The sequence below is a fragment of the Coptis chinensis genome, chromosome 4, assembly GCF_015680905.1.
Source record: "Coptis chinensis isolate HL-2020 chromosome 4, ASM1568090v1, whole genome shotgun sequence".
Lineage (NCBI taxonomy): Eukaryota > Viridiplantae > Streptophyta > Magnoliopsida > Ranunculales > Ranunculaceae > Coptis > Coptis chinensis.
The window spans coordinates 82,561,360-82,705,538 of NC_141459.1; the positions used below are offsets into that span (position 1 = coordinate 82,561,360).

Genomic DNA, 144,179 nt, shown 5'->3' on the forward strand with positions numbered 1-144,179 from the left:
GAATTAGATTAGGACTACACATTTTTGCCCACTTATCTATTTTAGTGTCGTTTGAGGACAAGCAAAGTGCTGTTTGGGGGTGGTTGATAAGTACCCAAAACTGTGTTTTAAACCCCGTAAAGACATTATATTTGGGTCAATTATGTGTTTAATAAATGTAAATTAATTGTATTTTCATGTTTTCACAGGTTTCAACAGACAACGATAAAATACACATAGAACCTGCATTTTAGCATTAAATACAGCCGAATAAAGCTTGGACTTGAAATCTTCAGTATCAGCTCATTTAAAGCTCCAAACTGCCAGCAAAACTCATGGACTCAAAGAACCATGAAACAAGTTGAAGAATCCAAACTTGAGTCCCTAAGCTAGCTAAAAAAAGAGATTTTGGTCAAACTGACCTAAATCAGCCCAAAAGTCAGGAGAAAACTTCAAATGGCGATCTTCCGTCTCCTAACTCTGATTCAAGCATTCGACCAGCTAAAATGATCAGTGCAGGAAACTTTACGTAACGGTATCTAGCTTCCAAAAAATGGTCGTATAATTTGGAATATGAAGATAAAGCCAAAGCCTGTTACTATTTAGTCCAAGCCCATTACTATTCTAGATAATATTCCTAGAATATTCCCTAGAATATTTCTTAGAATATTCCTAGAATATTCCCTGGGATACTATATTTTATTTGTAACCGTTAGATATAGATTAGATGGATTGAATCTAGACCGTTAGAAAAACTATAAATAGAAGGTTCTAGTTTTAGTTTTTCTGATAGAATGGTTAGCATTCCATCAGTAGGAGTAGAGTAGTTCACTGCTTTTCTAGTGTAATGAAGAATTTAATTTCCAGTTTTTAATTAAAATGTTTTTAATTCAGTTTTATTTTCTGTTAATTAGAATAACACTTTAGTTATGTGATCTCGGAGCAGAAACTCTGCCCGAGTGAGGATTATATCCGTTAGGGAGGGTGTTTCAATAATTATAATGATTAGAAACCGAGTAAGTTCACCCAGAGATGGGGTTCTGAATCAATTCCATGCGCTAATAACGCTCGTTCAGAGATTAAGAGTCGTTATTAGGGATCAAAAATCGAGACTAACTCTTTTATTGGAGATATGATTCACTCAAACGGATTCTCTATCTCCGAAATCAAAGTCTATTTTATTTTATTTTCATCAATTTCTCACCTAAATCCATTTTCACAAACATCACGTGATCGAATTAGTTTTTGTTTATAAATAAACATTTACAATTTTATTGAAATGTGAACGAAATGACAAACCCGACCACTGTTTTACAGACTAATCATGAATCATGCAAAATTAGAGTTTATGACTATTTAGTACCACGTACTTTCATTTTTTTTCCTAAATGGTACATGTACTTTGTTTCTCGCCTATTAGTACCACGAACTCTTAATTTGGTTCAATTTAGTACCTCCGTCTATTTTCCATCCCAATCCGTCCAATTTGTCTAACGGGGACCTCACGTGTTTAACCATGTGACCTGGGTTTCTCTAATTAACAGCAATAACCCAATTAGTTAGTTACGAACAGACAAAAAAAAATTACCCAAAAAAATCGAAAAAAAACTGAGAGTAAAGAGAGTAAAGTGTTGAACAAAAAACAGAGGGTAAAGCTTCATCCTTCTTTTGTCTCAGTAAGTGTTTTTAGAATCAAAGTTATTCCTTTCTCTTTTGTTTAGTTTATTTAGGTCGAAAATTTTGGGGATTTGTATTGTATATTGAAATTGAAATTATAATTGTATATTTAGGTCAAAAGTTATTGAAATTTGGATTGAAATTGTATATTGATTCTCATATACTTTTATTATAATGTAATAATTTATTGACCATATATATATAGTGGACTTTTATTATATATATATATATAGTGGACAAGTTCAACTTAGTATTACACCATGAAGGTTTGTTCTATTGGGAGCCAATATTGCATTATAAAGCTGGGCATAAGCAAGTGTACTATGGTATTGATCCTACTGCTATGAACTTGGATGATCTTCATGCTAAGGTTGCTCAATTGGGTTATATACTCAACTGCAACTATTGGAAGCTATGTTATCATTATCCTGGGTTGTCTCTAGCAGAAGGTCTTAAATTAATCGGCAATGAAATATCTATTTCTGAAATGTTAAACCAAGCTGCTGTGTATGGAAGCATTGATGTGTATGTTATCCATAAAGAAGATGATTCTAAGTTTGAGGCTGAATATGAGTTTGAAGAGGAAAGGGGTGTTGATGACATCAGCGAAGCTGGAAGTTTAGACTTTTCCACTGATGATGAAGAATTGATAGAGGTTAGGGTATCAAATGCACAGAGGAAGGCTGAGAAGTTGGCTTTGAAAAAAGGTAAACAAACAGCTACTGAACCACCCACTAAACCAACAAGAAATGATAAACCACCTTCTGAACCACCTTCTTAACCACCTACTGATCCACCTACCGAACCAATGACTAAACTAATGACTAGCCCACATAATGAAGCTGTGGATGTACCTATTTATCATGTTAATGATGGTTATGATACTGAGTATGCTGATGGCCGGTTATGATATTGAGTAACTACAACACAATGTCTAAGAGCCAAGAGGAAAGTTTTAGGTGGTGTTGACAAGGGTTTAGAGCTTCATTATGCCAAGGTGTCTGACTATGCACATGAAATCTTAAGGTCTAATCCAGGTAGTACATTGAAAATAGAAGTTAATAGACCTAACCTAGTACAGATGGAAGTGGATTATGTAGAGTTTTTGGATTTAGTTTATGGATTCAGTTTGGATTCAATTTAATAGTTTTTGGATTGGAGTTTAATAGTTTTTAGATTCACTTTTTGGTTTTGGTTATGTTAGAGTCAAGTTCTGTCTGATCAAGTTTGTAGTGAAACAAGTTCTGTCAGAGTCGAGTTTTGGTTTTGGATTCAATTTTTGGTTTTGGCTCTGTGAATGTACACACCAAAAAACTCTCTACAAGTTAAACTCTGACAGCCATTCACACACCAAAAAACTCTGACAACCAAATGTAAAAGCTATGAACTCTACAAGTGAAACTCTCTGTGAATGTAAAAGTTATGAACTCGCAATATTTATGTTCTCTGACAGCCATTCACAGCTATGAACTCTGACAGCCAAATACTCACCATAACCAAATATTCTGACAGCCAAATACTAAAACTGGAAGCTAAAACTCTGACAGTGAAATACTCATCAAATAATGGAAGCTAATACCCTGACATCTATGAACTCTGATAGAACCAAATACTAAAACTGGAAGCTAAAACTTAACAGCCAAATACTCACCAAATACTGGAAGCTAATACTCTGACAGCTAAAACTGGAAGCCAAATACTCAAAACGGGAAGCCAAATACTCGCAGTACTAAAAACTATGAACTCTGACAGTTGCAAATACTAAAACTGGAAGCTAAAACTCTGACAGCCAAATACTTGAATTCAATTCATTGTCTCACAGCACTTAAAGACTTGCAGCTAAAACTAAGACTTGCAGTACTAAAAGACTTGAATCCATTGTCTCGTAGTACTACAACTGAACGTCTAATACCTAATATTTAGTAACCAACAAACTTAACTTTCAAATCACAGTAACAATAGTCACCATATCAACAGTAAGAGTTCACACCTTAGAAACAACAAACTTAACTCTCAAATCACACTGTAAGAATTCACACCTTAGAAACAACAAACTTCCCCTACATATTACATGCCTTAACAAACCACAACCTATAACCATAGATTCCTTTAACTAAGAAACTAGTCTTACATGCCTTACAAACCACAAAGTTTTGTTAGATTACATGCCTAACAAACAACAAAACTCTAACAGATTACATATCCATTACAAAGCTAAAACTCTGACAGAAGTTACAGATTAAGTTGACAGAGTTTTACATTCTAAATTACATGTTCATCCATTGATATTTAGTTTTGAAAATTCTGACAGGATCATTTTTAGGGTAACAATGGGTTCTGCAGCCAAAGTGGTTGTCTTCTTTCTTGCCTCCATCAATATTGCATCATGAAGCCATTCAAATCCCCCATAACTTTTGCATTCCAAGTACTTTTTTCCAACATTTAATCCATACTTTGTAATCTTAACAATCCTCCTTCCCCTACAGTCATTTCTATTGCATTCGGAGTCTACCTAAGAGCAATCGGCCATCCAATGGCCTGCCTGACCACACTTAAAGCATTCGTTTGTTGACGTGCTTGATCCAATCCCATAAAGTTTTCATAAACAACTTCATCCAACCATTGCAAATAACTTCGACATGTAGCATGCTGACACTTCAAGTATTTCCTTCCTAGATTGTGAGCTGTTTGCGATATGCCCAACAATCGGATACCATCACATGTAGCTTCTTTACATGGAGAGTATAGAAATTGGCACTCAGTAGCTGAGTGTCCAACTTCATCACAAATCTGACATTCAACCTATGAATTGAACAAAACATGTACTAACATCAAAATTTGAAACTCATGAAGATATGGCCTATTACATATGCATAAACAATTTAGCCATAGTCCAATAGCATATGTATGCCTACAAATTAAGAATTGTCAAAAAAAGAGGAAAAGAAATCCCAAAAGAAAACTAAACAAGTTGTAATTCTATGTATTCATCAAGTTCCCAGAAATCAGTATCTCATGCCTCCAAAGATGAACTTTCTTAGTTTTATCAACAATCCTCCACCCAAAAAAAAATAACATAAGAGAATTAACACATAAAAATTCATCAAGAAGCACAGGTAGTATAAACAATCATACTCAACAATAACTTCTACACAATCTTCACATCTTTTAACCTCAAACAACTATTTTTGAATGTTTTAAAAGCTGAAAAGCATTAAAAACGAGAAATCAGAACGCCCCAAGAGAGAAAAACAAAACTCGTGAGTGATTCAGCGGAGAAACTCAACCAATTCATCAAAAAAGATATTCAACAATTACCTTCATATATTCAACAAAAACTTAAAAGTTTATGACTATTTAGTACCACGTACTTTCACTTTTTTTCCTAAATGGTACATGTACTTTGTTTCTCGCCTATTAGTACCACGAACTTTCAATTTGTTTCAATTTAGTATCTCAGTCTATTTTCCGTCCAATTTCACTAACGGTTTCGCTAACGGCGTTAGTGAGCTAACATGAATAGTGTTTTTATTTTTATTTTTTTGTAATAATCTTTAATCAATATTTTTTTTTTTTTTTTGTAATAATCTTTAATATATTACAAAAAACAAACAAACAAACAAACAAACTATTCACGTTAGCGAAACCGTTAGTGGAATTGGACGAAAAATAGACTGAGGTACTAAATTGAAACAAATTGAAAGTTCCGTGGTACTAATAGGTGAGAAACAAAGTACATGTGCCATTTAGGAAAAAAAGTGAAAGTACGTGGTACTAAATAGTCATAAACTCAAAACTTAATTATAAAACTCAAACTTAATCTAAATTACCTTCATTTTTGGTAAAAAGAACTCGTGATTAGCTTCGTCCTTCCTTCTTTTGAAATGGAGATCTTTTGCAGTCCACTCTCTGTGTTTTTCGATTTTTTTGGGTACATTGTGTTTTTTTTTTTGTATGTCATAACTAATTGGGCTAATTGAGTTATTTGAGCTAATTAGAGAAACCCAGGTCACGTGGTTAAACACGTGATGTCCCCGTTAGACAAATTGGATGGATTGGGATGGAAAATAGACGGAGGTACTAAATTGAACCAAATTAAGAGTTCGTGGTACTAATAGGCGAGAAACAAAGTACAGGTACAATTTAGGAAAAAAAAATGAAAGTACATGGTACTAAATAGTCATAAACTCTGCAAAATTATTTTAAAAATTAGAACCTGTAAGCTTCCCGCAAGTCCGCCAAAGAAATGAAACCGTCATTTCAACCCCGTGAACGTTCTTAATTCCTGAAGTTACTGGACTAATTCAAAACAGATAGCCAGGACTCAGACCACTACTAGAGTGCCACAGAACAGGTTGTTCGTGCACTGAAATCTAGACTGCAACAGATCTAAATGGCTAGCGCACGCGACTAATATGATATATAGCGCACGTGAATGGTATGACTCACGGACGCGACTAATTGACCCGCGCACGTGATCCAAGTAGCAAATAGTGTCCTAATTTTTTAGCAGTGAGCTTAGGTAGCTTTGTAGATGTTGTTTCAGGCCCAAGTTAAAGGTACTATATGCGAGACAAAATAACAGTACGGGATCAGTAGCGAAACACGAAGAAAATAAAAACAAAAACCAACTCAAAAACAAAAATTTATAGGCATGGAAGGGTAGGAGTTTGGGGGTTCTATGGTCCTTATGTCTTTAGGATGGCAGCGGCGTCATTTGATGTTAGCACTTTTATAGTTTTATGAATATGAATTTTCACAACCTTTTACGTACTAATTTTCAAGATTTCCTTACTCACATGTTTTTCGTTTGTATGTTTAGATTAAGGGTTTCATTCCAACCTAAATATTAGGCTAACGTCACAACTAGAATATGTTCAAGGGAACTAGTGAGAAGGATTTTGTTATGAACATTTTAGGTCGTTATTTCCTACAATAATCTAACGTGCAAGACAAGGTAAACAAAATGAAACTTTAGTTGTTTAATTAAGAAAACTAGAGAGAGAAAAAGGTATAGGATTAATCCTACTCATACAAAGTCTAACTACGTATATTTTTAGAATTAGATCACTACAATCTCTAATCCATTTTTGGTTCATAGACAAACCCAAAAATGGACTCGAGTATCGATCCCTTGCAAGATGTACCCATCTCTGAGTCCATCTTACTAGCATGAGGAGTTGAACTGATCCTCACATGAGCATTATTAACCCTCCACCTTGGAGGGTTTTAGCTCATGATCATGGGAGTAAATGATTTTGCAATTGAGTTATGCTAAATTAAGATAAAAGTAGAAGGAGAGAAATGAAAGACATGATTTTTACTTGAAGGAAATAAGCTTTTTATTTGATGAACTAAGTTTACTCCATTAACACTATTACAAGAAACTTAAAGCTTAGCTAGAAAACAAAACATGCATGCATATGGAAATGAATCTCTCAAATCCCAAATTCAATACATATGAGAGCATTCTCACATTTTCCATGTCAAAGCATCTCCCACCATTACTCACATTTAATTTCATCTTATCTCTAAATCAAACAAAGCCAAAATTAAACACTATTTGGCACAAAAAGTCTAGTCAAGGTAATAAATACATACAAGGTGTCAATTTGTGCCAATAATTTACACATTTTGTCTTGACTTGCTCCATGATTCATGACTCATCCAATTTTGTGGGCCCGCAGAGTGGGTCCACATACTGCATTCAGTGGCAAGCCGAGATTTCAACATTTTAACAACTTCCCGCCTTTGCGTAGAGCTCGTCGCACTGATCGTCTGAGCAGCTCACTCGCCAAAATCGAAGTCCTGGTTCAAGAAATATAAGTTTTAGAAGTTGGATGTTTTTCTGGACGTAATCTCGTTCTGACTTGGAATCGTCCTGTTGGAGTTCCTGGGCTTTAGGTGAATTTTTGAGCTTTGCATGAGCTAAATCAAAAAGCTTCACGTAGACACACTATTCCATACTTAAATACTGTCTTTGTCCTCATTTTTACGTTGATTGTTCAAACCTGCAAAAGTACAAAAATATGATTATTTTATGATTATTAAGTATATAATTAACCAAAATGTTATATCTCTACAGGGTTTTATATTACAGTTTTGGGTGCTTATCATTCATCTTCTCAATCAAGCTCACATAAGTAATTTGAAATACCAAAAGAAGGATTCCAACATATAACATAGATATGATAGTATTAGTAATTGCAAGTGCTTGATGATCACCTCGCTCGTTTAAGTTATTATTATATTAGTCTAAGACTATATCATTTGAAAACCGGCCTGTAAGCCGGGTTGAACATCCACTCCCTCTACGTTACACCAATAAACACTGCTATTTGACTTCATTAGCACAAGTGATTTCTACACTACCATCATATTGTGGAGTGTGAGGGTGAAACAAACAAACTACACACAAAAAGCCAAAGTTTAACAAATTGTAAACTGACGTGTGGATCTAGTCAACTACTTTTCAACCATGCATGCCAGCATGCCTTATGGTATGTTGTGAAGAAGTGATTATAAAAGACCACCACACAAGCAAAATCAATAGTATTCATTCATTTTGTAAGGTCAAGAGGTTTGAGCAATGACTTGTTGATTTTTGTATTTGTTTTCTTAATTATCATCTTGAAGTTTCTAGAAGCAAATCAAATATTTACACAGACAATAAAATCTAATGCTCGATGAAAAAGAAAAATGTTATGGAGCTAACCTTTTAAGGGGTACTAACACCGGTTACATGCCTCTAAATCACTACAAGGTGGGATATTTTGTTTTGAAATCCGAAAAAATTAATATATAGTATAAATTTATATTATAAAATAAAGAGTTTTATAGATCTGCACCCCTATTTTGAAACAAAATTAGACTTGCCCCCAAATTCAGTGAAATTAGACTTGTCCCCCCCCCCCAAACTCACACACCGTGAAATGTCTCTGTTATCTCATGGTGAAATGTCCTAAATACCCCTGCGTGTGTAAAATTACCTAAATGCCCCCTTGACTTTAGAAGACCAAGTTTTTTTTAAAAAAGAAGAGAGCACACGTGTTAGCATCTTATGCACTCTAATCAACGGTCACGATTGCATGACTAAAAATCATACCCTAAATTTTAACTAACAATAATTTTTAGTAGGGTTTACTATTCTCTCTCATCTTCCCCTACATCTTACATCATCTTCTCCACTACTAACTCCTAAAATGTCGTCTGCTTCTTGTTCATCTAAAAGAACCTGTTATCATGGAGATCCAGTATCCGTTAAAAGGTCCAGTACATACACGAACCCAGGTCGATTGTTCTATGGATGTAGACATTACAACAAGAACAACCTATAAGCGTCTTGCCACTTTTTCGACTGGGTTAATAAAAATCCAAATCGTTAACAGAACAAGGAAGAAGCATTGGAGGCGAGAGTTGAAGCTTTAAAAGCAAAAAATCGTAGGCTGAAGATGGTGAATCATCAATTGGAGTTGGAGGTGAAGAAGATCAACAAAGTCAAATGGTTGTTGGTTGTTTGCATTATTCTACTTTTGAAATTATGGTTATCTTAGAATGGGGGTGTTTCTCTTGTTCCAGGTTTGTATTAGGGGGGCAAGTCTAAATAAAATGGTAATATTGGGGGTGTTTCTATAATTATAGGTTTATATTGGGGGTGCAAGTCTAAATAAAAAGTTAGTAAGTAGTGTAATTCAGGTGTAGTTATTCTAGTTGTACTTATAGTTATTCTAGTGAAAATGAACTAAAACTCTGAGTTAGAACTGTGAGTTAGAACTTTGAGTTGTAGTTTTGTCATTAATGGTCTGTAGTTATGAGGTTAGGTTTTAGGTAAAAATTAATGCTTTTGACTAGATAGTGGGATAAAAATTGGAAACTGGTTTTTCTATTCTTGTAAACTGTTTCTAGCAAGTTCCAAGAACTCTATAAAAGCTTCTTCTCTCAGACCAATGCAATCTCACACTTCATTTTTAGTTGTGTTGTAGTTCTTAAATTCCTTGTAGAAATGGTTAAGCTGAAGTTTTACTCGATGGAGGTGGATCATGACAAAATGGAGGAATCTTGTGCTGCTATCAATGTTATGTTGAAAGCACAAGTGATTAGTAGAGTTTTCATGGAGGTTGTTTTGAAGGATGATAAGTTGAGGTTGACTACATGCCATAAGTGTAGGGAACTTTGTTTCATAGAGATGGAACATGGAGAAGGAAGTGGAAGTCATGCAGAACCTGAAGAATCAGATGGTCCACCACCAGGTTTTGAGCATGTGGTGAGATCAGCTCAAGGGGAAAATGTACCTCCAGTTCCAGCTCCTGCTCCTGATCTTGGATTTGTTAGGAGATCTCAAAGGCAGCCAGTTCCAATTCCAGTTTCAGCACCAGCAGCACCTCAACAAAGGCAGCAACTTAAGGAAGTGGTTCAAGCACTTCCTACTGCTGGTGTGCCCATGTAGAAGCTTAAGAAATGATGTTGTATGTTGAACTGATGTTGTCTTTGTCGAGTTTGTTTTGGTGTAGGTTGTTTTATGGGTTCTGTTGAGTGCTCTTGTCTGTGTTGAGCACTGTTAGGAATGGTTGAAGTGTTTTGAGTCTTTTGTTGAGTGTTGTCTTTAGTGCTCTTGTTATGTGTTGATCACTCATTAAAGTGTTTATTCTGTGTCAGGTCCTGTTAATGTTGCTCTAGCTAGTTTTAATATTAACTTGGGTTTTCAGTTTTAAGTTGCTTACCTTTCTTGTATTAATCTTGTAACTAGAAACAACTTCATAAGAAAATTACCTCATGATCATAACAAATTAAAGATCATAACAAATTAAAACTCAAACAAAAGAAAACCACTAAATTTCATAAGTAAAAATTGCATAAGTAACATTTTATAAGTAAAAAGTGGAGTTAATGACTATTTAGTACCACGAACTTTCACTTTTTTTTCTAAATGGTACCAGAACTTTGTTTCTCGCCTATTCGTATCACGAACTTTCAATTTGTTTCAATTTAGTACCTCAAGATATTTTCCATCTAATTCCATCCAATTCGTCCAATTTCACTAATGGCGTTAGCACTATTCATGTTAGCACTATTCTTTATTAAAAAACACTAAATAGTCATAAACTCTAAAAAGTGCATAAGCACTAACATTTGTGTCTGACAACTAACAAAAAACCAAGTGTCTACTAACAAGGCAACCAACTGACAACTTCACTAACCTTCACTCCAAATGACTACTAACAAAAAACCAAGTGTCTTAGTATTGACAAAGCATTAGTTACTAACAAAAAACTTAAGTCCACTCCTATGCCAGCCCCCATCCCCATCACTTGGGTCTGACAACTTGGAACTTCTTCCTTGATGTTGGCAAGGGGCCGGGAGCAAGAGGTGGCAATCTGATAAAACATAAAATGAATAGTTTACCTACGAAATGAACGATAAAACTCAAAACGTAAGTAAACTAAAACTAATTTACGATGCCTAAATTTATCAAAGATTCTACTCTCAATCCTATGAGATATAGTGGAGTAGAGTGATTCGTTCCACTCCTAGTCCTTCCGTATGCTATGTTCTCAAGTGTAAGTACTCTAAACTTAAAGTCTAATGAGAGATTTACGAATGAGGCAACTAGACTACGATGCAACTACCCACAAAATGCAACTAGTCGACTATGGGAATAACTAAGGGAATGCTACGTTGATTCGATGATAAGGAGTTAGAGGGGATTGATTCCACCTTAACCTCGACTTAAGTTCCTTTTAATCCAATAATAAGTAATCCGAATTGAAGCGCTTCAGCAGAACAATTTGGTTCTTCCTAATCCCTAATTACACATGGCATTCCTACCAATTCATAACTAGCATATGAACGATTAAACTCATTCTCATGGTGAACTAATCGTTTCTAGAGTGGAAAGAAAATTACGACGATTCTACGATATTCGGAATCAAGCTTTCATCAAGGCTTCTCAACCCCCTCTAATGGAGGTTTAGCCGAGAGTCATTACATAATCATTTCGATTACATTTAAACTAAACATGATATAAAGAATTGAAATTTACTTAATTAAACAATAATGAAATCTAATTTAATGACTCAAATGAAATAAAGACAGGAATTGAAATTAGATCTAGGAATGAAAATGACAAAATCGAAATTGATAAAAAAAAATACTACTCTGTTGATCTAATCAAAATGAAGAACAAGATTCAAAGGTTTAATCTAATACAATAATTGAAATGGAACTAAACTTAATTAATCTACATGAAAAACTAGATCTAGAATTCATTAATGGAGGCTAACTAATCTAACTCTAATCTAGGTCTAACTATCTACCATTAACTAACTACCAAGCTTTTGTTTTTATACATCCAGATCCAAAAATCGTGCATGGGCTTGGAGCCATGTTTTGGGCCAGAGAATCAGGCCCAAAACCCAATTCTTTCAGTCCAAAAAGGCCTCTTCAGCTGCAGTTGGCTTCAACAGACTTTCCGTCCACTTCTACTCCTCTGATTGGGTCAAGGCTTAGACCATTGGAAAGATCTTTCCGAGGCGGTCGTTTTGACATAAGGTAGGCCCCATTCCGAGGTCTGAGTCCAAATATATGTCGCCCGGAAGTTCTCACGACTTTTGTGTCTTTGTTTCGGCCTGCGTCGACTTTTCAGCTTTTGACCGGGCTTTTAGAAAGGCTTTGTCTTCTTGAATCTTGGCCTTTAATCATAGAACTCCTTAGCAACCAACCATTGCTCCTTTATCTCGCTAAAGTGGCACATTTCCGCACATAATGGACTTTGAAGCTGAAATGCATAAAAACACGAATCGGTGTTAACTCTTAATTATTACTCACATAATTGGTCTAAAAGTATGATGTTAAAGGGTTAAAACTACAGTTTTGGGCTCTTATCAAACCACCCCAAACAGCATTTTGCTTGTCCTCAAGCAAAGATGAGAAATTAACATAAGTGACCAAAATGGAGTTCTATCTACTTCTCGTTTTTAGCCGAGTGCGATTGCATTGACCATATGCAACAAGGCCTTAAACCACTAGGAATTCTCTAGTGGACGAGTTATATCCTCGTGAGAGTTTTCCAGTGAAGGTACTCACAAACTTTATTTATACTACAACGACTAAGAAATAAAACTATTGTTTCCTTATTCATGCTCCAAACTATCTATACATCTCACTAGCTATGAACAAGAATAACCAAGTCAAAAACCTAAGCTAATATATGCATAATAATCAATCATCTATAATAAACATATATACAATGAGTAATACTATGAAATGTCTAGCAGGTCCATTTCTGAAACTCGGAATAGCGTCCTTAAGTAGGTTCTCACAATAATAGTCAAGATACAACACTCTGATTTTTCCACTCAAGTTTAGCTACTCTAGTCGCTAGTGGGCACACTTTACCTTACAATCTCAATGACAACAAAGGAAGCCGGAGTCGATCAAACACATTTGTCACTTACTATCACACTAGCCTATTCCTAATTGAGCTAGAGGTCTTTATTAGGTGTTGCGGGGATTAGGAGATGGTTTAAGAAGGAAGGAAATGGATATTCAAAAAGGACAAGTCTGAGATAATAGAGTCTTCATATTATGTAACTAGAGAAAACCTTGTTATTTACTTTTGCTTCTACACTTTGTTTCCATCCTTAGCCATATTTTTCTTTTTCTTTTTCTTTTTTTTTTTCTTTGGCTTTTGACTCCCTTTTATTCTATTTTTGGAGTTTTTATTTTATTTCTATTTTTATTTTTCTTTTCCTTGGATGGAAACTTCTTTCCTTTATTTTCTGAAGCAATTAACTAACTTTTGTTTACACAGGTTTTTCTCTTCTTCTTTCTTCCTCATTCTATTCTCAGACTTATTCTAAATTGGGTAGGTTGATTTTTTTTTTTTATTTTGTTTTTTTTTTGTAACAGGGTAAAGGGATTGTGGTTTATGAAAGGCTAAAGAAAGGCTCAGAGGGGCGACTAGCGGGAAATAATTTCTAGGTTTGAATTTTTGGCTATATCGAATCAAAAAAGGGCCTAAATTCTCGCTTAGGATATGGCATAGTGATCAAGCAAGTGGTCGTGTGATTTCTCTATCCGGATTTTACTTCTCCCTTGTGTCATTTCTCAAATGTTTCGCTCATATAAGGCTTTAGGCTATATTCTCACAGGATTTGTAGAATAAGTACTCTAGCCTAGATTTCAGAAACTTACTGCTAACAATCATAGATACTCATGTAATATATTTATAGATAGATGCAAAGATTATTACCTACATATTAACCTAAGTTTCTAACAATTATTCGATGCAAATGACTCATTGAGACTTCTAGATTGTTAAGAGCATGGAGAAAGAAACAATACCAATATTCCTAAGTGTATAGCATAACTTATTTATTTATATTTTTGAATTTTTGAAATTTTAACTAGAAACAAATTCATATTATACATATCTATATCCTAACAGATGCCTTAATTACACGTGTTTCTATGCCCCCAAACAAAAAGCATGCTTTGTCCTCAAAGCATTTAAATAAAGAGGGTAGGAAAAATACCATTGAAACGCGTGAAATTCAGGAACATCTGTAAAACAAGGTTAGAACGTACTAATATAGGAAATAAAAACTGACACAACTCTATACGAGTTCTACCCATTATGGGGTTAACAAAAATGAAATTGCTTGGGACATAAGCGGACACTAACTAGAATGAACACTTACATTATTCCCCGCATTACTCGTCATCTTCCTCATTCTCTTCTTTCATAAAGAAGTGAGGTTCCTTCGCGTCCTGCCATTCAATGATAATTTGCCAGGCTTCCCGCCATTTATCATCTATGATTACTAACCTATTAAGAGCCACTTGGTCTGACGGGGTGTAGGGTGCAACCAGATGAGGTTGTATCCTCCACCCTTGCCAAATCATTACACGGAAAGATCGAATAATACTATTGGTGGTCGCATGCGATTAATCGGCCGTAATCCAATCCGTGAAGCGTGTACAAAAAGCAGGAAAGAAACATAGCATAATACGAGAAACTAGAACGGGCATAAGAAGGTACTTATGCCTCAAGCTATGGGATCGAGCTAAACTAGACATCAAGGTTCGGGAAGGTCATGACACATACGCCCCGTGGCTAAAGCAAGGAAGACGCCGCAAGTGGCATCATTCACGTAAAGAAAACGCCATTCCCCTAAAATGTTTAGCATGATCCAAAACATATCAGTTCCTATGTTCATGGACGGGCTACCAAAGGCGACGTTATATTCCCCCTTGGTCCTCAATACGGAAAATGCCGCGCCATACAACTCATGTAAAAACTCATAAGTGTAGACATACATATTATCGACCAATAGCACCATGGGTCTTGTATTTCAAATGGGCATAGCCGATCCAAGAACAAATGCTAGCAAGAACACGGTAATTTCCATTGGTTCATTATCAATGTTGATGGAGAACACTTGTTCTCCATCTGGTCTTTCAAAGAAAATGCAATTATCGTAAAAATAAGATGCTAGAGTCGGAGAATAAAGTGCATCCGGTCTTACCATAAGCGGCTCCCAGCCAACGAATGTGATCGATTCGCAAAACCAAGCACCATAAGTAGTGCTTTGGAACAAATCTTTGAAAGACTATTCCGGTATCAATGTTGGAGATGTCATCTCAAAATTACGCTTTGGAATAGCTGCGAATGATCCGGATACTACGCGCGAAAAGCTGGAAATTTTCTGGTCCACGGAAGTCGGTAGCGAAAGCGCGCTCGATAGAAGCGTGGTCGCTCTGAAGAAATTGAAATTTCGGTGTTTGAGTCGCGGGTCGCTCAGCTTGAAGCGCCGCCTCGACAAAACTCAGAAAAATATACAAAGCGCGAGTGAGCTCTGTAGAGGGCGAAAAGCGCTTCGGAGTTGCAAAAACTCGGAAAATGAGCCGAAACGAGGGAATCGCGGGAGTGAAAGGGGAGTGATGGAGTTTAGGTGTATTGTGAGTTGTGAGGATAGATTGTATCAAGTTTATATAGGTTTAAAGTTGCTAAAATGGATCGAGAAGTTGCCAAAACTAATTACGGCAGTTTCCGGAAATCCTAAAATTTCCAAACCCGAAAACGGAAACAACTCATATCCTTGATTCTAATTCAAACCCAGTATTTTTTAGGTTGATTTTATGATAGAATGTACCTATTTAATCTAGATTTCATCCTACAATGATACTCAATCATAGATATGCCTAAACGGCCATATTTTCACCTTGACTCATAATAAATTCTAACACGAGGGTTATAAAAATAATGCTTGAATTGATAAAACCACCCCCAAACAAGTTGGGAAGGTGGGATCAATATGAAACAACCACGATACTTGAAAATAACCCCTTATATTAAAATTTTCATTGAGTACATTACACTACAAAATTCAAATTACGGAAATAAAACTTACATAAAAATAAATGTGAAGAATGAAACTACAAATAAAACATCAAACATCAAACTATACTATCCCTAGCTACTCTCGAATCGGGTGGCGGAGGGAACATCTCTCGGAGATCGCTCCCGAGCTCGAAGAGCTAGCACCATTATTCGCCCTTCGGGCGACGACGCTCGTGCTGGATGGTGTGTCCTCGGAAGGAGAGTCCCCGATGAGGTGGGAATCGAAGTCGACATCTCGTCGAATCGGGCGCGAGCTTCTAGCTCGGAGCTCATCTGTTCCCACCTCTACCGTCCTCTCTCTCGGGAACGCGGAGCTCGTAGTTGTGATGCATCGTTACTGTCGAGTCCGGAGGTCTTCACAGATAGTGTTAAGTTAAGCGATGCCTCGATGGATCACAGCCATGCGTTCGCATCCGTCGCCCAAACCTCTCCAAGGCATCCGCGTCAAAGCAGTCAAGTCCTCCTCGTCCCCGAGGCATCCCGATGTCCCCGACCTCCTCGGCATTCTCAGCTCCTCCATCTTCTTCTTCTTCTTCTCTATCCTCAGCCAATCTCCAAACCCGTTGGACACACTCCTTATAGATGCGAGGGGTTACGGTGGAGAGTGATGTATGTCCGATCGATGCGCTGGCCGCTCAACTCAACTTGAGCATGATCTTTGTTATCAACACGAGGAGAGGGAAACATCCTCCCTACTCCCCTAATCATGCTCGGTAAAACTCTAAGATGCAGAAGTCATACTTCCGCTCACGAGTATCCATAAGATATGGAGGCGATTCGGGCCGATATCGCCGACCTTCCCCTTCCCTAGAGATGTTCGACCAATCCATTGAAACGCAGCTTTGTTGGTTGGTCCTAAGGGAAGTCTGTCGAACACAATGCGATCTCGCATTGTAGTCCCCTCCAATGACTGTCTCGTGCATCAATAGCTCTACCCCATTATGCTGGGACTCCTGCAACGTGACATCCAAATGGATTCTAGGCAGAATGCCTAAAATCTCAGCCAACAACCCAGTCGTCACTTCTTTCCGCCTCTTCGCTACAACAACAAGAATCCTAGTCCCTTCCAACTCCCTCGTATCATAGAACTGTCTCGACTAAATCCTCGTGGTAATAGGCTTCAGTCGAAAGTACCACAAGCTATTCCGATCTCGTGATCATTTCGATCACCGTGAGAAACGGCGAAGTGAAGTGGCCGGTAAAAGCTTGCCGGTAAAATTCGGCATTGTTGAGCCATGGAAAGTTTGGAATGTAGTGGGGGGTTTAAATGTGATGTGGTGGTGGGATTTAATTAGACCGGTTGAAACAACAGTGGTGGTGGTGGTGCAGTGGTGGGTTGGCAGCACTAAAATTTTAATTTTGGAGGTTTTGAGTGATGGAAATCGGTGGTGGTTGTGGTCGGTGGTGTTTGTGATTGATTTGGGATGGAAATTTATTTTGGCGTGGGTTAATTGTTGGTTTCATTTTATTTTTTTTTTTTTTTTTGGTTTTGTTTTAAGCTTGGCGTTAATGGCGGAATGGAGGAAGAAGAAACACGATTGTTGGTGGAGGTAAGGGGCGTGTCGCGCATCCGTATCCGCGGTTACGGTTAGGCCCAAGCCCAAAATCAAAATTTTGTGGATTTTTTTCCGATTTTTTCGCGAACTTCAAATCAAAATTGTAAACCGTTACGGTCCGATTTTTTTGCGAATGAGATATGAAAATGATCAGGAGAGAATTTCCAATCCACTAATCCATAAAACACTCTATTCCGACCGTGGATGACATATAAGATAGTGGATAACGCCTCGAAGTGCGTGCATGACGTACGTTATGCAAACAATTGAACTCTAAATTCATGGATTATGTCAACCCGAATCGTAATACAATAAAACGGCCTAAGCAACTCTAATGGGACATAAATATTTAGTACGGAAACACGAACACCCCACCCCCAAACAAATTTTTACAACGAAGCTTAGAAAATTTGTTTTAGCGATAAGGACTTTTAAAGTCGATTTTTAACTTCTAGGTTACTATGCTTATTCTTTAATATATATATATATATATATATATATATATATATATATATATATATATAAATATATATATATATTTTAATTTTAAAAGTAAAAACAATAAACAATAAAGACATAATTCACCCCATAGAGAAACATGCAAGAGTGGAAAACGTGAATTATGTTTAAACGTGGACTTAGGATCCGGTACTTACAGCCACACACTCCATAGGGAGGGCCCGGTTACCTTAATGGTGCACTCACCAATATATGGAAATGAAAGGAAATGCACCAAACACAAAAGTTGAGTCGTTTATAGTCAGATACTCGAGACTTTATCTAGACGTATGTATGAACATGCAGTTTATCATATATCAACAACCGAAATAGTTGTGGATCATTCCATAAATAAATATCCCAGAAAACATATCCAAACACAATCAAGCACCAAGATTTCCTATGACTCAACCTAGTGAAATGAAAGCGAAGTCGGATAACCTTATTACGTAACCTAGCATGCCCCTTCTTTTTCATTTTTGAATGAGTGGGTGTTCTAGTAAATAAGTGTGGAAAAGTGAATGGTTGTGGAGAATATGGTGGATATGGATAAGTTGTAGAAAGGCGACACTGTAAACAATGAGGATGTGGTTTTGCACAAAACTCATTCATTGTGTGTGTAGGGACTGCCTCAATTCTGAAAATGAAGGTGTCAAATGGTTTGTCCTTACGTAGTATTTGTTTATTAGGTGAATTTAAAAATTATAAAGCACTGAAGAAACAAATGTGGTCGAAAGTGCAAAATCGAGATTCCTTTGAAAGGGTGGAAGGAGGGGAATCGAGGTGGATGTTGTGCAAGGTAGTTCTTGATAGGGTGAATCGTCACCGCTCTAAAAAACTCATCGAATTGCTCATCTAGATTGGTCATATCCTCGTTACTATTATAGTTCTCTACATCTTTGAGAAAGTCATCTATCTCATCCTCATCCGTAATATGTGTATCGACTAGTGTAGGGATGGAAATGTTGGAGTCTGAACTTCCAAAGGAAAGAAATTTGGGCATATGATTATCAAGGGCGTGTTGTTGAAATAATCTCGAGCAAAGCTCGATCATGCTAACCTCTCCATCCATAGGCGAATCGGGTAAATGTGTCTTTGTTTTAAAAACATTGAATTCAATGACAAGATGGCCAAAAGACATGGACATTGAACCATCGCGGCAATTAATGAGCGCATTGGCAGTTGCCAGAAAAGGACGCCCTAAGATGATCGGGACAGAGTCGTTAACGACTTCTGTGTCGAGGATGACAAAATCAGCCGGATAGTAAAAATCCTGAATTTTTACCAGAACATTTTCGACGACACCCTTAGGATACTTAATAGACCGATCAGCTAATTGCAATGTCATTCTAGTGGGTTGCATCTCGTCTAGACCTATTTGTCTATACAAATAAAACGGGAGTAAGTTGACACTAGCCCCCAAGTCTAATAACGATGTCGTCAGATAAGAATCTCCTAAGGTGCATTATGCAGATGGGGCTGCCGTGGTCCCTTGTACTTAACAATTCCATTATGTTCGGATAGAGTTAGGAATTGTTCGTAAAAAGGCATCTTTTGGTATATTGGTCTTCGCCTAGTAGTACACAATTCCTTAAGAAACTTAGCATGGTGTGGTAGCTTTTTTTATAGCTTCGAGGAAGGGAAGGTTTATAGTTAGATTCTTGAAAACATCCCTAATCTCCTCGTAATTTGTATCCCTAGTTAACATGGCTAATTTTTGTGGAAACGGTGGTTTCGTCTATATTTAGCAATGGTATTACCCGGATGTTTAACCGTGGCCTCCTGTTTCTTAGGTTGTCAGAATCGGTACCTCTACGGTGGTAGGCTCTTCAGTTTCTATTTCGGGTATCTAGTAATATAGCGGTGTAGGACTCTTGGTGGGGTAACTACAGGCATAGTTACTTTGTTATCAACCACTCTACCGAGCGGAGGGTGGTGATGGCCTTTAGCTCCCCTACATTTTCATACTCATTACTAGTATTATCGGTTACCTCAAAGGTGTATTTGTTGTTTTAGGATTAGGTATTTCGTTACGGAAACACACCTTTGGGTTGGGCTTTATCTTGAGCTAACTGTTTGGTTAAATTATTAACGGATTGTAGAAAGCCGTTGGTTAGATTGAGCCATGGTTTGAAAAGTTTTGGCTCACTTGTATGAAGGTGTCAAGACGATCCGGTTGTGTGGGTGTAGTAGTCGCGGGTGGTGTGGTGGAACTATTTCACGTGAATTATTTATGGGTGGATTTTGATAGTTATTATTTGGGAACGATACCTCTATTAGCATTATAATTATTATAACTACTTTGACCTTGTGCTTGACCTTGTCGAGGTTGCACTTGGTTGTTATAATTATTAAAATTCCCCGACCCATCCTTGTCGTAGTGGGGCTTGGTTAAAGGCGTCGCGTAGGCCTAACATATTGATTATTGTACCCTTGAGGTGTGACGCGTTTTGGTTATTTCTCCAACCGAAGTTGGGATTTTGTCTCCAAGGGGCATTAGGTTCACTATTAATGGAACAGGCCTGTTCATAGGCAATAGGACAGTGTGAGTCGGGATGCTCAGGGCTCCAACAGAAACTACATGGATTTGAGTTTACATTCATGACGGGGATTGGCTTTGTTGTACAGAAATGGCCTCTACCTTTTTTGTAAGGGATTCAATTAGAGTTTTAAGCTCAGGATCTGATTTAACCTCAAACATACTAGTAGCCTTAACTGTTGAAGAAGAACTAGCGGAGCGGGAGTAATCGTCACTACCCCCCCAATTATTATTACGCTTAGTCTGATCTTCCAAAAATTTATATGCCTCTGAGGCTCCTTTACTTAAGAAACAACCCCCATTCATTATGTCTAGGACTTCTTTATGGTGGTGTAGAAGTCCTTTGAAAAAGGCACGAACTAACGTGTCTTTCGCTAAGTTATGATGTGGACACTCTATAAGGAGATCGGTGAAACGATTCCAAGCCTCTGAAAATGATTCATGAGGATTTTGTCGAAAGAAATGAATCTTGGAAAGCATCTCATCCGTCTTTAGGGGTGGGTAAAAATGTTCCATAAACAGCTGAACAAGTTTAGCCCACGAGTCCACAGAATTAGGCGTTTGGGCAGTTAACCAAGACACCGCCTTATCGGCTAAGGTGAAAGGGAATACCCTTAATTTAATTTGTTCCGTACCAACCGTAGGATGGTGGAATGTTGTTAAGACTTGTTCAATCCTACGCGATGCCGATAGGGTTTTTCATGGTCTAATCCATGAAAACGGGTAACAAATTAAAAATATTTGGAGGGATTCGAAATCCCATTTGGGTCCGCTAGAACGATGCAAGATTTGGGGCTATCGCCTCAAGGCTTTGTAGAAGTCAGAGAGAGGCCTCTCTTCTTCGTCGGGCATTGTGTCAGGTAATGTGTGTGAAATAGTAGCTAGAGGTGTAGTGGGTGGTATACTAGATAGACTTGTTTGTTGACGTTGTTGTGTAATTACGTTCGGTGTTTTTGTTCGCCGGACCTTAATCTCATACAAGGCTAAAACCAAACTTAGCTAAACACATCAACACTCCAAACAATTCGATATACTAGTATAAACCTCTAACAGAGGATAGCGAGGTGTGGAAGAAAGGAATACCGATTGAGGCGTCCTTGTTTCGCTTTATGAATAGCGTCTTGTTTACGCTTGTTGTGTATATAGCAGGTTAGAACACCGAAAAATATGAAAGAGCAAAGTTCGAGTCAAAACCGCCGAAATCGAAAAATTTAACACAAGGCCGCTTCAGATAGAAAGGCCAAGGCCCGAAAGTAATTTTCAAATTACAGTGTTTTTTAGTGCAGGTCGCTCCACACATGGGGGGGTCGTGGCGCTCTATGTCGATGAGTTAGGGCTGGTCGCTCAAGGAGATAGATGCGCCGTGTAATTTTACCCGGAATTTTTCAACTCTGAAATGGACAACCACAGTATGAATCAAACAAGGGTGGGTGGGTGAAATGGGACTTTAAGAACAGTACTAATACTACGAAAACAATACAAAAGTGAAACTAAGACGGCAGCGGCGCCATTTGATAAAACATAAAATGAATAGTTTACCTACGAAATGAACGATAAAACTCAAAACGTAAGTAAACTAAAACTAATTTATGATGCCTAAATTTATCAAAGATTCTACTCTCAATCCTATGAGATATAGTGGAGTAGAGTGATTCGTTCCACTCCTAGTCCTTCCGTATGCTATGTTCTCAAGTGTAAGTACTCTAAACTTAAAGTCTAATGAGAGATTTACGAATGAGGCAACTAGACTACGATGCAACTACCCACAAAATGCAACTAGTCGACTATGGGAATAACTAAGGGAATGCTACGTTGATTCGATGATAAGGAGTTAGAGGGGGGATTGATTCCACCTTAACTTCGACTTAAGTTCCTTTTTAACCATCTAATCGTCAGTAATCCGAATTGAATCTTTTCTCGCAGAATAATTGGTTCTTCCTAATCCCTAATTACACATGGCATTCCTACCAATTCATAACTAGCATATGAGCGATTAAACCCATTCTCATGGTGAACTAATAGTTTCTAGAGTGGAAAGGAAATTACGGCGATTCTAACGATATTCGAATCAAGCTTTCATTCAAGGCTTCTCAACCCCTCTAATGGAGGTTTAGCCGAGAGTCATTACTAATCATTTCCGATTACATTTTAAACTAAACATGATATAAAGAATTGAAATTTACTTAATTAAACAATAATGAAATCTAATTTAATGACTCAAATGAAATAAAGACAGGAATTGAAATTAGATCTAGGAATGGAAATGACAAAATCGAAATTGATAAAAAAAATACTACTTTGTTGATCTAATCAAAATGAAGAACAAGATTCAAAGGTTTAATCTAATACAATAATTGAAATGGAACTAAACTTAATTAATCTACATGAAAAACTAGATCTAGAATTCATTAATGGAGGCTAACTAATCTAACTCTAATCTAGGTCTAACTATCTACCATTAACTAACTACCAAGCTTTTGTTTTTATACATCCAGATCCAAAAATCGTGCATGGGCTTGGAGCCATGTTTTGGGCCAGAGAATCAGGCCCAAAACCCAATTCTTTCACTCCAAAAAGGCCTCTTCAGCTATAGTTGGCTTCAACAGACTTTCCGTCCACTTCTGCTCCTCTGATTGGGTCAAGGCTTAGACCATTGGAAAGATCTTTCCGAGCCGGTCGTTTTGACATAAGGTAGGCCCCATTCCGAGGTCTGAGTCCAAAGATATGTCCTTCGGAAGTTCTGCTGACTTTGTGTGCTGTTTCGGCCCGCGTCGACTTTTCAGCTTTTGACCGGGCTTTTAGAAAGGCTTTGTCTTCTTGAATCTTGGCCTTTAATCATAGAACTCCTTAGCAACCAACCATTGCTCCTTTATCTCGCTAAAGTGGCACATTTCTGCACATAATGGACTTTGAAGCCTGAAATGCATAAAAACACGTAATCAGTGTTAACTCTTAATTATTACTCACATAATTGGTCTAAAAGTATGACTGTTAAAGGGTTAAAACTACAGTTTTGGGCTCTTATCACAATCTTTTCTTAGTTGCTTTGAATGGTGCAGCCCCCACTTGTCCTGGTGGCACCCAAGGCTGAGACGATGCTGGTCTTGGTTGCTTAAAAGGCTGAGATCCTGGTCTATGTGGCCTTGGCCTTTTGGTTGCTATTGGTGCCCTGACAGTTCCCCAATCAGTAAATGCCACCTGGGCTGCTGCAAGCACACTAGTGGATAACTTAGCTAATTGCTTAGCCAAGAAATCACCAAATGTGTGTCTTTGTTATGGTGCTTGATAAAAAAAAACATAATATAAATTTAAATTTAAATTTAATGACTATAATCAACCATATAAAACATAGGGAACATATGGCAACCTAACACAATTACAAAATAGGTTTATACCTTAAAAACTTTTGCAGTTTTTGATATTGTTACTCTTGTTGGTTCAAAAGTCAAAGTTGCAGGCTCAGCTGCTGGTTGAGGAGTTGATGATGAAGATGAAGGAGTTGATTTTGGAGCTGCTTTAGCATTTGATTTTGTTGCAGACACTTTGGAGTTAGGTTTTGGTGTTGGTGGTTCAGGAGTTGATGCTGCAGAGCTTTCTTTCAATGCTTCTGTTGGAGCTGATTCTTTACATTCTAAAGGTTGCTTACCTTTACAAGTCTTCACATTATGCCTTGGTTGTTTGCATTTAGAACAAACCCTCTTTGCTTGTGATGTTGGAATGGAGTCTGGAGCAAGAGCTGATGTTTGTGATGCTTGAGTGGAGTCTGGAGCAGGAGTTGATGTTTGTGATGCTTGAGTGGAGTCTGGAGCAGGAGTTGATGCTTGTGAAGCTTGAGTTTCCTCTGGAGATTCGTTGACATTCTTACCTTTCTTTGCAGCAGGTAAACATTTACAAGTCTTGGCATTGTGTCCTGGTTGCTTGCATTTTGAACAAATCTTCATTTTCTTTTTTGGTCTAACTTCTTCATCTTTTCCTCTGGTCCTTGCCTTTTTGGGCCTCCCAATGCCTCTGAAATGTGGAGGTGGCATTATTTGTCTGTCAAGATCCTACATACAAGATATATGTTAGTCATTTAGTAATTAGGAAATTGCAAAAACATTATTTCAATATATACTACAACTTACACAATTCACAGGCCAGCCAGACATATCTGGCATTGGCATGATGTGTCCCATGTAAGCAAGCTTGTAGGTAGACACCCAATAATAGCTACTACAATATTCTTTTCAATACACTCTCCTTGGATACAACACTGTCACTGCATGTACACAAACTATACTAGATAACTGCCACCTCATACAGTTGCACTCATGTTCAACTAAGTTCACACAAAATCTAGTTCCATTTTGAGTTTTCACAGTTACCACCACCTCATTGCTTAACTCCACATGATACCAATGGACTTTTTTAATCAATTCTTTGATTATCTTTTCCACTTGTGGAACTAGACCATCATTATCCCATTCCTTGGCATTTTCCCTCCTCTTGTACAAAAAAGACATTAACAATGTATAATACTTGTCAACAAAAGGAACTATAGGCTTATCCCTCAGTTCCAATATCCAATAGTTAAAAGACTCAGAGAAGTTGTTGCAAATATGACCACACTTTGTAGTTAGATCAAACTGTGACCTAGCCCAACATTCCACATTTTCTTGTAGCAACCATTCCTTGACTTCCTTACATTCTATTTCTAGCTTCTGCATCCACTTATCAAAATCTATTTTCTTATGATACTTAGTTGCACCCCAAACTAAAGACTCTAAGTATTTTGCTTTAAAGTACTTTTTGAAATTCTTGAACATATGCCTAAAGGAAAACCTATAGGGATTTCTAGGAAATTCATGTGCTAGAGCCTCAACCAATCCTTTCTGTCTATCAGAAATGAATGTCACAAGTTCAATATGTTCATCTAGTCCATACTTCTTCATTATATTCAAAAAAACCCCTCCAACTATCTTTATTCTCAGACCTAGTTATATAAATGGCCACAAGAAACAAGCCATTGTTTCCATCCAAGGCCTCCATGCTTAAGCATTGCCCTCTGTACTTCCCCTTCATAAAACATCCATCTAGTCCTATGATAGGTCTACATCCATTCAAGAAACCATGCAAAGAAGCAGGAAAACAAACACACATATCCTCAAATTCCAAAGTACCATCAATTCTAGAATAACATGTTTTCGATCCTGGGTTACTATTCAAAATATGTACCAAGTAAACAATACCCTTATTTAATTTAAGTTTTAAATATTTAAACAGTGCAAACACTAAACACAGGAAAAAAATGCCAAATGATATACAAATAATAACTAACATACCTGATCACATAGCACAGGCACCATGTTATAACTTGCTCCATAGTCACCATGAATATCTTGCAAGCATTTCAACCTTGCATGCCAAGCAGTCCAATAGCTAATACTAACATGGAGTTGTCTCTTGACTTCAGCCATAATAAATCCTAGAGACATATAGTCTTGTATTGTACCCTCATCTGTGGTGCAATCTTTCTTGCAACCCAATTTGCATCAGCCATCCCATTCTTCAGTTCTAGATCTCATTGTGAAGCCATCAGGCCTGAGTCCCCAATAAGCAACCCAAGGGCAGTCTTTACCCTTGTAGTTACCCTTACATTTAGCTCTAATCATGTACCTTTCATTGACAATCTTCATATCAACTTCAAATCTATTCTTTATGCAATAATCTGAAATCTCATTCCTTAGAGTTGATATGTCAGACCACTCCATACCAACTTTCCATTCATCCAAAATTATAGACATAAATATATCTTCTTCATCTACATACAAATTGGAGGTTTCATTAACAAACTTGTAAAACTCATCACTCCTTGGTTGTTGCCACTCTCTTTTTTCATCTGATGATTGTGTACTGTGGTATCCCTCATCAGGGTCAAGCTCATCAAGTTGAGACTCCCTAGTTGTCTACTTTAGTTTCTAAACTCAACCTCAACATCAATCTCTACTGGATTAGTAGTTTTAAGTCCTGGTACATCCACATACTCTGGCAGCTCAGTATCCATTTCTTCATCAGACAACTTATTAAAACTACTAAGTTCATCCGAGAAACTATCTTCCTCATCAACCACCAATACACCTTTACCCTTTCTATTATTCTTCTTTCCCTTTGCTTCACCCTTGTTTTTATCCTTACCACTCTTCTTATTTTCCTTGCTGGAATTTCCCTTGTCATTAGAACTCTTCTTCTTTCCCTTTGCTTTGTCCTTGTCCTTGTCCTTACCATTCTTCTTATTTTCCTTGCTGGCATTTCCCTTGTCATTAGAACTCTTCTTCTTTTGCTTGGATTTCCCCTTGTCATTTGCATTCAAAACTCTATTCTTAATCAATTTTTTGAACTCTATTAGTGTACACATTGCTTCATCATCTTCTTGGGATGCTGGACATTCAGTGTTTTGTTGAGGTGCAGGAACATTAGGCAAGACAATGGACACATCACTTTCACCAATATCATTTTCCACAAATATATGGTAATACCCATCATCAACAACAACTAACAAATCAAACATTTCTAAAATACCACTATCACTATTTACATACACTTGCTTACCACTAACAAGGTAGACCATCTTAATGTTCATATAATCCAACTTTGACATGTGACTAGGTAGACTAACATCTGCACTGAAGTCTATCATATTCAAATGCTCACCATCAACATCAAGCATTTCCTTAACTGGATATTTTTTATCTGTAATGCAAATGTGATAATTCCTCCCCATTTCTTGTTTTTGAAAATAATCCAGCATAATGTGTCTTCAAATTTTTCCTATCACCCATTTCTGTAACACAAACATAAATGTTAACATAAATTTTAGACATGTCATGCCCCCCCCACCACCACCACCACTATTAACATACAATTTAGACTTACACCCCAACCACTATTAACATACAAATTATGTGTACCCCCCTTGTTAATATATAAATAAACATACCCCCTTCCATGCATAAAAAATTAAATCTTTTTATCGAAATCGTCAAACATAACTGCATGCATAAAAATGATATCTTTCTCGATTTTCAAACTACCAAATCAACATATTCCATCATGATACTTTAAAAAAACTCTAAAATGTAACATAATTACCTACAAATCGCAGTAAAAACTCGTCATTGCTTGTCCTTTTCAAGTCGCAACAGAATTTGCACCACTCAACAGTTCAAAATGACAACGAATACCACTTTGTTATGAAGACTAAAACACCATGAATCCACACTCAAACAGCATGAATCCACACAAACACTTTTGCTAGCTAGAGTCACTTCACCTTTTCCCGCCCAAAAAATGACTATTAGTTAAAATATATCGTATGTTGGTTAAAATTTAGGGTAAATGATTTTTGGTCTTGCAATCGTGACCGTTTATTAGAGTGCATAAGATGCTAACACGTGTGCTCTCTTTTTTTTTAAAAAAAACTTGGTCTTCTGAAGTCAAGGGAACATTTAGGTAATTTTACACATGCAGGGGTATTTAGGACATTTCACATCAAGATAACAGAGACATTTCACGGTGTGTGAGTTTGGGGTAAGTCTAATTTCACTGAATTTGGGGGGGCAAGTCTAATTTCGTTTCAAAATAAGGGTGCAGATCTATAAAACCCTAAAATAAATTTATGAGTGTTTGTTAATTCATCTCCAAAACAACATGAGTTGAAGTAGGAATGTAGGATCTATTCTTAATATGGTTTGAAGGAGTAGAGTTTTTCTGTATTGACAACCGTTCAATGTACTGCATTAGCAACAAAGTGGCAAAAGTTATTGGGTGAGATGGAGAACTTCTTATTATTAATCAAAGCCTACAAGGCAACTAGATAGATCATAGATAGTAGGGAAAGTAGAAGTTGTTGATAGTAGTTCCATTGAGCATTGCTGATGAGTGCTGACAGACCTCGTTCATGAATCCAAGATACCATTCGGGGGGGGGGGGAGATTCATGGATAAATGTATGTGATTAAATAGAAAGAAACATTATTCCCAACAATCTCAAGTTTCAATCTAAACAAAAGTTACCTAGATAGAACTGGAGAAAATATCTCACAATATGTTCGCCGAGCTAGAACAAAAAAACTATATCTATCAAGTAGGTGTTGGAATCTCTTGTATTTCAAAGTACTAAGTGTGTGTGTGTGCAAAGTGGAGGAGAAGAACATAAAGTATTCTCTCCACTTTTGTGCATAGAAGATAGTCCCACATTGGTTATCCACCACTAGCTATGTAAGTATATGAGGACTTCCTCTACCATAAGGGCGTGCCCTTAGGGTACAAAGGCTTTTGTGTTAGGAGGGAGGACTCACACAAAGCCACACACGCGTGTGCCCGCACCGTGCCGAGTCGCGTTGGGCTTGGGCTTAGTGGGTAGTGGCTTGGCCAATTGCCTAAACTTCAGCAGCAAGTTTCGGACTTCTATTCCTAGTAGGTTTCTCTTCTGTATCTGTTTTGGAAACCGACTAGCTGTGAGCGACCTTACCTCTATATAATCAGGACTGTGTGTCCATATAGAGCACTTCCACATCCAGAGAAACAAAACTCGAAAAACAACCCTAGCCTCTTCTTCTTCTCTTCTTACTGTTAGCCGCCAGAGAAAGTTATACCGCCATTCTAGAGAGCAGCTTATTCGAGTGCAAGTCAGCCTGCTAAACCATTGTATCCTGTGAGGAAGACGCCACTGTTGCCTTTCTGCACCACTGGAAGGGGTGAAATCTTTCCTTAAAGACAGCCTAATATGTACCTTGGTTGTTCCATGTTATTGTTGTCCTTGTCTCTTTACTGTATTCTTTGTTCACATCCAACAGTAGGTGCCCAAGATAGTTTAAGCTCAAAATAACATTAGAGGAACATCCTGGCCTCTTCTTTCTTTACTGCTATTGCTCGTACGTTCTTCATCTAGAAATGGCAAGTGTTTCCCATAGTCTCTATTTCTCTATGCCAATTGATGGGCATATATATATAGCATATATGTTGGTACTAATTAGATACATCTAATTAAACTTTGTAGCAAAGTTTGACCTCTGCTCTTTTTTTGTTAAACGACAAAACACCACTTTTTGACAACAGTAACATCAGAGAATTATAGCAACACTAGCAAAAACAAATCTTAACTTTATACTCGATATGAACCTAGTTCTGTTTATGGTTCTCTCATTGAAAAGAATGATTCGGAATAATAGATGTCCATTCATGTTAGAGTTCTTGTAAGCCGTGACAGGTGGGACACGGAGCCAGCCGAAGGCATCACATGTTTCTAACCCACCATCTGGCTCTAAGCCAAAACGTGCTCCCACCTACACCTAAGTCAACACATGTTCCTAAGTCATCACCTGCATCTAAGTCAAAACGTGTTTCTAGTTTCTAAGCCACCACCTACATCTCCAACACATGTTCCTAAGCCATCACGTGCCCCAACACTATCTCATGCCACTGCGCCGCCACATGATTCATTTGAGGTTCTTTCTATTTCTGTTGATGATGATCTACATGTACTCATTGCCCAATGTAAAAGTTATTGTAGTTGTGCTAAATATCCTAATGCCAATTATGTTTCATTTCATCTCATGTCTCGTACATTTTGTTGTTTTGCATCATCTTTGCCCTGTGTTTTTGTTCCTACTAACTACGCACAGGCCTTGGCCTCTCTTTCATGCCTGGAAGTTAGTTATGGATGAGGAAATGTGTGCCTTATTATGCCATAATGGCACTCGGGAGCTTACTTCTTGCTTTTTGGCAAACATATTGTTGCATATCTATGGGTTTTCACAGTTAAGTATCAGACTAATGGTTCTGTTGAACGCTTGAAAGCGCGTTTTGTGTAAGTCTCCAGGTAAGAAAGCATTCTCCATTTATATGAGGAAGTGTATATAGATCAGCCACCTAGATATATGTTGTGCAGGGTAAGTTGGGTATATATGGTGTGTCAATTGAGGAAAACAATTTATGGCTTGAAACAGTCGCCCCAGGCATATGGTTTGATAAGTTTAGCTCTGTTGTGATTGGCTATGGTTTTCAGCATTCTTCATCTGATCACTCAGTGTTATTCATCAATCTTCTGCTGATATTATTGTTCTTGTTGTTTATGTTAATGATATTATTATTAGTGGTGATGATTCTGGTGGCATTACAGATTTGAAGTTTTATTTAGCTCGAAATTCTCATACAAAATATTTAGGACTTCTTCGATATTTTCTTAGGATTGAAGTTGTTCGATGATCCAAGAATGGTATTTATTTGTCACAGCGAAAATATGTGACAGATTTGCTTTCAGAGACTGGCATGCTTGTTTCCCGACCATTTAATACTCATATGGATTCCACTGTGAAATTTGATAATGTACAGGGGGAGATTTTTTATGATGTTGGTCGGTATAGGAGAATGGTTAGAAAGCTGATTTATCTTACTGTTACTCGTCCTAATATTACATTTGTTGTTAGTGTGGTTAGTTGTTTCATGCATTCACCTCGCACGCCTCACTGGGAGGCAGTTATTCGAGTTCTAAGCTAGCTAGGTATTTGAAGGGTTCTCCAAGTCAAGGTCTACTATACATACAATCACAGTCTCTGTCTATTATTGGATACTCTAATGTTGATTGGGCTGGCAGTCATACTGATCGTCATTCTATTTTTGGGTATTGTACCTTTGTTGGTGAGAATCTTGTTACATGGCATAGCAAGAAACAGAATGTTGTTGCCAGGTCTAATGTTGAAGCTGAGTATAGAGTTGTGGCTCATATAGCTTGTGAGATGATCTGAGTTCATTCACTTCTCTTTGAGATGGGTATTGTTATTCCTTCTCCTATACATCAGTTTTGTGATATTCAAGTTGCTATCTTTATTGCGAGTAATCTCATATTTCATGAGCGTACTAAGCATATGGAGGTTGATTGTCACTTCATCAGGGACTTAGTTATGAGCAAAATGATAGTTACTCCTTCCGTGCGCTCTGGAGACCAACTTGCGGATGTACTCACTAAGTCGCTACTACATGCTTTTTTTCATTCTCTTTGTGTAAAGCTGGGCATTTGTGATCTCTATGCTCCAACTTGAGAGGGGGTGTTAGATCCAGTTCTTGTAAGCCGTGACAGGTGGGGCATGCTCCATTTTTTTGGGCTTTGTATATTATAAACATACTATTTCCTAGATAAGAAAAGGTGTGAGGAGGCTGAAACCTAACTAAGCCGTCCTCTTTTATCTTTCAACTTTCTTCTTAAGTAGCTATAATAAAATTTCACTCAGTTTTATTGGAAAAAAAAACAAAAACAAAAAAAAATGTCGCGCGCATTCTCGCAAAGACTCTAAGTATACATATAGCTACACTACAACTGGAGAAACTGAATATAAGAACCAAGCAATAATTCTACATTTCTACTTCAAAGTCGTATGACGCAATATAAACTTTCACTTCGACTATACTACTATAGGATTGTCTAACGAAGATATCAACTAAAAAGTGGGATTCCCTGGTAAAGAGAGTCTTGCAACCAAAAAAAACATGTGAAGTGAGTCAAGTGACGCATAAATTAAAGATTCGCTAAACTTAATTTGGTAGGAAAACAAATGCATTTTGATTCTTATTATGTCATATGAGTACTACGTAGTTAATTTTCACAAATATAGCATGGCCTAAACGTACAGCGATGCTCCAATTCTCCAATCATCAACCTACTAGCAGTACTTGACAAGATGAAAAGCTATCTGATGCCCATCAATCGTCTTGGTGGGTTGGACTAGTGACGCCCTTGCAGCTTCATCTGTCTTATAATGAAACTTAACCCACTCTGTCCACTTCCCTGTCTTGATATCAAACCCCTCAACCTTCTTGTCAATTTCCCCATACAACAATACTTGTGCCAACAACAGATCAGGAGGCATATCAGACGGCACATTACTAACAGAAATACTCCTCACCCAACTATGAGGCCATGGCTCGTCCTCCTCGTCCTTGAATTCTTCCCCGAAGTTATACTCGCTCAAGAGCCGTGTAAGCGTCATTCTCCCGTCAATCTTTTTCCAAGGTTCCTTCAAAGCAAGCAAACTATCTTCCATAAACTTAAAAGTAATAAAACCATACCCTTTACTTTTCCTGGTCTCCTCGTCTATAACAACAGCAGCTTTTTCAAGTTCGCCATAAGACGAAAAGAAAGTCCGTAAACTCTCATCTGTAGTATTGCACCCTAGGCCAAGAACGTATAGTTTATGCATGTAAAGATCCCGGTTTCTAATCAATCTAACGGATTCAAGTGCTACATCTAAATTTTTTGCGGCGACATGTTCAAAGGTTTGAACGAGTTGTTCTTTAGTGAAGCTTCGTATGACTTTTCGACAGTCTTCAAGTGTTAACTTTGGGATCTTGGAATCTCCAACAACTCTTCCGCTGCTGGTTTCCTCGTCTATCTCCATGGATGAAAGATTGAGAAAGAAAGACATGTTTTGGAGATACGTGGTTTTAATTTAGAAGTACTATATACTCCGATCCGCTCCTACTCAAACTTTTCGGTTGTCAACTTTTTCACTAGCCCCACGTTTTATTACTATTTTGATATTTTCTCTCATTCTTTTCTTGAAGAAAAAAATCTCCACCATCCACCTATGATTTCCGTATCTCTATTTTTTGTTTGGAAGGAAAAATAATAACCGGTACCCCACGTCCCATCTATCTAATAAAAAGCAATGGTGTGGGCTGCAGGGCCTCCATCCAATAGTTGTCATTGTGTTTTAACAAATTGTGATATGGAAAAAAGAACGAGTCCCACCTAGTATGTGACTTCCATCCATAACGTCTGGATTTATGAGATCAGATCTTCTTTTCTAATCTCTCTTCCAACATCTACCCTAACCGCCGTCATCACTCCACCCACTCCTACCCCTTTTCTCATCTTGTCGAGAACCCACAACTGAAGAGAGTATTCGATTGGTTGCGGATATCCAGAGGAGCTAACTGTTTCCCCATAAAGTAAAAGTAAGTTCCATAATCTGCTTCCCCCTCTGGAGAAAGAATTAACCTTGCTTACTCTCCCGAGCTTTTGTTTCTTGTAATTTGTACGCAAATCTATTCCTCTTAGCCTTTGAAAACCTTATTTTATGAACACATCCTATAGGTACAATAAAAGGTTTAATGACAAATCAGCTCGAAGATATTGGTTGTCAGATAATACTTGGAAATACATACCATTTGGCACTTCGTCCTACTTCTGAATTGATTGATGAACTCGGAAGTCTTCACAAATTTATGCATTGGCCAAAAGCATTGCTTACAGACTCTGGTGCCTTCCAAATGGTTATATATAAATATCTCACCCATTACTCTTATTTTTACCATATTGGCAATTTGGCATTATGTTAAGCATACTCCCCACTTGTTAAACAGATGCTTCTTTGTACTTTTCTAGGTCTCTTTGTTGCATTTAGCGGACAACACTGAACAGGGTGTAACGTTTCAGGTAAACCTTTTTGTTTGCCATTTATATGTCTGTTCACTCTATTTTATTGTTGCTATTACCTACTTAATGTGTATCTGCTTTTTAATTTGAAAATTCTCCCAAATTAGTACATTGAAGAGGTATCAAACTATATCCTCCATATAGGCTTGCTTATATTTGCTTATATTTTACATAATGTAATTTATGTGTTAGTAAATTTAATATACCACGTCTCACATAAGAGAGTTAGCACGACCCCTTTTCACTTTGTGGTCTACTTCTCCTACAGAGGCTGTCACGTGTTGACTATCTTTCTTGTAATTTGTATGATTTTTATGTGTTACTTGATTTAATTGTCTCATTGATACTTATATTACTAATATTTCTTTTTGAATTTCAGTCACCTGTCGATGGAAAACCAATGCTCCTGACACCTGAGGAATCAATACAAATTCAAGTATGTATATTGCTTCTAGAAACTACACATTGTGACTTTCTGTGAGGGTACACTCTCTTGTGGACCTCCTCATACTTGCATTAATAAACCAATTCCTTTGCATATGACCTATCATGTAGACGATGAATAGGGGGATAGCTAGAGAAGAAGTGAAATGCGACCAATATGATTAAGTTATAACTGAGGTGTAGAGATTATCAACAAATGAGTTTCATTCAATCAAATGTTACTACAGTGATTGCACCTCTCTTGTCTGAACTGAAAATTATAGTCTGCTTGTTTATTTATTTTCCTTTGTGCCGAGTCCTGTTTCGGCATGGCTGACACGGACACACAACTCAGATACAACACCGATACTTCTAGATGAAGACATGGATGCTTTTTATTAGATAAATAACTGAGGTGTAGAGATTATCAACAAATGAGTTTCATTCAATCAAATGTTACTGCAGTGATTGCACCTCTCTTGTCTGAGCTGAAAATTATACTTTGCTTGTTTATTTTTTTTTCCTTTGTGCCGAGTCCTGTTTCGGCATGGCTAGCTGACACGGACACACGACTCAGATACAACACCGATACTTCTAGATGAAGACATGGATGATAATGTACCTTAAATAAGATAGATAAAATACTAGAATTGAAATCATGTAAATACAAAACTTTACTTATCTTCTTGTCATATAATTTCTTTAATAAGAAAATTTAAAGTTAGATTGAATTTTAGCTGTGTCCATGAATCTGATTTTTTAGACCATGCCGTGTCCGAATCTCTGTACCAATGTCTAAATCGGACACTCGTACCCGTACCAATGCAACACAACTTGCATACAACTACTGTTGTGAAAAATATAATCTGAAAAGGTTTTTATGCACATTGCTTCATTCAAATTATGTAGGTTTTGCGAGTTGGAGTGTATTTACATTTTGTCAGTATTGCATTGAAGAACTGTTTGCACACCTTGGTTAGTTATTTTATAGTTATGTACAAATCTATTTCAATTCCTACTAAATGGTGACGTCTGTTTATATGGTCTTTAGCTGAACGAAGAAACTTCGATTCTCATATCTTCAAAACTTAGTTAAATCTGTTGATTCTCAGGTATGCTCATTTTCATTTTTTTTCATTTTTTCTTCCCTGCTCTCTCTCTATTGATTGTGTTGTTTAATTTGTTTTTATTTTTTTCATCCATGAACGTGGTGATGGGACCTTGACCAATCACTATAACTTAGTGATCTCTGCTGATTCTCAGGTAAAGCGAAACAGGTAACATCTCTTCTCTTATAACCCCTCTCTTTGATTTTCCATGTAAAGATTCAGTTCCTTTTAAAATCGTTTAGCCAAAGATGAATTATTTGTTTTCTTCTATGTAAAGGTTTAGTCTGAGCTTCTTCTGGTGTTGTTACAGGTATTTATTTGCTTATTTATTAAGGGTTCTATTTTTTGGTTTTGGGTTTGTTGAAAAATATTACTTTTGATTGATTTGAGTTTTGATTTGGTTATGGTACTTTTACAGGTATCTTAGTGCAGGTAGCATTTCAGTGGCTATTGTTTGTTCTTTGATTTATTAGTGTTGTTACAAAAAGTCGCGTTTATGGAACTACCCCAATGGCCTATTTTGGCAGTAAGGTATTTTCACCATCTATATCAATTGTATATCCTCAGTTTTATCCTCATTTTGTATTGTGTTCGGTGGTTATTTGTCCAACATTACACTCAAAGGAAGTTAGGATATGAGTTTGCTAATAAAGGTTAAGTTGAGAAAAATTAAGTATTTGTAGAAATGACCATAGTCATCATCTTGGACTCAGTCCACAAAACATTTGGTTGCCACTTCGTTAAAACTTTTGTGATACATCTTGCAAGAGTGCAATGAACCTTTTTTACTTCACATCTTCTATGTCTTGTGTTCGTCTATATCAGAAGACATTGATGTACATTTGGACCCACGAGAATAAGATTTCAATGAGGAGAGTCTAGAGGTGAATACAATCGTTTATTGTTTCACTTCTAAATTGTCAATTTCTTCTTCCCTTCAGTATATATAGTTTTTCCTACTCACTCTATTTAATGAATTTAAAATAGACAATTACATACTTCTTCGATGAAGTTTCCTCAAGGCTCGGGATTTACGATAATGGCCTTGACATTGGCGAATGAGGATGGGGTTTATGGAAAAGTTATGATTGTCAACAATGTTATTTGTATTTTCGCTACTTTTTTTTTGTACTTGCATACTTTTGTGGTTGCTCTTTTTGGTACTGTTTTAATGTCCTCATTCAAACCACTGGTGGAAATCTGATTGTGTATCTGTTTCTCATATTGTTCTTATTTTATTTGTTTTAATTTGTGTTCTTCTATGTTTAAGTCCATTTAGATGAATGAGTTTAGAGGTTCTGTGCAAATCACTACCGGATTTATTGAATGAGAACTGTCTTTGTAACCTTTTAACAGGATCCAAAACATTAGAAAGTCGTCAAATAATGGGGAGGTTCTGTCCAAATTACCCCTGAGGTGGTTCAAGTTAGTGTCATGTTGAGTTTCTCAACCTAATAATCATTCTTGACCATGAATGGAATAATAGCCAATATAATACAATCAAACGGGGGGGGTTTCAAGTTCAGGCTGCTTCTACAGAGTTAGTGCGCAAGCGACTCTATATCAGTGTCGTACAGCGGGCATACCCTAGTTAACTATAAAATTGATTTTTATCATCCAAACTAACTACTTACTACTACTTTGAAAGGTGCTTCCAGTTTTATTTTTTTGGCTAAACCTAACGTAGTAATCATTTCTCCTTTGAAACTTAGCAAAAAAAAATTGTCCATTAGGTATGCTAATCCGAATATATTCTTGACCGGCCTTTTCAATCTCTTGCACTTTCTTTCTTTCGAATTCTATCAATAGGGTGTCTAAGATCAAAAACGATAAGTTGTTGTATAGAAACTCAAATACCTTTCACTAATATCAAAAAGTTTTCAGTAAAATCTCATTTATTGGTATTGATTGTTGAAGTGGTTATATTCAGAATGGTCTTTGGTTTGTTTGTCAACTTCACAAGGATGGCTTCATGAAAAACAGGGTCGGCCCTGGGCCTATGCTGTCTAAGCCCTTTCATAGGACCCCCAAATTAAACCGAAACTAAAGGCCTCATTAAGCTATACAAAGCCCACTATAATATTAAAACCCCAAACAATATCCCAGAAAAAGTAAACAAATAGGCCCATGTTGCGGACTTCACATTGGGCCTTTCGAAACATAGGGACGGCCTGATGAAAAAGCATAGTCAATCTTAATGGTGCAACTGGCAACTTGTTCCAACTAGCACTGTAAGACTTTGTTGTATATTGAGATTGTTCAAAGGCCAGTGTTTAATAATTGCGCCAAAATAATATCAACTTTTGCTTTGTTTTGTGACTTCCTTTTTCTGTAAATTGAGAACTAGATAAAAAAAACTTTAGACAAGGAGAAAAATTAGTGTCAGAAACATATAAAGTCATAGGGTATGGGGTGGAAGATCGTGTTATCTTAGAGTCCGATTGGATGAGATTGGCCGAACAAGGGATTGTGGGTGCCTTGGTGAGAGTAGGACAGTGATAATTTTGATGAGAAGTGGTGGAGGGTTTCGCACTCTATGAGATCGAGGTGAGGTAGGAGGATCTAAAGTTGTAGGTGGCGTTGGAGGAGGGTCTGTTGATGAGGAAATGGATTGTGGAAGGAGATCGTCTGGAGTGAAGGGGTGTGTGCCTTCTATTTGTGCTGGAGTAGGGGGGATGTGCACCCTCTAACTTCTAATATAATTTGCTCACCAATTCTTAGATTACATGCGGATCTTGCAAAAATCTTTCAATTCTTTTCTTCTTCTTTTTTTGAAAAAGTTTCTACAAATAAAACATGAATGGAAATCTACTCCTTTATTCGAACAAACAGATCAACTACATTATCATTTTTTATAACACCCGGCTATTTTTATTTATTATTTTTATAATATATGATTAATATTAAGAATAAGAATAAATAAAATAAAATAAAACAAAAAGAGGATAAAGATTATTGGAGGGAGAAAACGTGGGAAATGAGGATAGACTCTCTTCCCTATTTTTGGGGGTTTTAAAATAAAAAGGAACACACACGAAGAGATTTTTTTTACACATAGAAGAAAAAAGAAAGTTTTACACATAAAGGATGAAAGGAGGATTCTTGTTGGAAATCATCTGATAGATAGCTGATAACAGGAGCATATCATGGGTGAGTAGAGAATACTTCTTTCATTGAACATGCATTCTTACTCTTACGCCTGTTTTTAGTTTACTGACAAAGATATAAGTTTTTCTGCTCATTTATTCTTCTACCCATTTTGTGCTTATTCTAATTCTATATGCTCATTCTATATGCGGCCGAATTTGGAATACATACTGTTGTTCCTATTGTCGAATATTTATTTAACTGGTATGGTTTATCTACTGCCTTTTATCATTCAAATGGTTCTAAATTGTTAATGGTTGATATATTGAGTGTAGATGTTTTGTTGGACTGTTGAATCGGTGAATGATCATATGGGTTGTTTATACTGCTGATTTAGATTGGTTGTAAGGGTTGTGGTATACTGTCGAGTGAATATATAGGTTGTTGTGTTTTAAATCAAGTGTTTGGTTGTTTAAATTTATTGGTTGTTGTTGTAAAGTGTTGGGTATGTTGTATTGATGTTTGAATGGGGTACTGTTGAAGGGTTGAAGGGCAGTAATGGAGTTGAGAACGAAAATTGGGAGAGTGAGAAAATTGGGTTTTGGTTATACCAAAAGGTTGTGTTTTTTATGGGGATCAAAACCGAACCGTTTGGTGCTGTTTGGTGATCAAGGTTGGTGATTGATGGTGACTGATCGGTGGAGGGTGCGCTGGTAAGGAAGAAGAAGAGACCAGCGATTCTTTTTTTTTGTTGGGCTTGGGCCGAAAATTAGAATTGTGGGCTTGAATTGTTTTAGAAACATGTGCGCTTAAGTTTAGTTTATGGTTTTGGGCCTTGAGTTGTTGGGCTGGTTTCTATTTTTTTGTGGGTTGGGTCATTTTTATTTTAAGTGGACCGGATTCTATTAACTTAGATGGGCTTTGGTTAGAGTTTGTTTTTGGGCCGAATCTGTTTTAGTTAGGTTTGGTCTAGTTATAAGGGCCGGTTATTAACTTTGTGTGAGTTTGTTTTTATGTGGATCTATTTTAGTTGTCATGGGGCAGGGTTTTTGTTTTAGACTTTTGGGCTTTAGTCTTTAGTTATCTTTTGGGTTGTAGTCTTTGGTTTTGGTTAGTTGGGTCTGGTCCATGAACCATGACCTTAACCATGAACTATGGCTATGAGCATGAGTCATGACCTTAACTATGAACTATGGCTATGACCATGAGTCTGTTGACCGCAACTAGGACTGTTGATTGTTGGGCTTGACCCTTTGACCCGTTGACCGTTGACATTTGACTTGTTGACATTGACTTTTCGGACTTTTGACATATTGAACTTTGTGAACAAATCCAATAATAGGATGTTGTCGAAACTTGTATAAACATGTTTGTAATTATCTAATAAAGATTTGTCGTGGTATTATGCAAATATATATATTGTCACTGATGGATTTTGACTTTGACTATGTGGCTGATAAGAACTACGAAGGCTTGATTCCAATCTTGAAAGATTTGGATACGTAGGCAGCTTTGAGCAAAAGTGCAGCCACTACACTATAATATATTATATATTAGTTATTAGTTATTAGTTATTGTGATAACTATATGTGTACAAAGTTAGTACTTAATTGTGTACGTGATTGTGGTTGTTTAAAATGTATTCACGAGACATTTAACTAATGTGTTATTCCTTATTGAACCTTTTGATATCTATGATTTATATAATTGATAATGAGATGAGTTGATTTATTATTATGTTTGGAATCTTTAGTAATGATTCTATTGTTTGAAACGATGTTTGTTTTGTACTGAAATTATTATAATAAATGAGAACTCTTGAGTGTTACAATCCGGTGTAAAAGTGTCCAGTGAAAAATTAATGTGTCACCCACATCTTTAGATCTCTCCACGCCTCTTTGATGAAAAGAAATGAAAGGAAATATTTATGACTAATGATATCATGTGAAAAGCCGCCTTAGAGAGGAACTAAGGCATTCGTCTTGCTGATGGGCTGTATTCCTTGAGTGTACGGGAATGTAGGTTTGAATTCTTTGAATGTGGCGGGAATAACCTAAGGTATTAATTGAATGTGTCATGAATGGCATGTTAGTGTTATGATGGGTATTCCTTAAATGTGGCGGGAATGACCCAAGGTATTCATTAAATGTGTCATGAATGACCTGTTAGAATTATGATGGGTATTCCTTGAATGTGGCGGGAATGACCCAAGGTATTCATTGAATGTGTCATGAATGACCTGATATTTTGTTATGCCCAAAAGAGGTTGTATGTGTATGGAAAGCCCAGAGATGGTTATGACTCACAAGTTACAGGTTTATAAGATGAAAATATATTTCCTGGAGGCGATATCCCCGCTTGGGACATATGTCTTGTAGTGGTACTCGGTGTGAGTGAGGCACACGGATATGTGTAAAGTGCAAATCATGGAGTAGGAACTAAAGGTTGAGTTGTGTCTTTTAATAAATTAGTCAACGAGATAATTAATAAGCAAAGTAAAATATTGATTTTACGTGTGTTGGAGTTATTGCATATGAATATTTATATATTATGATGTATATGATTTCTTATGAGAAATATTTATGTGGTTTGTGTGAGTTGATACTTACGAGGGATGAATGTACTCCTTGGTAAGGGTGGAATTTGAGCCGAGGGCTCGGAGCTCGGCTTGGGCTTGGCTCTTTTAAGCTCGGCTCGAGCTCGCTCGTTTACTATATGAGCCGAGCTCGAGCTCAAATAAAAGCTCATGTAACAAATGAGCTTGATGAAGCTCGGCTCGTTTAGTTCAAATAACATATTTATAGTGTAAAATAACCGAGGGCTCGGAGCTCGGCTTGGGCTTGGCTCGTTTAAGCTCGGCTCGAGCTCACTCATTTAACTATATGAGCCGAGCTCGAGCTCAATTTAAAACTCGTGTAATTAGCGAGCCGAGCTTGAGCATGGTAAAGCTCGGCTTGTTTAGCTCGAATTCCACCCTTACTCCTTGGTTGTGACTTTTTCTCGTTCTCATAAGTAGACGAGTGATATTAAAGTAAAGGGTTAACCAATATTACCCCACTAGATATTAATCAATAACTCAGTAACTGAGTTATTTCACCCTAAAGTAAAATATTGATTTTACGTGTGACTGAGTTACTACATATGAATATTTATGTATTATGATGTATATGATTTCTTATGCGAAATATATACGTGATTTGTGTGAGTTGATACTCACAAGGGATGAATGTACTCCCTGGTTGTGATATTTTCCTCGTTCTCATAAGTAGACGAGTGATTTTTAAGAAAAATATTGGTTTTAAGTATGAGCGAGTTGTTAGATATGATGGGTGATATATTATGATATAATGCATATAATTTCTTACGAAGGAATGTGAATATAGTTAGCGTAATATGATGGATATGGTGGTGTGATATGAATGTTAGTTCATATTTGTGATATATTATGATATGATAGATATGGTGGTGTGATATGAATGTTAGTTAATATTAGTAATATATTATGATATAATGGATATGGTGGTGTGACATGAATGTTAATATTGGCCATATATTATGTCAGATTATGTATACCTATGATAGTTGCAGTGAGAGTGAAATAAATGTAGATTTGTAAGGATTACGTTTGGAAAAATCTAACTTTGTTTTGCAGGCAGGTAGGACTTTTTAACTTTTTATGCAGAGACATTGTCCTACCCTAACAATTAAGCGGTTATAGGTAAGATTTTAATTAAATTAATTTACGAGATAATGAGATTGAAATATTATTTGGGAAGAAACTACACGCCGTTTTGGAAAACGGAACTATCTTGTCTTCCAAGTTGAAATGGTTGGTAAGGTTATTTTTATTTATTTGAAAGATTGAATGTAGTACTGTATATGTTATTTTAGTCTTACTCATACCAGCAAATTCAATTTGCTGACCCATGTTTGCTTTCTTTTGCAACGTGGGTGTGTTCTTGGAAACATAGATGGTAGAATGCAGTGGATGAAGACGCTTGATTTGGATTCGCTTTTGGAGTCTTACTAGTATAAGTTTTATGAGGTATAAAGTCTTGATTTGAAACAGATGTAATAGAGTTGATTAGAAATTCTTGAATTCATAAATGAAGAGTTGTTCTTTTGATCTAGCTTGATCTAAGATTTTTATTGTCATGTTTGATAATGGGTTATTAGGGTTTCGTTTCATCATAGATTTTCAAATTATTGAATAAGGTGACGATTGAGGTAATTACATCTTAGATAATTCCTTATTTTAAATTTTCTGAAAATTTGGAGTGTGACATTTTTGCTCCTCGGTATCAAATGTCATTCAACAACAGATGTTATTTTTACATAAGCTTGATTAGTTTTGTTAACTTGTGCAGGCTCTGCTAGGGGAAGACTTGTTTTTTTTTTTACCTATGGTAGTAGCTTTTTTAAAAACCTTTAATGGAACTATTTTTAAACTTTTCACCAAGATTGTGTTTATATGTGTTTATGCTTACATATAATTTCATAGCTCCGGTTCTGCAGAAATGAGGTCGACTGCATTGTTTAGTTTTTGAGAGTGGCCTTGATGCGATTATCAATCAGCAATCCCAGAGTGGTCATCACGGCTACCATGCATAAATTCGCCCAAGCTTGGCCTAAGGTTGGGTCTGGTGTTAGCAGACACGGCCTACGCTTGCAACTATTAATCAGCCGTCATTCACAATCTTGGTGAAAAGTTTAAAAATAGTTCCATTAAAGGTTTTTAAAAAAGCTACTAGGTAAAAAAAAAACAAGTCTTCACAATCTTGGTAAGCATAGTAGTAGTAGTAGCGACTATGAATAATATAGCTTTGCTGCAGATCAGAAGTAGTTTTGCATTTTACACAAATCAACTTAAAACCATTGTATCTAATAAGTTCTGATGCTTTTAATTAGGGAAGAGTGCTGCTCTTAAGACAGTGAACCGAAATGTCTACTTCATGAGAATCTTCCTGAGTTGGGATTAATTGTTCGAGATAATGACATAACATATATTACTTAGCATAGTAGTTTGGTTCATGATAGCCCTAGTAGTGTGAGATGACAAGTCAAGAAGTAGGCGTCCTCCTACTAACTGGAGTTGCTTCAGTAAACAGTTGCAGTTGCACCCTATTTGTCTACTCTCTGTGAAGGTTCATGACGCAATCTTCTCGGCAATCATTTAGAACGAATAGCATGCCATAGTGATTGTTGCTGTTGCTGGTCTATGAAAATGCAACCGACTGACAGCCTGATCGACCTCCATTACTGCTCCTGACTGCTTCTTTCCCTACCGTATGATGGACAATGACAAGCATGCCTTTAGTTATGGTCTTGAGGCTTAGGACGGAGCACACATCCCCTGTTTTCTTAAAGACAGCATCTTCTGCTATATATATTCCTGTATAAACATGAAGCACCAGCCTTGTTCTTCAAGACTTTTAAGGAGCTTCATAGTCTTCTACGTCACCATGGGCGGGTAATCTCAAAAATATATAGTGACGATTTTCTTCTCCCTGTTAGGCACCGTATTGTAGTATAACTGAAGTGAGATACATTCGAGGATTTGGGATGAGAAATTGATCCTGATCAGTTTGTGAAAAAGAACGGCTGCCTCTTTGCTTTCCCTGTACATGCGCAAACAACAGATCCTTCACTCCAAGAATTCCCCAGAGCTTAATTTGAGAGTCAACTTCCAACTCAACTGAAACATGGTATGATGTAGGACTCAGCTTTGGGTACTTTGAAATGAACTCTTACGAATATAATAAGCTTACATTGTCACTGATTGAGTCTAGTAGAGGTGTCCTGGTGAGTCACTACTACTATGCCTGAAGTCGCTGAAGGTATTTCGTTATTAACTATTTACCTGTAGGAAAATTAATTAACAATAAAGAAAATCGGTAAAGTATGGTCCTTGGTACTTAAAACCAAAGATTGCGGTCATGTAGTTAACTCCGTTGATACTAAACTTCTACGTGATTGGCAAGGGACAGAACTGTGGGGAACAGAACCAACACCAGGATCTCAAGATTAAGTTCAAGCCAAATGCCGTTGGAGGGCATCTTGCTATGTGGTTGATAATATAATAATACTGTGGTATTTAGCTACAGGATAGTTATCAGATTATTCCAAAAACTGTTCTGTTTCTGTGTTTTGATAACAACTATAGAACTTTGAAGTGGTAGAGTATTCCTTATGTAAGCCTCGCCTATGCCTCTTCTTTGAATTAAGCATTGCATCACTACACTAAGGGAACTGCGATGGTAAGTGAGGTAGAAGATGAAAGGGAACTTCAGGTTAAGTTTATGACAACCGGTACCATTCTGATGACATTCCAGCTGTAATAAAGTAGGTGATTTAAAACATAACCACCAGCTGTAATGGTTGCAGTGTGGTGGCTATAGTAGTCGATGAATGTGATTCAATTATGGGATGTGATAGTAATTAGTAACCATGATTAACAGTCCCCCTGTCTCAACCTACATTTCTCAAAATGTACTAAATAAACTTTGAGGAGAAAGATGTCATTCACCAGTTTATTTGTTAAATTTTAACTCGTGGAAAGGAAAAGGAAATAAAAATGGGTGGTCATTAAATGAAATGAAATGGAATGGACTGGGGAAAGGAAAGTAAAACTGGGGAAAAGGAATAAAAAAATTAGGTGCTTAGGTAAGTCCCTATCTGTTTATTTCCTTTCCTTTCCACAAAAAAATAAAATTTCCATTTTCAATAATTTTGTTTCCATAATTAAACACCTTATTAGAAAATTAACCACTTTTACTTTGTTCCATTAACAAACACACCCTTAGTTTACAATTTATTACCTCTTCAGTGATAACCAATAATACTCGGAGACACGAGGCTCGCATTAAAAATGACAGGAAAGTCAGCATCCCCTACTTGTCCACCATCGACATTGCGAACTACTACATAGTCAAAAACTTTATTTCCAGTGTGATAGTAACCAAGTTTACAGCTTCTAGCTCTACTCATAACGAGCTCATTGTTCCTTAATTCCATCTTTTCATGACAATAGGGGGAAACATTCCTCTGTAAAAAGATATTCTTTAACCCAAGAGCCAAGTTGTCCATAACACAGAGATGTTCACCTAGCACCATCAACTCATAGCAAGAAAGTCTGTCATTGACAAGAGAAGGCAATTGGATTATAGAAAACATTCAATGAAAGGATGACCATATAAATCTTAAGATTAACCCAGTGAAGGCATCCATTAAAAATCACATGAGACTGATTCATGGACCAAATCTCGGGAGTATTTGTACTTATCACTCTCCAACTATCTGACCCCAAATTAAATACTTGATTAGGTGGTCTAAAGTTTTTCTTGAGTTTTTGTAAGTCAAGCTTGTATGTGTTTTGAGATTACGAAAACATTCAGGATCAAGTGGAAGCTTCGAAAACACTTGTTCTTTCTCATTCTTCTTCTTTAAAACCTTTTTCTCGATGAAGCTTTACGGACTTGAAACTTGCGATCAAAGAAAATAGTATATTACTCCAAAATGGTAACTTTCCTAATAAAGTGATTTAGGAATCATACTGCGGCAGTTGTTTTAGTCATAGTTTGACCAGTTTAACTCAAAAAATTAGGTGCTTAGGAGAAAAAATCAAATAAATATTTGTTTATATTTTAATTAATTAGAATTAATCACTAGTTTCTATCTGGAAGACTTTACCAGTTTAACTTCATCAAATCAGGTAAGCAAACAAACCCTAATTTCAACTCTAATTGATTTTGTTATTAAACATTCTTAGATTTTGTATACAACTAGTTTATCAATGTCGTCTGAAATTGGAATACTTGTCACTTATATCCAAAATTTGCATAGAGCTAGAAACTGATTTAGCTGAGTTTGTAACAGAATTAGATAGATATTCAACTAGTGAGAGTGAATTTGATAAGGAATTGAGAGATAATGGGGCAGAAATGCCGGATTATGTTATTAGTAAGTTGTTTACCATAATTCATGTTTTTTATCCTTTGGGAATTAGTAGAATTGAGAAGATAGAGGAAATGGGTGAGAATGAGAAGTTTTTGGAGTTGTTGTTGAGGATAGTAAAGAGAGAGATTGAAATAGAAGTGAGGAGTAGGTGTCAAGATGGGGATTGGAGTTTGAATGATGGAAAGAGAGTAAATAGTGAAGATGATAGAAGGTTTACATGAAACGGCGAAATGGTAGAGCCGGAATTGTTTCAGGTTTATGTAGGTAGGGTTTCGAGTGTGATAAATATAGGATGTTTTGTTCAGTTGAATGATTTTAGAGGAAAAGAAGGTTTAGTGCATGTGTCGCAAATGACAAATAAACGGGTTGGATGTCGTGTTTGTGAAAGTTATATCGATGTCGGCACAGAAGATGAGTTTGTCAATGAGGGATGTGGATCAGAGTACTGGGAAGGATCTTCTTCCGATGAAGAAAAGCTCAGAGGATGCTGCTTTTAGGATGAATCCTCAGAGCTCAAATCAAAGTCGTGCTAGTACTACTAGTCTTTCAGGGATTAGGATTGCGGAAGAAGATGGAGCTGCTGCACTATTGAGGAGGCCATTAAAGAGGATGAGCTCACCAGAGAGATGGGAAGCAAAGCAACGTTTAGGTCGAGAGGGTAAACAAAGAAAAGAAAGAGAGAGTCAAGAGTTTAATTTTACCTGCGTTGGTAAACCCTAGCTTTTCTTCAGAGAGAAGGGAGAGTTTGAGTTGTTATGAGTTCCTAAAAATTAGAGTGAAGAGTTTGACATATATTTTGTGAGAAGAGCGCGATATATTTTCATTTCCCTCTCCCAAAACTTCTAATGTACTCCCGGTCTTCAATTTTTCAACACATTACCAGCGTTTTAGAAGGGTAACAAATTAATTCTGGAAATTGTAATAATTATACTAACACTTACATCACTATCCAACGTTACTAAGCCTGCAACGGTAAGTAAAAATTGATAGCGCTGCTAATATCCTGATATGGTGTAGTGAACTCATGGCTGCAGGGGGGTTCTGGATCCAAGGGAAAATCCATTGTTTGATGATGAGGATGGGGATGGATTACTTTATAAGGAAGAGGGTGCAGAGGAAGAGCTTGAAATTGAGCTCAATGAAGACGAACCAGCTTTCTTGCATGGGCAAACTCGGTATTCTATTGATATGTCACCAGTTAAGATCCTTAAGAATCCAGAGGGTCTTTGAGTCGTGCTGCAGCACTACAGTCTGCTCTCATAAAAGAGCAGAGAGAGGTGAGAGAGCAGCAACAGTGAACGATGCTTGATTCAATTCCAAAAGATCTCAATCGTCCATGGAAGGATCCAATGCCAGAGACAGGTGAGAGGCATCTTGCCCAGGAGCTGAGGGGTATTGGCTTATCTGGCTATGATATGCCTGAATGGAAGAAGGATGCTTATGGGAAGACACTGACTTTTGGACAAAGATCAAAGCTTTCCATCCAGGAACAAAGGCAGAGTCTGCCCATTTATAAATTGAAGAAAGAGCTAGTTCAGGCCGTTCATGACAATCAGGTGCTTGTTGTCATCGGAGAGACAGGTTCAGGAAAGACAACACAAGTGACACAGTATCTGGCTGAAGCTGGTTACACAACTAAAGGTAAAATTGGATGTACTCAACCTCATAGGGTAGCTGCTACTTCTGTGGCAAAGGGAGTTGCAGAGGAGTTTGGTTGTCATTTGAGGGAGGAAGTGGGATATGCAATCAGATTTGAGGATTGCACTGAACCTGATACTGTAGTCAAGTATATGACTGATGGTATGATTCTTAGGGAAATTTTAACTATCATTGCAATGATTCAAACTGGGAACATCTTTTACAGGCCTCGTGAGAAACAAGCACAAGCAGATTAGAAGGCCAAGTTTTTTCAACCTGAGGGGGATCATCTTACATTACTTGCTGTTTATGAGGCTTGGAAGGCGAACAATTTCCCAGGACCATGGTGCTTCGAAAACTTTGTTCAGTCTCGATCTTTAAGGAGAGCACAGGATATCAGGAAAAAACAGCTTCTAAGCATCATCGATAGGTATGATTCTCAGCTCTAGCTTGTCTTGTTACGTCTTTTTCGTTTATTATCCATTTTATTGTTTATCTACTGGGCTAGGGGCTAAGGGTGAATCCTAAGTTTCTTTGTCCAAGACAATTAATATGTCAAAGACTCATACTTACAGGCTTACAGCTTATTGTGGTTAGCTAAATAATTTTGTGATCTTCAATTTTATTCTTTTAATTGAACCTTTTCCAAAGGATATAAAACCAATCAGTCACATGTTTCTGTCTCCTTGCCATGCTTTACAAGTACATCAACAATATTCAACTATTTGGTCAAATTTGCTGTCTTGTTTCTTACTGTGAAACTAATTGTCATGTTTGATTGTAATTCAGGGGAGAGATATGCTATAACCACCAAATGAGAGTAACTATTATTGTTAGTAATAGTATTATTCTATGTAGTGGATTTTAGTCCCATAATGGAGAGCTAGGAGTTCTGTTACATGTTATCTCCTTGTTTAGGAGATTGACCATATGCAATTATTTGACCTTGCTTTTATCAATATATTTCGAAGTCTTGTGTACTATTTGTTTACATGAAAATGGTAATAAACACTGTCCGACATCTTGATGCCATGTGTTATTGCTAATGAATATTAACAACAAACTTTTGTTTTGATTCATCTTTTTTAGCAATTGCAACCGCACACACCTTAAATGAGGTTAGTAAGTTTTAGGCACATTGGAAGCTATTGAGTTCTGGACAGAGTCCATCCATGTCAGAATCTCATCAGAGTAGAATAAAAATGTTAGGATCCTATTAAGTATTTAGATTTCCGCTTCTTGACAGCTTGGGCTTTTAATTAGTATTGCCTGGTTACTTAACAAAAAAGCTCTTGATGGTGATCTGATGACGGTACCTGTATAGTTTATCCCTTATTTCTGCACAGAGAAGAGTGCCTCCATAGGGTGACATCCCAGTGTGAACTTCCTTGCTCATCTTTCTGTTGGAACTTAGGTGTCAGATGCCTGGAGTTTTCAAAGAATATCCTGTTAGAGATAGTCTCATGGAGTTCTTAGGATGCCAAGGAACTGTTACTCTGTTAGGATCTTCAGCTTGTGCCAATGGTTTGAAATATGCATACAAGTCATGACTAGTTACGCTCACACACGCACAGTATTTGCAAATTCTGACATGAAATATCTCCAACAGTTCTCCACCATCTCCACACGAATCACAATTCTTATGCAAAGAACTCTACTTTCTCTTAGACACATTCCCACGGTTTAGTGCAACTTACTATGTGTACCAAGTCTTAAGGTGCAGATGTCTAACCACAAAACGAATGGAGCTACTGAAAATAACTTCTGTAGTATCCAATGTCTGTTTTTTCTTTCGAAATATAAAAAAGTATTTGACAACGAAGGACTTGACCAAATATGGACCACACAGGAAACTAAAGGGAAGTTAACCTTGTTATGGTTTTCAAATCAGTTATCTGTGGAGACTTACCCTGTTTATACTATCCCTACACTTTAGGCTTGATTAGTTTCTTTATCGTATTTATTTAGCTTATCTGAGATTCTTCAAGTTTGCAGACCCTATGAAAATGAGCAAGCGGAAATGACAAGAAAGGATTGAACCTCTGTATGACAGATACCATGAACCAAATTCGTGGCGCTTAAGTAATCGCCGGGCATGATTATGTAGATAATAGTTGTTGTATGTGGAAGCATTTCATATTTGCTTTGTTTAATGAACTTTAATCTTCTCCCGTAAAAGCTAATTAGGTTTGGCTCGTTGGAGACCTTTTTCCTTGTACTTGTTGGATAAATTTGAATGAATCCACTTTGTGATTCAGGCTCAAAAGAGGGTGTTAAGATCCATACAGATAACAAATATAATGGCATGCTGATGTGGTAGAATCTGCCAAAAGACTCGTCCATCTTGCCGACTTAGAGCTGTTGTGGACTTGTGGCATAGCCCCATTTCGTTTTCTAATTTCTCTTTTTTTCTGAAATAAACGTTCAATAGCTAAACATCATTTTTACAATGAGTCAATGATCAATAGCTCAACATCAACACATCATTTATACGATGATCATTTATGCAATTTCAGTAAATAATAACGGGCGTAGATATTTATACATCTTTGTGTACGTCTCACTTAAACGATGAACCTGTACCAAAAAATTGGGGCTGATTTTCGGTGGAGATATCTTGGAGATCATCCACAAGGAAAAACTGAAAAAGGAATGGTACTGCATTTTTATTTTTTTGCGACCCTGTTTTAAACCACTTAGAAGTAAGTTTTCAAATTCGCTGGTCGTTTTGAGCATGACGTCCATGATGGAACGATCTTCACAAAATATCAACCCTCAACTCATTTTGTAAGTCGATCTTGATCTTTTGAAGGTGAGATGCATATAACTGGTAAATAGGATGTCTTTCTATATCTATTCTCAATAATAACATGAACAGCTATTTGAAAGACACTACGACAATAGAACCAATACTGGACACCTTTTACCACGCACAGCTTAAATACAAAAATGTATTCAATGTTACCGAAATCTTTGACACAATAGAATCACAGATTTTCTTTTCTAATTTCGCATCCAATACATTCAAATAAATAACTAATGTCCAGTAAATTAAAACAAATAACTGTCCTCCATTGGGCTTGGTTATTTTTAGGTAAGTGGAGCTGTAGTAATATACTGATATGTGAGCGTCGAGGTCAAATGCCACTCAACTTCAGTGAAGGGCAGGGCAAGACGATATACATGCTGCCAAAACTGGTGCCACGGATACAAAGCGTACTTTCTTTAAGCAAAAAATACATTTTGGGACTCAATGGGATACGTATTGCTAGATGCCTTCACTTCAATCATCTTCAGTGAAGCTCCCACATAATGGTGTTGCTCTGGGTTTCCGTAACATTGATCAGGATGCTTTCTTTTTGTTATCCTTGGATGGCTTGATTTCCTTTGTCAACATTCTTGGGGCAATCGCCATGGCCATTAGTTCCTGGAAAAGCAACTTGCATGCATAGGGTATGTGAACCTGCATATAAGCGGAAAAAAAAGGCCCTTAGTCCAACCTGAACTGCTGAAAGCCAATATCAAACTTTTAGAGCCAAAAGTACAAAAAAGGAGTTATTATCAAGATGTTCTTTACCTGAACAATATCGGTCTTGTTTTTGCATCCACGACACTCGAATGAGTTTTTCTTTAGGTTTGCAATAGCTATTAAGCCACAACGCTCACAAACATGAACTCTATAAGCATCACTCTGGTCAAACAACCGCTCTTTGAGAAAGTGTGCAGCCCCATGTGCAATCATGCAATCTCTTTCCATCTCTCCAAACCGAAGTCCTCCGTCACGAGACCGACCCTCAGCTGGCTGCCTGGTCAATATCTGAACTGGCCCTCGCCCACGTGAATGGATCTTATCATCCACCATGTGCTTCAGCCTCTGATAATATGTAGGCCCTAAGAATATCATAGCAGTCAGCCGCCGACCTGTGTGACCATTGTACATAGTTTCAAAACCACGCATCTGATATCCACATTTGTGAAGGGCTTTGCTGATATTATCCACCTGCAGATATCCGAAAAAATATATGGATATGGATCTGGCAGTAAAAAATAACTATAGCCCTTTTTTATTAAAAAGCAACAGATGTAGATATTAGACATACTTCTAAATTCAAGTTCTGAAATCAAAAGTGCAACGACAGGAAGGGATTCGCCAGAACTAAGGGTGATGCAGAAATTACCAAATTATCCACCCGTGAACTGTTTATATTTGATGAGTTTGAAGGTTTAGGCATCCTGGACATCTTCAGTAATTGTAACCTAGGGCAGTATGTATCCATATACTCGAGAGTGTTCTCGTTTAACATTTTAGCATGTAAAATATGTAAAACAACCTTCAGCTAAAGTTGTAAAAAACTGGGGATTCTTTTCATAATGCATTGTTATCCTGCCAAGATTAAAGTTTTCTTTTAAACAAATTTTGGGCTTAGGCAGAACCTTAAAATAGTACTAAGATGATCATCCACAGGAGGTGACAAATAAGGCTGTCAATGGTTTCGATAACCCGATAACTGATCCGAACCAAACCGATAAAAAATAGTTTGGGTCTTGGTAATTTGGTTTGCCCTCCACCGACCCGAAACCGAACTGAACCGATAATATATTGGTTTGGTTTCGGGTTTGTCCTCCACCGAACCAATATGAACCTGAACCGATAAGATGGCATTTTAGTAATATTTATGATTAATTTTGTATATGTTTATCAATTGTGTGGCTAAAATTAATTTATTTAATTTAGGATTTAATTGATTTTATAGTTTTCGGTTTGGGTTGGTTTCGGGTTCCCAATTTTCTTATGGGTTTGGGTTCGGATTTTCCAAAATCTGACCCAAACCGATCCATTGACAGCCCTATTGACAAAGTAGTAGATGTTAATGTGCAGCTCTGTTTGTTTCTCTAGAAATTTAACAGAGACTGTAACCGTCACACAGTCTCTCCTGGGTGTTTATCATATTGCTGAAAACCATAATTCCAATAAAACAATCAGTTCTGTGAAAGCAAATTGAAGTATTAATGTCTTACCGTGACATCTGTAAAAGGAGTAGCATCTCCCTCCTTCCCGACGTGTGCGGCGACTTTGCCCATAATGCACTCAATAAGCTGACCAATTGTCATTCGGGACGGAATGGCGTGTGGGTTAACAATAATGTCTGGAGTAATGCCTTCCACGGTCCATGGCATATCTTCTTGGGTGTATGTCATGCCAACAGTTCCCTTCTGTCCATGCCTGCTACTGAATTTATCTCCAATCTGAGGTATCCGAACAGATCTCATCCTTACTTTCACAAATCTCAACCCATCTGCATTTGTTGTCAACAAGACCTATATTGGCACAAACAAGGTTTAGCAAACAGTAAGACATATAGCACCTAGCGTGAGGCTTCAACACTGCAGCGAGAACAACACTTCCAAGCACTTAACTAAGAAAGTAAAATCAGCCAAAATAGGAAATGATATAGCAGGATCCAATTGTTAAAATATTAACTACAAGAACCAAATATTCCATGTACCTGATCCACCATTCCACTTTCACTATGACGTAAACTTGTACTGTGATCACGCCGTGTGTACCGCGAAGCTACACCTGAGGATTCATCCGGAGCGATTGGAGTGGTCTTTCCAATAATAACATCCTCTCCGGAGACTCTTGTACCCTAAATTTGCAGAAAGATATTTTAGTTTGATAAGAACAACCTCACTTATTAGGAAGATATAATGGTAATAACTATCTCATATATACTCACAGGAGGCGCAAGACCATCGTCATCCAATTTATCATACGACCCATGCCGCATACCCTACAAAAAATGGTTGTGTTCGTATAAAATAACAAAAACAAGAAAAAACCAAATGAAACAAAAGAACAATTATTAAAATAATTTAACACCACTCACCATAGTATTTTCTCTATTCGGCCGCCCAAAATCTTCTTTGACCAGAGTTCCCATCTTCTTCTCCTCATCTCTGTGGAGAGAAAAAAAAATTATAATGAAGAATGAAGGTTACTTATAAATTTCCGGACAAAACAAAACAAAACAAAACGACTTGGGATAGCTTGATTACCTGTAGGAACGGAAAAATAATGAACGGAAGAATCCACGGTCAATCGAAGACTGATTCATTATGACAGAGTCTTCTTGATTATATCCAGAATAGCAGGCGATAGCAACAATAGCATTCTATAACATGAAAATAATAAATAAATAAATAAATAAGAAGTCCTTAGAACGGAGGTCTTGCAAGAAATTAAAACAAAATAAATTAGTCAAATACTTACAATACCAGCGGGCAGCTGCCTAAAATGCAAGTGCTCCATGGCACGAGTGGTAACAAGAGGCTTCTGAGGATAGTAGAGAACGTATGCCAGTGTATCCTGAACATGGAAAATAGTAAGTAGACCTTAACGAAAATGGTAGACGGGTAAGCAGTTTACAAAATGCTAATAAATACAAAGATAAAGAACCCATATACTTACCATTCTAAGCTGATAATTGGTGACATAAATTCCCATTGCTTGCTTTCCCATAGCTGACTGGTACGTGTTACGTGGGGACTGTGTTGTACCAGGAGAAGGTATAAGATAGAGACAACAGGAAGTAGCAGTTGACCATGTTTTCATACAATAGAAGAACTAACCTGGTTATGGTCAGGAAAGGGGATGATGGAAGCACATACACCCAATATTAGCGACGGATGGATTTCACAATGCGTGTAAGTTTCGGAATATGCTTCCTCTGGCTTTAGCCTAGCTTGTACAAGATCCTGAAAAACATACTTAATAATTAAGACTGCTCAAGTAGATCATGGTGACTTCATTTTCTTGGAACCACAAGCAGATTAGAGACTCCTAGCATGCCAGGTCTTTTTCTTTTAAATAGGAACTTAAAGGAAAAAGGATTGGAAAAAAGAATGTCACAAAAGGCATCCACAATTTTTCTGATAAATAAAGTATGACAAAAATCGTTATCATCGTAAAATAACAAAGGGAGATGCCTTGAAAATTCAATACTAACATTAATGGTCATGGAGATCATGGTTGTCTCCTCTTCTTCTGTATCTACATACTCAATGTATCCCTTTTCTACAAGCTCGTGCCATCCACCCTCCTCAGCAGACTCCTGGAAAAAGATGAAACATGGTTGAAGTTGTCAAAGACGTATTTAATGATTGAAAACATCAAAGAACCTTCGAACAATACAGACCCGTTGCTGCAAGGCCATGATATCCTTTTTCTTTATCAGCAGTCGTTGTTTCTCCACAATAAATAATGGGCGACTGCAGCGACCATAATCCGTATACAGTCGCAATTCCTTCAAACGGATATCTCGGATGACTCCAACTTCTGTATTGACATCAACCTATAAATAATAATAATAAATTAGTCCAATATCCACGACTCACCCAGCATCATGATGCAAAAGCTACAAATAAATTTGCAACTTATCATGTATGCATACTCCTTTAATGCAGTGATAACTTCAAGTGAAGAAATGCAGTTTCTAGGTAACGTACAATTGCCATAACAACCAAAGGTATGGTTAAGAGAATGAAACAAAAAAAATCAGTAGCTGTAAGATGACAGAAATTCACCGAAGGACTTCATTATGAGCAAGTTAACATCTTATGGATACTAGCTAGGGCACTGGAAGAGGTGGAAATGGATCAGGTCTGGGTCAGATCTTGCCATATCCATGTGAACAATATATCTTCAATCTGATCCGGATCCACGTCAGATCTTACCATCACCGACCCATTCGGATGCGGGTCATGGTGAATCTGGTTGGATTTGATTCGTTTTAAACATCAGTACAGGCAACTCGATATTTTGATTGATACCCATTGAAAACAGGAGAAAATTTTGATTTCAGAAGCCTTTAATTAAATTTAAATATGATGAAGAAAAATATACTAAATGAATGTCTTACAATAAACATTTTAATAAAGGTCGTACATTAAAATACAGCTGCAACCTTTAAAAATGAAATAGTTTGTTTGGATATTGCCAGTACAAGATCGATTCAGATCTGACCAGAACCCAATTCAGGCTTCTAAACCCATGTGTGTTCCATTTTCTATTAGGAAATACTTCTATGGTCTGTATATCGAAAAATGAATTAAGTGTCGGGTTGGAATCGGGTCAGTTTAGCTGGGGATGAGCATACGTGTTTTTTACTGCATGGAGATTTCAGAACCTCACCAAAAATATCACTAGGGGGGGGAGGTGGAGGAGAATAGTATGCAGTGCAAAAGAGAGAACGAATAAAAACAACCTTAGACTGATGAAAGTTACATGTGTTTCTTCATGCTGACAAAACAGAAACAAATAAATTAGGCATACAAACCTGTCTCCTCAGCTGTCTTAGGGTCTTGACCAAAAGCTCAGGATTACGATGAATGCCAACCCAGCAACCATTGACAAAAATTTTGGTAGCTTGAGGAATAACTGCAGGAGAAATTTCCTACAAAAAGAGAAAAAATTGAAAAATAAAAATATATATATATATATAGTTGCTCCTTACATCAAGTCAAAAGTGAACACGAATTGAGAAATTAATTCAGCACTCGGAAGAATTTTAGGAATTACCTCAAAATTTTCAGTACTCCACTCTTCTAAAAATTCCAAAATTGGATTTGCTGCTGATCCTACTGTTATGTAAACCATCAAGGCAAGATTTTTCACCAGACCACACGCCTGGAGAATCATACAGAAAATACCCACGAGTATTAACAGTTTGCAATCTTCATGCAAACAATCAAAACAAACACATATATAGAAGAGTTACCTGTCCCTCAGGTGTCTCTGCAGGACACATCATTCCCCAATGTGAATTATGTAACTGCCGGGGCTTTGCCAATTTCCCTGGCAACAAGAGTGACCAAGAAAAAAAAATCAAGGAAGTTCTACCTTTTTTCATATTGAAGGACAGAAAGGGAGGTCACGGAAATTTAGCTCATATACATTTAGTCAATAAGTTCAACATGAAAGGAATTCTTCAAAAGAAGGAAAAAAGAATCATAAAACTGAATCCAACACAACATGCAAGGTCTCCTTCCTATTCACAACATCATGAAACACTATGCACATTAGTTAGATTCACCTTCACGCCCTATGGGAGAATTTAGCTGCCGTAAGTGAGACAATGTGGATGCATATGTCAAGCGATTCAACACCTGTCAGATAAGAAGCATGTTAAGTACAACTTCAAATGTGATAAACTCAAGAGTATGAATCAACAAAACAACACAAAACCTGTGACACTCCAGCTCTTGTACCAGCTGCATTTGCTTGTCCCCAATTTCCAGTGGCAAGGGAATATTTAAGACCACTTGTAATTGTTTTAGCTTTAATTGCAAATTGCAAGTTAACATCTTTCCCATTATCAACACACTGTTCCATCACAAAAACAATTTAGCAAGAAGAGCTACATAGGAGTCAAAATCACAAGCTTTTGGAAGGGACAAACCTTTTGAGCATAAGCTCTCACATCCCTTGTCAGTTTTCTGAACAGCTGCATCCATAGGAACAACAACCATGTTTATACACAAGGCACAAGATGTTCAAAGTTTAAACATTTTTCAAGAAAAATGACAAACCATTCGGAAAAGGCCTCCTAGTAATGGACCAGCAAGGTCTAGTCTCTTGTTTCCATAATGATCCCTATCATCTTCAGGCCTTCGTCCAAGTGCACAGAGAAGAAGCCTGTGTATGATATACCTGACAGAAAAAAGTAGCAGAAACTTTGGATATCCCTTCACACCCAGAATCAAGTTATCAACTACTGTACTAGGAAAAGTATAACATACCCGAAATAGTAAGCTTTCTTTGTTTCGTAATATTCTCCAACACCAACATGAGGAAGCATTTCCTTTTGAAGTATCTCTCTAGCATACCTGAAAATGATACAAAAACAACTCTTGAGCATACCAAACATTCACAAAACAATCCTGGAATAGTAGATACCTAATTTTTTCTCTATACGTACTTAATCCTCTTCTCCTTTGTCACACCCACAGTGGATCCTCTTTTACCAATGTAATCCAATGCAACCTACGAGAATCAGTAGAGAAAACAATTAGCATAGTTGAATGTTTCTTTCCATTCATAATAATGATCACAAAACATGCAATTGATGAATCAACACAAAACAAATGTTTTCTTCTGAATCATACTGATGATGATAAAGAATGTAGAGCGCTTATTTATTATTCAGGAGCATCTTTTTCGACTTTAAAGGAACTATAATGTGTTCCTCCAAAATGACCATTTACTGCCAAATCCTAACTGCATGCCAATACTGCCCACAGGCTTAGATGCAAGCGCACTGAAAAGCACAGACTCAAACTAAAAAGCTAAATAAAATCATCAAAATTACCAGCTGGTTCTGAATCACAAATGCCTCTTCCAGGGACGGCCGAAGTAACTCCATCATTTGATTGTCTGAGAAGTCGTAACAAATATGTTCCAATATATCTTTATCAGCGACAAACCCTAATGCGCGAAAAACAATAATTATTGGTATTTCCGTCCGTATATAGGGTAAGGTAGCTCGAATATATTGCCCTGAAGATCCCTGCAGTAACACTAAGAATGAGCCACTGAAGTAAAAAAACACAAAATCAAAAGTCACATGAGAAGAAACATCAAGAAATAAAACACCAGAAACAAAACCAATTACCCCTTTAGCACTAGTCCTCGAAAGCATCCGCACAAACATACTGCTTGGTGGCCTATTCTGAGATTCTGCCATTGAACGAACTTCAGCTACGTAGGCATACTTGTTGGGTTGCCTCTTCTTAAACACATATACATGGTTTGTGCTCATCTTCTCCTGAGCAATCAGGACCTTCTCGCTTCCATTGATGATAAAGTATCCGCCTTGGTCATAGGGGCACTCCCCAAGCTCTGTCAAATCCTTTTCTGAATTCTGATACAGCGTACAATAACTAGACCGCAGCATGATTGGAACCTAAAGTAAAACACACCGTAAGTATACATATAGCTATCCAAAAGAACTCCAACCATCAATTTTCATACAATTCTACAATACCTTCCCAATAAATACTTTGGGTATGGTCTCAGGAGGCTCAGTGACTTCTTCGCAATCGTGTCCCTTCTTCATAACTTGTTTTGTAACATCCACATACAATGGAGCCGAGTAAGTCAGATTCCTCAACCGTGCTGCCTTTGGAAATAAAGTAGCAGTTTCTCCATCGGACTCCGTCATCATGGGTTTACTCAAGTAAATCTGACCAAAGCTAATTTTGTAGATAGTCTGCATCACATATTCATAGCTTAATTTTTAGAAATGTGAGAAGAAATACTGGGACTCATACACTTAACTTCCTATCAGACATAACTTTCTGTGTGCAAGGAACCTAAATTTTCCTCAAAGCTGTTTACTTACTATCCTAGAAATGCAAAGTAGGATTCAAATCACCCCATCAAGGAACTACCTAAACACAAACTCCTCCATTCAAAACATAAAATTAAGCTTTCGGGCCATGGGGGTGTTCAAAACCTACTCTTTCTGTCTATATAATGTCATGTTACACGTTCTATGAAAAAAATACCTAACTAGACAATTCGTTCCCTTCAATCTTTGCAGCCAAACAGAAAATTAAACGCCGGTGTCTTTAGCTAAATCCCTAACTCCGTCGATGAACTACCTAAATGAGCTAATTATACACTTAACTAAAAAAAAAACAGAAAATAAAGTTTTTTTTTTGGGGGTGGTGGTGGTGTGTGTGTGTGTAACTCCCTAGTCAAACATTACAACGCGTGTGCAGGGAACCCAAAATTTTCCTCCCAAAATCTGTTTACTTTCTACTTGAGCAATGAAGATAGGATCTCAATCACCCCGTCAAGAACCAAGTTTCCTCAAGGGGATGTCATATTTTGAGTAAATTTTTTGTTCACTTAACTTCCTAGTCAAACATAACTACACGTGTGCAAGGAACCCAAAATTTACCTCCCAAAATCTGTTTACTTTCTACTTGAGAAATGCAGATAGGATATCAATCACCCCGTCAAGGAACTACCTAAATGAGCTACTCATGCACAAAACTCCTCCATCAGAAAAACGGAAAATACAACTTTGGGGGATTGAAAATCTACTTTTCCCCGTCATATGTTATGTAAAACTCTCTGTAAAACAAGTTTATAAGGAAAAATGTGCAATATGCCAATACACTGCCTAGATAAACAATTCATTCACTCCAAACTTCACAAGTAGAAAATAAAACCTCCGCGCGTTTCAATAAATGCCTAATTCTCTTAAATACATCAATAAACCACCTAATTGAGTTACTTATTCTCCAAATTATTCCATAAAAAAGCCAGAAAATAAAGCTTTGGGGGTTTTTCCTGCCTATAACATCACATTTTTTGCATATAAAATCGTCTAAAAAACATGTAATAAGGAGAAACCTCCAATGCCTAACTAAATATTCCAGTCACAGCAAACTTAGCAACCAAAATATAAAACACAGCTTTAGGGGTGGTCAAAACACACTTTCTCCTGCCTGTAACATCACATGTTTGTCTCGAAAACATGTATATAAGGAGAAATCTCCAATGCATTACCCAACTAAATAGTGCACACACTTCAAACAGTAAAATAAATCTCTGGGGGAGTCAATATCCTAGTTTATCTTGGTCGGCTAACTTTTTGCTTCATAATAAAGTTTTTGAGGAGAAATCTGCAACTCAGTACCCATTTGAACAATTCATTCAATATAACAAAAACAACTAAAACTAAAACTGGGTGTGTTTTTCCTACCTAAAGTGTCGTATTCCAGGCAGTTTTCACTACCTCACTGAACCATTCATGTTTCGCTAAAACCCCCAATTCTTCCTCAACAAAAACAAGTTAAAACTCAAACAGCATAAAATAAAACACCAATTATCTAAGAATTGTAAGAATTTTGTCACCTCTAGAAAGTCGGATTGTCGACCGGGATTATGTTGAGATTCAGGACGAATAACAATATCATCAGACTCATCAACAATTTCTTGCATAGTGTTTTGAATAAACTCGTCAAAAGAATCTAATTGTTGTCTAACAAGTCCTTTTTCTTCAAAATAAGCACTTATTACTGCCCATGCATCTTCTTGTGTTATATCTTCTTCTTCTTCTTCTGGATCTTCTTCCTCGTCTAAATCTAAATCTCCTTCTTGAATGTTATTATTATTGTTAATGTTAATTGGTTCGTATTCATCTACACCTCCATACATTTTTTTTTATTATTATTATTAACAAACTAAAACCCTAGTTTTTGTTTTTTCGCTTTTCGATTTGAACAAGTTTCCAAAGAGTGGTGTGTTATAAAGTGATATATATCGTCGGTCGGGTTGGAATGTCGGTGCTTTTAGAGCTGATATTTTAGTATATACCGAGATATCTAAGGTCAAGTGCCATTTTAGGTAGTTTGGTTGGAATATCGTGTCAATGGGATTTCCATTATATTATCATTGTTTTTTTTTTTGGATAAAGGGACGTGGCATTATAAACTGGGAAAATGTGCATAAAAAAAAAATTTTTTTTTTTTTGGTAAAGATAGTCGCATAAAAAAAATACTTATACTAAGAAAAAAAAAAAAAAAAAAAAAAAAATCTTGTAGTCAGAAAATTATGGCATGGTTACACTTGCCTTTCTCCTATCGTCTTTAAAATATATATTCAATAAATATTTTTGCAACCTCATTTGATAACTTACACTTTTGTTGAAATTAATTACCAATAAAAACCTAAACAAATTCACTCCAAATTTACAACAAATATAAAGAGATTACATGTGTTGAATCTTCTATGCTTGGAAAGTCCTTCCATCTGTCTTACACCACCATTGATATGAAGTCACGGTGAACTAAGAAGCAAACGTTGTACCTACTCATAATTAAGTTATTAACCATACTTTTATTTAATATTATATATTATCATATTTCAATAAGGAAGACATTTTCAGTAACAATTTCATGGTCCTCGGATATTTATCTTGCTCCACCTTCACTCGGGTATCCTTTATCCTTAACTGTGTAAGATAGCCCATGTATCATGTTCATAGTCTTTTATATGCATACCTTATCTTCCTCAACCATTTGAGTTCGAACTTTATTACCCATTAAACAAAGGGAACTTGTTTTCAGACAGTGAACCGAATGTTAACATCCTTAGTGGAAAAAGTAACATTATTAGTGGGAATGAGAGGCAACTGTTATTGAAACAAACTAAGACTATTGGACTCCGATTAGGTGTGAATTATATATTCAAAAATCGGGAGATAAATGTTGTTGCTGACCACCTTGTTGAACTCGCACTCAAGTCAAACTCATTATCGATAGCGGAGCTAGAATCCTAGTGACCTAGGCCTTATCTTCACATGGACAGATTTAGGAGGTAAGTGAGATTTAATTATTGTCATACTTTGCCCTTTTTTCTCCTAAAACGTGCAATAAATATTTTATTGTGCTTGCTTTGCAGGTGGAAACTATGACGGAATTTTTTTTATTTATCGTATGTGAAGATGATATCCTTTCATTTTTTAGCTTTACAACAAAATAGGAAAATCAATAGTTGCAAGTTGGGGAGATATTGTGAACCCGTGTCTCATTTAATATATGCGGATGACTAGTTTATTGGTGCCTGGAAAATATGAACTAGACGAGTTACATCGTATTAATTTTATATGTTAAACATTATCTCGTCAGGACTACTAATTAACAATGCAAAATCTCAAATTATTAACCGCATACCCTCTAAGATTCACTAAGTATTTGTCAATAGATTTTGTTTATATTTTTATCATATAACATCATATTTGGGCAGTCGTAATCTAAGTAGTTAAAATCGGTTTTTGAAACTAATCGGTCGAGAAGCGATATATATCGGTTATATCGGATGTATATATTTTACACTTTCAAAATATATAATAATATAATCATACAAGATATTTATAAATAGTTATTCGAGATACAACAAAAAATATCAAATTATCATAATCATATATAATCAACTCAATTTTAGAGTACTATAAAGATGCCAAACACAACAATTATGTTAAATATTTAAAGAGAGAGAGAGAGAGAGAGAGATAATACAATAATTTGTATATTTAACATTCGTTAAGAGAAGAAAATAAGAAAACTCTTAAGTTTGTGTGTTCATTAGGTTCATTATTATTAATACGGTTTAAGAATCTAAGTTGTTAATTTTACGTATTTTTTTTGGGTAGGGAACCAATATTTTCAATAATTTATTTTATTGTGAGAAATTAGTCATCTCGGGTGATTAATCAGTGAAAAAATATTAAAAATCGGTAAAAACTCTCGTGTATTAAAAAAGGTTAAACAAACAAATTATAAAAAAATAAATCCACGTGGCCGAATACTCGTTGGCAATTGGCATTACTAGCTGTCTACCCACGTGTCCAAATTAAAACATCTTTCTAGTGAGACCTCTTAAACCCTTCACAAAACCCTTTTTGTTGCAACTGAAAAAAAAAAAAAAAAAAAAAAAATGGCGCCATACTCAACAACAACATTTATCTGCAAATCTCCCACACTCTTCCGTTCCATTCCTCATTCTTCTCCAACACCCTTTTCTACTCTAACTAGAAAAACACCTGCTGCAATTCCCATTACCAACAAAGGCTTCAACACTTGTTCTCCTTCTTCTCGTTTCCATTCTCATGCACCATCTTTGAATTATTCTAGTCATGGACTCAGTTTTAACGACTCGGGTCGTTCTAAATTTGGGTTTAGAGAAATGGGGTTTTTTTTTTGGAGTTGGTGGGGTTGGAGGAAATGGGAAAGGTGGGTTTGGCGATGGGAGTTCAGGTGGAAGTGGTGATGATGACGGTGGGAAAAAGAAATGGTCTTTGCTTTCATGGTAATGTTTTTTTCTTTCTTTCTTTCATCCTAGTGATGAATTGTGAGTAGTGGCTTGTAAAATAGCATGTCGAAACTTTGTTTGATAATTTCATTCCAACATGGACTAGTTCAGGATGCATTTTTATTTTTAATGTGTGTGCACACTTCTGCTTAACCTCATGACACATCTGAGGGGTACAAAAGATAGAAACTTTGTGCTACACATTGTTAATGCAGGCTAATGTTGTTTTAGACTTTGGCGATTGAGCATCAGATACATTTTATTTCCTCTGTAAATGTTTATGCTTTTATGTTTTTATCATTAATCACAAGGGGGCAGAGTGCGTTACTGAAGTTAGTGTTGCTTTGGCGTGCACAAATGTTTAGTTAGTTATGAGTTTTGGTTTTAGATGAAACACCATTTTCTTCTAGTTGGTCGAGTACTAGTTTCAATCTGAATAACTATGTTCTTTACCAATCTGGTGGACCTATATCCCTGTGTGAGTGGCAGATCCTCTAGGATTATGGATATGAGCCTATAGGGTCATCTGATTTCATGATATAACTTATATCTGATATCATTTAGGCATTTAGCTAATTAACGAATGTTACTTCTAATAGGAATGATTGGGGAGAGAAGAAAAGAGGGGCCACCTAAAGATTATATACCAATAATCAGTTAGCTCCTTTGTGTTTTCTCAGGTACTTAGCAGCTCTGGAGAAGTATCCGGTGTTTACAAAAGCTTTGACTTCTGCAATTTTGACTTGTGTTGGCGATTTGATTTGTCAGGTACTGTTTTACTGATTTATGGTCATTTTCTTTAGTATTTTTGTTGTCCTAGTCTACAATTTTGTTCATTTATCTCCTTTTCTCTTTGCTGTGGATTGTTTTGTTGACATTGAAAGGTCAGCTTTATTATGTGTATCTTATTTTCTGTTATTAGAAATTGTTGGGTAGAGTTATGACACAGGCTATACTCATGAATATGAAAGTAAGATGATGCTTATATGGGTTTTCTTTGTTTGGAAAATTATAGTTTTATGGAGTCTGGATTACGGGTTTTCCATAAAATAATCAATTATGTGCTGTTTTACTGTTAAGTGTCAAAGTCATCGAAGATTTGTTGTCATAGAATCTATAATGTGAACGAATGTATTTATCCATGTGTATAAGAAAGCACATTATTAAAATAAAAACTTATGAAAAATTTATTGACTCTCCACATACGTTGAATGCCTTGTTTCTTCTTATATTTAGTGAAATGAGTTATGCTGCTCGTGCCTTCGGTATGTTGCATTACCTTAAAAACATGTGCAAAGATTTATCTTGAAATCAACTAACCAAGTCATCTCAAATTTAATTGGTCTAAGAAAAATAAATGGTTTTAACACCAATGAAATTTGAAAACCTTTATTTCCCTTGTCACTGGCGCATCAAATAAATTAAGGGTCCTCTGGCCCATTCTTCTCCTCCAAATAAATTAAGGTTGCAGGATCATATGCCAAGACCGCTCTTGAATCACACATCTTCTGTGGTTCCCCTTCTCTCCCATGCAAGTCTAACTGCAGTAAAATATTTCCAGTTCACCAAACATCCCCATTGCAACCCCTCACATCTTCCCACTCGATCCAAAGATCCTAAAAGCCAAATTCAACCGGCCCATTGACATTGAAAAGTGGAACCAAGGTTTCTCTCCCATTTACTTACATCAGTGAAAAGTTCCCGAATGGAGATAATCCTGCCTGATCTTTTCATGAATGGTCCATAAACAAACCCCACCTCTACTCTCCCCAGAATCACACTACGCCTCCACTTTCTCCTCATCCCCTGTACCCATCTCCCTTCCCCCCCATTCACATACCAAGAATTATTCTCACTCACCAGTTCCATCATTAATAATTTTCAAGAAGAAGTAAAGAAGTAACAATGTATGGTATTTTGTGGCTTATCTTTTCAGTTGTGAGGGTTGCTCATGGGAATCGATATATAGACATCTTTGTATACTTTTCACTTTTAAGAATTTAGGTCTGTTTTTTTATGTTGAGATGACCTTCCTTCATGGAGATCATGCCAAAAAAAATTAGCTCATTTGAAAATTTTAAGTTAGTCAAAGGAGGATCGCAAAAACTGTAAATTGAGGACCGCTTATTAATTAATACATTTTTTGACCAAGTTGGACATATTCAGATGGGCTGATATCTTATAGGGACGATCCCCATGGTGGGAACATCACCTTGATAAAAATCAGCCATCAGCTCATTCTGTCTGTTCCATATATCCATTCCCTTTACCCATATTCCCTTTGCTCATCATACTTGTGTTTTGATCTATTTATTAGTACTTCCACCCTGTTTGTGTAATTCATTACCTGGAAGTAACTACATTCTGTTTCTTTTAAGTACAAGGAATACTTTGTTCTTCAACTATTTGAAGTAATTTTTGTAAGTCCGTGTTATCTTAATGCTGCAGCTCATGATTGATCAAGTAATTTATTTAGTCATCGTTATTTTATTACCGCAGCTCGTGATTGATCAAGTAAATGTAGTAAGTAGTTGTTATTTTCAATATTTTGTTGATGCAGCTCGTGATTGATCGAGTATCAACCTTGGATGTGAAGCGGACATTTCTGTTTACTCTCCTGGGATTTGTGTTAGTAGGTCCGACATTGCATTTCTGGTAATGAATTGGAATCCTCACTAGTCACATACCTCATAGCTAAATGGTCTTTGCTGTAGAATCTTTGGTAATATAGTAATGGGGAGGGATAGAGCCACTTTGTGTACACATCCAAGAAAAATGTGGATTTAAAAGTTGAATTAAGGGCCGATTTTTTGTAGTATTTGATCCCCCAACATGGAGAATATGCCCACAAAATTTCAGCTCATACAAAAAAGTCTAACTTATCAAAAGTTTTAATGAAATTGGAAAATTCTGGACTGCTAGTTAAAAGTTCAAAATTGAAAAGTTAGATACTTGAGACATATCCAAATAAGATGTTTTTTTATGAGGATGATCTCCAATCTCCATTGTGATATCCACAAAAAATAAGCCTTAATTCATTTTACATGTGGAAAAGCCCAATGTGGCTCTAATGGAAGTGGTTTTGTCCCTTCCTGTAGTAATATAATCAAGTTTAATTTTGCTATTTGAGTATCTGTTATTTTTACTTCTCTCTTGTTCTCCCTCAAATTGTTCCAGGCTAGAAGCTGTATTATTTTTTTATTATTTTTTTTTCACACTTGTTCTCGGTCAAATTGTTTTGGCCAAGAAGCTGTTTTAAACTTTTTAGCTGTAATATTTTTGCTATCTGGGTAAAAAGGTGAAGTCAAAGGCCATCTTCGTAGGATCGTCGATGTTAAGCGACCTTGTTTTTGAGTCCTTGCAACATGTGAGGTTAGATAATAGTAATATATTGTGGACGAATCTGTCTAGGGTCACTTATGGGCCTACCCCCACTTATCATGCGCTCTAATTAATCTGGTTTCAGAAAATGGAATTTACCTAATTTTGATAAAGTGTTTGATCTCTCAATCATTAACTTCGGCACCCAATGCTTCTTGGCCAGTGGTCAATCATTAACTTCGGCACCCAATGCTTCTTGGCTAGTGGTCAATCATAAGCCATTGGTCATACTGGCTGGATAATCTTTGCTCGTCCGTTTGGTTGCACTGGACAAGAAGTAGCAAAGTTAATCCCAAATAATAGCAGATGAGATAATCCAATTTAAATACTCAGAATTGTTTAATTATGGGTTTTCAAATACAGTTTGGGTGCTTAAACTGGATTGCATGGGTTATTGTCTATCTGCAATGTATTTTTGTGCTAATTTGTTTTGGTAAGAAGCCTGAGATAATACATCTGCTATTTTTGTGCTAATTTGTTTTGGTATTTCGGTGGTCTAAAGTCTTCAAAGAGTTTAGAGGATGCTTCTTTGAGGATTTTGTTGCTAGATGGGATCGTCTTATGGTTTTAGACATGGGGTGACGGTGCATGTCAGGGGTTTTTTGTTTTTTTTCTTATGGTTTGTTTCATCGCTTGTAAATATTTATTTTTTGGTTGTTCTCTTGTAATGTAGGCCTTCTCAGCCTACTTTTCTTTTTTTAATGGAATATCACTTTTACCGAGCAAAAAAAAAAAAAAAGTAAGAAGCCTGAGATGACTGTTCTACTGAGTATACTTTCCTTCATCTTCTCTAGGTATCTATCTCTGAGTAAAATCATTGCAACTCTGGGGGCATCTGGTGCTTTCTTGCGCCTTCTGCTTGATCAGGTTAGCTTGTTTTTCTGCATATTCATTTTGTCCAGCATGACCGTATTCAACAGATGGCTGGCTACTTGCCTTGATGGTTGTACTGTGTCAGTAAACTGTGTCGTTTGAAGTAGCTTCACCTTTGTTGCAGTTCCTATTCTCCCCAATCTTCATTGGATTTTTCCTGTGTACACTACTGACATTAGAAGGAAGGCCATCACAAATAGTGCCAAAGCTTCAACAGGTGAAGTATTCCCTTAGTCTTAGAAACGGGTACTACTACTGTTTTGTATATTTAACTTCTTAAATAGGTTTATCACTCTTGTTATTCAGGAGTGGTTGGCAACAGTGTTGGCAAATTGGCAACTGTGGATCCCGTTTCAGTTCCTCAACTTTCTATTTGTTCCACAGCAATTCCAGGTTTGAAAGATCGAGTTACTGACAGTTTCCCCCTTTTCAAAAAATTATGATGTGTACTCCCTGACTTTGCCATATATGTGGGGCAAATTCGTCTATTGGGAGCCATGAGCTTGCTTGAATATCTCTTACATCTATATAACATTGACATTGATACGTATAACGTATGTTACATGGACACGCCATATTTTAAAAATAATTTGTGTCGGATACGTGTCCATGTCGGACACGACACACACACATAGTGTACATGATATACTTAATTTTTGGTATTTTTATGTGTCCGACACTTCGTATCCGTGTCGCGGACACATGTATCCGTGTCAATGTAACTTAGCGTATAACAGTGTCCAACTAGGGAATGAAGTGTCTGACATGGCATCTTAAAAGGACTTTGATACGAGCTCACGGCTCTGTTAGTGCTCTGTGTTCATAGATCATACTAGGCATGTCCAACTACTGTCCATTTTAAAAAGGTGATTTATCTTGTTCTCAAGACCAGCATGTAGCCCAAACATTTCTCGAGTCCATCAGTAACCCACATCTGTAACCCATGATTTAGATGGAGAAAAATATTCCCTCTATATTCTTCCAAGTATAACTAGACGAGGAATAAGATTTTCCCCATCTTTCGCCTTGATTATCTCTTCTTCTTTGTCTTCTTCCTTTAGGGTTTCAAATTGCAAAGTTAAAATTGTTTGCGTCAGCATGTGTCTATGTATCCGACACAAATTTCTTTGTGTCCGTGACAGATATTTCTAAAATAAGGTCCATGTTACATAACATACATCAGTATAGACCCTGTAAGTTAAATGCTCCTTGACTTCCCTTCTTTGGCTTTCCATCGGAAAATTAGAGATTTAAATTGTTTCATATATACTTTGAAGTATTCCTTAGCAGGACCATTTGGATTCACTCAAAATGGATTCCTTGCCTGAAAAGGGTTCTTTCAGCCCCTAAAGTTTGTAGAAAATGTGCTTTGTGTGATTATCAATTGACCATTGTTTACTGTCTTTATTTTTTAGTTTTGGATTATTGCTTATGCCTTGTGTTCTTACAAAATCTTTTGTATTTATCATTTGGGGAATAAATAAAATGTCATTTACAAAAGGAAAATCAGAGATATGAGTTGTTTTAGTTTTACTTTCTGAAGCTAAGTTACATTGACATGGATACGTGTGTCTGAATCCAACACGGATACGAAGTTTCTGACACGGCAAAATACAAAATTGAGGTATATCACATACAATATGTATCCGTGTTGTGTCCGACACGAACACGTGGATACGTATCCAACACAGATTACTTGTAAACTATGGTGTGTCCATGTAACACAGTTCGGAAGTTTTTTCATAGGAGTCCAATTGGATTGCACCCAATTCGATCCGCCTGGATTCCTTGTGCTGTTGTGTCTGAAAAGGTCCCTTCAGCCCCACCTAAAATTAGACTTCTCAGGAAAATGTGCCTTGTGTGATGACCATTCTAGACCGTCTTTCTTTGTGGTTTCACCATTTCAGGCACATATTCAGTAGAAACGGCAAATGTCAGTAAAACAGTGAGTTGCTGCAGAAACAACAAGGATTCCTATTCTTGAACTCAGGCTAACAATGTCCCAATTGTCCTGTATGTAGGACCCTCGAAAGTCCGATTATATTTCTGATACATTGGAATATAGCAGCCAATATATCCATTGTCAAGGCAATATTGGAAAAAAAATATCATATTGGAACTATCGGTAGTGGGTTTCTGAAGTTCCAATATGATTTTTACACGAAATAGGGGGATAAGTTTGGTTCTGCTTTATATATAAAAGTAAATGCCGTGAGATTTTGCTATGTCTGCTGGAATTTTAGGATTGTTTTGTGAAAATTTGATATTCCAACAACTCCTTGTGTCAAATTCTTCTGAAGTTTCAGTTCTTTGATGGTACCAGTGTGTCCCCCCACCCCACTCGAAACGGTGTTTTGTTCTATGCTTAAAACGACCTTATCTACCAATAATAACATTAGCATGAATTTATAAAGGCGTCTCTGTTCCATGTGAGCATTTTACGATTTTACTGCTGCTCTTTTGCTAATTAACCTGTTAATTATCCATCACAGGTTCTTGCCCCAAACTTCATTGCACTGACATGGAATGTGATTCTCTCATTTAAAGCTCACAAGGAAATTCTTTCCAAATAAGTATGCCATTTTCCCCTCATGAGCATATACATTTTCGAAATATTGCTTCAAGGATCTCCAATAATTGCCTAACAATATGTGATACTGTTGAGTATTGATATCATCTTATTTTGACAAGGATACTTAAAGTAACTAGTATTCTAGATGGCTAGATGTTTGTTAAACACATTTTTTGTATCTGGCAGCTAGGTATATCCTTGGATTTTGACTGTTCATATTCTTGTTTAGGTAATTACAGTCAGCTCATTTTGGGGCATTTGTCCTTGCTAATGTCTGCAGCAGTGATAGTCAGCATGGAAATGTTACATATTTTTGTTTCCATTTAAAAGGAGATGGATAAAAGCTAAGAAAAGCAAGGCACACAAGGTCGTTTATGAGTATGTTGAGTGTGATTGTGTAGTTTGGCTGAAACTGAGCTCTTAGTAGAGCTAAATGGAGAACTAATTATGATTCTATGCTGTGTTTAGTTCTGTACTTAGGAGGTCATGTTAAGCTGAGAGCAATCTTGTTACGAAGTAAGAACATTGTCATTTGTGTTGACTGCTCTTCCATTTTAATTAGTGATTTTAAATGGAGAACTAATGTTAGGAGGTCCAATAAATTAAAATTAGATTCAAACAAAACATATTGGTCCAGTGAGTAAAATGTTGAATGTCAAAACATATTGGTTTTAGAAAGTTTGCTGACATGAATACTGGCTAAACATGGCTGGAGGGCCTTAAAAGATGGTGATGGAGCTTTCAATAAAGAGAAACAAACTGGGGCAGGAGCTGCTATGGCTTGGAATGAACATGGGGTTATGCAAGTTGGACTACAGTGATCAAAAAAAGGATAGCCAGTTCTCAACAAAATTTGTAATGGAGGCATGTCTCCATTCTGTTTGGACTTCAATTGTATTCCAGTTACTCTTTAATTTAATATAATGTGGTTTTATCGAAAAAAAAATAATGTTCTTTAATTTAATATAATGTAGTTTTATCGGAAAAAAAAATAATGTTAATGCATCAGCATAGTAACCATTTTCAATAAGCCCACAGTCAAGAATTCTTGTTTTCTAATTCGAATTATATATTGATCTTTTGTTTTCTAATTCTAGTAAGTAGTAACCAACAACTTCTTGTATAGTGTGTGGGGATTAAATCTCAGATATTGGAGGACCTTAGTCCTTTTGCTTTATCTGCAAGAATCTCTCCGTTTAGGCTGTGTTTGGTTTGCTGAAAATCAAATCTAAATTGAAATTAGATTCCTTGATTTGTGTTTGCATGAATTAGTTTTTCAAGAAACTGGATTATGTTTGTCTGGTTATAAATGGGAAAATTTAATTTTAGTCGAGTTTAGCTCAGGAGTCTCGGATCAAAGCTTATATATATAACCTGCGAAAATTAGAAAACAACTTTTTTTTTTCCGAAAGTGGAGGTTGTTTTCCTCATTTTCAACCCAGTTAAAGAATCTGTTTTCCACTCGGGAGTGCAAGTACCAATGATGTCAAAAGTTAATTGGTGACCACCAATTCAAGTGCGCAGTTGGAAGCCTAGAGTCTGACAGAATCGATATCTTAAATTCTTGATGACATAAAATGGTGCCAACGATCCGAAAATTATGACTAAAAAAATTCCGGCCAATTAAAATTTGGCCCCAGACCACGCACAGAGGGATACCATTGTCTACCTAGGTAGCCTGACGTTTATTTAGAGCAAAACAGTCTAGCCTCCTAAAATCCAATTTTAAAAGACTATTCGGGCCCCCTTATTGAATTACTCTTGGACCGCCAAAAACCAGAAGCCGGCCCTGTTTGGCCCGATAAGTTAATATATTTCGATGTGAATTAGCGGCCTGGAGGCTGGCTTGAGTTGTTGCCTAGGAGCTGGTTTTAATAGTGGCCCAAATGCAGGACCAGGTTCATGTAAACAACTCCAAATTGAACTCCCATTCTTAGACAAAACCATTCTCCAGACACTCTAAATCTCCACTCCTCCATCTTCCTCTCCCACGACACTCTAAATCTCCACTCCTCCATCTTCCTCTCCCACGACACTCTAAATCTCCACTCCTCCATCTTCCTCTCCCACTCCGCTCACCCCCACTGCTTAGCAGTATACTAGTTTACATAATTCTCTCATCGTTTTAATACCAAAGTCAAGAACAACGAAAAACTTTTCAAATGGTGAGAAATATAGGGCTGTTATTTAACTCCAATCTCGTGATATACAAAGAGAAGAAGCTGATGACAACACTAGACTATCCGAGTTATTTCAGCCTCTATGCCCCAATTAATCGAAGCACAAGGATAGTTAAAACTCAAAATTATAAGTTTGTAACCACACAAATCAATGATTCTCTATGCACTTTTATTCCAACACCTAAATTCATAAAAATCAATTACAATTTACAAGAAAAGAAAAGCATAGCATCAGATGGGTCCAATATTCTCATTTGAAATGTACATCCACCAAGGGGTTCTCCCTGTAAACAGGGTCTCAGCTTCAGCACACCTCAATAAAATGGACAGCATCATCACACGCAGCATTGAAAGTAATCCATTTAACATGTACACAAACAACCTAGAAAACAATTCTACAAATAAAAACATATATTCTGATTAATAAAATGTTGTAACACAGGGGAAATGAATAAACAATTAGAAACAAGAACAGTAATGCATCAGCTGTGTCCAGTATTCTCATGTGAAATGTAAATCCGCCAAGGGGTTCTCCCTGTAAACAGAGTCTCAACTTCAATACACCTCAATAAATTGAACAATATCATCATAAGCATCAACGTCTTACTAACTAAAAAAATATTATTAAATCATGGCTCAGAACAACAATAAGCTCTATCTATCATGAATTTTCTGAAGCAGAACTGGCATTGGAGCTTTAATATTTAATCATCGCGGCCAAAAATAAACCCATTACTCAAAACAACATCAATTAGACTATATAATTGGCTCATATCAAGAAATTCAACCATATGTAATCCTTTGCTTCATAGATTTCTCTCAGAAGCGCGGATAAAATTTAATCATCGCCAATAACAAGCAAAATAAAAACAAACAAATAAGTGTAGTGAGAGTTTTTAGAGGCAAAATCGATAAAAGAAATAAAGCCCCCACGTGTAACCCCACATTTAATTTGTGCCTCCATGACTAAGCTCTTCTGAGAGGTTTATTTATTGAATCAAAGAAGAACTTTAAGGTGTGGAGAGGCCAAATTAACCCAATTTAAAGATGTAGACGTTACTCTGACACAATTTAAGCTATGGGAAAATATAAGTACAAAGCTCAATTGCAACACTCAAAGTCAGTAAATCTAGCACTAGCATTGGGGCTTTATTCTTCATTGAATAAAAATAATAACTAAGATAAGCCCGGGGTTTTGCAACGTGCATAATAATCTAATCTAATCTAATAATAAAAAACTATTTGATGAAACGACTACTAAATGAAAGAAAACGAATAACCCTTAAAAGAGGCTGATGGGAGATGAAGAGTGATCAGAGAAACTGGGTTTTATATAGAATGCAAACCCTAGCTAGGTTTTACTTTCTTTTTAAGGGCTTTATGGTCATTTTGAATATCGAGTACCGTCGATTACTTTTAGTCATCTACGTTCGTGAACAGGCTCAAGCTCTATTAGGCAGTTTTTATTGGCCCATACCAACTCCAAAACAAACAACCGGAAACGGCCCGTAGGACAAAATTGAGTTTTAATTTCGCTTCTAGTATGGTTCCGCAAATAATTAAGGCTCCAGGACAAATTGGGTTGACCACTACTAAAAGATGATATTACTTTTACAGTTTTCTAGCTTTACCCACCTCCCAGTTATTTTATCTAGAGGTTTACCCCCCAAGATCACACCACATCTAAGTCAACTGTTATCTTTTTTGGTCAATGCATGTAAAAAGACTTTATTGCCCTTTGCCCTTTTAATAGTTTTCTAGCTTTATCTCCCCCCACACACACAACTTAGGCCAATTAGCTTTACCCTCCCAGTTATTTCATCTAAAGGTTTACCCCTCAGAATTTAGGCCAATTAGCTTTACCCCCTAGTTCTTTTATTTAGAGGTTTACCGCCCCCCCTCCCCAAGACCACAACACATCCAAGTCAACTGAGTTTGACCGTAATGTTTTTGGTTAAGACAAATGAAAAAACTCTAATGCCCTTTTCTAGGTATAATTACATAAATATCCTGTGACTTTGGCAAATACAAAATTATAATTCAAATCATCTATGACACATGTCATGATCTTGTGAACTCTATCTGACAGCCATACACCACTCTAAGGGTGTGGATGTCATTTGATAAGAATTTGTATATAACAAAATATATAAAATATATAATTTATTTATTTATTTTTTATTGTATAAAATATTATATAAAATCATAAACTAATAATATAAAATTGTAATACCAAAATAATAATGATAAATGATAAATATATATATATATATTTATACTAGTTTTTATAGTGGTAAAATGAATTATTCAAAGTAAATAAAATTTTAATTAATTTTAATTTTCGGATCGGATATTATCCGATATCCGATTCGGATATCCGAAATCGGATTCGAATAAATTTGTTAATATTCATCGGATTCGGATACGGGTTCAGATATCGGTATAAATTTTTGGATTCAAATCGGATACAGCCATATCCAAATCCGAACATATCCGTTTGCACCCCTAGATTGTAGTGATGGTGTATAGCCGTCGGATATAGTTCACAAGATCGTGACATGTGTCCTAGATGATTTAAATTCCAATTTTGTATTTGCCAAAGTCACAGGGTATTTATATAATTATACCTAGAAAAGGGCATTAGAGTCTTTTCATTTGTCTTGACTAAAAACATTACGGTCAAACTCAATTGACTTTGATGTGTTGTGGTCTTGGGGGGGTAAACCTCTAAATGAAAGAACTAGGGGGGTAAAGCTAATTGGCCTAAGTTCTGGGGAGTAAACCTTTAGATGAAAGAACTGGGGTGGTAAAACTAATTGGCCTAAGTTCTGGGGGGAGGGGGGTAAAGCTAGAAAACTATTAAAAGGGCAAAGGGCAAAGGGCAATAAAATCTTTTTACATGCATTGACCAAAAAGATAACAGTTGACTTGGATGTGGTGGATCTTGGGGGGGGGGTTAAAGCTAGAAAAATGTTACTTTTATTTAAGTTTTTATCATTTAAATCAAAATCAAAATGTTATGGCTATTGGGGAAAACTCCCACGTGACTTTTTAAGCACACTCGCATTTTATGTTAGGACAAACATGAAAATTTAAATTTATTTCATGTTGTACACATGTATAGTGGTGTTTGCATATTTGTTGAACACATGCATATTGGTGTGTGCATGTGTAGTAGTAGTGTTTGCATGTTTGTTACACACATGCATAATGGTGTGTGCATGTGTGGTATACACATGCATAATAGTGTTTGAATGTTTGTTATGCACATGCATAATGATGTTTGCATGTGTGCTATACACATACATAATGGTGTGTGCATGTTGGTATGCACATGCACATGTTGGTATGCACATGCATAGTGGTGTACATGCATAATGATATGTGCATGTGTGTTGTACACATGCATAGTGGTATTTACATGTGTATCGAACTACTACTCCAAATTTAAAAATATCATTGATGATAACAATATCAAAATCGAGATAAATCATACAATTGATTAACACAAGATTCGAGGATTTGAAAAAAAAAAATTAATTGTTGTTCAATTGTTTGTCGAACCGGTGTCGAAATTGACCAAATTATTTTTCAATTATCAATAATATAGAATTGAAAAATGAGAAGAGTGTTTGTCATAAGAAAATAATATGTTTTCTTATAGCTTAAATCACTAATCACAACACACAAATCAAACTAACTCAAAGATATATGGAAACAACTAGATCTCAAAAAAATTCTCAAGTTTCTAGTTGGAGTTTTTTTTTTGCTAGATGGAGAAGAATATAAATGTTTTCTCATATCTTAAACCACTAATCACAAGTTCACAACACACAAATCAACTAGCTCAAAGATGGAAACAATTAGATCTCAAAAGTATTTTACAAGTTTCTAATTTGAGTTTTTTTTTTGCTAGATGGAGAAAAAGGTCATAATTGTTATTAATAAAAAATAATATGCTGACGTCATCCCGAAAATGTCCTTATAGCGAAATTATTAGTGATGGATATATGCTGATGTCAGCCCATTTTTGTCCTAAAACTATAATTATTGGTCAACCATGCCTAAAACCGAAATTATTTGCTTTCTAAAATGACTTGAATATGGCATATGACACCCATATCTCCATGTTGCATGCTAAATTATCAGTGCACTGGCCTTGCTCTCCAATTAGAGTTTAAAAGCCAATAGATGGGGATTATAGGCCGGTTCGATTTGGGCCTGCACTAACCCATTTTTCACTTCAGAAAACTGGCCCGAATAAAATTGGGGATTAATTTCGCTTCTAGTTTGGTTCCGCAAATAAGTAAGGCTCCAAGACAACCCAATTGCAAAGACGGTATTGCCTTTTTTTGCTTTTGAACCCAAATCTTTTGAACGGTATTGCCTTTCTCTTTTGAACCCCTTCTCTTTTAAACCCAACTCTTTTGTTTCTTCTTCAGCGAATGAAAGCTCATAAACCACCATTGTTAGTATTGTAGATTCTTATTACAACCTCATCTCACCATCCACCTTTGTTAATTTAAGAAATCTGAAAGCCCTAATTTCTAACAATTTAAGAATGAGAAGTTCGGATCAATATAGTAATGAGGATTTGGAAAGAAATGAAAATGCATACAATGAAGAAGATAAATTACCATTAAAGGTAAAATCCTAGCTTTTGGTGATTTATCTTATTTACATTTTTATTGTATGATGTATGTAATTGGCATGTTGTTATTCAATTTTTACTTTTATTTACAACTAATTTGAGCAACAAATTTACATGCATAAAGTTGTTTGCATGTTCTAACACACATGCATAAATTTATTTGCATGTGTGTTGTATTTGTGTGAAATCAGTGAATAAAGTATCACGACTTTTTTAGGGTTATTACATTAAAAAAATTGATTAATTTTTGAGAAGTTTTTAATCATTTGTATCGTATTATTGTTTGTTGGTGTAGACGTATCGTCGGAGGAAGTTGAAACCCAAAATTTTTAGAGAACAAAATGAAGAAAACATAGATCCGAGCCTACGATGTTGCTATAATAGTGGAGAAACAACTCACTGTGACAGAGTTGAAGTGTGCTCCAAATGATGATTGTTGTCATGCACATAGTGTTTTGAATAATGATGACACGTCAATAGAAGTTATGAATTATGAAATTGATGATGAGCATGAAGAAGAAGACGATGATGGTGAAGAAAGTGATGACAATCAACAACAAAATGACGACAATAATGATAGTGGACAAAGTGATGAAGAAGAAACTGATGACGAGGTAAAACTAGATTTATATTCTTTGACATATGTACTGGTCTTTGCATATGCATTACCAACATGCGTACTGGAACCAAATAAGGTGTTTATGCACGTGTATTTTTTTTGTGTTTTTTTCACAGAACTTCACATGCATATTGGTGTATGCATGTGTGGTAGTCTCTGCATGTGCATCATTATACACCTGTTTTAATGTTTATTTATATCATGTTTTAAACCATTTTAGTATTTCATGCAGGCATTCGAACATGATTTTGTTGTTGTACCTAAAAAGAGTGGAAAAAGAAAAAGAGTTGACAACAAAAGACAAGTGAGTGAAAAAGATGCATCGGCGGCAAGAAAAGGCACGAAGAAAGCTCCGCCTAAGAAGAGAGAAAAGGAAAGAGGAATTGTGACAAAGAGAAAACAAGATTATGTTAAAAGTGAGCAACAACAATTTTGGTGTAGTTTAATCACAAGTGATTGACTTGATTGCACAGCTGAAGAAGAACAAAGATTTTGGAGTGGCACATGTAGCAGCTATGGAGAGGACACCTTTTTCTTGTATTTTTAAATGTTTCTATGAAGAAATGTTTGGCAAGATGCATGTTTGGTTGTCCACAAATACGATTCTTCAGCTTTTGAAGCATTACTCAAGAGATATGAAAGCTTTTAAACTTGGAGACCAACACGTACATCTCACAGTGGAGGATGTTGCTGTTACGTTTGGGCTACTCGTGAAAGGCATTTGCATACAATGTACTGCGAAAGTGAAAGGAATTCGGCAAGATAAAACAACAAGGTTCATTCGAGATTATCTCAGTGGAGCGGGATGTGTATTGCATAAGAAAGATATTGAAGGTGCAATCATGGAGTGTCTCAAATCCAAAACAGAGACCACATATGAATACTTTGCAAAGCTCATGGTGTTGTTCATGATGTCAATTGTATTCTTTACAAACTCCAATTTTCATTTAGCGTGGCATTTTGTGAAGCTTGTTGAGAACTCTAAAATTTTCTATAAAAGAGCATGGGCCGAGGCCATACATGGTAAGCTGATGGATGAAGTGCACAAGAACTGTGATACTAAGAAATCATTCTTTGGGTGTACAATACTGCTTTTGGTAGGAAAAGTTGTTAATTTAAATTTTTTTGCTTACTATGTTGTTTAAATAGATACAATTGAAGTGTTATTGATTATTTAAATATTTGACTTTGTCTATTGTGTAGTTTTGGATGTGTGAGCATACAAAGCTCACACAAAAACTACCAGGCACTGAGAAAGCATTTCCGAGATGTAGGAGGTGGGATCTACAAGATCTAGCATCAAGAATATATCATAAGACAATCCAAAACTTGAAGAGTACTTGGGTAATTGCACATGCACATTGATTTTTTTCCCCCTGCCAAGTTCCACATGCGTACTGGTCTATGCATGTCTTGTGCCACATGCATAGTGCTCTTTGCATGTTCATCAGGAATGTTAATTCTATTCAGTTTTTTTTTTTTATTCATTCTATAATAGGTGATTATTGAATTGAAATTGGCCGATGAAGAAAAATGGTTGTTAGAAGATGGTGCAGAAGAAGAAGCAGAAGAAGAAGAAGACTTGGAATCTTTGAAGAAAGTGGTTGTAGATTTGAAAAATGAGAACTTGGAATTGAAAAAATTGCTTGAGGAAAGAGAAGAACAGAACAATGATGAGAGATGTACATTAAATGTAGGAATTTCAAAGTTGAATGAAGCTGTGAGGGTCTTGACAACGGAGAATTAGAGATGAAAAGATTCAAAATTGGTTGAATACCAAGAACCCTCCCCGGATATCATTGTTAGTGGTAATGATGTTGATGCTCCAACTCAAGTAGTGCATGCTGAAAACTATTTGGAAGTCTACCATACCCCCTCCCCAATATGTGGTGATAGAGATGATAAGTTTCAGCAAGCACCTACTGAAGATGTAGTAATTGAGAAGGGAGAACCATCTCCGGTTAAACAACCATCTTATGTGCAGAGAATAAAGGATAAAAAGAGGAGACCAAAAAAATTATCTAGTGGTAAGACACTGGTTTTAAAGAAGGTGAATCGAAAAAAGACAACCAAAGGAAAGGAAATTCAAAAAAACGATGCCAACGATTTTGAGGAAGGTTCAAGGAGATTATTGAAATTGGATGATAATAAATTTATGCATCTACTCTCCAAAGATCAACAAACTAAGGTCAAGACATTCTTCACAATGGCAGACAACGAGTAAGTTAAATATTCTTGAAGTTTTCAATTTGAATATCGTGAATCCTCTTATTTTCATTACTTGCTTGTATTAAGTATAATAGCACACATGCATAATGGTCTATGCATGTGTATTAATGTGTTTTTTAGTAATATTTTAATGTATTAACTCAATGCAGGACTGTGGCATGGAAAGACAATGACCTAGAAATAGTAGGATCCCAAGTTGAAGATCTCATGTTTGGAAGGGAAGTCGACTTTCAGGTATTTATTCAATATCGGATAGTATTAATTATATTATTTGCTTGAGTTAATTACCATTACTAAATGTTTGAAATGCTTTTTTGTAAAAAGATTATCGAGTGGTACGCTAGGGTCCTTATTGACGACATTGGGGATAAATCGAAATCATATGTCCTACCCACAAACTTATGGGTATATTCTTCACGTTGGTTTTTATTTTTATTTTTTTCCCTATAAATTAAACATGAATTAGCAGTGCAGTCCATGGCAGTGAATAACACCTCTAACTTCTTTGCAGAACATTGTTACATATAAGAGCCCGGGTGATTTGTTTGTGGAAGAACTGCTGGGAGACATATACCTCAGTTTTGACAACTTGATTATCCCAATGAACTTTGGCAAGACAGAGACGGGCACAAAAGGGTGCCATTGGATATTGCTGCATATGGATAGGACATGGGAGTGGGAGTACTACAACTCTGCCCAGACAAAGAATAGCAAAAATGACAAATTCATCAAAAGTGCAAGAATTATGGTATGATTAAGCACTAATGCTATCACCATTGTCAAAGACTGGAAAATATACTTTTTAGCTAACATCACAAGGTCATTGTTAATGCAGAAAACAAGAGTCCTTGCTACAATCAACAAACGTCTAGCTATAGAGAACCCAACAGAAAGGTTGATACCGGATAGAAAATTGGATGTCATGCCCTGTAACTAGCAAGAAACCACGTAAGTACCATTCTTTTAAGAATTGAATGAATATATATTCTTTTAAGAAATGATTTTACTTTGACATTTATATTAATACTTTTTCACCATTCAGGAATGATTGTGCTATATACATGTGCTTTTTCATGGGAACAATAATCATGGGGGCTAGTAAGTTTCTAACCTCAAAGTTGAAGAAACATGGTGTGGACTTCTTGAGAGCATAAATGGCATACCAATTGCTGTGTGACGATACAAGAAGTTGAAAGCTTAACAATGACATTCAAGAATCAAGAGAAAGACAAGTAAAGAAGCGGAACAAGGAAGTCATGAATGAAGCATTAGATAGAGATTGAATTGGTCAAGATAGAGCCTCGAGTGTCTGTTGTTAGTAATAGTCTTTTAGTAATAGTAAATGTTTGAGGCAATCTCTGAGACAATGTTTGAGCCAATGTTTCAACTTGTTGAATGCTATTTCTTTCTAAGGGTAAATATTTTTTTGCGAATTGGTTGTAAATGCATGCGTGTCTATTTTTTCAAATTGATTTTACATGCATACAGGTCTATGCATGTGTTTACAGGTTTACGAAAGTAGAAAAAAAAGTACATGCTTACTGGTAATATGCATGTGTATTGCGAATTGATTTTACATGCATACAGGTCTATGCATGTGTTTACAGGTTTACGCAAGCACAATGTAGAAAGAAAAGTACATGCAAACTGGTAATATGCATGTGTATTGCGAATTGATTTTACATGCATACATGTCTATGCATGTGTTTACAGGTCTACCCAAGCACAAGGTAGAAAGAAAAGTACATCCAAATGGTAATATGCATGTATATTGCTAATTGATTTTACATGCATATAGGTCTATGCATGTGTTTATAGGTTTGCGTAAGCACAAGGTAGAAAGAAAAGTACATGCAAACTGGTAATATGCATGTATATTATACACATGCATATTACCAGTAAGCATATGAAGGTTTAGTACATAAATTTGGTAGCAACGATGAGCGGGGGATATTGAACCAAAGAGACTTGCAAATTAAATAGCAAAGACGTTCAAAAAAGAACTACTAATAAGAGAATGTATTACAAATTGTTTACATTTTAAAGCTTCACTCATTAGCCATTTATCTCGTAAAGTTTTGGCCATCATTTCTACGGTTGTTCTATCAGTCCAATGTTGCCATGCCTGTCACACCAACTAAATAGTCTAAAGTTTAGTACATAAATTTGGTCTTTATTGTGTATATATGCGTGTGGCGCAATGCTTAGAAGCCAATAAAATTTTGGAGTCTTAAAGTATGTAAAAATTAAAAAACAAAGAATTACATACTAGGAATAAGTAGAGTGGGAGAACTAATAATATTATGCGTATGCACGGTAGAAATAAAAACACATGCAAACTGGTGTATGCAGGTGCACTATACACATGCATATTGGTAGTATGCATGTGTAGCTTTAATACATAAATTTGGTATTAACCATATACCTGTAAAAACAAACTTCCAACCATGAAAATAAAGACTGCATATATATTGGGACGAGAGTGGTAATGAATTAAACAACTCCAGTCTAATATTTAATACTATTTGTTATATGTATGTCTTAACTACTAATATTATCCATCCATGAAAAAAAGAATTTCAAAAGAATAATATCTCTAACAAAAAACAAGAAGTTCAATCAATTGCAATAGCTTCTGACGAATACGCCTCGGCTTATTGCTCCTGTGCTTTCAATCCTCTTTCTCTTGGGCCTTCCGGGACCTCTCCTAACATCAGGTGACATTATATCACAATCTTTAGGAATCTCCATAGGCATTATGTATAAGAGGAGAAGTTTATTATTGGAATTAAATAAAACAAAAATAGAAAAAATTGTCCTGGAACCGTAATTACTTACAGACCCAGTTGATTTGTCCTAAAACCGTAAATATATCTTACCCGGTCCTGGAGTCATAAATAATTTCCAATTTGAGTGATTGGGCCTAAATTTTTGTAACCTGATACTCGGGGTGGTTTTTTAACAAATTTCAAACGCCATGAGTTGGAGTGTGTAAACGACATTGTTAAGCTGTTATAGTTATTAGTTAGGGTTCAGATATTTAGAAATTTATGGTGGGTGGCAGCCCACAGCTACAACTGAATTAGTCCAAGTTTTATGTTTTGAATACAGTGGCCCTCGGGATACAACACGTCTTTTGAAACAACATTACATCACGGTTTGCACAATTTGATATTGAATGTTTCCTTCACTTTTCATGATCAATACTGTGTGATGATTTTTCCAAATTGAGAAACACAAGACAATGAGAAGTATTGAATCAAAAAAATAAGAGATCTAGAAGATGATGAGCTGAACCATATTCTTTAATAGCCTGCCTACGTATTCTATGAAGATAAATCAAACTCAAAACATAGTTCAAATATTCTATTTATAAGAATAGATTAGATTTACCATAATTATTTGTAAATTAAATAATTAGTATTTAACTAGGAAACAATATCTTGTTAAGTCTTATCTAGACTCTTCTAGAAACTCATGTTTCCCAAGTTAATAAATCTTATTTATTCTAGACTCTTCTAGAAGCTCATGTTTCCCAAATCAATAAGTCTCATTTATTGACTTGAACAACAAAAAAACATATTCAGGTTCGGATTGGGAGTTGGAGTTCCAAATTGAGTAGTTCCTGATTTGGTGTTCATAGTCAGGAGTTGGTTCTCTTAGCCTACTACTCCCAACCAGTTCTCCGAGCCTACTACTCCAACCAGTTATGAACCTCTAGTTCTCCGAGCCTACTACTCTAACTAATTCCGAACCTCCTTTTCTTATTTTACTTTCGAACCTAGGAAGTGAGTTAGGATTTGGACTTAAAAGGTGTCATGGTACTTCCTACCCACACCAAGACCATATCCGAGCCTTAAGAAGATGTTTCCACATGTCACATATTTATTTGTTAAAATATGTACACTCAAATACCATAATGAATGTTACAACTTACAAGACCTTGATACATTTTTAAAAAAAAAAACGATAATGATAGTAGATTGAAAAATGGTCACTTTGAAGTTTGGACACATTCTTTTCGCACATACTTGCTTTATTCTTAATATCTCATAAACACCAGCGCGTCATCATAATATGCCCATCTTCGGTGTAGGTGGTAATCGAACAACTACCATGGGAATAATGCTAAATCCCGCCCCATCATAAACAATTTGATTGAACCACGTCATAAATAGGTTCCTTCTCATGATCTCTAAAAACGTTATCCAAAGTACTATGAAAATGACCCCAATCAGGTCTCAAAGGGCAAGAAGCGGAAATAACAAGGACTGCACCAGAAAGGATTAAAATTTGTCAAAACAAGACTAATGATATCTCCACTTTAAAGATGAAGCTAGAGCATATCAACAAAAAATGAAAAATTAGAAGATCACAAGACCACGATATTCTCATTCTCAGCTAAAAAATGTATAGAATCAAGACCAGGAAATTAGAAAACGTTCGAGCTCAAGTTGATAGGGAAAATAGTGCAACAGAAGTATCTTCCCACATGTGAAACATTGTGATTAAACTTTTGGTATTTCATCTAATGGTATCCATTTTACCGACTCTTTTGACAAGTTTAGACAGACTATCTCTGAGGATAATCTTCATGGTAGGACATCATCTCCACCAAAAAATCAGTACTCCACTTAAGTTGTAGTTACACTTTTTACACGAAAATGTACATGGGACGGTAAACAAGGGAGTGGCTCTACCCCTCCCTAATATTACTTATACAATTTTTAACAAAATTATCCATGACATCAAAAGACTTACCACCACAGTCCTTGTCCTTATCATGATGAGTATAATCAGGAAGCAGCGCTAGAACATTCGGAAGATCTGCACAGAAATTATTTAAGTAGCTTCAGCAAGACTCCCTCTTACAAAGTATATTCAATGACTCATTTCCAAACTAATAATACACTAACCTTTGAGCTTATTTAACATCTCAGCAATTTCAGCACAAAAACCAAATGGAGCATTACACCAAACAATGTAAATCTTCTCTTTCGCAATTTCTTCGCTAAAAAAATTGTCAAAGAAATTCAAAATTAAAAAACAGTAAATAATTCTAACATGAATGATATGAATGGCACTCCTAAAGTTCTTATCATCATTCTTTGATAAAGTGAACAAAAGCTGCTTAGGCGGGCTCAATACAAGATTTTATTATGCGAACCAACTACCCTAAGATCCTATCCATCCATACTCTAACAAGCTTTAAAACCTTCTATTGTTCTTAAAGTCACATGCTAGTCACATGACATCTTCAAAAGAAATGGCACATAATAATATACTATAAACTTAAATAAAACAAAATAAAGAACACTACACACTACGAATAAACTAGTGGTGAGTCCAACTGATTAGTGGGTCCATTTTGATGCTCCTGCATTGGCTTAACACAGTAGCACGCTATGATACAATAATAAAATCGGATTTCCAAAACTATTATGATGCAAGGCTTTAAATTCCTAATCCAAACCTATTAGTGAGGCATTTTTATCTACTCAAAATGATTTAAACTTAGTTTTGTGTGGATATGATCTATTGATCATAAAGATCACCTCTACAAAAATTCATCTCGTTTGATGATTTTTAACGTTGGCAAAAGATCATTGCAAAACCTGGACACTTATGGGTCGTTCGATTTTTATTTTTTAAGTTGCCAACAATTTTTATCTAGGATAAAAGGATATCAAACGAGATGATTTTTGTAATGGTGATTTTTATGGTCACTAGCTCATATCCGCAAAAGACTAGATTTTCATTCATTTTGTATGTCAAATTGTGGGCTGTCTTTACAAAATGGAAGCACATATGGCGGAAGGAGAAATCATGTTCTCATTCCCCACTATTTAAAATGTAGAGTTCTCTATATTCTATATTCTTAGACTTAAGGGTAACACCAAAACCAAGTCTGGTGTGTTTCTCCTAAGTCTCTTCCCAAATTGTCTCCTCTTTTCTTTCTAAACCCATGACATCAGCAAATTCCTTGACAATGGATCAACAAATCAGAAATTTCAAGTCAGTACACACTATTATTATAGAAGTATTGGACATCCATGTCGGTGTCAACGATGGTGAACGACCAAACAAATGCCAACAGTCTATACTTTCCCCACTTAGCCGCCCAAAGGCCAAGTCCAAATCCAATCCATCATGGGTGTGGGCTTTTCCCAAAGGGTGTCCCTAGTGATTTTTTTTTTTGATAATTGAATTTTATTAATGGAAGGAATCAATTACATATCTACATATACTTACCACACAAACCAACAGTATTGATGTACTATGGTGACAGAGAGGATCACCATAAGCGCAAACATGACAGAAACAAAGAGCTACACCAACTAGGAAATTACTCCAACATGAAAGATAACACTCCACCAGTTACAAAGCACTATTTATGATCCCCTGCCAGTTAAGCACCAAGTCCCTGAACCTGTAGTCCTTCCTTTCTAGTGTTGCCGAGGACCAATACCATAAGAAAGCCTTCACTTCCACACAAGCTCTTTCAGCTGTAGTACACTTGTTTGTAAAGACTATTGTTTCTTGATTTCCACAATACCCAAATCACTGCGTATGGAGTCATTCTCCAAACCTTAGCAGCGAAGCCGACTCCTCTGAGTTTAGGCCATGCCACTAACCATTCCTCCAAAGAATCTACCTGAGCTATCCGTCGAAATGCAATGCATACCGGCTGCATCATAAGCGCCCACAATTCCAGCGCAAAAGAGCAAATGAAAAAAAAGTGAAAAATATTCTCGTGAAAGGTTTGACACATAGAGCATACAGGGGAGATGTCCATTCCTCTACGAATAAGGGAGTTTGCTGTTAAAGTTCGTCCATGCACTACTACCCAAAAGAAGAACTTGACTTTAAGTGGAATGGGGACTTTCCAGACCAACTTTGTGGGGAAGCTTGTACTGCCGTGAGCATTGCCAGTATTACTTCCCGTCAAGGCGTCATAGAAGGAACTAACAGAGAAAGCACCATTATTAGTCAAACGCCAGCACCACGAGTCCCGTTGATCTGTTAAGACAATGTTGCCCAACATAGCAGTAAATTCTGCATATTGTTGCATTTCCCAGTAATTGCTAGCTCTCCTGAGATGAAGGTTCCAAGAGATACTAGTCGAATCCATACTGCCAAACTTACTGACCATGCCGTTCTTCAAACTTGACGCCTGAAAAATGAAAGGAAACTTCACTCGTAACGGTTCAGCACCAATCCATGGGTCCGACCAAAACCGAATGCTATTACCATTCCCCAAGACAAAGGATATGCCGTTTCGAAAGTCAGGGAGAGCTGCGATAATTCCTTTCCAGAGACATATGCCATGTGAGTGTGTAACCTGGTTAGGCCATCCACCATACCTACTAACTCCGTATTTCGCAACAATCACTCTCTTCCATAAAGGATCAACTTCATTTCCATATCTCCACGACCAACGTCCCAAAAGTGCTTTGTTCATTGTCACAAGGTTGCGGTAACCAAGACCACCACTCTCCTTGGGTGTGCATACTGTCTTCCAGTTCACTAAATGGTACTTCCTTTTAACTTCTGTGGAACCCCAAATAAAATCTCTAACCCTTCTTTCAATTCTCTTAGCCACACTAACCGGGATCGTAAGCAAGGACATGTAGTAAATTGGCAAATTAGCTAACACACTTTGTATAAGAATCAATCTCGCACCTTTAGAAAGAAGTTTCCTCTGCCACCAACCCATTCTTCTTTGAACGGTTTCTATCACGGGATCCCATATCTTCTTATTCTTGTATAATGCACCGAGAGGTAAACCCAAATATCCACAAGGCAGAGTACCAATACCACATCCCATAATTCGAGCCAACTCTTCCAAGTTATCAGCCTTACCCACTTCATACAAATTGGTCTTCGTCATATTAGCCTTGAGGCCTGACAACGCCTTAAAAATCAGAAGTACAGCTTTGACAACCAAAAGTTGAGACACTGAAGCATCTATCATAAACAAAGTATCGTCGACAAACTATAGAATGCTCACCTCCGGACCAGTAGGAGCTGGTTTAAAGCCTTTCATATATCCCAGTTCCATAGCTTTTAAGGCTAAACGGCTGAGAGCCTCCATCACAATATTGAACAAATAAAAAGCAATGGTGTGGGGCCCGCAGGGTCTCCATCCAGTGGTTGTCATTGTCTTTTAGCAAGTTGTGACATGGCCGATCCAAGTGTTTGGAGGGTTTGTACAATTTTGTTAAGTGTAATTAATACCATGAGATATGTCCAAAAATCAACCAAAAGTCAACAATTGCGGCTGGGCTTATAAATTGTTGAGTTAGCCCATAAATTGTTGGGCTTATAGATAATGGGCAATTGGGATGGCCTTGTGGCTGGGCTTATAAATTGAATTGTGTGGTCAATATTTTCATACTTTAAGATCGTGTCGTACCAGATGACCGGCGCGCAACGAGTTGTCGGTAAATAGCGAGGGTTTGTCGAGGTCTTGCGGGCCGTAGGCACGGGCATACCTTAGTATTGAACAAGAACGGAGATATCGGGTCTCCTTGCCTCAGACCCTGTTGGCTTCTAAAGTACCTTGTAGGCAAACCTTCAATGAGCATAGAAAAAGAGGCCGAAGAGATACTCAATCTGATCCACCCTCGGAATTTATCACCAAAACCCATCCTTTTCATCAAGTAATCGAGAAAATCCCAGTTAACACAATCGTATGCTTTGGTTATATCCACCTTCAATAATATGCCACACTCCTTCATTCTAAGCCAGGAATGTCACACCCCAATTTCATTGCACTCGAAAAACATTATTTGTCCCGACTTCTTCGATCTCCGAGGTGACGACTCTAAACTCCCAAAACCCATAAACGCTTTTAAAATACGCGGATAATTAAAAACCAATAAAAATTTCAATTATACATAAGTCATCTTCATTACAAAATTCCCAATTAAGATTAAGGTTACAAATCTCTTTTCAATAACTCTTTAATTAAAATATACAAATGAGAATACAAAAACATTGTCTAGATCGAAAAGCTATATCACCTCAAGGGAAAACAAAACGATCCTGAGATGTAACGCTTAATGCAAACCACAAGCAGCAGCCAACCTTCTTCAACACTAAACTCATTAAAACTTATCAACTATGTTCATCGATGAACACATTAGATAAGCAAACATGCAAATCGGGTCAAGATTATAAAAATGTCAAAAAAAAGTAGCCCTAAAATACAACATATAATTATACATATACATACAATAATCCATAATGCAGCTTAGTTCCTCCATCAAGACGCCTTTAACTTTTAACGACTAATACAACATCCTTAAGTTCAATAATCTAGGCGGTAGTTCCTCCAATCGAGGCGCTTTAACTTCCCACTAACCACACAACAAACTATACACATCATAAATAAGGCATGTAGTTCCTCCATCGAGGCTTTAGGTTCTAACTAAAACAAATAACCAACCAAACATATTACCATAATTAGATTATTTCAGCTTTCTTTGTGTGTCCCTAAAATCACGTCAGATCTATGTCTTACCTAGTTTCCCGGCTACCACAATCGCCACCCCAACATGTACATCCACATGCCTCCCCTTATATAATGTACCACTCGCGTGAACCAACTCCCGAAATGGATGTCAGACATTGACACGTAAATCCTCACACTAAGCCATTATATAAGTAATGCCCCTATTCGCATAAAATATCGCCGCCTGCTCCAATATTTGCGAACGAATAATCAAGCCAATTATTCGCCACGAAGCTTCAACACACGGGTCAATCAACATCTCATATATATACAACATCTTATATATCAACATCTTATATATCAAGCCACTATTCGGCTACACATTGCCCAACACATGGGTCAATCAACATCTCATATATATACAACATCTTATATATCAAATACTTCACATATACATCTCAAAAAGAATATAATGTATATTTTATTATTATATTCAATCTATTTCTAACTAATCACCTCTAACAGTTAATCTCTTATACTTTAAAATACTATTCATCCATTAACGGTAATGAAAGGGAGGCGAGATAGTTTCTCCAACACCGAGGCAATTAGTTCCTTACTCAGTACGTCACAAAGCCATCAGATAATACAACTCATTCAATATAGATTAAAATATCTTATTATTTCTTGAATAATATCATACCACTCAAATACAAAGTTCACAAACATGTGGTCATACTTAATCCATACTCCACGTGAAAATGATCACAAACAATAAAACAACATTATAGCAGTACACATCATCTTGATCAAATCCATTACTAATTAACATATTACACATATAACCACTCCTCATATGATAAGGAAAAATAAAAGCATTTCATATGCACTCCACAAGAGTAACTAATATAGATATATACGTCCACACACGCAAAACAAATCAAGAAAAATATTGACTCTCTTTATTTCTATATCTATTTTATTTTCTTTGTAAAAATAAAACAACTAATGAAATAGTTTTTTGAAAATAAAACTCCTTAAACACTACCCATAAATCACGATCCGAGAATCACCTAGACTCACCTAAGTCTAAGCTAACCAAATGCTCGATACCAAATCTGCCACACCCCAATTTCAAGACACACCCCTGCACTTCAAGACACTGCACTAATCTTCATCTAGTGATAGTATAGATGTTTCCTCTTTTTTGTCAAGCTCATCAATCTCTTGAGACTTAGATTTGATAAGCAAGTCCACCCTGCCGAAAACTTCTTTGTTCCACACCCTCAATTTTTTCTTGAGTTCTTTTATCTTGCACCACCCCACAAAGCTTGGAGGACCCTCAAAAGCAAAAGAAGACCACCACTCATCAATCAAACGCATTAAATTTTCATCTTCGAACCACATAAGCTCGAAACAAAACGGTAAAGGTCCTCTTGTCGACTGACTGCAATCCAACAATATAACCAGGTGGCCAGACATATATTTAGGATAGGCTATTTCCTTAGCTTGAGGAAATTGTTCATCCCATTCCACTGAAACATGGAACCTATCTATCCTACTCAAACTTCGCCTATCTGCCCATGTATACAAGGCCCCATTTAAAGGATAGTCAACCAAGCAGTTCCTAAAAACAAAATCATCAAACTTACGCATATATTTCGTAAGTCTACTCCCACCACTTCTTTCATGACCAAACCGAATAATATTAAAGTCACCACCGATACACCATGGTAAATCAGACCATACTTTATATCTTCCAAATTCATTCAAAAATGGTGCGACTCATCAGAATCGCCAGTATTTTTAAATACGATTTTTCTATTTTATTAATTAATTAAATTAATTATTTTCAAAATTCGCCGGATTGACTCGGGATACGGCCCGGTTTTGGGCCGAAGTTCAGGTTGGGCTTGGGTTTCGGACCCAAGTATATAAACACATTTTTCTAGAAAATAGGGTTCAGAGAATAATAAAATAATGAAAATGGAGGCAGAGGAAAAAGCTGGATTTCTGGAGGGTGGAGCGCGACGGCTCGGACTCGGAGGAATTCGTAGGAGCTGTTCAGACAGGTGAGTAGCTATTGTTGCTATTTCACCGGATTTATAGTTTTTCTGGTATACCAACAAAATTCTACTGTCAACTGTTTCTATTCATTTTCGGTTTGTTCGGTTGTAGTTATTCTGCGATTTTGTCGAATTGATTTAAACTAGATAATGTTAGGGTATCTTTTGTTAAGTGATTGACTTTATTGCGTTTTGGAACTGTTGAACTCAAGAAGGCGTCAATAGCGGCTCCTCTTTGTGTGTGTGCGCACGGGGATGTCGGGGATGTAGCACCAAATCACCGTTGATTATATGCCTTATAGCTTATCTTATCCGACTTTAGGATTTGAAACTTCAAGGACGCGAGAATGGCGGTAATTTGAACCTGGTCATTGCTGTTTTTTTGTGGTGATGTTGGTTAGTGGTGATTGAAGTGGGGTAGTGTAGGGCGAAAGTAGGGGCTGCCAAAGCTTGGTTGGAGGCGTTAATGGCGCTTCTTGCCATTCTTGGGACTTGGGGTTTATCGTTGTTAACAATTGTTTAAACCGTGTTTTGTATGGTGGGTTGATGGGATGATGTTTGGTGGTAGTAAAGGGATGGTTGGGGGCTGTCGATTTAAGCTTGAAACAAGCTTTAATGGTGGCCGAATTTTATCCGGATCTAGTTTGGTGATGTCGAAGTTAAGGATTTGAGATTTTTGTGTTTGTTAAAGTTGTAGGGATGGTTATGAGGATCAAAACCGTGTGTTTAAATTGGTGGTTGTTAATGGAGGGCGGTGGCGGATTTTTTCGTGGTGGTGGAGGAGAATTGGGGAAGGAAGACCGCTGACGGCTTGGGCTTGGGGCTCGGTCGGTTCTCGCTTTGGGCCTGGCCTAATTTCATAAGTGGTTGGGCGAAATGTTTTGATGGCTTGGCGAAATTTCGATGGAGGAACTCGAAATTCGGTTTTAATTTTGTGGGCGAAATCTAATTTAAGTGGTTGGGCCATTTCTATTTGTTTTGTAATTTGTGGACCAGTTCAGTTAAATTGATGGGCGAACCCATTTATTGTGTTGGACCAGGTTTGATTAGTTTCCTTTGGGCCATCACTTAACTATTTTGGGCCATTTAATATTGCTTTGGGACCGATCCATTGGACTTAAAATAGATCTATTTGTGTCTTTACATGTTTAGACTTTCGGGTTCTAAGGTTTGGGCTTGGCCCGGTTAGGTCCGAACCGGTCAGTGAGTCATCCACGAGCCATGCACTGCTTTGACACTTAGCCATGAACCATGGCTATGACCTGAACCCGTCGAACACCTTAAACGACATTGGTTTGACTTTGACAATGACATTTGACTTCACCATGACGTGTTGATTTTGACGTTGACCATGATGTGTTGACTTTGACCATGATGGGTTGACTTTGATTTTGACAATGATGTGTTGACTTTGACCATGATGGGTTGACTTTGACCGTTGACATTGGACTTTGACTTTGACCATGATGGGTTGACTTTGACCATGATGGGTTGACTTTGATTTTGACCATGATGTGTTGACTTTGACCATGATGTGTTGACTTTGACTTTGACCGTCGACTGTTGACTTTGACATTTGACCGTTTGAGTTTGACCGTTGACTTTTCCAGTTTTTCACATATTTGACTATATGGATAAATGTAATAATAAAACGTTGTCGAATATTATATAATTTGAGTTTGTCATTATCTAATTTAGATTTGGCGTGAGTAGTGTAAAAACATATATATATTGGGCTTTGATTGTGGACTTTGGATTTTATTTGTGCTTCGTTTTATGTATATTATATGGACACATATAGTAATAAAATGTCAAAATTTCAGATAATTTGGTGGTCATTATCTAAGAAAGATTTGACCTTGATGTTGTGTATTTTTTGACACGCGACGATATTGAGATGTTAGGAGATATTATATTCCTAATAATGCTATAATAAAATGTATGCGATACGTTGAAGCATTGTGACATGATATAATATCTTTGGGATAGTTATATTAATGCAATATCTTGGAGAAATGTATATACACTCCATTATTTTATATGTGAGATGCTAATATAGTATCGGTGAATATTTATCTACCTGGGAGTGTGGTGTAGTCTGAATAATATATTGGCACGCGTGAAGGAACGAAAGTGACTATGAGATATAATTGAGATGTTTCTAGATATTATGGCTTAGTGCAATAAGGTAATTGACCAAGACGTGATATAGTAGAAATGTTTATGAGTCATTAATGTATGACACCGAATAAATTACATAACGAAAATCCTAGAACCTTTCCCTACCACAACTCATGTGATTGGCCCCTTCCGGCGTTTAGCTTAATCTGAATGGCCTTCGGGCTGCCCTTCGGCGTTTGCTTAAAATTTGAATGGCCTTCGGCGGCCCTCCCCGGAAAGTAATAATAGTGGTTTGATTATTCCGCTCGCAAAATAACGATGATCTTATAATATTTTATGCCGAATAGTGGCGGTGCTTACATAGATTTGGCTTCCGTGGTGAGGATTTACGGTGTCGCGGCATCCCGCCAGGTGGTTACGCACGAGTGGCTCATTATGTAAGGGAGGCATGTGGATGTACATGTTTGGCGTTGGGTTCTGCGATTGTGGTAGCCAAAACTAGGTAAGACATAGATACGACGTGATTTTAGGGACACACAAAGAAAGCCCAAATAATCTAATTATGGTAATATGTTTGGTTGGTTATTTGTTTAGTTAGAACCTAAAAAGCTCGATGGAGGAACTACATGCCTTATTTATGATGTGTATAGTTTGTTTGTGTGGTTAGTGAGAAGTTAAAACCTCGATGGAGGAACTACCGCCTTAATTATTGTACTTGAGTATGTTATATTAGTCGTTGAAAGTTAAAGGCGATTGGAGGAACTAACCGCCCTTGTGGATTGTGTATATATATGTATAAGTATATTTGTATTTTAGGGCTACTCACACCAACATTGTTTATAATCTCGACCGATTTGCATGTTTGCTTATCGGGTGTGTTCATTCAATGAACATAGTTGATAAGTTTTGGGTTTAGTGTTGAAGAAGGTTAGGCTGCCGCCAGGGTTTTGCATTAAGCGTTACATCTCCTGATCGCTTTTGTTTTTCCCTCGAGGTGATATAGCTTTTCAGTCTAGACAATGTTTTGTATTCTCATTTGTATATTTTAATTAAAGAGTTATTGAAAAGAGATTTGTAACCTAATCTTAATTGGGAATTTTTTGTAATGAAGAGGACTTATGTATAATTGAAATTTTTATTGGTTTTAATTATCCGTGATATTTTAAACCTGTTTATGGGTTTTTGGAAGTGGAGAGTGCGTCACACCTCGGAGATCGAAGAGTCGGGGACAAATAATGTTTTTCCGAATTCTGTCGAAATTCGGGGTGTGACAACTACTATCATCATTTGGACCATAGACCCCAGTCATGAGCCAAGATAAACCGCTCGTTTTAAGATTGCACTTCACGGATAATGAGTATGCCCCAAACAAGCTGTCTATAACTTCAACTAAGTCTGAATTCCATGCCACCATAACTCCCCCTGACAATCCGCTTAAACCCATTGCTGGAACACATACATACTCCCATGGTTGTCTCCACAAATCCCCAAGAATAGAGTGTTGTCCCTCCCCCAGTTTGGTCTCTTGTAATAATAAAATTACAGGGCTATGATTCCTTATCAGTAACCGTAAGTTATTGCATGTTTCATCATTTCCCAGACCCCTTAAATTCCAAGACACAAATTTAATCGACATGGGTACCTACATTATCCCCCGCCATAGTCGATTCCTGATCTCCTACGGCATCCCTGTCCACCACAACATGTCCAATGCCACCATTGCTGCTGTCGTCTATAGGTTGGTCATCAATCGGCTCACGACATGGAAGAGCATTATCTGCTCCATTGATTGAAGAGACATATTCATTAAGACTCAAAGATGGGCTTGGATCTGTTACCTCAATTCTCTTTCTGTGGTGGGCTGGATTCGCAGGCTTACCCCTACCTTTGTAAGCAGTAGAAATACCCATTCTCCAATTAAATTTGTTAGGCCACGGTAGAAGCCCATATCACCCACTGACTGAGATCTCCTACCTTACCCATATGGGCTTCTTTTTGACCCACCGAAAGATGTCTCCTCCACCTTGTTCTATGGGCCCCATACTTCCTGTTTTGTGCTACAATTAAAGACTCATGTTCTAGCTGGACTATTTGAGATACAAATTGTGTGGCCACCACAACATTACCTGTTCAGCCACCTGTTCACTCTCAATATTATCTTGTTCTGCCACCTGTTCACTAACCACATTATCACACTCTGGTACACAGCTCTGAGGTCGTTCAGTACTACTCATCTCAATATCCCTTGCCTCACACTTTGCCAGAACGTGATGCTGACCATCACCAACTAGAGGGGTGTCACCATCTTGTACAACTAAAGGATGCTCCTGCGACTGTATCCCCAATTCAAAATTTGAATTCTGAACATTTCCCGCGATGCCCAACAGTCTACCTGATGCATCCAGTGTATGGCTGCCACCTGGACTGCTAGCTATATTCCTGTACTCATCACCCTGATCTGCTACTCCCTCTCCGGTGTCATTCTCCGCCACCACACTACCAATGTTCGCCATCTCCGGCCAACTAGGTATATCAACCTCCTTTGCCCCATCTAATTCCACCTCAACCCAAATAGGGAACATATAGCCCCTTTCCTCCAAACGAATAATTCTAGGAACCAACCCCACATCTCCCACCTTTGATTTTACCCAAATCTTCTTTCTGCACACATCTAGAGAGTTCTCTTCTAGGTCCATCGAGCTACCGCATGCTTTAGTTAGAGCCTTTGCAATCTCTCTGGTTTTCAAGTGAATAGGGACTCCTGAGAAGGAAAGCCAAACTTCCGTCAACTTCCAAGCGATTTTCATTGACACTCCCGACTTCGGGGTTCCATCGCCTAAAAATGATTTCTCCTTCGCCACACCAAAGATGAGGCATCTTGATAAGTCTCTCAACATCCTTTTCTGATTGAAAAAGACCAGCGCTTCGTCTCCTTCCATGATCCTGAATTGAAGTCAACTTGGCCGAACACTATTTCAAGATTACTTTTGACCCAAACCCAGTCCGGTGTCCCTTTACTAGAAGAAGAACATAACACTGTCAAAGTCCACCACGAAGAGTTAAGGACAGACCCCATTGATCTCACTGTAATTGTTGGCACGCCAGCCTCCCACGCTAGAGTTGTAAGGTCTTGCCATTCAGATGTAGGATTTAAATCTCTCCTCTCCAGGTTTGGCACTTGGGGTTTGCCATAACTTAAGGCATGATTAGTCGAAGCCACGCCGCTTGGTTGGGGCTTCAAAAGTTTCAAGATCTTTGCACCTGCGTCAGCCTATCCATTGTTGTCCTTCCCTGCTGGGAAACATAGTGTTTTGGTTCTCTCTGAACGAGCTCTAGAAAAAAACATCACCTGCAGGAATTCGCCTCTATCATTGTGTCTGACGGTCCCAAACAACTGTCCAGAGACATCTGAGTTTCCCACCGATGTTCCTGCCTTGATCAAGCCCAAAGAGCATTGACATAGCAAACCGCCCAACCATTTCCCGTTTCCGACCAAGGTTGAGCAGACAAAGACTCCACCCCTCCCTCTCTCTGTAATTCCTACCTCTTCGTTCCTTGATGCATTTCTCCACCACTCAAACTCAAAAGATTTGCCCTCGATCACGGCAAACTGCCGTCTTCTCGTTCCATTGGATCTACCGTTTTCCATCCTTTCAAATCTTAATTACTAATTTGAAACATGAGTTTAAGTTCTCTAAATTTTATCTGTTTTTCTCCCCCCAGTGCTTGTTAGTTTCATTGAGTTTCAAAAAGGAAATCAATGACTATCAAGAGTATAATCCCTAGTGATTTTAGAGCACTACAACATTTTCAAGATCCAAGACAGCTACATATCAGATCCAATGTAAAATTAAACCCAATCCAGAGTACCACAAAGCCAACACATTAATAGCGAGTGGACTTTGGCTCAGATACCAGTTTGTAACGACTCACCACATACCAGCAGTCAACATTATCCCCACTTACCCACCTAAAAGCACAAGTCTAAAGCACACCTATCAAATGTGCAGGGTTTTCTCAGGCCCTAACGCTAATAACTTTGGAGCATTATAATATATCTAGGATCCAAGACAACCTCCTGCCCGATGTGGGATTAAATGCAATCCAGGGTATCAATGTTGGCGACCATACAAACTTATTTAAATGTGTAGTGCCTATGTAGCTAGAGCTGCAGCAATTGGTGACAATAACTAATAAGAACTAATTTAAAAGGAAATAACTAACTTGTGTGTTGAGATAATCATCTCAAGGCGCTGCAAATCTTGAATAAGCTAAATCTAACATTCCATGATTGTTAAATTTTTAATATGAGTTGCCAAGTCAAAAACTACACTAAGGATTCAAAAGTGGGCATAAGGTTAAACCAAAAGTGTTCATATACAAGAAAAAACCTCGATCTTAAAGCAAATATCCAGTACAAATGCACTTAATTATACTAAAAGCAGTACAAATAACTACAAATAAAGAACTACATGAAAGAAACTGTAAGATATTAGGAAAATAGTGTTTGATGATGCCAATGGCAAAATATATGTAAGGATGTAACAAGCTTTTTTATGATTAATAAAATAGGGGTAAAAAAAAAACTATAAGAGTTGAATGCACCAAAACAACATCAATAGATTAATAAGTATACGAAAAAGACTGAACTTTTGAAAAACTTGTGTTACCTTCCAAGAACTTAAGCTAGCATCTGAATACAAAAATCAACTATTTGTTCTTCACTGCCAAATTCACCGTCTGGTTGCTTTATAACAATAAGCCAATTGTCTGAATTCCGCTCCAAGTTACGTTCAGACAGGCGATAATAACTGAATATATCATTAAGGTGGTAGTTTCGGTTCGTTGGACTGAAGCGAGCAATTGACTGGACTGCTTGAGAAGAAAGAAAATGAAAAGACCACAAATGAAGTTTGCATAGTAATTAGTAAGCAACCATCCGATATGGCTTTCTTTGAAGTGTTGAAGATGTTTTTATTGATAAAATAGTAAATAATAAAACTACATCAAAACTTTAGAGCAAAACCACTAACTTCCGGATGTAAGACAACATAGAGGGTTTGGTCCTCATAATACACTTACATCAAAACACATAATATCACAAAAGGATAAACTGATAAAGGTTACCTTTCCGGCAATTGTTTATTAAGGAATCTGGAAGAACTGCTAGAACCCCGGGCATTCCTGTACAAAAATTTGGTAAACATCTAAAGATATAACCCATCCCATTGAGTACTTTAGGAACTTCAAAAATAACCTAACCAATCAACTATAGTACTGATTACTAAACTACACACACACCAACCTTTAAGCTTATTTGAAACTTCTTCCTCAATTTTGGCGCCATAACCGACAAAGTGATTCTCACATACAATCCTGTAAATTTTCTTCTTCGCTTCCTGTCGACTGAAAGAAAAAATGATAAGAATAATTAATAATAAGGCAATTTAAAAAGAACTTTCCGATACAAGATACAATATGAATAACATTAATGAAAACAAAAGAAAACAATAAATTCAAATTTTCAACCACAAAGTTTGGGTTTGGGTGGTTATGTTGGAGATAGACCTACAAAGACACAGCTCGGTCAATTTATTACAGACATTCTTTTAATCGTAATAACTCCAAAACAAACTACCAAATAATGTGATACACTGCTACAAATAATATAACCAGCCCCAAAAATTCCATAATGATGTTTGCTTATCCTTCATAAGCTGATGTCAGCTACAACACAAGTTCTTGTTCACATCTCAAACAACTTCTTAACTACTATTTATCAAGGAGAGAAACTTGGTCAGGAAGACGCATAGATCTGGTGTGGGACTGGGATGGTATGGGAAGCTAATTTAACCACTATTTAGCAGGTGAAGGGAAGGTTGGTGAGGAAGACGGGTAGATTTGAGTGGTACAAAAGTAACGAACTATAACAGAAACAAGCAGAAAAATGTCTGCGACAGGAACAGGAAAGGAACAGGAACAAACAACCAAATGACTCGATACCTAAGACCCACACACCCAAAACCCTACTAAAACTATAACCATAGAAAAAGGAACAAGCAGTAAAAAACATATTTGAAGTCAAACACTACAAATGGCATAAGCCAAAATAATAAAGGAATTGTAAAATTTAGAACTAACTTTTGACATTGTTCCTGTAATTTACCTGTTTTTTCAATTTGGTGAGTCCAATTTTTTTTAAGAATTTGGATGTGTACTTGTTAATTTTTGCAAATGAGTAATTCTCTTTATTGCTGTTAACAACCATTAACAGACGGAACAAAATGATGCGTTGGCGATTTTTTTCCTTGCATTCCCATAATTGTTTTTCTCCTCAATGCCTCTTTTGTTCATAACTTCATCTATAATGATGTGGCTTGTCATTATAAATAAAAAACTAATATAGCATTGACAAGCAATAAAATAATTTCCAACCCATCAGTCCGCTAGCAACCTCGGCCAATATAACAAAATCATTCAATTGCAAAAAATTTAAAAATGCGATTTCAAATTCAGCAAAAATAAAGTGGACTCACCAAACTTTCAAAAAAATAATAATAAATAAATAAATAATGGTCATTTCGTTACTTAACTCTAACAAAATATAATAACATAAAATTAAAGAAATTCATCCCTTACAGGGTGAGGGACACAAAAAGAAAATAAAATGTTTTTGTACCATTTTACCTTCCAACAAGTTCACCCAATGCCCAAATATAGTAATCAATCTTATCTCACATAGAAGCAAAAAGAACATGCTTTTTCTCCATAGCAATAAACCAATGTCTACAATCAAACCTCGGGGTACATTCAATCAGACAAGGATCATTTAGAAACAAATCAAACTACACGAGTGGATCAGTTGTGTCACCAAATTCACCAACACGATCCTCCATACCAATAACATGATCCTCACATTTTGGACGATAATAACTAAATCTTGATCCATGGGACGACGGGCAATATAGGACAACTGCAAAAGAGAGCATCCAAAAAAAAAAATGCCTTTAAATTTAAGCCGAGTTTTTAACAGAAAGTACCAGAAATTTGTCAAACATTTACACTTAGTCCATAAACATTAAAATCATTCAATTGATCTTGGGAAATATCTGTCAAATTCATTATATCACAATTACGTCCGTAAAATAACTAAAATCATTCAATTGATTTTTGATCACAAACCATTTTTTCTTCTTAACTTTGTTTATTCCAACCAATTTATTTTCAATTTACCACCTGCTCCAAAATTACCGGTTCAAAAAAATTAAAAAGAGAGCTGTTGTTCGACATCATTAATATGTTGGGGGAATTTATAGGGTTCCACCTCCTCAATATTGGATAGGATAGAGTCATCTTTCCCCCAATTCGAGTAGGATAGAGTTATATACTCATCCCAATATCATAGGATAGAAATATTTCATCTAATATCGGATAGGATAGAAACTCCCAATATCCGATAGGATAGATCCTTTACATCCCAATATCCGATTAGTCCATAATCTAATATCATATAGGATAGAGTCAGTCATTAATCTTGGTGAAGCCTATCCAACCTTATTTCCAACAGATACCACAAACCATTTTTATTTATTTATTTTCAATTTAGCCCATCGGTTGAATTCCGGCTGCACTCAAGTGTTGGAAAGCGGGGTGGACAGTATTGGTACTCAAGTGTTGGAAAGCGGGGTGGACAGTATTGGTACTGTCGCACAGTTCCTAGTTGTGTACGTCACAATCCATTATCCCCAGCTACTTACCAAATTTCCACGGTGAACATGTTTTAATCTTAACGAGTCATTTCATAATACTCTAACTGCCTGAATATAATATTATCTTCATCATAATCTTCTTTAAACCACCACCTAACCATTTCCAACTACCTAAATTTCCAAGCTAAAAAAGAAACTCTTCTTCAATCACTCATTATAACAAATCAAATTATCCTAAATAAAACCCCCAAATTTTTATATTCAAAGTATTGGTGGTTGGAGGTTCAAAATTTGAAGTTATGGATTTACCATTTTGGATATTAGGCTAGTTTGATTGAAGAAGAGTTTCATTGTTTGATCTTGAAAATTGATAGTTGGACGTGGTAGTTAGGATGGTGGTGATGGTTGAAAGAAGAAGATGATGAAAATAATATGGAATAGGGGCCGTTACATTCCCATATGAGTAAGATTAAAACATGTGTCACCTAAATCAAATGGCTTTACATCAAACTCAATGACAATTTGGTAATTAGTTGTGTACAGTGAATTGCCACATAAGTACAACATGCACTACTAGAAAATAGAACATGTGGTGAAATGTTCCAATATTATACACATCAGCTTTCTGTCGCCTGATTTTAGCCGAAACTCAACTGATGGACCAAATTGACCAAAGTGTAAATTTTGGACAACTTCATACCTTTTGGCTAAAAACTCTTTCAAATTACAAGTTGCATGTTTAGAAAATTGCAACTAATCAGAACATAATCACAGCCTCGAAAGATAGAATAACAAAACAAACAAGCAACAGAATCCAAACCAAAACAAATATAGAAAAGTAAAGGTTCACACATACGAAACAGGTCAAATAAGATGACAAAAGAATTCGGAGAGTAAGGAGTTGAAATTAATGATCACAGATTTAATTTTCCATAAATCTTCCATGCTCCACAAAACAATGCTGATCACCTTCTAAGGATGGGGTAAAATCTTACTCCCTCTAGCAATAGCCATCAAATTTAATTTACATTAGCACAGATACGTGTATCACTATTCAACCTGGCAAAAATATTGTATTGAGACTTTATAACCTTTATTATGTCCAGGTGTCATATCCCGACTTTTTAAATATAGGTGTCGATGTTATCCTCCTTCAGAGCCATAGTACAGTTAACCGGAACACAACCCGCAGCAACGAGAATGTAAAAGAAAAACACATTCAGGAGACATAATTCGAACCAATACAAATATAAAAGTGGAGAATAATTTTTAACATACAAGAGACTGAAACTTGATGATGGAAGATTTCAACTTCCATGTCCATACATGACAATAATTATCACCTCTAAGACATGGGATCAAGTTCTACTCCCTCTTGGATTGTTCATATGCAAGGCTTTACATCACTCAAATACTCAATCCACTCTATTTACTCTCAAAGCATTACTCAGCTCCATAATAGTCCTTAGGTCTCCCTCTAATAAAAGGCTCTATCACTGAAAGATTGTGGGCAGGTTACTATGTCACTCAATACTTCCAGTGGAGATCATGAGAATCAATGAAAACTGAACCCATTTGGAAACGGTTCTAAGGTTGTGATGAAACCTACTCGCTGAAGCAGAAAGTAAAATGAACACCAATTAAAATTAACACAAGACTAAACTAAAAGTTAAAGAGTAACACTCAACAAACATAATTAAATAAATTCAATTGAAATAAATCAACCCTAGAATCATCTCAATTGGGGATAAACAGGAATAACCCTCAAACACTCAAGTTTGTACTCACATCAACACTAATGAATTCTACAGCTTGAGGCCCTATTTATAATAACCTATGGTTTCCAAATCCAAATAGGAAACTAACACTTGGGAACTAACATCAATCCTAAGCCAATAAGGAAAGTAGAAAGAACTTCCTAAAACTAATAGGACTTCTAAAAACAATTAAACAAACTAAAACCTGGAATTGCTAAAAAGAGTAAGCACAGAATTACTATAAATAGTATGTCTGTGAGCTACTATAAATAGCAACTGCTATTTACATCAGGTTGTTTTTCGTAGGGGTGGCAATGGGTCGTGCTGGATCGGGTTCGTGTCGTGTCATATTCGGGTCACGTGTTAGGAGAGCAAACCCAAACCTGACCCAATTACAATCGTGTCAGTTTGTCAAACCCAAATCCAATCCACATATATAACGGGTGACCTGCTAAGCCAGTGGGTCAATTTCAAATCAGTTTCAGATCAGATTCACATATACCCTGTATGTAAAATATTTAGTATTTCACGACTTTATTTATCAAAAAAATAAATAAATAAATAAAAATAAATAAATATATTAATTCTCAAAAACCATTAATAATTCAATTACATATTAATGAAAGGTGAATAATGAAACATATATTTATCTAATGAATTAATATGACGACTAATCCTTCTTCTTTTAATCGTTTATTTTAGGTAGTTGGGATGATGAGATCTTAAAAAATAAAGAAAGTTATCTTAAAACAGGTTATATAGGTCACGGGTTGATGACCCAACCCATTAAACCCAAGAACTAATCGGGTCTACTAACAAGTTACTCGGGTTAACATATGTGACCCTAACCTAACCCATTTATTTGACGGGTTCGGCAGGTCAACCCTTAAATGATCCAAAAGCCTTTGTTTCCAACCCGAACATGCTAATTTCATGTCAGATTTGTGTCGGATTAGCGGGTCGTGTACAAAACTGCCACCCCTAGCTTTTCGGATAAGTCCAACCATTAAAACCACTTAAAATCTTCATACCAAATCGAAAGTCTATCAATGATCAAAAGAATGTTGTGTTTCCTAAACATATATGAGGTCCTGACCATTGGTTAAAATGACTTTGATACATAATCCATTCGCATTCAAAGTTTCTTTATATGCATATCATGGCAAGATGGACCTTCAATATCTGTTTAAAGATAAGTTACATTTACATGGATACGTGTGTCCATCTCCGTGTCGGATATGGACTGTTTGACACAGTGAAATATTACAAAATGAGGTATATCACATACAATATGTGTCCGTGTGTATGCCATAAACACATGGATATGCATCCGACACATATTATTTTTAAAATATGGCGTGTCCGTGTAACATACGTTTAAAGTTGTGTTCTGCATATTGCTTTACAAATACAATCCATAGTACAACAATCACTTCATTCAGTTGATAACTACGGATAGCTCTAATGGGAAGCTTTAGTTGGAGATCAGGAATTACGTAGCATTAAACTGCTTCTGTGATCTAGTGCACCAATTCTTACTATTACTAGTAATTTTAAAGTTGGTGAGACAATCATATCCTCTCTTTCCCTCCAAAACCTTCCTTTTCTGATAACTGTTCCCAACCATACGAGAAAGGAGAAGATAGATCGGTCGATCATTCTAGCCTCTACTTACTTCAGTTCTCATCCATTCTCTACCGTGGTGACGCCAAATAAAATAAAATCAAAAAATGTTCGAGTTTATCAAAATCTTATGTGTGCGGTAAAAATCAAAACATAAAAAAATTAAAATTAAAATGAAAGAAATAGATAAATACTGAAGAATATCCATCATCCATTTGCATAGTTTGTGTAATTTGCTATTTTCAATTAAACTTAAAACAGAAAGGAGATTTATTTCATGTTGATTTTTGACTACTTAAGGGTGGTCATTTCATTCGGTAAAGGAGGGAGGAGGAAGCCGACCTCCCTAGTCACCATGTTGCCCCAACATAAAAGTATGTTAACACACGTAAACCATTTGTTTGCCGAGTTGTCACTCATCCTGTGGCTTTAGTAATTTTATTAATCATCAGAACCTCAACAATTGTGAGTTCCAACGCCAGTTGCTTCTTTGTTATTTTTACTGTTTAAACACTGTGTTTCACCTTATCGCAACCAATACTATATGACTTGTTTCCGAGGTCAAAGGCCATACTATAATATCGTAAGGTTCCCAAAACCAATTAGGAAGCCATCTACTAATTTGCAACTATCATAAAGCTAATAAGGAAGTCAAACTGAAATGACTTCCCAAAAGATAATTAACTACTAAAAAATCATTTAGAATTAAAACTATTAAAGCTCGTTTTCAGCTGGTGGTGCGGCATGGTGATGTCATGACCATGATATCACATGATGTGCACCTCGCATCAGTATACATCTAACACTTTGGCCTATACATGTTTTTGCAGTTCATCAGCAAAGCACAAGAAGATGGATCAGCCTCTACCGATTTGCATAGTGAGCAAAGATATTTTTACATTCATACCCCTCCAGTTACAATATCGATTGTTCTGAACTTCCCAAGTAGGCCAGCCAACAAAAGAAAAAGAAGGCTACTTTGAATTTGAATTGGATGGAGCTGCTCCAAATTCTTCAATATCTATATCGTAAATTGATTATTCTCTCTGTGGCCTCAAGATGAAGCAAAGCAAATTATTTGCCAAAGACCAAGAGGATTTCACAGTAAACACATCTTTGTTCTCCTAGATCCACTTTCTTAAGTCCATCTCCCTCTAGCTATTCCCAGTATAAGAGTGGAATCTAATAAAACCCCATAATCTCTTTCTCAGTCATTGAGCCTACTTCTAAGCAAAACATTTCAGAGAACCCCTCCATTAGTTCACTCCAAATCGGTAGATACCCAACCTTTTTTGTTGCATGCCAATCTATATGTGTAACTAAATTGCTCTGCAAGTGGCAAAAATGTCCTCCCAAGCGTAAATGAACTCACCAGTGCAAGGTATAAATGTCACCATTTCTAAAAACTGTCCCACTGCCCTGCTAAAACCCTCCCAAGAGTCCTTCAAAGACCACCTGCACTCCCCCTTTCCATACTAGTCTACCATGACTCTCCGCCATAAATATTCATCCTTAGCATATTGCAAATGGGGTATAAATACACAATTGAAATACACATAAAGCCGAGAAACCGAAATGCTTACCTCCCTGCTCCTCCATATCCTTTACATCAAAAGCATAATCTGGAATCACTTCAAGAACATATGCTTGCCCTGTACAGAAATGATGTAAATAGCTTCAGTAAGACTTCAACTTATTAAATTGTTAATGACTCATTTTTGAACTATGTATACACATACCTCTAAGCTTATCTGCGGTCACCGCATCAATTTCAGCTGCAAAACCGAGAGGCGACACGTACCAAACAATGTAAATTTTCTGCTCTGCTTCCTCTCTATCAAAATAGTATATGTAAAAGGCAATAATTAAAATAGGATTATAAGACGGATACCATATGAGCAGAAAATGAACATATACTCAAATAAAAATCTGCGCATAGGACAATTGTGAGATATGGCTAGAAAGGCACCAAAACAAGATACATGATAGATATGTTAAGGTGAGTCTCTATTTTAGTACATGGTCTTTGGCAAGTTTGGTTGGTTATTAATGAAGTTTAGTACCCATGATAGATATCGTCAAGCTTGGTTAGTTATTAATGGTGGCTTCTAAGGGGTGATTTGTTTCTTAGGGGTATCATTGGTATTTCACACAAAAAATTCAAAAAGCATGGAAAAATTAGGCAAAAAACACAGCACAAACCCTAGCACACCACCACGAGAGGAAACAGACGATGAGGATGGAGAGATACTAGCAAGGAAGTTTGAAGAGCTATGCGGAAAAGGATCGTTAGAGAAACTTCTGACGAAAAGAATGTTGAAGATTCATAAGGATCTGTTGAGCTGAGAGGAAGATGAACAGACAGCTTGTGAAGAAGGTCAAGTAGTAGCTACTGATGATCAGAGTAAGGTAGGAGTGGTAAAGGAACCAAAAACAATACCGATAACTGAAGGAAGTAATTCAGCGATAATTTCGGATCTGGAAAAAAAGGCAGAAGAAGTCAAAAGAGGAAAGAAAACTTATGTAGAAACCCTAAAAACGAGTACATGGGTAGATATGCTGGGTAGAGAAGCAGTGGGCAAAGAAAATCTTAGGTACATACCACCTACTATAGTGAATGGGAAACCAGTGGTGCATATAAAATCATCTCAGCTCACACATGTCCACAAGAAGTATGAAGATCTAGTGGTTGGGTATTTCATTGGGAGACGTCCTGGTTATGGGTATGTCAAGGAGACTGTGGAGAAGACTTGGAGACCGCAGCATAGTTTCAAGATGCAAACTTATGGAGAAACTATGTTCACCTTCAAGTTTGATAGTGAAGATGATAGATGGAAGGTACTGGATATTGGATCATTCCACATTGCAAGCAGATTATTTGTTGTCAGGCCATGGAAGCTTTTTATCGAATCAGAAGTGAAAGAGATGAAAACACTACCAATGTGGGTTATTATGAAGGGATTTCCAATGGAGTTATGGGATAAGGAAGGATTCAGTTTGGTGGGGAGCACAATCGGAGTACCAATGTTTGCAGACAAGCTAACTGAGGAAAAGAAAAGAATGAGCTATGCACGAGTATGTATTGAAGTTGACATTGACTGCAAATACCCAGAGGGTATTACAGTGGTGGTGGATGAAGTGAGGGCAATAGAGATTCAGTTTGAATACAACTGGAAACCACCACGTTGTCAGACATGTCAAATGTTTGGACATACTGATACCACATGCAGCAAGAATATGGGGAAGAAAGGTACACAAGCAACAAAAAAAGAGGTATGGCTAAAAAGAGATAGAGCACAAGAAACACAGAAAAATGGAGAAGAAAATAAGGCAGAACCAAAAGAGGATAGGGTTCAGATAGTGAGTGATGTAGCTGAGGATGGAAAAGGGGAGACACCGACTAATCAAACTGAGAAAGGTACTAGCCAGGCAGCATCAGGAGAGAAAGGGAAAAAGAACAAGCACAAGCAGTGGAAGCTGGTGAGAATAAGACAAGGAGTGAGGTACAGAAGACTCAAGCTGGGAAGGAAATGATAGAGTGTAGTACCAAGAATATTTAAAAGGACAGTGAAACTGAGGAGAGGAATGCAAAATTGAAATTGCAAGGTGCAGGTTTAAGTGGAGTTAAGCAGAAACAAGGAAGAGTCACCAATATACTCAAACGAACAGATACTGGAGGTTTACTTAAAAGGGATACAACACAAGGAGGGTCTCGCTTTGGATCCTTAGCAACCCAAAACCCATCTTTATGAGTAGTGCGACATGCTAGAACATTAGGGGACTCAATAAGGCCTTTAAGAAGTTCGAAGTAAAGGATATGATCAGACGGTATGAGTTAAATTTTTTTGGTCTGGTTGAAACAAAAGTAAAAGAAGTGAACATGCAAGCAGTCCTGAACAAATGCTGCAATGGATGGATGGCAGAACACAACTATGATTATAGCGACTTGGGAAGAATATGGTGTTGTTGGAACCCACAGAACTGCCACATGAACCTCATGGAAAAAGATGAGCAAAGTATAATGATGGAAGCTGAATTGATGAACGGGAAAAACCTTGTAGTAATAGTGATATATGATCCAATGATAGAGAGAAGAGAATAGAGTTATGGAGGAAACTGATTCAGATATCGTGCACAATACAAAAACCATGGCTTGTACTGGGGGATTTTAATTCAGTACTGAATGCGCAAGAAAGAGTAGGAGGAGAAGACACAAGAAACTACCACTTCCAAGATCTGATGCACTGTGTAACAATGGCGGGATTGATGGATTTGAAATATTCGGGGAATTTCTTAACATGGAGCAATAAACAAGCAGTCAGGAAATGGAGGAAACTTGACAGAGTAATGGTGAATGCTGAGTGGATCAATGAGTTTGGGGACACGGAAGCAACTTTCTACAATCCAGGAGCAACCTCGGATCACTCATCCATGGTGGTAAAGACAATTAGATGTAAAGGTATGAGCAAAAAGTCCTTTCGTTTTTTTAACTATTGGATTGATGAGGAAGGTTTCAATGAAGTGGTACAGGAAGCATGGAGGATTCCAGTAGTTGGAAATCCAATGTACACGTTCATGAAGAAGCTTAAGAATGTCAAACATGAGCTGAGCAGCTGGAATAGAAACAAAGAGAAGGCTTGCACAAGGAAAAAAAATGCTGAGAGAGAGCTAGAAGAGGTACATAACTTATTACAAATTCAGCCCTTGAACTCAGAGTTCATTACATGAGCTGAGCAGCTTAAGAATGTCAAACATGAGCTGAGCAGCTGGAATAGAAACAAAGAGAAGGCTTGCACAAGGAAAAAAGATGCTGAGAGAGAGCTAGAAGAGGTACATAACTTATTACAAATTCAGCCCTTGAACTCAGAGTTCATTACACAGGAAAGAGTAGTTACAAGTAAGTATATCAAAGCGGCAATTGAGGAGGAGAAGGAATGCAAATAGAAATCAAGAGAACAGGTGGTAACGCTCGGGGATAGCAACACTAAGTATTTCTTTAACTCAGTGAAAGTGAGAAGGATGACCAATAAGATCACATGTCTGAAAGATGCATAGGGAAAGGTGCTCGAAGACATTGAAGAAATTGGTGAGGAGTGTGTAAAGTTTTATAAAGACGTATACAGCCCGACACATATGGAGGATCTGGATTTTAGCATGTTGAATGACATACAAGTTAAGCAAATTGATCAAACAATTCAAACAGAACTGGTAAGGGAGATCACAAGAGATGAAATTATAGAATGTCTATCTAATATAAATAGTGACAAAGCCCCAAGAAGTGACGGGTTCTCTTCCCTATTCTTCAAGGCTACATGGAAGATCATTGGAGACGAGTTTGTCAGAGCAGTGAAAAACTTCTTCAGATCAGGCATGCTCTTACAAGAAGTGAACTCCACATGCATTACCTTAATACCTAAGGTACACAAGCCAAGCTCTCTAGGTGATTACAGGCCCATTGCATGCTGCAATGTGATATATAAGTGCTGTCACACCCCGAATTTCGACAGAATTCGGAAAAACATTATTTGTTCCCGACTCTTCGATTTTCGAGGTGTGATGCACTCTCCACTTCCAAAAACCCATAAACAATTTAAATATGCGGATAATTAAAAACCAATAAAAATTTTAACTTAAACAAAAGTCATCTTTATTACAAAAATTAACAAATGAAAATACAAATAACCTTATCTCAACTGAAAATCTATATCACCTCAAAGGAAAACAAGGCCTATCTTGAAATCGCGACGCTTAACGCAAATCACGAAAGCAACCAATCTTCTTCAACACTAAACATGTCAAGACTTATCAACTGTGTTCATTTAATGAACACACCCGATAAGCAAACATGCAAATCGGGTCAGCATTATAAAAATGCTGGTGTGAGTAGCCCTAAAATACAACATATACTTATACCAATATATACACAAACCATACGGCAGTTAGTTCCTCCACCGAGGCGCCTTAACTTTCAACAACTAATACAACATCCGTAAGTACAATAATCTCGGCAGGTAGTTCCTCCACTGAGGCACCTTAACTTCCAACAACTAATACAACATATCATATACGATAATAAAAGGCATTTAGTTCCTCCACGAGGCCTTTAGGTTCTAACTAAACTACTAACCAAATGAAACATATACAATCATCTATCTATAAATATATCATTTACCAACATATTACCATAATTATATTAGTTTAGACTTTCTTTGTGTGTCCCTAAAATCACGTCGTATCTATGTTTTACCTAGTTTCCCTGGCTACCACAATCGCTACCCAACGCCGAACATGTACATTCACATGCCTCCCCTTAGATAATGTACCACTCCGTGCGTAACTACCCTGAGCGGGATGCCGCACACCAGGTAAATCCTCACACGGAATCCATTATGTAAGTAATGCCACTATTCGGCATAAAATATCACGCGTCTCGTTCTATTTTGCGAACGGAATAATCAAGCCACTATTCGCTACGCCCGTAAGGGGCCATTCAACTTTACTAAACGCCGTGAGGGCCAATCACATTACTTTACGCCCGGCCATTCAGATTCATCAAACGCCGTAGGGCCAATCACATTATTTACCGAAGGCCATTCAGATTCAATCAAATGCCGAAAGGCCAAATCACATGAGTTGTGGTAGTCGTTTCTAGGATTTTCGTTCACGTAATTTATTCAAGTGTCATACATTTATGACTCATCATCATTTCACTATATCATCGCGTGTATGTCAAATACATTATTGCACTAAGCCACAATATATAAAAATATCTCAATTATATCTCATAACCACTTTCATTCTTTCACGTGCCAATATATTATTGCACTCTACGCCACAATCCCGTGGGAAATATCCACAAATACTATACTACCTCATAGTAGCATCTCACATATATAATAATAGAGTGTTTATATAAATCTATGTCTCCAAAACTATTGCATTCAACATATATATCCCACATATTACATAGTGTCACAATATCCACGTCAAATCTTAATTAGATAAATGACAACCAAATTTATACAAGCTTTCACAAGATTTTAGCATTTGATTTGTCCATACGATTTTACAACATAAAATGTAGCACAATTAAACGATCTTACAAATCCACAATCAAATCCTAATAGCTATATGTTTTTTACACACTACTCACGTCAAATCATAATTAGATAATGACAAATAACGTTATATAATGTTCGACAACATTTTATTATTACAATAGTCCATAAAATCAAATATGTGAAAAACTGGAAAAAAAAGTCAACGGTCAACGGTCAAAGTCAAAGTCAAAGTCAACACGTCATGGTCGAAGTCAAACTGTCATTGTCAAAAGTCAAACCGCTGCTTTCCATGTTCGACGAGGTTCGGTGGTCATAGCCATGGTTCGTGGCTAAGGTCAATGTGCATGGCTCTCATGGGGCTCATGGCTAAGGTAATGGTTCGGACCCAACCGCCAAGCCCAAACCTTAGAACCGAAAGTCTAAAACCAACTTATTTATTCCACCCACCCAATTGGGATCTATATTAAGTCCTATGGATGGCCCCAAGCAATATTAGAAACTGGCCCAAAACAGTTAAGTGGTTCTGTCCAAAAACTGAACTGAAACCGGCCCAAAAACTAATTAGTTTTGGCCCAAAACCGAAATAGAACTCGGCCCACAACTAACATTAAAACTGGTCCCAAAACTTAATGTAATCGGGCCCAAACAAAACAATCTAATTGGAAAAAGGCCCAAACAAAACAAATGAAACTGGCCCATAGAACTTAATCTAGAACTGGCCCAAACAAAATTTAATTAAACTGGTCCAAAATACAAAACAAATAGAAAAGGGCCCAAACAAAACCAAAAAGAACTGGCCTAAACCTTAACATAAAAACCGGCCCAACTAAAATAGATTTTTGGGCCCAACCAAACAAAGGGTTTAGGCCCAAAGAAACCGACCCAGGCCAAGCCCAAATCGTCCTCTTCTCCAACAGTTCTCCTCCACCACCAGCAGCCCAAATTTCCGGCCACCACCATCTCTAATCTCCACTCTTCCAAACCAGATCGAAAATACTCAGGGGAAAAACCCCCACAACATTAACAAAGTCAAAACCCTCAAATTCTTGAATCCAAATCCTTCATCTAATCTAGATCTCAAAATCACACCATTATTAATGGTCGGTTCAAGCTTCCAACACCCCCATTTGCATCCCCACACCCACACTACACTACCCCATCATCATCAAACCCAAAACAACAACAATATCAACAAAAACGCTCAAACCGTGTTATCAAGTAGTGTTTGGTTTGGGCAAGCCGCCATTAACAAGTCTTGGGAGCTTCCACCAAGCTTCCCAAAGACCCATTCGACAACCTTATATACCTCTACACTACCCCCACTTCAATCATACATCCACAACCAATCAATTCGACATCAAAAGTTCAAACCTGAGGAGGTCGTTCTCTTGCTGGGCGACGCCATTTACACTTCTCCAAGCTCCCAACCGCCCCCAACAGCACTCAAACCCCTCACCCCAAGTCTACACCCCATCCTCAGTCAACAACAAAAAAACAAAAACCACCATACCAGTTACATAAGATTGTACTGGCGATTTCTTGGTATAGGGCTTTCTGCCATTAACGCCCATGAACTTTCAACAGTCCATACCACATAGTTTCAGATTTACTCGTTTATAACTACGATAGTTTATCAATTTTAACAAAGTTAAAGTTTCGACAGTTTAAGTTCAGAGTATCGCAGTTCAACAGTTCAAATAAAATTTCCAGAGTTTCAAGTTTAATAATACACAGATTTCAACCGAAATAGAAACCAACCGTAACGAGACTTTAATAAAAAAATCTATAAAATATCTACTCACAATAATGAATGAACCGACGAAATTTCTTCGAAGTCCGAAGTCGCCGCTCAACGCCCCAAAGAACGAAGTTTTAGCTCTGCCTCCATTTTTATTATTTTATTATCTTCAAAACCCTATTCTCTAGAACAATGTGTTTATATACTTGGGTTCGAAATCCAAGCCCAACACAGACTCGGGCCCAAAAACCAGGCCCACGAATCTCGAATTTAATCCAACGAATTTTGAAAATAAATAATTAAATTAATTAATTAAATAGATAAAAACGTATTTTTAAAATACGGGTGTTACAAGTGCATTACGAAGATTATGACAAGCAGAATGAAAGCTTTTATGCCTCAGGTGATATCTCTAAATCAGTCTGCATTTATTTCTGGAAGGAGTATTCAGGACAATATTTTGCTCTCATATGAGCTGCTACACAACTACCACTGGGATAGTGGTTCACCTAGATGTGTAGCAAAAATTGATCTCCGAAAAGCCTATGACTCGGTAAGATGGGAGGCTGTAAGGTTTGCGTTAACCAGAATTGGGGTACCGGTGTTGTTTGTGAACTGGATCCAGAAATGCATAGAAACACCCAGATATAGCATCATGATAAATGGAACACCTTTTGGGTACTTCCAAGGTAAGAGAGGGATTCGCCAAGGGGATCCCATGTCACCGTATATTTTTGTCTTGGTCATGGAACTTTTCACGCAAATGATAAAAAGAGGAGTGGAGGAAGGAGATTATATGCTTCATTATAAATGCATGAATCCACAAGTTACCCATCTATCTTTTGCAGACGATTTAATTGCTTTTATGAATGGAGACTTGAAAACAGTGAGAACTCTGAAGGAAATGCTGACCAAGTTCAAAGAGTGCTCGGGATTGCAAGTTAATCTACAGAAGAGTAACATGTTATATGCTGGGATGGATGCTACTAGATGCACGCAAGTGAAGAACATCATTCAGTTCCAAACAGGAGAGCTGCCAGTGAGGTACCTTGGGTTGCTATTAATAACAACAAGATTAAAGGCTACTGATTGTTTGCCGTTAATAGAGATGGTCAGAAACAAGATACAATCATGGAAAGGTAGAGCATTATCTTACGCAGGAAGAGTACAGTTGTTAAAGGCAGTGTTAAATAACATGAGTATCTATTGGATGTCATCTTTTGTTCTTCCTTAACAAACAATCGATGACATCAATCAGCTGTGTCGAAACTTTTTATAGTCTAGACCGGAGTGCACAACATCTCATGCGATTGTTAGCTGGGATAGTCTGTGTTTTCCTTATGATGAAGGTGGACTTAGGATTCGTAATCTCAGAACAGCCAACACTGCAGCAAAGTTAAAACATATATGGTATTTGGTAAGTGGGAAGGAAACATTATGGGTACAATGGATCACAAAGAATTTGGTAAGGGATGGGGAACTTCTGGCAGATAAAGATCCCCAATGATTGCTCCTGGGTATGGTGAAATCTCTTGAAGAATAGGAAAGAAGCCAAGTTGATTGTACAACATCAGATTGGGAACGGAAGAGACACAAAGCTCTGGTTAGATCCGTGGCATCCAATGGGTATACTCAAAGATCATTTCCCATGTCATTACTCTATAGGTCAACATGCAATCTAAATGCCCCAATAGCTGATCTGATCGAGAATGGAAGATGGAGCACTCCTGGGCACATTCATGTGCACATGGCAGACATAATCACGCACATGGAAGAAGGGATTAAAGTTGGAAGAGGAGAGGACCGCATAATCTGGAATGCATCACAGAGAGGTGATTTTAATCTTAAAGACACTTATGAAACTGTAAGAGAAGTCAAAGCAACAATCACCTGGAATAGAATCATATGGTTCCCCAACAGGATACCGAGGCACTCGTTTATAGCGTGGTTAACATTCAGAGAAGGACTCAAGACACTCGTTAGAATGAAGGAATGGAACAAAGTACAAGATGACACTTGTGTAATTTGTGGGAATGGAAGGGAAACAGAGGGGCATCTATTTCATGAATGTACGTACGCACAATATGTTTGGAGGTATGTTCTGAAGCACGCGGGGTATAATAGATTGACAACAGCATCATGGCAGCTAGAAATAGAATGGGTGCAACAAGCTTCAACGGGAAGAGGATATAAACAAGATGCACTAAAGCTTCTCCTCAATGGGTTCATCTATAACATCTGGCAAGAGAGAAATAGAAGAATATTTCAGAGCAAGCAAGCCATGGCAGAACAGGTGGGGAAAGAGATCATAAGAGACGTACAGACCAAACTTCAATCACTCAGTGCCAAAATGGAGGAAGGGCCAGAGAGAAGTAGGTTGATGCAAATATGGGACATTAATGTGAGAACAAAACAAAAACAGAGGAAGGTTTGTCACTGGGAAAAAGCAGGAGGAAGGGTGTTTAATCTAAACACAGACGACACACTTCAAGGGAACCAAGGAGGATGGGGGGTAGCAATTAGAGATGATAATGGGGATGTAATTGTGGCAGCACAAGGGAAAGCAGATCACAACTCGATTGACTTGATTGAGTTGCAAGGACTGGAACAAGGACTAAAGCTTGGAGTGAGTAAAGGATGCAAAAAAATAAGGGCGCAAACTGATTCCATGACTGTAGCAGAGTACATGAAGAACAGGGGGCAACATCCTTGGAGGGCAAACCACATGATGGATGAAATATATGAACTGATAGGGCAGCTAGACTTTTTTTTTTATTATTCATGTCTTCAGAGAAGCAAACAAGCTAGCTGATGCCCTAGCTTCTACCATACCCACAGTTAGCCATATAGAGTTTACACTTAGTTCTTTTTCAGAAGATGCAAAGAAGATAATTTATGATGATGCCACGGGCAAAGAGTATGTTCGAATGTAACCAAGCCATTATTTATTTTCAATAATATAGGGGTAAAGGACCTCTCAAAAACCCTGCTTGCCTTTCAAAAAAAAAAAAAAAAAATGTTTTCTTTATAGTACAGAATAATACAGATAGACAATTGAAGTGTTAATTAAATGTTTTACAAAAACAGAAGTACATTGCAAATAAAATACATATAAACATAGGCTGAACATAGGACAAACAAATTTAAGTACTTTCCACATCTTACCTTCCAACAACCTTAGCTAATACTCTAACACAAAACTCAACTCTTTTAGATCTTCCAAAGAGTCCCGCATCAGGTACCTTTAGTATAATAAGCCAATGATCAGAGTTCCATTGCGGATTATGTTAAGACAGATGATGGTAGCTGAAAATATTATTAAGTCGGTGATTCCAGTTAAACAGAGTGAATTGGGGTGTTGATCCGTCTGCATGAGGAAAAAGAGTTAAACCCTTATGAATATAGCTTCAAGTTATTAGCAGCAAGTTAAGTATGTCCAAAAAATATATGGTTTATGGAGGGGCAAGGAGCAAAGGCGGTAGTCGGACGAAGGTAGAGTGCCTGGTGAAGGCGACGAGCCGTGTCTAGATGGGCTAAGCGGAAGGCGGCGACTCTTATATCTCACAAAAGTAGGACACAGACGCAAAAAATGACAAGGAAATTAATTAATAATTGTAATTATATTTTATATAAATTAAAGATTAGAAACTAATTTAAAAGTATCATAATTCATAAATTCAAAACTATTCATGATAAACAGCCACAAGATTGAGTTATATATTTCTTATTTAAACTTTAAAAGTATGTCATAAGTCTTAGTCTTAACAAAACAAAAACTGGAAAAAAAAAATAAGTTTTTTTAATATTATTATGTTTTATTTTTTGTCCTTTTTGAGTCAAATATCCGCATCCTGACCGCGTCTTGACCCGTGTCCGGTTTCGTTGAACATGTCTAGAGCATGTTGACTACGACGTGAACCCGACACAGACACAAACCACCAAGAGATGTGTCTGTGCTTCATAGTTTTAACCCATATCAAATCTAAAGCCTTCTTGGACCTTTTATTGTGGACAATTCACCATGTTTCGAGACAGAAAAAAAAAAAAAAAAAAAAAACGGACGCCGGCTAGACCTCTAGAGTCTGCCTAGTTCAATATATATATAAGCTTTATTACAAGTAGTGCAAAGCACAACAAAGTAACAAGGTACATGCAGTGAGTGAGATCCTTCACAAGTAGCCCAATTACAAAACAGAAGCAGAGAAACAAAGGCAAAGAAAAGAAAATATACTAACACACCGTACCCCTATAACATTAGCCCCCCGCATCATCGTCCATGATAACGTTATGCCAATTCAGCACTAGATTTCTGAAGTGATACTGTCTCCTTTCATCTGAGTTGGACGTCCAATACCATAGCAATCCTTTGATTTCCTCCACTGTTTTTCGAACCTCACAGTCCTTGTTCTTGAAGATATGGTGATTTCTAGTCTTCCATAGAACCCAAATAGCGGCGTTTGGTAAAAGCCTCCACATAGCCGACCCAAAGGTCTTCCCTCTCCGCCTTGGCCAATTAATGATGAATTCTTCGACCGAATGAGCTTGTGCTAGCAAAGGGAAAGCCATAACCATTGGTTGTAACAACATAGTCCATACCTCCAAAGCAAAGGGACAATGCAAGAACAGATGACTGGTAGTCTCCATAAGCATATTACACATGGAACATAAGGGAGAAACAATTGTACCTCTATGAATTAAAGCATCAGCCATCAATGTTTTCCCAAGCATGACTCCCCAGAAGAAAAACTTCACTTTTAGAGGTATCTGAATTCTCCATACCAATTTGGAGGGGAAGGCGTTGTGCATTATCTCCAAATTATGTGTTTGGGTATGTATTCTATCATAGAAAGAACTGACAGAGAACATGTTGTTCTTAGTCCAAAGTCATAAGCATCTGCCTTCTTCCTCGTTCAGTATCACTGTTTCGAGTAGCACCGTGAGGTTAGCATATTGTCTAGGTTACATTAACACGTTGTATCGGACACGGATACGAATTGTCGGACACGGCAAAATATCAAAATTGACAGGTGGATACGTATCCGACGCAGATTTTTTTCAAAATATGGTGTGTCCATGTAACCTAGCATATTGTTGTACTTCCCAATCATTACTACACCTCCTCAAAACCAAATTCCATGCCATGTGACCGTTGTCCGTATGTGAAAACTCATAAACATAACCCTCTTGCTTATTAGAAGCTTGAAAGATTAAAGGAAATTGGACAGCGAGAGGCTTATCCCCGAGCCATGTGTCCGTCCAAAATAAGCATTTATGCCCATTCCCCACACTAAAGTTTACTCCACATTTGAAGTTCGGTAACACGTTTAGTATTCCTCTCCAAAGGTTGCATCCATGGGGTTTAGATGTTTGCTTGGGCCACCAACTGTGGTTGTTGATCCCATACTTTGCACTAATCACATCACGCCAAAGAGCCCTTTCTTCCACCATGTATATATCCATCTTCCAAGTAACACTTGGTTCATGTCTACAAGTGAACGTAAACCGAGACCCCCCACTTCTTTTGGTAAGCACACTACAGTGATATTTTCTATGTTCCTCCGATCCAAATGAAATCTCGAATCAATCTCTCAATATTTGCAGCCACACCTTTAGGGATGATAATTAAAGACCAAATACATTGGTAGATTCGAAAGAACACTGCTTGCTAAGATCAACCTCACTCCTTTTGACACTTACTAGCCCAATATGAGACCTAGGCAAGAAGGTTGGGCACACCTAGGCCATTTTATAGAACACTATCGTTAGGTTTGTCAACTAGCGGTCTAACACCTTAGACCGGTTCGGTGGGCCACGTCAATGCCGTGTGACAAGATGGACCAAAAAATGGTAAATGTATCGAAGGCATGTTAGACTGTGTGGACACAGAGCAGTTTTTTGGATACATTGCAAAAAAAGGAAACTTTAGATTGTTGTTAAATTAAGGTTCCTGAAACTCAAGGGTATACATGTAATATTACCCCCTCCCCCTCATTTTTTTTGCTAGGCAAGAATTGCACTAATGTGAGAAAATTTGTACAATGCGATTCAATATATATCAAGTGTGTAATGGGTGAGAACTGCATCATTATAGAAAGTATATCTTCCCTACCAAGTAGAATTAAAATACTTCTACCAACCATGTACACAACTAGCCCAAAAGTTGGTTTACAAATCTGTGATATGGAATGAAGCATGCATACCACCTGAATTATCCAGTTCAGTCTTCCTCACTCCTAATATTACTCCTTTTTCCAGTATAGCAAATAAAGAAGGCAATAATATTCAAGTTTTCCATAATCAATAAACAATAAGATAAAAGGCACACTAAGAATGGATAAAAGAAGCACATGTTTCTCTTAAACTTTCAAACACACCCCATGCCAATTGGCAACAGAGTGGAGTGGGACAAATAATCTCAACAGTCTCCTCACGTTTGAAGCAATAAGGGAAAAAAAATATAGAAATTGGAAATTAATAGTGCTTACCACTCCTTGCACCATAGCACGCATCTTGGGTTATTTTAAAAACATGAGTACCTATAGAGAGAATATAGTGTCAGTTTTATGAGGGCCAAACGTTTATTTAAGTAAAAGAATGGGGAAACACTGATTTCAACAGCAAAACCAAACGGCCACTTACAGGATCCCTTTTGCTTCTTCTTCTTCACTAAATGGTAAGAGATTAAGCACGGACATTTTTCATCTTGAAAGAAGAATGGATAGATTTGGACCATTTAAGAGCACGTGCTAGAAGTTAAACATAATAGTGCAGCATTTGTTGATGAGTAGCCATTCCTAAACCATCTGTATACAATTGAAGTAGCCAACGACGACCATCTAATACATTAATGAACAAATCATCGAAATCGTCAGTGAGTTGAGGTGGAGGAGTCCAATAAAAAAAAAGGGTCCAAAGAGAAGTAACGTGAGTCACAAAATGTTTTGGAGTGAATAAGAGTGTTTAACTGGTGACGAAGAATCAAAGAAAATAATGTTGTATGTCTTATATGGTACAAAAACCATGGATTGTGTTGGGTGATTTTAACTCGGTGCTGAATTCACAGGAGAGAGTTGGAGGGAAAGAGACAAGACCGCACCATTTCCATGATCTGCTGGAATGTGTGACACTAGCTGGGATAACATACCTTAAATATAAGGGGAATTTCCTCACATGGAGTAATAAACAAGCTGCGAGGAAATGGAGAAAACTTGATCGTGTGATGGTTAACGCAGAATGGATTAGTGAATTTAGTGAAACAGAGGCTACCTTTAACAACCCAGGCGCAACTTCAGACCACTCATCAATGGTGGTGAAGTCAAGCAAACCAAAAGGACAGTGTAAGAAGTCGTTCAGATTTTTTAACAACTGGATACAAGAGGATGGGTTTCTGGAATTGGTTCAAGAGTCATGGCGCATATTGGTAGTTGGCAATCCAATGTATACATTTATGAAAAAACTGAAGCATGTTAAGGCTGAGTTTATCTCCTGGAATCGAGAGAGAGGATTGGCCACAACAAGAAAAAAAGATGCAAAAATAGAACTGGATCTGATTCAGACGCAGCTACAAATACAACCAATGGAAACGGAGTTATTACAAAAGGAGAGGATAATCACAAAGAGGTTTGTAAGGGCAGCAGTGGTAGAGGAGTCAGAATACAAACAGAAATCGAGAGAACAAATGGTAACTGTGGGGGATAACAATACTAAGTATTTTTTCATTTCAGTGAAGGTGAGAAGGATGACAAATAAAATAACTTGTCTGAAGGACACGCAGGGACAAGTACTGGAGGAAATCGAAGATATAGGGGATGAGTGTGCGAAGTTTTATAGGAATCTATATAGCCCGGATAAGATGGATGAAATGGATTTCAGTATGCTGAATGAAATATAGGTGGAGCAATTAAATCAAAACGATCAAGAGGAACTGATTAAGGAGGTGACTAGGGATGAAATAATAGAATGTTTATCTAACATTGATAGTGATAAGGCGCCAGGTAGTGATGGCTTCTCATCATTGTTCTTCAAAGCAACTTGGAGAATAATTGGGGATGATTTCGTGAAGGCAGTAAGAAATTTTTTCAGATCAGGCATGATGCTACAAGAGGTGAATGCTACATGTATTACCTTGATCCCAAAGGTGCACGCTCCAAGTTCTCTCAGTGATTATAGACCAATTGCATGCTGCAATGTGGTTTATAAGTGCATAACAAAGATTCTGACAGGCAGAATGAGATTATATCTACCCAAGGTGATATCACTTAACCAATCTGCATTTATATTAGGCCAGGAGTATACAGGATAATATATTACTATCGCATGAGCTGCTTCATAATTACCATAGAGATAATGGTCCGCCGAGATGTGCAGCAAAAATAGACCTAAGAAAGGCCTATGATTCAGTAAGATGGGAGGCAGTGAGATTTGCATTGCTTAGATTGGGAGTGCCATTAATCTTCGCAAATTGGGTGCAAACATGTATTGAAACACTTAGGTTCTCGATTATGATAAATGGGACACCGTTTGGGTATTTCAGAAGTAAGAGAGGGATAAGGCAAGGAGACCCTATGTAGCCATATTTATTTGTGCTGGTAATGGAGTTTTTCACCCAGATACTGAGAAGAAGAGTTGAGGAAGGGGAGTATAAGTTCCATTATAAATGCATTAATCCACCTGTTACTCATCTATCTTTTGCAGATGACTTAATAGCCTTTATGAATGGGGATGTGAACACAGTAAGAAATTTAAAAGACTCTCTAGACAAGTTCAAACTGTGCTCGGGGTTGCAAGTGAATTGGGGGAAGAGTAACATGTTCTATGCAGGAATGACTGACAATATGAGTACACAAATAGAAGGGATAATCCAGTTTCAAAGGGGAGTATTGCCGGTGAGATATCTAGGACTGCCACTGATAACAACAAGGTTAAAAGCGACAGATTGCATGGCATTGATAGAGAATGTAAGGAGAAAGATACAAAGTTGGAAAGGAAGAGCATTGTCTTATGCAGGGAGGCTGCAACTAATCAAGGCAGTGTTAAATAACATGAGTATTTACTGGATTTCGTCGTTTGTACTACCGCAAAGTATTATTGATGAAATTAATCAGTTATGCAGGAACTTCCTATGGTCAGGGCCTGAATGCACCACTTCGCATGCACTAATCAGTTGGGAAGAGTTATGTTATCCAAATAAAGAAGGAGGGTTGGCGATAAGGGATTTGAACAAATCGAACTTAGCTGCAAGTCTGAAGCACATATGGTATATAGTGAGTGGAAGGAACACACTATGGACAAAATGGGTACAAAAGAATCTGATAAAGGATAGGAACTTCTGGGAGCTTAAAATACCCAATGATTGCTCATTGGTGTGGAGGAACATTCTTAAAAACAGAAAAGGAAGCTAAGAAAATAGTTCATCATCAACTTGGGAATTGGAGGACGACAAAATTCTGGCTTGATCCATGGCACCCATTAGGTATACTCAAGAATTATTTTCCATTATCACTTATACATGATTCCAGCTGCAGATTAAATGCGAATGTGTCCAATATGATTGATAATGGGAAGTGGAATGTAACATCATGATAAAGCATAAAATAAATAGTTTACCTACGAAATGAACGATGAACTCAAAACGTAAGTAAACTAAACTAACTTATGAGCCTATGTTTATCAAAGTTTCTACTCTCAGGTCTATCGAAATAAAGTGGAGTAACAAATTCGTTCCATTCCTAGTTCTCTAGCATGGAATATTTTATAGTCTAATTTGTCAGTCTTAAGTCTAATGAGAGCTTTTACTGGGGGTGTTATACTACGATACCTATATGAAATTGATTATGTTGATCTTAACTACTTAATGCTATGGAAAATATGATTGTTTTGAATCTAGATAAAGGATTAGAGGGGAATTGAATGCACCTCGAATCCAACTTAACAACCTAGCATAGATTCTTGTATCTCGATTCTTACGTTCTTACGGCAAGAAATTCGAGTTCTAATCCCTAGTGTTCATGGCATTTCTACCGAATACTAACTAGCATGTGAGGTCGTCCACCCATTCTCATGGCGAATCACGACCTTCTAGAGTGGAATAGATTCTACAATGCTTCTACACTATACCACTAAGTTTTCATCAAGGCTTCATCAATCCCTCTAATGGAGGTTTTAGCCTTAAGTCATCAAACCATCATTTCCCATTGAATTATAACTACTCATCATATTAAAAATCTAACTTAACTAAATTAACTAACAATGTTTCAATCTACTTAAACTACGAAATGATAATCAACAAGAATTAAAACTAGATCTATAAATTGAGATGACAAAAATCGAAATTGACAAAATAACTATTTTATTTATCTAATCAATCAAGAACAATGATTCAAAGACTTAATCTAAAACAAGAATTGAAAATGGAATTAAAACTTAATTAATCTACTAAAAACTAGATCTAGAATTATCTATATGGTTTTAGGTCTAACTAGCTACCATTAACTATCTACCATTAACTAAGAGTGAAGCTTTGGTTTTTATACATTCAGATCCAAAAATCGTGCATGGGCTTGGAGCCATGTTTTGGGCCAGAGAATCAGGCCCAAAACCCAATTCTTTCAGTCCAAAAAAACCTCTTCAGCTGCAGTTGGCTTCAACAGACTTTTTGTCCACTTCTGCTCCTCTTATTGGATCAAGGCTTAGACCATTGGAAAGCTCTTTCCGATCCGGTCGTTTTGACATAAGGTAGGCCCCATTCCGAGGTCTGAGTCCAAAGATACGGCCTTCAAAAAGTTCTCACCGACTTGTGTCTTTGTTTTCACCAAGGCCGACTTTTCAGCTTTTGACCGGGCTTTAGAAAGGCTTTGTCTTCTTGAATCTTGGCCTTTAATCACGGAACTCCTTAGTAACCGACTTTAGCTCCTTTATCTCGCTAAAGTGGCACATTTCTGTACATAATGGACTTTGAAACCTGAAATGCATAAAAACACGTAATCAGTGTTAACTCTTAATTATTACTCACATAATTGGTCTAAAAGTATGCCTTATTCTGGGTTAAAACTACAGTTTTGGGCTCTTATCAAACCACCCCCAAACAGCATTTTGCTTGTCCTCAAGCAAAGATGAGAAATTAGAATAAGTGACAAAAAATGGAGTTCTAACTACTCGCTTTTCTTTGAGTGCATTGCATTGACCATATGCAACAAGGCCTTAAACCACTAGGAATTCCCTAGTGGACGAAGTTATAGCCTCGTGAGAGTTTTCCAAAGAAGGTACTCACAAACTTCAACTATACTACAATGACTAAGAAATAAAACTATTGTTTCCTCATTTATGTCCCAACTATCTATATATCTCACTAGCAAATGAATAAGAATAACCAAGTCAAAACCTAAGCTAATGTATGCATAATAATCAATCATTTATGATACAAATATAAATACTATGAGTAATACTATGAAATGCCTAGCGGTTCATTTCTGAAAACTTCGAATAGCGCCCTTAAGTAGGTCCCTCACATAAATGTCAAGACGAAAACCACTCGATTTTTCCGCTTTGTTTATTTACTCCAAAGTGCAGAGGGCACACTTTACCTTACAATCTCAATGACAACAAGGAAGCCGGAGTCGATTAAACACATCTGCCACTTACTATCACACTAACCTATTCCTAATTGAGCTAGAGGTCTTTATTAGGTGTTGCAAGGATTAGGAGATGGTTTAAGAAGGAGAGAAATGGATATTCAAAAGGATAAGTCTGAGATAGTAGAGTCTTCATATTATGTAACTTAGAGAAAGCCTTGTTATTTACTTTTGCTTCTACATTTTGTTTCCATCCTTAACCATATTTTTTTTTCTTTTTCTTTGGCTTTTAACTCCTTTTATTCTATTTTTTCGGAGTTTTTATTTTATTTCTATTTTTATTTTTCTTTTCGTTGGATGGAAACTTCTTTTCTTTATTTTCCGAAGCAATTAACTAACTTTTGTTTACACACCTGTTTTCTCTTCTTCTTTCTTCCTCATTCTATTCTCGGACTTATTCTAGATTGGGTAGGTTGATTTTATTTTTATTTTATTTTTATTTTGTTTTGTTTTTTTAAACAGGTCAAGGATTTGTGGGTTATGAAAGGCTAAAGAAAGGCTCGAGGGGCTTACTAGCGGAAAATAATTCATAGGTTTGAATTTCTAGCTATATCGATCCAAAGAGGGCCTAAATTCTCGCTTAGGATATGGCATAGTGATCAAGCAAGTGGACGTGTGATTTCTCTATCCGGATTTACTTCTCCCTTGTGTCATTTCTCAAATGTTTCGGCTTCATATAAGGCTTTAGGCTATATTCTCACAGATTTGTAGAATAAGTACTCTAGCCTAGCTTTAAAAACTTATCGCTAACAATCATAGATACTCATGTAATATATTTATAGATAGATGCAAAAATTATTACCTACATATTAACCTAAGTTTCTAACAATTATTCGATGCAAAAGCTACGGAGACTTCTAGATTGTTAAGAGCATAGAGAAAGAAAACAATACCAATATTCCTAAGTGTATAGCATAAACTTATTTATTTATGTTTTTGAAAATTTTTAACTTGAAAACAAATGAATATTATACATTTCTATATCCTAACAGATGCCTTAATTACACGCGGTTTCTATGCCCCCCAAACAAGAAACATGTTTTGTCCTCAAAGCATTTAAATAAAGAGGGTAGAAAAATACCATGGAAACGCTGAAAATTCCGGGACATCCGCAAAACAAGGTTAGAACATACTAATATAGGAAATAAAATACTACGCAACTCTATAAGAGTTCCACCCATTATGGGGTTAACAATTAAATTTGCTTGGGACATAAGCAAACAATAACAAAACTAAAAACTTACCTTATCTCCCCGCTTTAAGCATCCTCCTCCTCCTTAAAGAGATGAGGTTCCTTCAATCCCCGCCACCCATTATAACTTGCCAAGCTTGCCGCCATTTATCATCTACTAATGCTAACATGTTCAAGTGTTATTATGTCGATGGGATGTACGGGCAACCAAATGAGGTCGCACCTGCCATCCCGCCAAGTCATTATTCGCAATGAGCGAACCACCCAATTGGTGGGTCTCATGACTTCAACCCTTTTTCCAATCTGTGAATTTTTCACGTAATCACAGTAAAACAACTACGCATGATGCTTACTAAAACAGGCATAAGAAGATACTTACGCCTCATGCTTTGGGCTCTCTTAAGACTAGCGACTAAAACTTGGGGAATGTCATATCGGCGATGTCCCTCACCTAAAGCGAGGAAAATGTCACCTGCGCACCGCAAGCATCGCTTTTGCGTAAAAATGAACCGCCATTCCCCAAAATATTCATCGATGAATAACATGGTGGTGCCTATGTTTAGGGAAAGGCTACCAAGGGCAATGCTATATCGCCTCGGTCCATTACTCAAATACGCCTCCCCATAATACTCATGGAAATATGTATAATCATAAAGGTATGCATTATCGGTCATATATGCCCATGTGTGAACAGGATCAGGTATTGGTAATCCTGAAACTAAAGCGACCACATTTTTATTGAATTGATATGTCGTGTCATTGACTACGATGGAGAATTCTTGTTCTCCATCCTGATTACAATAGAATTTAACGTGGTCGTAGAAATAAGCAGTAAGCTGTGGTGAATATGAATCGTCATCACTTACCAGTAGATGACGCCATCCTAACTGCAGGATCCTGTGTCGGAACCAATGTCCATAGGTCTCGGTGCCCAACACATCTTCGAAAGACTGTTCAGGTATGACTATAGGAGATGTCATCTCAACTACTCTTTGAACAGTTCCAAAAAATCCTAGAATGATCCTCTGAAAATTTGAATTTTCCGCGTTCCTGATGGCGCGATGCGATGGCGTGCTTTCGTGGGTTTTGCAATAACAGTGTTTGGGCGCGAGTCGCGCTCCAAAGAGGGTGCGGGTCACGCCTCGAAAGTAAACTTTTCGGCGCATACAATGGTGCGGTGCTTCGACGAAGCGCAGCGCTAAGCTCGTAAATCTTTGAAACAGAAGTTTGGAGGAAAAAAAAGGAAAAACTTGGAGTGAAAGGTGAGGGATGATGGTGGGGTGTAGTGTGGTTTGTTAGTGTAGAATGAAGGGGTTTAAATAGGTTCTGTGCTTTCTAAAACGAATCGGCAAGTTGCCAAATTGTTTAAAGGCAATTTCCGAAATAGAAAGATTCCAAACCCGAAAACGGAAACAACCCATCTTCTTGATTTTCTAAAAATCCTGGTATCTTTTATACTGGATTTAGAATAGTAACTTCTAAACTCTCCTAGATTTCATGCTACTACCACACAAATCATAGATATGCCAATATCGGCCAAATTCTCAACCTTTCCTCCAAGACAACTTTACTGCAGATGATCATATAACGAATTATGCTCGGTATAAATATTACCACCCCCAAACAAGTCGGGAAGGTGGGATTAATGATAAAAACAAGCAGTTCTCGAAATTAACCAATTATATTAAAAATAAAATTTAAATCCAAACAACATAAAACAAACATATTAATATTTAAATTTAACTACTTAATTAAAATCCAACTAATAAAACAATCAAAACCATGAAATAACAGCGAACACAACTGATGGTGAACACCTAGCCATGTGATGAAGATGGACCCTGAGATGGAGATTGGTCCTGGCATGGAGAATGGCTTGAACCATCTGTCCTTTGGCGACGACGCTCATGCCACGGGACTCGGGCTGAAATAGAGTCCTCCACGGGTGGCATGCGTCAGAGCATCTCTATTCGAACAAGCGATGTGCTTCCATCTCACCCGACATTCGTGATAATTGGGCTTGTTGATCTTTGGTGGATAGTCTCCATGTTAGACAAGATATCGCCCCGAACCCCTTCAAGCATTTCAAATCTCGTCTGAAGGTTTGTTTGCTTCTTTCGAACTACAATCTGTCTATCTCGGATATCTTCACAAATATCATAAACGCAACGCAAGGCAGTTTGCAACACTTGCATGCGTTCTAAATTAGAACTACATTTATCTAATGCATCGTCATCCAGACATGTCATATCCTCCCTTTCATCCTCCGACTCACCCATTTTTCTTGATAACGGCCAAGTCTCTTGGATGCAATCCAGATAGATACTTGTATTAGAATGCAATTTGATCTTAATAGGAGCAGATCTTGCGACAGCTCTAAAGGAGAGCATGATCTTAGTGATCAATACGGAAGAAGCTCCAAGCTTTTCCCCACCTCCTCGAATCACATTAAACATTAAATCGAGGATGCAGAAATTATACTTATTTGTTTGCAAAATCCGTAGAGAACGTCGCGCACATTGCGGGCCGATATCAATCGACTTTGTCTTTCCCGGGCGTTCCTACCAATCCACCGAAGCTCTGACCGGTTGATTGGTTCTCGGGTTGACTAAGCGGATCTTAAATGAGATGTCGGATTGTATTCACCCTCCACGACAAGATCCTTAATCAAAGCAGAACTCTAAGTATCTTTGATTCCCGAATTGTCGCTTACCGTGTTGCTTTCAAAGCGTAATTCCTAACAGTTGATAACAACAACCGCCTTACTTCCCTCCTCGTTCCTCGCTACCTTTATGAAAATCCTATCCCCTCCAATTCTCGCTTCTTATAAAAATGTTCTACCAAATCATAGTGATAGAACTCCTCCGAAAGAAAGTACCACCCGTTCCAATGCCTCCTAATTATCTCCGCGATCGTAAAAATGGCGCCAAGTCGTCGGAAGCAAAAATCGTTCGAAAAATTCTTTGTCGTAGCGCCATTGAAGTTTCGAGACAACTAATGGTTTTGTAGAAGATTTTAGTTGGATTTGAATTTCTTGGCGTGTAGTTAAGTGTAGTTAAGTTTTTTTTTTTTTTATTTTTTTTTTTTTTTTTTTGTTTTAAGGTTTGTTTTAAACCTTAGTAACCGGCGGGTTGAAAAGGAAAGAAGTGTGTACATTTTGGGAAGGAAGGAGACGACAAAGCCGCGTCGCGTCCGGTTTAGGCCCAAGCCCAACTTGAATTCGAAATTTTCCGAAGTTTTTCGCAATTTCAAATTGAATTTGCCGTTAATTAATGGCCCGATTTTGGCGAATGAGTTATGGAAATGATCAGTAGAGAATTTCCAATCCAATGATCCATAAAACACTCAATTTCAGCCATGGGTGACATATAAGAAGGTGAAAAAATGCCTCGAAGTGCGTGTGTGACGTAAGTTATACGAACGAAGGAAATCAAAGTTTAGATTATGTCAACCCAACTGAACTACAAGTAATGGGCCTAAGCAACACAAATGGAAAGTTCGAGCAATCCAGATGAAAAGATCGATTGCCCACCCCCAAACAAATTTTTAAACACAAAATTTGTTCTAACGCGGGTCGTTTAAAGTCAGATTCCCAAGACTTGTTGGATTGCTATTTTATGATTAAGAATTTTTATTATTATTATTATTTATTTATTTATTTTTTATTTATTAGTTTATTATAAGAAAAACGAAAAATAATAAATACATAATTCACCCCATAGAGGAACATGACTCAAAAACCGAGAAAACATGCAAAAGTGGAAAACGTGAATTATGTTAACTGTGGACTTAGGATCCAAGATTTACACCACACACTCCATAGGGAGGGCCCGTTACCTGAATGGTGCACTTACCACTATATGGAAGTGAAAGGAAGTACACCAATGACAAAGGTCAATCCTCATAGACGCGGTCTTGTAAAAGGACTTCCTCTACATTAGGGGACGAAGTTCGTGAAAATATTTTAACCGTTGACCATTAACTTGAAAGGTACCGTTGTCATTGGGATTTACCAAGGTGATTGCCCCGTAAGGGGTGACTTGATAACTTAAAAGGACCGGACCAACGGGTTTTAGTTTCCCCAGGAAAATATGTAGACGGGAGTTGTAAAGCAAGACCTTTTGACCGACCACAAACTCTTTTCGCAAGATTTGCTTATCATGAACACGCTTCATGTTAGCTTTATAATCCTTCTTCGAGATCGTAAGAATCGCTACGGATTTCTTCAAGCTCATTCAATTGCAACTTACGTTTGACACCTGCCTCATCAATATTGAAGTTAAGGCTTTTTATAGCCCACAGAGTACGGTGCTCTAATTCAACGGGCAAATAACATGGTTTCCCAAATACAAGTCTAAAGGGAGACATACCTATAGGAGTTTTGAAAGCAGTTCTATACGCCCATAAGGCATCCGATAGACGCTTCGACCAATCTTTCCTATCAGGGTTTACAGTTGTTTCTAAAATCTTTTTGATTTCCCTATTAGAAACTTCTACTTGTCCGCTAGTTTGTGGATGATAAGGAGTTGCTACTTTGTGTGTAACTCCATACTTTTTCACTAGGGATGCAACAACTCTGTTGCAAAAATGTGTTCCACCATCACTAATGATGGCTTTAGGAATGCCAAACCCATTTAAAATATATTCTTTAATAAAAATACAACGGTCTTATGGTCATTGCTACGGCAAGCTAGGGCCTCTATCCATTTAGACACGTAGTCCACGGCAACTAGAATATAAATGAAACCGTGGGAAACAGGGAAAGGACCCATGAAATCAATGCCCCAAACGTCAAAAATTTCTACTATCAAGATTGGATTTAATGGCATCATATTACGTTTAAGTGATTCGCCCAAGTTGTTGGCAACGAATACACGCCTTGCAATGCACTTGGGCATCCTTAAAAGGGTAGGCCAATAAAATTCACATTGAAGAACTTTAGCGGCTGTTTTCATCCCACTAAAATGGCCACCACACTCTTTGTCATGGCGTAATGATAGGACTTCATTATATTCCCAATCGGGAATACAATGACGAATAATCTGATCCGCACAATACTTAAAAAGGTATGGCTCATCCCAAAGAGTATAACTTAACTCTAGCCAAGAACTTCTTACGTTCATTTCTTGACCAATTATAAGGCATAACATCGGCCGCTAAATAATTTACAATGTCGAAGATACCATGGTGTTGAAAAATCGTGATACGATGCTCATCAAGAAAAGAGTCCGGTATGGACTCGTAATCACTTTGATCGCCGCTTTGTGAGTCTAGATAAGTGGTCGGCAACTACGTTTTCGACCCTCTTTTGTCCTTTATTTCTAATGTGAACTCTTGCGGAGAAGGATCCATCGGATTAATCTCGCTTAGCATCCTTCTTTGCAAGAAGGTACTTAAAGGTCGCATGGTCCGTGTAAACTAAAGTTTTAGAACCAACCAAATAAGGACTAAACTTATCTAAAGCATAAATGACAGCTAAGAATTCTTTTTCGGTAGTTGAATAATTCCGTTGAGCATCGTTTAAGGTTTTACTAGCATAATAAATGACAAAGTGGACTTATTATCTAGTTTTTGTCCCAAGATCGCACTAACCGTGCATAGTCACTAGCATCACACATGAGTTCAAAAGGTTTAGACCAATCGGGAGGTCTGTATAATTGGTGCAGAGGTTAGGTGGCTTTTAAAGTTTCAAAAGCCTGCGTACAGTTAAAATTAAAATCAAAGATTGCATCTTTCAAAAGCAGATTAGTTAAGGGCCTAGCTATTTTCGAGAAGTCTTTAATAAACCGCCTATAAAAACCTGCATGGCCTAAAAAGGCTCTAATATCATGGACAGTCCGTGGTTCAGGTAGGGTCGCTATCTTATCTAGTTTGGCTTTATCTACTTCGATACCATCACTAGATACGATGTGACCTAGTACTATGCCCTTTTTCACCATGAAATGACACTTTTCCCAGTTTAAAACGAGACTCTTTTCTTCACACCGTGTCAAAACCTTAGACAGGTTAGACAAACAGTCTGTGAAGGAGTCTCCATAGATAGAAAAATCATCCATAAAAACTTCCATAAAGCGCTCTACCATGTCACTAAATATATGAAGCATTCACCGCTAGAAGGTACCAGGAGCATTACAAAGGCCAAAAGGCATTCGTTTATAGGCATACGTTCCAAAGGGGCATGTGAAGGTAGTCTTTTCTTGGTCATCAATATCAATAATAATCTGAAAATAGCCTGAGTAGCCATCCAGAAAACAATAAAAAGCATGACCAGCTAGGCGTTCGAGCATTTGATCTATAAAGGGTAAAGGAAAGTGATCATTTCGTGTCATAGCATTTAAACGTCTGTAATCAATACAGATCCTCCATTTCATAGGACCTTGTGTGACAACATAGTCACCCTTTCCGTTACGAACCATGGTAACTCCCCGATTTCTTAGGAACTACATGAATGGGGCTTACCCATTCGCTATCAGAGATTGGGTATATGATACCCGCATCGAGTAAGCGTAAGACTTCTTCCCTAACCACCTCTTTCATGGCAGGGTTCAAACGACTCTGAGGTTCGCGAGAAGTCTTCGCGTTATCCTCCAAATGGATACGATGAGTGCAAACATTAAGGTCAATTCCCTTAATGTCGGCTAGGGACCAACCAATCACAGACCGATGTTCCCTAATCACCCAGATTAAACGTCTCTTCATTCTTAGATAACAGAGAAGATATAATTACCGGATGACTACCATCCGGATCAAGTTGAATATATTTTAATTATGGGGGAAGAGGTTTAAGCACTGGGGTGGAAGGAAAATCAATAGATGTTTCGTCGGGGTCTTCCTTTTGCATAATGAATACTTGCTTAGGTAGCAAGTCTTCATACTCAATATGTGGAGCAACCGAAGGGTCTACAATTGGTGTGGACTCAAGGATGGTGTTGACTTCCTCTAAGTAGGAGTCATTTACAAAATCTGAAGTTTCAAAAGAAAGGAATTTGTACATATTGTTTTCAGGAAACGTGTTGTTAAAATAATCTTGAGCTAAGCTCTCGATCATGCTAACCTCCCCATCTATAAACGAATCTGGTAATTGTTTCATCATTTTTAAAACATTTACCTCAACCGTAAGATGGCCAAAAGATAAGGACATCTTACCATCGCGCAATTTATAAGTCGTTGGCGGTTGCTAGAAGGGGCTTCTAAGATGATTGGTACAGAGTCGTTAGCTTAATTCTCAGATCGAGGATAACAAAATCAGCGGGGATAGTAGAAATCCCGAACCTTAACAAGCACGTTTTCCACTACACCCTTAGGATACTTAATTGACCGTCCGCTAATTGCAACGCGTTATTTTTGTAGGTTGCATTTCCTGTAGACCTATTTGTTTATACAAGTAATACGGGAGTAAGTTAACACTTCGCCCCGTGTCTAATAAAAGCGGTCGTGTGGGGAATCTCCTAAGGTGCATTTTACTGATGGGGATCGACCGTGGGTCCTTGTACTTAACAATTCCATTATTTTCGGATAAAGTTGGGAATTGTTCATTTAGAAAGGCGCTTTTAGGTATGTTGGTCTTACGCCTAGTAGTGCACAACTCTTTAAGAAACTTAAGCGTGATTAGGTAGCTTTTTAATAGCTTCGAGAAAAGGAAGGTTTATCGTTAGATTTTTGAAAACGTTCCTAATCTCCTCAACGTTGGTATCCCTGGTTAGCATGGCTAATTTTTGAGGGAACGGTGGTTTCGCTCTATATTTAGCGTATGGCTCGACTTGATGTGTAACCTTGGCTTTCTGTTTCTTAGGTTGTGGTTTAACTGGTACATCTACAGTGGTAGGCTCTTCAGTTCCTATTTCGGTATCTAGTTCGATATCCGGTGTAGGGAGTACTGATGGGGTAACTATAGGCATAGTTACTTTGTTATCAACCACTCTTCCAGAACGGAGGGTGGTGATGGCATTTAGATCACCTACGATTGTATTTTCCGTGCTAGTATTTCCATTTACCTCAAAGGCTGTGTTTGCTGTTTTAGGGTTTGGTATAGCTTGTCCTGGAAACATGCCTTTTGGTTGGGCTTTCTCTTGGGCTAACTGTTGTATGCCCTGATTTATGGATTGTAAGATCTGTTGGTTTGATTGAGTCATTGATTGGAAAAGTTGTTGGGTAACCTGTATAAAGGCGTCTATACGATCCGGATGTGATTGTGTAGTAGTCACAGGTGGTGCGACTGGAACTATCTCACGTTGATTATTTATGGGTGGGTTGTGATAGTTACTATTGTTAACCGAAACGATACCTCTATTGGTATTATAACTATTATAATTACCCCTGACCTTGTGCTAAACCTTGTCGGGTTGCGCTTTGGTTGTTATAATTATTATAATTTCCCGACTTTGTCCCCTCCCCTGCCTAGGTGAAGCTTGATTATAGTTGTTCGCTTTGCCTAACATTTTGGTTATTAACCCTTGGAGGTGAAACTTGTTGGTTGTTTCGCCAACTAAAGTTGGGATGTTGTCTCCATGGGGCATTAGGAATAGGATAGCTATTAATGGAGCAAACATTGTCTTGCTCTAATTGTTGTTGTTCATAGGCTAGAGGACAATAGGATTCGTGGTGCTCATGACTCAAACAGACATTACATGGGTTGGAGTTAACATTCATGACGGGATAGGCTTTTGTTGCACGTAAATAGCCTCAACCTTTTTAGTTAGAGATTCGATTAAATTTTTAGTTCTAGATCGGGTTTCATCTCAAACATACCGCAGCCTTTAATCATTGAAGAAGAACTAACCGCGCGGGGGATATCATCACTACCCCCCCAATTGTTATTACGTTTAGTTTGATCTTCTAAAAATTTGTAAGCCTCCGAGGCTCCTTTACTTAGGGAAATTACCCCCATTCATTATGTCAAGGACTTCTTTATGGTGATGTTGAAGTCCTTTGAAAAAGGCACGTACTAATGTGTCTTTTGCTAGGTTATGGTGTGGACACTCTATAAACAGATCGGTGAAACGATTCCAAGCCTCCGAAAATGATTCATGAGGATTTTGTCGGAAAAAATGAATCTTGGAAAGCATCTCATCCGTCTTTAGGGGTGGGTAAAATGTTCCATAAACAAATTTGAACAAGTTTAGCCCACGAGTCCATTGCAGAGTTAGCGCTTTGGGCTTAACCAAGACGCCTTTATCGGCTAAGGTGAAGGGAAATACCCTCGCTTTAATTTGTTCCGCACCAACCGTAGGATGATGGAATGTTGTAAGGACTTGTTCAATCCTACGCGATGTGTTGATAAGGTTTTTCATGGTCTAAACCATGGAAAACGGGTAACAAATTAAATATGTTTGGGGAATTCAAAATCCCCATCGGTCCGCTAGAACGATGCAAGATTTAGGGCTATCGCTCAAAGGCTTTGTAAAAGTCGGAGAGAGGAGTCTCTCTTTCTTCATCCATTATGTCCGTGTGGTTGGTGGAATAGTAGCTAGAGGTGTAGTGATTGGTATACTCGATAGATTTGTTTGTTGACGCCGACGTTAATTACGTTCGGTTTTTCTCCCACTGCACCTTAATCTCATGCAAGTCTAAGTCTAAACACGACAACACTCCAAACAATCTTGATATTTTAGTATAAACCTCTAACCGGAGATGCGAGGTATGGAATAAAGGAATACCTGATAAGCGTCCTTGCTTCGCTTATGAATAGCGTCTTGTTTACGCTGTTCATGTAAATAACAAGTTAGAACACCAAAACTTAAAAATCGGTTCAAACAAACCTCAGAAATCGGAAAATTTGGCTTAGAGGGCGCCGGGCGGCCACTTAGGACGCGGTCGCAGTGTAACTTGAAATTCCAGTGTTTTAGGGCGGGTCGCGCTAAAGATGGGGGCGGGTCGCTCGTGTTCTAGGCTATAGGGCGCAGGTCCGCTCCTTATAGGCGCGATCGCGTTCAATGTAATTTTGTCGCGGAATTTTTCAACGCTGAAACGGATAACCACAGTATGAATCAAACAAGGGTGGGTGGGTTTAATGGGACTTAAAAATGACTTATTCTACTATAAAAACAATGCTAAAGTGCAACTAAGATGGCAGCGGCGCCATTTGATAAAGCATAAAATGAATAGTTTACCTACGAAATGAACGATGAACTCAAAACGTAAGTAAACTAAACTAACTTATGAGCCTATGTTTATCAAAGTTTCTACTCTCAGGTCTATTGAAATAAAGTGGAGTAACAAATTCGTTCCACTCCTAGTTCTCTAGCATGGAATGTTTTATAGTCTAATTTGTCGGTCTTAAGTCTAATGAGAGCTTTACGAAGGGTGTTATACTACGATACCTATATGAAATTGATTATGTTGATCTTAACTACGAATGCTATGGAAATATGATTGTTTTTGAATCTAGATAAAAGATTAGAGGGGAATTGAATCCACCTCAAATCCAACTTAACAATCTAGCATAGATTCTTGTATCTCGATTCTTACGTTCTTACGGCAAGAAATTCGAGTTCTAATCCCTAGTGTTCGTGGCATTTCTACCGAATACTAACTAGCATGTGAGATCGTCCACCCATTCTCATGGCGAATCACAACCTTCTAGAGTGGAATAGATTCTACAATGCTTCTATACTATACCACTAAGTTTTCATCAAGGCTTCATCAACCCCTCTAATGGAGGTTTTAGCCTTGAGTCATCAAACCATCATTTCCCATTGAATTATAACTACTCATCATATTAAAAATCTAACTTAACTAACTTAACTAACAATGTTTCAATCTACTTAAACTACGAAATGATAATCAACAAGAATTAAAACTAGATCTATAAATTGAGATGACAAAAATCGAAATTGACAAAATAACTATTTTATTTATCTAATCAATCAAGAACAATGATTCAAAGACTTAATCTAAAACAAGAATTGAAAATGGAACTAAAACTTAATTAATCTACTGAAAACTAGATCTAGAATTATCTATATGGTTTTAGGTCTAACTATCTACCATTAACTAAGAGTGAAGCTTTGGTTTTTATACATTCAGATCCAAAAATCGTGCATGGGCTTGGAGCCATGTTTTGGGCCAGAGAATCAGGCCCAAAACCCAATTCTTCGATCAAAAAAAAAACCTCTTCAGCTGCAGTTGGCTTCAACAGACTTTTTGTCCACTTCTGCTCCTCTTATTGGATCAAGGCTTAGACCATTAGAAATCTCTTTCCGAGCCGGTCGTTTTGACATAAGGTAGGCCCCATTCCGAGGTCTGAGTCCAAAGATACGGCCTTCAGAAGTTCTGCTGACTTGTGTGCTGTTTCACCCCGCGTTGACTTTTCAGCTTTTGACCGGGCTTTAGAAAGGCTTTGTCTTCTTGAATCTTGGCCTTTAATCACGGAACTCCTTAGTAACCGACCTTAGCTCCTTTATCTCGCTAAAGTGGCACATTTCTGCACATAATGGACTTTGAAACCTGAAATGCATAAAAACACATAATCAGTGTTAACTCTTAATTATTACTCACATAATTGGTCTAAAAGTATGCCTGTTACAGGGTTAAAACTACAGTTTTGGGCTTTATCACATCACATGTACGAAGGCATATGCCGGATATTGTCAAACAAATGGAGGAGGAAGTGAAACTAGGCAGAGGAGATGACAAGATCATATGGTCGGGATCACAGAAGGGTGAGTATACAATGAAAGATACTTATGAGAGAGTGAGGAAAAGCAAAGCACTAGTATCATGGAAAAATATGGTGTGGTTTACGAATAGAATACCGAGGCAGTCTTTTATAGCATGGTTAACATTGAAGGGAGGATTGAAGACATTGGTTCGAATGAGAGAATGGAAAGTAGTTCAGACAGATTGGTGTGTGCTGTGTTGGGGGGAAAGAGAAACAGAGGAACACTTGTTCTTCTCATGTATATATACACAAGAGGTATGGCAGAAGCTACAAAAGCAAGCTGGGTACAATAGGCAGAGGGTAGCAACATGGCAAAATGAGATTGATTGGATTGAACAGAACTCAAGAGGAAAGGGATACAAGCAAGATGCATTGCAACTGGTGTTCAATGGGCTGATATACGACATATGGATGGAGAGAAATCAAAGAATATTCGAGAACAAGAGAACAAGGGCAAAACAGGTGGGGAAGATGATTTTCGATGATGCAAGAACTAAAATGGAGGCTATGACGATGAAGATGGAAGATGGGCCTGAAAGAGAGAGGTTTATGTAACTCTGGAGCTTAAACATCAAAATAAAAATGAAGACTCTGAAGCTTTGCAAATGGGAGAGTGCGGAAGAGGGAGGTCATAATTTAAATACTGATGACACGATGCAAGGAGATGAAGGGGGATGGGCAGTGGCAATACGCGATGGCAGAGGAACTGTACTAGCAGCAGCTTGCGGGAAGACGAGGTATAAAACAATAGACTTGATCGAGTTAAATGGGCTTGAGAATGGGCTGCGATTAGCGGTAAGACATGGATTCAAAAAGATAAGGGCCCAGACGGATTCAACTACTGTAGTCAGTTATTTCAAAGAACCTAGGCAGCACCTATGGAGAGCGAACTACATGATGGAAGAAATACAAGCACTCATTAGTGAACTAGAAATTTTTAATTTAGTGCATGTATATAGGGAGTCAAATAAGTTAGCAGATATCTTAGCATCTAATATTCCAAGTGTTAGTTTTATAGAGCTGATTCCAAGCTCTTTTTCAAAAGATGTAAAGAAAATCATATATGATGATGCTACGGGCAAAAATCATATAAGAATGTAACCAAGCCAATTTACCTTATTTATACAATAGGGGTAAGGGACCTCTCAAAAACCCTGCTTGCCATCCAATATATATATATATATATATATATATATATATATATAGGAAAGATAATATTGTGACAAATGAAAACGACAAGACTTGAGGGAGGCCTTCATTGCTCTTGTAGCCATGTTTTTCAGAGAGAGAGAAACCAGTTCACGAACTTCATCTTTTCAAACAGATTTTAAACAAACCCTAAAAAAGACTGTTAAAAACCTCTTTTCCATGTGTTTTGCTTCTTTTTTTTTTTTTTTTTCTTACTACTTTCCTTTAGGGTTTGCCCTACCGAACTACAGTGGTTTGGTTTGCCTACTATTTATTTTTTTTTTTATTTTTTTGTAGTTTAATTGGGCACTCATTAAATTCGATTGGGCAACCAAAAAAAAATACAAGTTTGCCATCAAAGCCAAGGCCCAACAAATAATTCAACCGGTCTCGCCATAACAAAACCTCCGAGTCATTTTAGAGTGTACACTCAAACGGTCTCGCCATGTCGTTTGAGTATACACTCAAATAATACCACCATGTCGTTTGCGTATACACTTAAACGATATTTTGAGTATACACTCAAACAACTTGAAAATATCGTTTGGTATCACATGCAAACGGTATAGCTGAGTCGTTTGGGGCTACTATGGGGGAACCTGTGTGAGTCGTTTAGACTAAAATAATTGATTAGCCCTATTAACTAAGGAAATTTCTGATTAAAACCAATAAAAATTGATTACATAAACACCAATTATACTTTTCTTATACATAAACACCGAATACTTTTCTTATAAAATAAAATCATTAATCGATCATAATTGTACAATAATTTATTTAAAAAATGATATATAAAATTAAATTAGTATTTATCAATTATCAACACATTCCAATTTAATTAACAAAATTGAAATCCGATTTAAAAAATTGGGTTAAGAACAACACAATTAGTTGCACCAACATAATTACATGCATTATGCACTCTTTATCTATTATGATATAGTATATATATAACCAAGTTAAAATATGTAATCAAATATGCCAAAATCTGAAATAATGTAATTAAACATGCCAAAATCTAAAATAATAATTTATTTTATATCTAAACTTGTTATTTTTCATATTTTTTTTCAATTGTGAATCATAAACTAGTTTAGGGTTTGGGGTTTAGGGTTTACAAATTTTGTACCAACATATTTTATTTAATTATTTGAAATAATAATTTATTTTATATCTAAACTTGTTATTTTTTCATTTTCTTTTTCAAATTATTAATCATGAATTAGTTTGGGGGTTTGGGGGTTTAGGGTTTAGGGGTTACAAATTTCGTACCAACATATTTCACTTAATTATTCAAAATAATAATTTGTTTTGTATCTAAACTTGTTATTTTCCATTTTCTTTTTCAAATTGTGAATCATAAACTAGTTTGGGGTTTGGGGTTTAGGATTCAGGGTTTACAAATTTCGTACCGACATAAAAAAAAATTTAATTTCAAACATATTTCACTAAATTATCCAAATCTAAAATAATAATTTGTTTTATATCTGAACTTGTTATTTTCCATTTTTTTTTCAATTGTGAATAATAAACTAATTTAGGGTTTAGGGTTTACAAATATATTTCACTCAATAATTTCAAATATATCAAAATTTCAAATATCTCTACATAGAATACTCAAGTTTCTCATTTATTCTTTACTCCTTTTTTCATCAAAATTCTTACTCCTTACATAGAATACTCAAGTTTCTCTACATAGAATACCCAATCAAAATCCTAAATGTAACACGAAAATGAAGAAGAAGTATTTTAGGTAATGCTTGAGGTGCAACAACAAATTAGAGAAAGAGAAAATAAAAGAAATGTTGAAAGTGAAGAAGTGGCACAAAATGTTGAAGGTGAAGTTGAAGAAATAGAAGATGCGACTAGTCGAGCAAATGAGATGCCGAGAAATCGTCGACGACAAAGACAAACAAACCTAAATAATGAGGTAACACATGATTAGAATGAATAAAAAACACTTGATTTATTGAATTAATGAATGAATGCAAAACACTCGATTTATTGAATGAATGAATGAATGCAAAACACTTGAATGAATGAATAAACAACATTTAGAACCTGACCCCAAACGACACCTCTGGGTCGTTTGGGGACTCTATGGAACTACATGGTTGGGTCGTTTGGACCCTCTATGGAACTACATGATTGGGTCGTTTGGACTAAATTTAGTGAGAAGTCTATTTTTTTTGGTGACTTTGAAATCCCTCATTACATAAATTAAATAGTTTTAGACTCTTGTTTTTTTGGTGACTTTGAAAAACCAACCTAATTGACTGGAGATCCCAAGATCTAGGTTCAATGGGCCAACTGAATTATGTATGTGACTCAATTAGCACTAGAGAGTAATATTATACTTTAACCCATTCCTATATAAGATAGTGCATATCTGTCGCGATAACCAGGATAAGTCAAGCTTTTAATGATTTACTATATCTTGAAAAGTTATGTTATCCAACTGGAGTATTACAGAATACTCTTTATAGAAATCACCTATGTTAGTTGATAAGAGCCCAAAATTGTAGTTTTAACCCCTTAACAATAATACTTTTAGACCAATTATGCGAGTAATAAATAAGAGTTAATACTGATTACGTGTTTTTATGTATTTCAGGCATTGGAGTTAATTATGTGCATAAATGTGTCATTTTGGTTGCTAAGAAGTTCTGTGATTAAAGGCCAAAATTTAAGGAGAAAAAGCCTTTTTAAATCCGGGTCAAAGCTAAAAAGTCAAAGTCAACGCGGTCAGAAACAACGCACAAAAGTCAGCAGAACTTCTGAAGATCGTATCTTTGGACTCAGACCTCAAAATTGGGCCTACCTTATGTCAAAACGACTGGATCGGAAAGAGCTTTCCAATGGTCTAAGCCTTGAACCAATCAGAGGAGCAAAAATGGACAAAAAGTCTGTTGAAGTCAAATCCAACTGAAAAGGCCTTTGTGGACTGAAGAGATTGGGTTTTGGGCTCGATTTTTCGGCCCAAAACATGGCTCCTCAGCCAATGCACGAAAATATGGATCTGGTCTCCTCCATTTCAAGACACAAGACTTAGCTCTTAATATTCTAGTTTGGAGTTAGCCATTAGCCAATAGTTTTACATCTAGTTTTAGACTCTATTAATTAGTTTCAATAGTTTGTTTTAGAACTAGATTTTTATATTCAATTAATTAGTTTTTACTTTGCCATAGATAAGTTAGAACAAGTAGATTATTATTTGAGAATCAATTTTAGTTTTACAATAAAGTATTAGTTTTGAATTCCAATTTAGTTTAGTGATTGAATTCTTATTTAGTTTTAGTCTTGTTAAATTCATAAATTAGGTTGTCTTCATTTGATAATTAGTTAATCATAATCTAGTTTTAGTTATTAAATTACTTAGGTCTAGTTTCGATCATTTAGTTATTAAACATTTCTTAGTGTTAATTTAGTTTTGAATTCTTGTTTAGATAAATATAGTAAAATTACAATCTTTATATCATGTCTTGCTTAAATTCAAATAGAAATGATAGTTTAATGACTCTAGGCTAAAACCTCCATTAGAGGGGTTTGAGGAAGCCTTGATGAAACTTGATTTTTGTTAGCTTAGAAATCGTCGTGATAATCTATTCAATTCTAGAAAGTAACTAGTTCATCATGAGAATGAGTTTGATTGCTTTACATGCTAGTTATTATTTGGTAGAGATTGCTATGAATAATTAGGGATTAAAATTACCAGTTTGTTATGCGAAAACATTGAAAATTAAATTACAACATTTCTTTGTTAGTTGATTAAGTCGAATCAAGGTGAAATCAATCCCCCCTAATTCCTTATCATATAGTTAATTTAGTATTCCATAGTCAAATTATCATATCTTGTTAGTATAATTCACATCGTAGTATAATTTCCATCATTACTCTCATTAATCTTGGATAGACTGATAATCTTTGAAAATGTAAATTCTAAAGAACTAGGAGTGGAACAAATTCTCTACTCCAACTCTATTGCAATAGCATCGAGAGTAGAAAACTTTGATAAACCCTTAGCAAAAATGAGCTTTAATTTTACTCGTGTTTGAGTCTCGTTACTAAGTCGTGGCACTATCTTAAACCAAGAAGTGTTTAAGGCCAAAATGAACACAAACGTGAAAACCAACAATATTCGAGAAGGTACTGCGTGAAGATGATTGTCTAGGTTTATACAAATGGCTGACAGTTCAAGGACATTAATTGAAGTCTACTGATCGTCCAATTAAATCCAATCGTCTTTCACTAAGG

The 144,179-nt window shown here is 37.0% G+C and overlaps 4 protein-coding genes, 1 long non-coding RNA gene, 4 other non-coding genes and 2 pseudogenes across 29 annotated transcripts; 3 read left to right on the forward strand and 8 right to left on the reverse strand.

Moving 5' to 3' along the window:
- Positions 1-32,136: 32,136 nt before the first annotated feature.
- Positions 32,137-33,129, reverse strand: LOC147505143 (UBP1-associated protein 2C pseudogene; annotated as a pseudogene).
- A 10,589-nt stretch (positions 33,130-43,718) lies between these two features.
- Positions 43,719-44,576, reverse strand: LOC147505144 (uncharacterized). The gene is made up of 2 exons (XR_015193229.1): positions 44,508-44,576; positions 43,719-44,434 (listed from the first exon to the last, which is right to left on the reverse strand). It is a non-coding gene; the product is annotated as an uncharacterized LOC147505144 (long non-coding RNA).
- A 1,977-nt stretch (positions 44,577-46,553) lies between these two features.
- LOC147505145 (putative pre-mRNA-splicing factor ATP-dependent RNA helicase DEAH5) lies at positions 46,554-50,599 on the forward strand (annotated as a pseudogene). Its single transcript, XR_015193228.1, has 3 exons — positions 46,554-47,353; positions 47,730-48,763; positions 50,329-50,599. The product of XR_015193228.1 is annotated as a putative pre-mRNA-splicing factor ATP-dependent RNA helicase DEAH5 (transcript).
- A 635-nt stretch (positions 50,600-51,234) lies between these two features.
- Positions 51,235-61,636, reverse strand: NRPB2 (DNA-directed RNA polymerase family protein). Of its 5 annotated transcripts, none has more exons than XR_015193227.1 (25): positions 61,262-61,636; positions 59,379-59,603; positions 59,007-59,297; positions 58,704-58,901; positions 58,314-58,378; positions 58,135-58,221; positions 57,925-58,045; positions 57,795-57,839; positions 57,581-57,718; positions 57,429-57,501; positions 57,114-57,190; positions 56,915-57,022; positions 56,673-56,789; positions 55,533-55,688; positions 55,344-55,448; positions 54,967-55,092; positions 54,806-54,883; positions 54,608-54,703; positions 54,394-54,509; positions 54,225-54,294; positions 54,075-54,128; positions 53,841-53,984; positions 53,353-53,652; positions 51,911-52,254; positions 51,235-51,796 (listed from the first exon to the last, which is right to left on the reverse strand). XR_015193227.1 is itself a non-coding variant. In XM_086557736.1 (25 exons), the coding sequence occupies exons 1-25, from the start codon at positions 61,562-61,564 to the stop codon at positions 51,677-51,679; spliced, it is 3,636 nt and encodes a 1,211-aa protein (XP_086413862.1). In that variant the 5' UTR covers positions 61,565-61,636; the 3' UTR covers positions 51,235-51,676. The 5 variants fall into 5 exon arrangements, 3 of the variants coding, with proteins under 3 accessions (XP_086413862.1, XP_086413861.1, XP_086413863.1); XR_015193226.1 differs by having other exon boundaries at positions 51,911-52,367; XM_086557736.1 differs by having other exon boundaries at positions 51,911-52,333.
- Positions 61,637-63,814: 2,178 nt separating this feature from the next.
- On the forward strand, positions 63,815-71,843 carry LOC147505147 (protein sym-1-like). 2 transcript variants are annotated; one of them, XM_086557739.1, is made up of 8 exons: positions 63,815-64,216; positions 64,900-64,987; positions 66,780-66,874; positions 68,395-68,467; positions 68,598-68,690; positions 68,780-68,866; positions 70,966-71,046; positions 71,755-71,843. In XM_086557739.1, the coding sequence occupies exons 1-7, from the start codon at positions 64,044-64,046 to the stop codon at positions 71,044-71,046; spliced, it is 690 nt and encodes a 229-aa protein (XP_086413865.1). In that variant the 5' UTR covers positions 63,815-64,043; the 3' UTR covers positions 71,755-71,843. The 2 variants fall into 2 exon arrangements, with proteins under 2 accessions (XP_086413865.1, XP_086413864.1); XM_086557738.1 differs by lacking the exon at positions 71,755-71,843 and adding an exon at positions 71,275-71,706.
- Positions 71,844-73,215: 1,372 nt separating this feature from the next.
- On the reverse strand, positions 73,216-73,323 carry LOC147505148 (small nucleolar RNA snoR97). Its single transcript, XR_015194112.1, has one exon. It is a non-coding gene; the product is annotated as a small nucleolar RNA snoR97 (small nucleolar RNA).
- Positions 73,324-73,854: 531 nt separating this feature from the next.
- On the reverse strand, positions 73,855-73,948 carry LOC147505149 (small nucleolar RNA Z223). Its single transcript, XR_015194118.1, has one exon. It is a non-coding gene; the product is annotated as a small nucleolar RNA Z223 (small nucleolar RNA).
- Positions 73,949-73,990: 42 nt separating this feature from the next.
- On the reverse strand, positions 73,991-74,076 carry LOC147505150 (small nucleolar RNA U36a). Its single transcript, XR_015194105.1, has one exon. It is a non-coding gene; the product is annotated as a small nucleolar RNA U36a (small nucleolar RNA).
- Positions 74,077-74,270: 194 nt separating this feature from the next.
- Positions 74,271-74,433, reverse strand: LOC147505151 (small nucleolar RNA snoR134). The gene has a single exon (XR_015194098.1). It is a non-coding gene; the product is annotated as a small nucleolar RNA snoR134 (small nucleolar RNA).
- An 8,800-nt stretch (positions 74,434-83,233) lies between these two features.
- LOC147505152 (multiple organellar RNA editing factor 5, chloroplastic/mitochondrial-like) lies at positions 83,234-108,766 on the reverse strand. 15 transcript variants are annotated; one of them, XR_015193233.1, is made up of 10 exons: positions 107,660-108,766; positions 107,197-107,291; positions 107,041-107,109; positions 101,056-101,341; positions 99,674-99,774; positions 99,496-99,552; positions 99,039-99,240; positions 85,641-85,735; positions 85,486-85,551; positions 84,590-84,995 (listed from the first exon to the last, which is right to left on the reverse strand). XR_015193233.1 is itself a non-coding variant. In XM_086557741.1 (7 exons), the coding sequence occupies exons 1-4, from the start codon at positions 100,057-100,059 to the stop codon at positions 99,050-99,052; spliced, it is 402 nt and encodes a 133-aa protein (XP_086413867.1). In that variant the 5' UTR covers positions 100,060-100,344; the 3' UTR covers positions 83,234-83,431; positions 85,486-85,551; positions 85,641-85,735; positions 99,039-99,049. The 15 variants fall into 15 exon arrangements, 4 of the variants coding, with proteins under 4 accessions (XP_086413867.1, XP_086413869.1, XP_086413866.1 ...); XR_015193234.1 differs by having other exon boundaries at positions 108,060-108,074; XR_015193232.1 differs by lacking the exon at positions 107,660-108,766 and having other exon boundaries at positions 107,197-107,333.
- Positions 108,767-138,674: 29,908 nt separating this feature from the next.
- On the forward strand, positions 138,675-139,292 carry LOC147505153 (uncharacterized). The gene has a single exon (XM_086605479.1). It carries the CDS (start codon positions 138,675-138,677, stop codon positions 139,290-139,292), a length of 618 nt encoding a protein of 205 aa, XP_086461605.1.
- Positions 139,293-144,179: the final 4,887 nt, after the last annotated feature.

Bases quoted from the DNA above. Each gene is read 5' to 3' on its own strand.
- NRPB2 (XM_086557735.1), bottom strand. From the start codon at position 61,564: ATGTATGGAGGTGTAGATGAATACGAACCAATTAACATTAACAATAAT. The intron at 57,023-57,113 runs GTAACTCTTCTA...ATGATTCTCCAG, and splicing joins CAGAGACACCTGAGGGACAG to GCGTGTGGTCTGGTGAAAAA. The intron at 54,884-54,966 runs GTTAGTTCTTCT...GGTACAACACAG, and splicing joins CCTTTCCTGACCATAACCAG to TCCCCACGTAACACGTACCA.
- LOC147505147 (XM_086557739.1), top strand. From the start codon at position 64,044: ATGGACTCAGTTTTAACGACTCGGGTCGTTCTAAATTTGGGTTTAGAG. The intron at 68,691-68,779 runs GTGAAGTATTCC...CTTGTTATTCAG, and splicing joins TAGTGCCAAAGCTTCAACAG to GAGTGGTTGGCAACAGTGTT. The intron at 68,867-70,965 runs GTTTGAAAGATC...TATCCATCACAG, and splicing joins TTGTTCCACAGCAATTCCAG to GTTCTTGCCCCAAACTTCAT.
- LOC147505152 (XM_086557741.1), bottom strand. From the start codon at position 100,059: ATGGAATTTTTGGGGCTGGTTATATTATTTGTAGCAGTGTATCACATT. The intron at 99,775-100,006 runs GTAGTTTGTTTT...TTTTTCTTTCAG, and splicing joins GCAGTGTATCACATTATTTG to TCGACAGGAAGCGAAGAAGA. The intron at 99,553-99,673 runs GTTGGTGTGTGT...ATTTTTGTACAG, and splicing joins AGTTTCAAATAAGCTTAAAG to GAATGCCCGGGGTTCTAGCA.
- LOC147505153 (XM_086605479.1), top strand. From the start codon at position 138,675: ATGGAGGAGGAAGTGAAACTAGGCAGAGGAGATGACAAGATCATATGG.